The sequence below is a fragment of the Salmo salar genome, chromosome ssa13, assembly GCF_905237065.1.
Source record: "Salmo salar chromosome ssa13, Ssal_v3.1, whole genome shotgun sequence".
NCBI lineage: Eukaryota > Metazoa > Chordata > Actinopteri > Salmoniformes > Salmonidae > Salmo > Salmo salar.
Window position 1 is genome coordinate 41,965,881 of NC_059454.1, and position 141,590 is coordinate 42,107,470.

The window sequence follows — 141,590 nt, forward strand, 5'->3', positions numbered from 1 at the left end:
ATCTGGGGAAGGGTACCAAAAAAATGTCTGCAGCATTGAAGGTCGCCAAAAACACAGTGGCCTCCGTCATTCTTAAATGGAAGAAGTTTGGAACCACCAAGACTCTTCCTAGAGCTGTCTGCCCGGACAAACTGAGCAATCGGGGGAGAAGGGCCTTGGTCATGGAGGTGACCAAGAACCCTATGGTTAGTCTGACAAAGCTCCAGAGTTCCTCTGTGGAGATGGGAGAACCTTCCAGAACGGCAACCATCTCTATTTGTATTTTATTTATTTTTTTACCCCTTTATCTCCCAAATTGGTAGTTACAGTCTTGTCCCATTGCTGCAACTCCCGTAAGGACTTGGGAGAGGCAAAAGTCAAGAGCCATGCGTCCTCCGAAACACGACACCGCCAAGCCGCACTGCTTCTTGACACACTGCTCACTTAACCCGGACACCAGCCACACCAATGTGGAAAAAGTAAAATGGTCTGAATACTTTCCAAATGCACTGTATAAGCTGGAAGTAGAAGCCTAATTGTTGGAGGTATTCCTCCAAAGCTCCATTGTCCTGAGTCTACACAACTTTGCCAGGACCTAGGATCAAGGGAGATACTGAAGTGTTTTAGTACTATATCTCTTGACACAATGATGAAAATAATCATGGCCTCCAAACATTCAAGCTGCATACTGGACCCTATTCCAACTAAACTACTGAAAGAGCTGCTTCCTGTGCTTGGCCCTCCTATGTTGAACATAATAAACGGCTCTCTATCCACCGGATGTGTACCAAGCTCACTAAAAGTGGCAGTAATAAAGCCTCTCTTGAAAAAGCTGAATCTTGACCCAGAAATTATAAAAAAACTATCGGCCTATATCGAATCTTCCATTCCTCTCAAAAATTTTAGAAAAAGCTGTTGCACAGCAACTCACTGCCTTCCTGAAGACAAACAATGTATACGAAACGCTTCAGTCTGGTTTTAGACCCCATCATAGCACTGAGACTGCACTTGTGAAGGTGGTAAATGACCTTTTAATGACGTCAGACCGAGGCTCTGCATCTGTCCTTGTGCTCCTAGATCTTAGTGCCGCTTTTGATACCATCGATCACCACATTCTTTTGGAGAGATTGGAAACCCAAATTGGTCTACATGGACAAGTTCTGGCCTGGTTTAGATCTTATCTGTCGGAAAGATATCAGTTTGTCTCTGTGAATGGTTTGTCCTCTGACAAATCAATTGTAAATTTCGGTGTTCCTCAAGGTTCCGTTTTAGGACCACTATTGTTTTCACTATATATTTTACCTCTTGGGGATGTCATTCGAAAACATAATGTTAAATTTCACTGCTATGCGGACGACACACAGCTGTACATTTCAATGAAACATGGTGAAGCCCCAAAATTGCCCTCGCTAGAAGCCTGTGTTTCAGACATAAAGAAGTGGATGGCTGCAAACTTTCTACTTTTAAACTCGGACAAAACAGAGATGCTTGTTCTAGGTCCCAAGAAACAAAGAGATCTTCTGTTGAATCTGACAATTAATCTGGATGGTTGTACAGTCGTCTCAAATAAAACTGTGAAGGACCTCGGCGTTACTCTGGACCCTGATCTCTCTTTTGAAGAACATATCAAGACTGTTTCAAGGACAGCTTTTTTCCATCTACGTAACATTGCAAAAATCAGAAACTTTCTGTCCAAAAATGACGCAGAAAAATTAATCCATGCTTTTGTTACTTCTAGGCTGGACTACTGCAATGCTCTACTTTCCGGCTACCCGGATAAAGCACTAAATAAACTTCAGTTAGTGCTAAATACGGCTGCTAGAATCCTGACTAGAACCCAAAAATTTGATCATATTACTCCTGATTTCAAGGTTTTACTGCTAACCTACAAAGCATTACATGGGCTTGCTCCTACCTATCTTTCCGATTTGGTCCTGCCGTACATACCTACACGTACGCTACGGTCACAAGACGCAGGCCTCCTAATTGTCCCTAGAATTTCTAAGCAAACGGCTGGAGGTAGGGCTTTCTCCTATAGAGCTCCATTTTTATGGAATGGTCTGCCTACCAATGTGAGAGACGCTGACTCAGTCTCAACCTTTAAGTCTTTACTGAAGACTTATCTCTTCAGTAGGTCCTATGATTAAGTATAGTCTGGCCCAGGAGTGTGAAGGTGAACGGAAAGGCTGGAGCAACGAACCGCCCTTGCTGTCTCTGCCTTGCCGGTTCCCCTCTTTCCACTGGGATTCTCTGCCTCCAACCCTATTACAGGGGCTGAGTCACTGGCTTACTGGTGTTCTTCCATGCCGTCCATGGGAGGGGTGCGTCACTTGAGTGGGTTGAGTCACTGACGTGGTCTTCCTGTCTGGGTTGGCGCCCCCCCCCCTTGGGTTGTGCCATGGCGGAGATCGTTGTGGGCTATACTCGGCCTTGTCTTAGGACGGTAAGTTGGTGGTTGGAGACATCCCTCTAGTGGTGTGGGGGCTGTGCTTTGGCAAAGTGGGTGGGGTTATATCCTGCCTGTTTGGCCCTGTCCGGGGGTATCATCGGATGGGGCCACAGTGTCTTCTGATCACTCCTGTCTCAGCCTCCAGTATTTATGCTGCAGTAGTTTATGTGCCGGGGGGCTAGGGTCAGTCTGTTACATCTGGAGTATTTCTCTTGTCTTATCCGGTGTCCTGTGTGAATTTAAATATGCTCTCTCTAATTCTCTCTTTCTCTCTTTCTGTCTTTCTCTCGGAGGACCTGAGCCCTAGGACCATGCCTCAGGACTACCTGGTATGATGACTCCTTGCTGTCCCCAGTCCACCTGGCCTTGCTGCTGCTCCAGTTTCAACTGTTCTGCCTGCGGCTATGGAACTCTGACCTGTTCACCGGACGTGCTTGTTGCACCCTCGACAACTACTATGATTATTATTATTTGACCATGCTGGTCATTTATGAACATTTTAACATCTTGACCATGTTCTGTTATAATATCCACCCTGCACAGCCAGAAGAGGACTGGCCACCCCTCATAGCCTGGTTCCTCTCTAGGTTTCTTCCTAGGTTTTTGGCCTTTCTAGGGAGTTTTTCCTAGGGAGTTTTTCCTAGCCACCGTGCTTCTTTCACATGCATTGCTTGCTGTTTGGGGTTTTAGGCTGGGTTTCTGTACAGCACTTTGAGATATCAGCTGATGTACGAAGGGCTATATAAATAAATTTGATTTGATTTTGTTGTCCATTAGTTTTAGCCCAATTAGGGGAGGGGTGGTAGGGTTAGGGGAAAATAAAGGAAAGTATTTTTTTATTAAAAAAAGATTAGAATAATAATACAATTAAAATTCCTTAAAATCGTCCTCCCTCTAAAACGTCACCAACCAAATCAAATTTATTGGTCACATACACATGATTAGCAGATGCTAATGCAAGTGTAGCGAAATGTTGTCACCACCGGTTTTCAGTACATTTATCTTTAACCATCCCTTTAAATACGGTGTACCTTTTAGTTAGAATTTTGTTCGACGGACTTAATAGAATATATCAAGACAACGGTTCAGAATATTAGGAATCAATGAAAGAAAGCCATCTAAATATATGCATATCCGTCTCCGTTTCAGCACCAATTAGTAGATTTAAAAATACTCAGATTTGGTAGATTAATTAGGGTTAGGAAAGTGTTAATTAATCATAAAAAACAGGTTTGGAGAGCCTTTACTTACGAAAGAAAGAAACGGTGGTTTGATTCATTCTGAAAATTTCCCCATTCTTAAACCCATGGTAATGTTGGAAGATTAGTGTACAGTATATAGAATTATAATAGGGAGAATAGTGTACAATAGTAGGCTAAACCCTATTGCCTGCACTAACTGTGTGTTGACACAGCCAAGTATTGTGCCATGCATCGGGTTCAAACTGCCATGGCCTTTATTTATTTGATTTAACCTTTATTTAACTAGGCAAGTCAGTTAAGAACACATTCTTTACAAAGACGGCCTACCCCGGCGACGCTGGGTCAATTGTGCGCCTGGAATCAAACCAGGGTCTGTAGTGACGCCTCTAGCACTGAGATGCAGTGTCTTAGACCGCTGCGCCACTCGGGAAACCCACTCCATAACAGTTGAATTAGCCTGTCTTTTTTTGTATTATCAACTGTTTTCCTCAGCAACAACCACATGGCTGTGACGGCGTTTACAGAGGAAGCAAATGAAGGTGAACAAAACAATGTAATTAAATGGAATCATAATTCAGGTTATACCAACTGAAGGGAAATAACAGTCAATTGGCTCTTGAATATGTGTGATTATTAGGCCAACTGACGGTTGATACTGATTGTTAGTGGGTAATATTTAACATGATAGAAATAGGAAACAGAGAAGTTGGGGTAGTCTATAATTTAAGACATTTGCTAGTGCCCATCCCTACAAGTTAAAAGGCCGTACACTGAAAATGGTGCATAATGGCACTGCATTTCATAAACTTTACTGTGGGAAAGTTGATATGTTGATATGCTTCAGTTTGCTGCCATATGACTGGTTACACATTTGTCTGCAGCGATTATAAGGTAAAATATATTTTAAACAAGTGTCATTTATATTTATAATTCCCTTATTCAAGTGGATTACTCATTAACCTAGCGCTTATCAATAGCTCTTATCAAGTTGTAAATTACAGTGCATGGAGAATGGTGTTATTTCTATTGGAAAAAATGAATAGATGCTTTTTCCACTTGGAACCGGTAGGTTCGCTAGACCTCATTCATGGTTTCCTCGTGCGTAAAGGTGGTGGAATTGTTAGGAAATTAAGTCAAGGTCAGAATAGGGCGTATCTGAACACACACCTCCGCCACACCTTAATTTATTCCATCTTCGCCCCAAACGACTAGCGGGTGAAAAGCAAAGCGAATTACGTTTCATTTACGGTGCTCAACTCGGGTTGTAATCGGGTCCTTAGGCAGTACCTAATTTATGTGCATACATCCCCTAGCTGTTTTGTGATTCCATGTCATACTCTTTATATGCAGCAGGGGGAGACAGAGGCCAGGGCGCTGAGTTGTCTGCCACAGAAGTTTATTAGCTGAACACTGAGCAAATGTTGCAGGTTTAGCGTGGAATAGGCCTTCACATTTAGCCTTTAATGTAAAAACATACACAAAATCCATCCCCACCTCTAACTATTATAATGGTGTTGCATAAGAACACAATCTTCAATTGCTATTACTTTCTAGGAGTTCTTCTGACTTTTCAACTCCTAGGGTCAACTCTTAAATTGGAAGCAGATAAAAGCAAGGGAAAGAACAGCCTTCCTATACAGTAAATACAGTATTTAGGTGTCTACATGTGTCAGCCAGTCCTGAATCTGTGATCTGATGTTCCATCAACAGTCTACAGACTATTGTTATAGACAGACTACTGTGAGTGGGATGGCTCCATGACAGAGTATGATGATGGCTTCATGTTTGACCCAGTTCTGGTGGATTTTGCTGCTGTTGCCAGACCTCCTCAGATTCTTCACCATAGAATCATCATCATCCCTAGTGGCCCTAGCCTGTCTGACTGTCTGTCCGGGGCCAGGCCGTGTGTGGGGGCAGGTTGATGTTCCAGTCCCCAGTCCTCTGCATGGCCTTTGCATCCCGCCTGGTAGCCAGTCCCTTCAACAGATTGATGAATTGATTGTGGGGCTGTTGCCAGTGTGTCTGTGCCCTGGGCGAGGGGCGTCCCGGTTACGGAAGAGAATCCCAGATATGGCACCCACCCTGGGGCCGCTATTGTGGCAGGCCTGCAGGGGGCCCCGGGGGCCCAGGGAGCAGCTCTATCTGACCCACATACTGCTGTCACACCCCTGGAGACACAACATTGGGGATGGAGGGGCGGGGCAGATTGGGCCTGGGGCTAGGGTGGGGGCCAGTGCTAGAGCTGGGGTGGAGTGGGATGGAAGCTGGAGGGCTGGAGACACAGGACTGTTGCGGGGATAGCGCATGGGCTGGGGATGGTGCCAATATGGACCTCTGAATCGCTGAACTAAATTGCGGGGCCAAGCTGTGAAAATATTTCACACACATCCCAAAACTCAAGGCGCGTCCTAACAATCTGAAGACATGGAATCTAATGAAAGAACGTAGGTATTTTTTATTGACTTACCAGTGCTGTTAACAGGTTAACTGGTATCACTGGACACATCCTCACCAACACATATGTATTCTTAACTAGGATTTAATCGTCAAACTCTTTTTTTGTCTGGAAACATCAATAAATAAACCCTGTTTCAATTCTTTTTAATACACATTATTAACTGGAATGTTGAGTAATTACATTGTTACAGTAATATAACATAACTTTTTTTTTTATCTTGCACAGACTCAACTGAGTTAAAGGAGGGAAAAATCAAGACATGAATTGATACATTTTGCCACAACTGCGGTCCCACTTGATGTTAAACTTTACACACAAAACCATCATCAGAATAAAGGATTTTCAACACTAGCGATATAAGGCCACAAAAACAACTGTTGCACCAAACTAAACTCAATGTGGGAAATGTAATACACAAGCTGTAATGTTAAAGCTGGAATCCTTTCGAGTCCATTTGGGATATTACAACAACAAAGAAGTTACTGCAAACAACGAACACTGTTTTTTCCCCCACCCTCCGACAGCGTTGCACACACGGTAGAACAGAAGAAAATGTACTGCAATTATTCTATTTTTTTTACCAAGCTGCTCACCTCCATTTGGGTTCTCCTCACCGACATTTAGTCAACAAAACCAAAACAATAACAAAGGCGCTGGGGGGCGAACAGTGGCGCTGTATCCCCTAATGCGGATTCCATCTTTATATCGATATATATCAGTCCATACACAAATCCCGATAACTACAATTGAACATATCAACCACGATGACTCCTTCAGGTATATTTCAGGTATATTTTTTCAGGTATATGTTTGTACTTGTTAAGTAAAATGTGTAATATACAGTTGACATAGAAAAAGCATGCTCTTGCATATTGGATGTGTTTTACACAAACCTATGTCACTGTCCATTAATATCTACCATTACTGCATTGCTCCAACCAGCAGTAGCAATTTTTGTGTAAAAGGAGAACACTGTCAGAAGACTGGCTAAATAGATAACATTAGACAGATACAATTCCAAACTTCATTTCCGAGAGATCTTTTACTGTATGGCCATGCATAATACTGTGTTCCAAAGCCAACTAACATTGCTAGTATCCATTCTGATGTATAAGTGAAATTACATAAATTAATAAATAAATAATGTATTAATTAATTAATTCATAAATAGTGTTTCTAAAAACGGGATGCTTATTAATATGTGGTTAATAATTATGTATGAAATGTCATGTATTGACATTGATGGCACATGTCTGCAAGGTGATAACTGTTTTTAATAATTGACATCAGGTTGAAAATGTCCTCAAAGAATGGTACAGTTTAAGCCCCCTTCCTACAGTACATACCAATCACATTTCACTCCCACCATGTCAGGATTCTTCACTTAATGGATCAACTACAACCAACTACCACTTCCTGTTTCAAGAGCTGCCACTAAGGTTTCTCTTCACTCTCCTCTGATTGGTCCACTCACTTCTTGTTCTTCAGCTGATTGGCCAGCCAGTCGAGGCCCTCGTATAGACCGTCTCCGCTGGTGGCGCAGGTGGCCTGGATGTACCAGTTGCGGTGACGTAGGGAGTGGAGCCCCAGCTTGTCTGTGATCTCTGCTGCATTCATGGCATTGGGCAGGTCCTACACAGGACGTGAGGTAAGGTCGGAAGGATAGGAGTGGAGAAAAGCACATGAGAGAGAGCGAAGATTATAGGCGTAAGGAAATCCCGGGTAGACAGAATGATAGTTAGCGATGAAAAGCACATGAGGCAGCAGAGAAAAACACGAATTGAGTGAGGCTATAGGAATTGTCCATACCTGTTTATTAGCGAAGATGAGAAGCACGGCGTCTCGTAGCTCGTCCTCAGCCAGCATCCTCATCAGCTCCTCCCGAGCCTCGTTCACCCGCTCACGGTCGTTACTGTCCACCACAAAGATCAAACCTGGAACCAAAACAGGACTTATTCGTCAGGAAGCACGACACGCTTGTCATTAAACTACACAAACCCACTGATGACACAGTTTTTTTCTGTCTCTAGGCATCCCCCTCTATCAGAATGAACGGGCTCATCTTCCAACCAGAGCATGGTATAGAAAAACATAACAATCCTAACCCAAAACGAGCAAAACGCTTTACATGTGAAGAACAAGTGCTTGATGCAGTATGCAAATGTCTGTATCTAGAGTGTGTGAGTCAGCCCAATAGCTTCAGGTGTCAGGGTGACATCACGGTGCCGGATGTATCATAGACCTGTAGGGGCAGTCTTTGTCCTAGCAAGGCCCTATAGCCCTCAAATTCAAATCTGGGCCTTGAAGACAGTTCCACAGACATGTTTTTTCATTCTTCCAACCAGGGACTGAAGTAGACCTGGGACGCCTGGTGTGTGTAAGAGTTAAGAACACACCGTAAGCTCACTCCACAGCTAGTTTGACATATCGCTAATGGAGCCATCCAATTGGTACCTTTTGTATAGCTCATATGGTTGGAACGTTGTCAATGAGGACGGTCAGGTGTGTTGAGAAGCAGAGGATCACAGGTTTGAGCCTGGTATGGGGCAGTCGGTCAGTGGAGGAAGCTAAGCTGTTGGCAGCACACTGACCCCTGTTACATTTGCAATTAACTATCAGGTAGAACAAGACTGAGTTAGCACACTGAGCTGAAGCCTAGGCGTTAGCAGCCTGGGGAGCTAATGTACGTTTTTCAGGTCTCAGGCAAGGTTACTCATCACATGAGCGTGGTTCGTTGTACCGCCTCCATTACACAGTCACAGACCAGTTAAGAGCCAGAGCCCTCCTGCTCAGCTTACAGGTCACAAGAGCCTTAGCCCGCTGAGCTAAAGCTTGTTAGCTCCCACTATACTTACCCTGTGTGTTCTGGAAGTAGTGTCTCCACAGAGGCCTGATCTTGTCCTGGCCACCCACGTCCCACACCGTGAAACTGATGTTCTTATACTCAACCGTCTCCACGTTAAACCCTGAGCAGGAGAAAAGGATACGAGTGTTATAAATGTCTTTTCAACAGCCGTCGGTGTTATAAACCGCTCCTAAAGAGCCGTATGTGTGTTATAAATGCCTTATAAACAGTTGTAGGTGTGTGATGATTAAGGATGAGTCAAAATGTCAAAATGATATGGCGTTTTATTTTGTTTTAATCCTTTATCACCAATGTCCTTCGTGGTTAGACTGTGAGACTTTCCATACCGATAGTGGTTAGACTGTGAGACTTTCCATACCGATAGTGGTTAGACTGTGAGACTTTCCATACCGATAGTGGTTAGACTGTGAGACTTTCCATACCGATAGTGGTTAGACTGTGAGACTTTCCATACCGATAGTGGTTAGACTGTGAGACTTTCCATACCGATAGTGGTTAGACTGTGAGACTTTCCATACCGATAGTGGTTAGACTGTGAGACTTTCCATACCGATAGTGGTTAGACTGTGAGACTTTCCATACCGATAGTGGGGATGGTGGTGACGATAGTGGTTAGACTGTGAGACTTTCCATACCGATAGTGGGGATGGTGGTGACTATCTCTCCCAGCTTCAGTTTGTATAGGATGGTGGTCTTCCCTGCAGCGTCCAGCCCCACCATCAGGATCCTCATCTCCTTCTTTCCTAACAGGCTCTTCAGCAGGTTGCCAAAGATGTTCCCCATGGTGACTGGCTGGCTGGTTGACCGGCTGGCGGCTGGCTGGCTGGCTGGATGGATGGCTGGTCGGACCTCAACTCACTGCTACAGAGCTGATGGGCAGCTGGATGTCAGGGCCCAGAGTTTTCCTGACCTTGTAACTTAACCAAGAAAAACTGGTCCTGAGTAACATACCATTAACAGGGAATTATTCCTAGGGCCCAGAGTTTTCCTGACTACCTGACCTGACCAAGGCAAAAGTCTGGAGGCCAGGTCAAATCACAAGTTCAGGAACAACTCTGAGCCCTAGGAATAGGCAAATTCCCCCATAGCCTAAATGGCAAGACAGCGGCTAAACAGGCAGGGCGCTAGTAGATTCACAGAGTCAGAACCACAGAGACATGCAGAAGGACACTCAGAAGCCCTTCAACCACTACTCAGGCCATTAACACCTCGTAACAGCTCCAAACCACTTCAGAGGCAAACCAATAAAGCCTCCTTCACACCTCCACAGGCGGGCTGAGGAAGCTGACCTGACTGAAGGCCTGTAGGCTGGAAGACCGCACACTGGTGAGAGGAGCTGCTGTGGTGTCGGCCTACTACCTACCGCAATCCTTTGTTGAGATGGGTTTATGTAGTTTATAGCAGTTCTAATCTATACATTGAAATATGTTCCGTAATCTACATAAATATGTATGTGCCACGGTAGCAGCAATATGTCCTCTGTACCTGCTATAACAGCCCTAAAGCAAGGATCATCAATTCGTTCTAGGGTGACATGTGCATTATAACAACTGTCTTCTGTTCTGAGTAAAAAAATATTGAAATAGCTTAAAAATACGTGGATGAATGTGTTCATTAAGTGATTTTTTTTCAATCACTGCATCGCAGTCACCACATATGCTACTATGAAGCACATCCGTCGTTGTGCAAGAGCACTCGTAATGATGGTACAGCGACCTCAGTGCGCCTGTGTGTGTGGATTGGAACACCCTGTATCTTTGCATCACATTTGGCACCACGACATGCCGGTTAAATTAAATAGTATTGGTAAATATAATATGTAGACACACTGTAAATATCACAAATACCATGGCAACTCTTATTTCCATCCATAGGAAAATTATGGTTTTCACCTTATCTCCTCCAGTCACGACTACAAGCGATGCTTAGGTGGCCTGTATGAACGCCGTTAATTCACTAGAATCCCTACAAACACCTAGTCCTTTTATTTCTGTAACGACAGGACACGATGCCGCATTCTTGTATTTCTACAGTTTTACGTTATCCATCATTTTCTAATGTCCATCTCACCCGCACTTACCTCTTTTAGACGTACCAGCTGGATTCGGGCAGTGCAGTTTGTCTCTCGCGAGAAGCCGCAAAGAAAGACAGGTTACTCCTGAAGTCTCGCGATGATGAGCTCACCAAGTACACCTCTCCATCACTTCGTGGGCCGATCACGCGCCCCCTTCACTGCCAATACGTCTGAGTGATACCATTTTCAGTTGGAGGCTCCTGGGGGTCAATTCTGTTTTGATTGGATATTCTCTATTTGTTTTTTTTAATGGGATGTTTGTAATTCATTCATTGATTGCTCTTTATATAGCCTTCTGTGTTGAAACTTAAATAACATCAACCCTGGTCAGGGTTTGAGTTGACATAGTTTTTGTGTGGTTTGTTTGCATGTCCAGTGATAAATACCCTTCATAGATTACAAGTAGCTCTGTTACTGTACAATAATACAATTAATGCCTGTCAAAGTTTGTGTGTTTCGAGATTCAAAACAAAATAGCCAACAGTTTAAAAAATATTTATATATTATAAAAGACTATAGAGTAAAACATTTTGACTAGGGGCAAGCATATCCTATATGAATTATTCAACCTAGAAACGCCTTAATAAATAAGTAAGTGGGGAACTGTTAAAACGATGCCAAAGCATAAGTTCTTGGCAGAGTTAGTGTGGCAGAGACAATGAGCTGAGAAGAAGCATAATTTAGGCTACACTGAATCCCTCTCACAACAGGCCACTCACTCACAGTTCTGTGGCAACATTTTGATTTTGTTGAATTGTGTTGAATCATCATGGCTCAAACAATGCTAAAATACTTTTACTCGTGATTTTCTATTTATTACATGTATACCAGACCAAACACATCAAAAAGCAATGCCATAGCAAGCCTTAAATGACTTTGTCATAGACAAACCTTCTTTGAAGCGTGAACTGCTGTACGTGAGTTATATGGTGTATACAGGCCTGCATGTGAGGCTGTATGTGCTCAGATTCAAATATGGGTTCAAAGACCCAGTACTCAAACCATCATAGATAAGTCACCGGTCTGTCAAAATGATTGATTTGACATCCTAATCCTTAGCTTTGAGTATACGTACAGTAAAGGCCTACAATATACACTAATTGAGTGAGTTATTTCCATGCTGATAAACCAGTGTGTCTCTCTGTACAGTATGTCTGTCTGCTAGTGTCTCTATACATGATAGGTGTGTTTGTTCAGCGGTTAAAGCAACAACAAAAAGAGTGAGGCAGATGTTAGCAGCTGCACACCAGACTACGGGGAGGAGTGGATGTAGGGGGAGTGTGCAGTAGCATGTGTTTGTGTGTGTTGGGAGCGCAGAGGGGGTTATAGGGGGGTTACTGTACAACGGGTAGGGACCGACTAGGGGTGGTGGTGGTGGTGGGGGGGGGTCGGAGAACCGGGGAGATTGGAGTTATAATTTAAAGGAGCCTACTATTCCTCTGAAGTGTTTGCCAGAGTGCACCCCAGCAAACACAATCACAAGTCAGGTTGGTTGTGCTTGCTGAACTAATGAGGGCTTGCATGTTGAGGGCAGAGGAGCAGAGAGCTTTGATGTTCTGGGTAGCAGGCTCCTTGTGTTTTCTCCCTCTGCCTGACTCTCTCACTGCATGTCCCACATCAAAAACGAAAGGGGACTCAGTCGAGAAGCAGATGTTTTGAGCCATGTATTTATACAGAATATGCTTTAGAAATCCTCTCTCCCGCTCTCTCCCTCTCTTGCAGAGTTTGCCTTCATGTTTGTATGTATGCATCTATCTAGGCTTTCTTTCAATCTAGCTAAACATATTGAATCATCTTCTGTTAAACATACAGTGTAATCATCCTGTCAGTCAATGTTGAGGACTTTTATCTTTCCTAACTTCCCCGTTTCGCTCTCCCTTTAATTCAGCTGGGTCTGGTTGTCATTACTATAGGGGCAGTCAATGTGTTGCCATGCATGTGTCAGTGTCTGCAGACTGCAGCCATGGTGGGAGACTGGGAAAGAAAGGGGGCGGGAGTAGGCGAGCGCACCGGTGGAAAAAGTACCCAATTGTCATACTTGAGTAAAAGTAAAGATACCTTAATAGAAAATGATTCAAGTAAAAGTGAAAGTCACCCAGTAAAATACTACTTGAGTAAAAGTCTAAAAGTATTTGGTTTTAAATATACTTAAGTATCACAAGTAAATGTAATTGCTCAAATATACTTAAGTATCAAAAGTAAAAGTATAAATAATTTAAAATTCCTTATATTAAGGCACCATTTTCTTATTTTTTAAATGTATGTATAGAAAGGGGCACACTCCAACACTCACACATCATTTACAAATGAAGCAGGTGTGTTAGTAAGTCCGTCAGATCAGAGGCAGTATGGATGACCAGGGGTTCTCTCTTGAAAAGTGCTTGAATTGAACCATTTTCTAAATGTAATGAGTACTTTTGGGTGTCAGGGAAAATGTATGGAGTAAAAGTACATTACTTTCTTTAGGAATGTAGTGAAGTAAAAGTAAAAGTTGTCAAAAATATAAATAGTAAAGTACAGATTAAATTACAGATAACCCAAAAAACTACTTAAGTAGTACTTTACTTTACACCATTGGGCAAGCGAGAGGTCAATAGAGGAGAGAGGGAAACGGAGAGAGGGCGTAGAGAAGAGAGGGAGACAGGGAGACAGAGAGAGGGGGAGAGAAGGAGAGAGGGAGACAGGGAGACAGAGAGAGGAGAGAAGGAGAGAGGAGAAGAAGAGGGAGTGGGAGCGAGAGACTGAGAGACTGACACAGACAGAGGGAGAAAAAGAGACGACAAAGCGATCCAGGGCTGTCCAACCTCTGTCTCACACATGGGGAGAAACGGTGACAGGAAATTCCCCTTCGCAACAGCAGCAGCAGCTCCAGGGTGAAATGATATAGGAATGAAGAAATGCAAACCAGAGATCGAGTTATCCCTTATCATTCCAATCCCATAGCAGTCCCTCTCAGTGTCCCCCTCTCTCCTATTCTCTCACTAAATACCAGGGCGAGCGTGCTTGATCCAGATATTGGGACAGTCAATCACTTTCAGTCTACCAAAAGGGTGTTTCAATCAGTGGACTCATGTTCACACGAACAAAGTAATATTAACCATTGAAGGCCTAAGACAAGCTGGATACCATCAAGTTTGTATATCCCCCATATGTGTGGATCTAAGAATGTTCTTATCTTTAATCTTGCCAGGCCCTGGACGGTATGTGGGATGAGTGTGTAAATCACGCATGAGCCCCGTCTCTCTGTTTGTCTGTCTCTGACTTAGACAGACAGGGACACGGTGTCTTCAGTAGCAGCACCACATTGTGCACTGAGTCTCCCTTGGCTGTGAACCCTGGACAGATGATCCCAGGCTCACACACACACACACAACACAGAGAGACTGGTATAATCGCCCCTCCTTCTCCTCAATCCTCTCTCCTCTAGTAATAAAAGTCATTCGTTCAGGAAACAATATCCTGCTGCCATAAAAACCACCGCTCTCTGCATGAAGGAAGCGGCCAATGAGTCTCATCACCTCTCTCCTGTGTGGAGTGTAGAGTAGACCTATAGATTTGTGCCCTATACTTCCAACCCTACACTTGTACACTCTTCCCCACACATTTAACAGCATTGGAACGTTTCAGGCATGCAAACACCTAACCTCTGCTCTCACAATGGAATGAGAGAACTCCGGCCGGCAAAAATAAGTATAGGCATATTTGTGACATAATAATTATATTGATTCACAAAACAACATCACAAAACAAAAGAAACAGCGATAATACAGTTTGTGGTAATGACTGTTACAATTCTAAGGCATTACCTAAATGACCTGCAGTTCAGTTGGGAGAGGGACCGACAGCATTCCATCAAATCAATGGTCAAATTGCTTCAAATAATTTTCAAACATGGATTTTCTTCTCCAGTGGATCCAAGAAAATCAATGGGCAGAACAAACTGTCCCCACTAGATTCCTAGTCACTCGAGTTCTGATTCCATTGGTAATGGAAACACGTTGAGGAACCATCATGCCTGGTTCTCTTTAGTTCTGTTTCGTTAGTTCCTCCTGGTTCTTGTAATGGAGAACCGGCATTAAAGAATTTAAAACCTGTAGTCTTGAGGCGTAGGTGCAAAATGTCCAATGAGTATAATCATCCTCTGGAGTTCATTACCACACTCCATATCAAAACTCATGCTATGTCTGTTTTCCAGCGTCTCACTGTTGTGTTCAGGCTTTGTTGATTATAACAGCTTCAGTTCAACTTCACCATCCTGAGCAGAGCAACATTCAGTCATTGGGCCTCATGTGTTCCTCTCATAAAATGGTCCCACACAGCATATGCCAAGCAAGGAAGGCAAAATAAGTTCACGCACAAACATTAACATACATTTGATCATGTAAACAAAAACGGAACACTGTGATACTAGCCTGGGTATTACTTAGTTGAAATAATGATGTGTTTCTGCTGTCTGAGATGTTCTTTGTTCCCGAGTAGAGAGCAGGGGAGAACAGAACAGAACACCAGATGGGGTCCAGGACATTCAGATTTCCATGGCTGAAAGGGCTGCATCTAAACAGGCAGAGGAAAGACAGACAAATGACATGAGTCACCTCGTCTTCAACCTCTGACTTGGCATTTTGACAGGCAACAAAGGGAAAATAGATCCCAGATGACGGAAAAAGAAAAAGGAGAGAGAAGTGGGGGATAAACAGATTCTGTGGGAGACTTTAGCCGACGCAAATAGAAAAACAAACACCGAGTCTGAAATGAAAGGTTTGGATGGGTGGATGTGTGTATATTGGACAGAGTTAAAGGGTGGATTTTCATTTTGCCATCCTGTGTCCTGGATATGTCCAGGAAAAACCTGGAGAAGGACTGTTAAGAAGGGCATGAAAGAGTGTGGCCTCGCCTGTGGGAACGCTAACCAAGTAACCTGCTCACTAGAAACAGTGCTCTCTTGTGGATGCCCATGCGCCCCAATGCATGAAGAGGATTACCAGAAAGTAACTAAGTGTCAGGCCTTAGTAAATGAAGTGGATCGTCTACCCATGTACCAAATGAAAGGTTTGGTTGTGTGGGTTTGCGCGTAGTACACTGGAGAGTCAATGGGTGGATCCTAGTGCCACGCTGCGTCCTATTGGATGGGTCCTTACAGGAGTCTTGGCAGGTCATATACCTATCTACTTGCAGACGTTGACCCACTCTGTGACTCTGCACTCCTCACAGAGCACGTAGCAGCACCAGTGGAAGCGGCAGTGGCACCTCTCACTACGTGTCTGCTTCAGGATGTTGTGTCCCCTTCCGCAGCACAACGACCCGCAGCTGTCCATGCTGTGGCTGGTCTTGTTGCAGATACGGCCCTGAGTACCCAGAGAGTCCAGGGACGGCTCCTGATCACAGAAGTCTGGCGACTTCTCAAAGTAGACCAGCTCACGTGACACAGCGCTCCTCCGCCGACCCCCATTGTTTGGGCTCCCCGCGCCCCCAGACCCAGTACTCCCTTCGGCCCCGTTCCTGACCCCATTCGAGGCACCATTCCCGGCTGCGACCCGGGGGTTGAACACCCCGTTGTTCTTGTTCTGGGAGTTAATGAAGATGGCGGAGAGGAACTTGTCCCTGAGCAGAGACCCCAGCAGTCTGAACTCTGGGGACACGTACCAGCAGGTCTTGAACTGGCAGCTGCCTGACGTGCCGTGGCATGTACACTTCCTCTTCATGTTGTCAGTCACTAGCTGTGCAGGGGGAAACAATCATGTCATTATCCATACAAGTCTAGAGTGGTTTTGATTACAATGTAGTAGGGTAACAATTATAAATGTATTTAAAATGGTTCATACATGTAGTTTATAGATAGTTTATAAATCTGTTATAAATATTTAATTTATCATTTTTAAGCTAATTGGTTCAATTTAATATCCAATTCCAGGAACATTAGAAAACTTGATGAATTCCATTGGGAAACCTTCAACAAATGAGAGCCTGACTCTTATCTGCAGTTATCATCTTGATACAGAATATACAAGACTCTGTCAGAGTCTCTGCTCACCTGTCGGCCAACCCTGTTGTTGTGGATCCTCATGCGGGCGTGGATATCCCGTGGGGAGCCCCGGGAGTCCAACCAATCTTTGGAGAATCTCTCCCCGAAGCGGGCGTCATGGCTACAGCCCCCCCATTCCCAGGTCTCCTGCAGGGGGCTGAGGTCCTCTGGTAGGGGCTTGAGGAGGGAGGAGGGGTGGGTAGAACCAGAACGCAGGCTGGCTGGCACATCTCTGATCTCCTGGGGGTGTGCCGCTCCTCCCCCACCCACTCCCATGCCCACTCTGGCTCCTCCCCTCTGGAGGGTCTGCAACTGCAGCTGGGTGAGTTTGAGGCGAATCTTATCTTCGTCCAGGCGACGCTTGGCCTCGCAGCCGCAGCCCCGGAGCTTGCCTAGGCTGCAGGCGGAAGCCACGGAGTGTGCCACACCCGCTGCCAGCAGGGACAGAGAGAAGGCACTCTCCCTGAAGCCTGGGGGACAAGGACAGACAGACACATCATAGTCAAGATGTCATCATACTGGGTGTAATCTAAATATCACAGGAAAACTTCCTATCCTGTCGTTATTCTTATTCTATGAGCACAACAATACATTTGTCTACTATCCCCACCTAGAGCCTAAAGATTCTCCTGACCAGGGATTGGGGTCTGGAGTTTTTCCTGATCAAATCACATAGTCACCAAAAGCTCCTGGCCCTATTCCCAACCCTTTTTTCGCTGCACTCCTCTGTGTGTCTCTCACCTCTGTTGAGGATGGCACTCTGATGGGGCAGCTTGCTGTGGCTCTCCAGAGCAGAACAGTTCCACCGCTGGTCTCTGAGCTGGTGCTGGCACTCGTGGATGGCCACCTGCATCATAGAATGAAATGCAACACTAGAATGGAAATTGGTATCCTGGTAGCGTGACTAAAATGATGGCCATCTTGGTCATCTTTCATTTAGACCCTGATGAAATATGGTTAAATGTTGTTTTAAAAAAAGCTGTGAATTGTATACTATATCTCTATGACCTGGATGCCCTGCAGAGCAGAGGCCGTCACGTCGGGGCTTTGCACACACAGACGAATCTGACGCTTGCTCAGGCCCGCCAGCCGCAGGCAGACAGAGTTCGGGGTCAGAACCGGATCTCCTGCCACCTTCAGACCCAGGATGTCATTACACAGCACACTGAGGAGGGGATACATATGTTGAGGAGGGAGGGAGAGATACAGAGGAGTTGGCCAAGGGTTCATCAATCAAGTCCTAGAGCAATATCTATCTGTGAAGGAGGCCCAGAAGTGCCCGGTCTGAGCCTTCATCTAAGAGTGAAAGTGTCATGTAATGTAATGAAGATTCAGAGAATAGTATTTGCTGAGACATATAACGCATAGGACTTAAGATATAGCTTAAGTTCAGGGAAACATTGTAAGGACACAGAATGTTGATTATATCTCTAGGCTTACCATCATATCTACGGTATTTACATACCTTTACTATTTGTTTCAGTTGAACAAATTACAGTAGGCCTAAAGAGCAGTAGTGTAAAATCTTCTGGAGTAGAAACATGGATGACATTGTTACTAAACCAACCATCTGGGCCAGTTGACAGCTGGAGTAGCCTAATAATAATGTCCTCGATCATGCAGTCTTCCAACTGTTGCTTCTGATTAGCTTGTGTGTGTGTGTGTGTGTGTGTGCGTGCGCGTGTGTGTGTGTGTGCGCGCGCGCACGTAATTACAGGTCAGAAACAAGAAAACATTTGAAATCGTGATGACAGAGGTAGTAGCAGCAGCAGCAATAGTCAGTTAGTGAGACAGAGCTGATCGGAAACATCAACGCATTGTAATATACACACCAAGTAATTTCACTAAAATACAACACTTGGATAAGACTCATGGAGTAGCCAGACAGAATCTTCTTCCGATTGAAACTTTCGCTTTAATTATTTGTTTTTCTCAGGAATGCTCATCGAACATCAGTAGCCTACTCTCTCTTCTTCTCATCACTCTCCGGCTACTTACGTGATTGCAGGTGACATAAGTGTCGCTGCCAAAATCAGGACTTGGTCCCAACGGAATTGATGTGATATCTCCATTTTGGTAAGCGTCTTTCTTGACGTGACATTAAAACACTGGTGTGGTAATCGATAAAACAAAGAAAACAAGATGAGTGGAGTAGATTATCGATGTGCCTCCAACAGAACGGGGAGTGAAAAAAGGGAGCAGAATAGTTTGGGGCGAACGTGAAGGGGAGGGGGAGAGAAAATAAGGGAGTGGAGATGCCGCTGCAGGCGGTTGTTTTCAAAGTATTGACCTTATGAAAAAAGAATCAACAGTTGACTAACAGTTATGTGAATTTGACCGATAGTCAATAAGTGTTATAACGCAGTATCCAAAGATATTACGCGCAGGTACCATTTTCCTTACCATCATCACCCTCGGCATCATCTCTTATATGAACACAGGTCGACTGTGAGAGGGATTTCTGATTGCACTGAACAGACCATGGAAAACGCATTAACATTTAACGTCACTGGTAGGGATGTTTCCTGTTTTGTTGGATACTATTGAAAGAAAACGAACATGCATTCAGGTGAAACCCAAGTGAAAAAACATTCTATATGTCCAGGAAATAATTGACAATAGAGTGCTGGGGGGAGGGGGTTGGTTGGTTGGATGCTGCTGCTGCTGGTTCCAATGTAGGCCTACGACAGGGAGCTTGGGGCAGCAGCAGGCAGGCGCACGGCTCTCCTCTTGGCTCTCCAACAATACTTGGGTACACAGTCATCTGTTCCCCGTCTTCCTCCCCCCGCATCCCTCTTCCTCCCCCCGCATCCCTCTTCCTCCCACCTCAATCAGCGCGTCTGTTCTTTATTATTGTGTTTGAAACAACTTCTTCACTCCGTAACAATCTGCTTGTTTTCAGAGGAAATAAAACGTTCCATACAGAAGGGAATAGTGAGGATGTTTTATGGCATTTTCAATAAGTAGCCAACGTTTGAATCAACTATTTATTTCTTAAAGTTTGAAGAAGTTATTGTTTATTGCCACAATTCATCCGTTTTCAATTTCTTTGATAAACTGTTGTCACAGTGCATACAGTTTCCTAGAAAAAAGTATTGCACAATAGCCTACCACAATTGTTTTCTCCCTGCCCTTTTAAGATTGGCATCTTGCCTTTAACAAGGATGTGCCAGACATGGGTATTTTTCCCATGCTTCCTTTGGAGACTGTAGCTTCCCAAAAATGACAAAACGCACCAGATACTACTGAGGATTTGATAAAGTTCTCACCCAGCAGGTTTCGAATGGTTGATATGACGAGACCATGCAAGGCTATCCCGACCACAGGTTAAAATAAACAAAGACAGGCCTACACTCTTAGAGAAAAAAAAGGGTTTGGAAAGGGTTATTCGGCTGTCCCCATAGATAGGAGAACCCTTTTTGGTTCCAGGTAGAAACCTTTTTGGTTCCATATAAAACCCTCTGTAGAAATGGTTCAACATCGAACCCAAAAGTGTTCTACATGGTTCTCCTATGGGGACAGCCGAATAACCCCTTTAGGTTCTTAGATAGCACGTTTTTTTCTGAGTGTATATTCTATCATGCGCAAAATTAGTTATTTTGCATGTGCCTATATTAAAAATAGTAATTGTATCAACAGGTGCGTTCAGATAAAGTATCAATTCCCGTTAATCCCTGTTCTCCTTCAAAGAACAAGGAATTATAACATGGAAACGCGTGATGTAGTTTCATAAAATTGAGTTAAAATCCCCCTTAAACGCCGCCGGTGCGCATAGTGACACCAATTCATCATTTAATCTCCTATTCCCTAAGCTCCGGCAATGAAAAGTGCATTAGCATTCTAGCTTGGCGTGTATATCTAAGTGGCTTAAAAAGTGATTTGAAGTTGATTTGTATATAAAAGGCGTCCCTTTATCCGGATTGGGGGCTCTAATCTTCTCGGTGTTGCATGAGTGCCCCAGGAAGCCCGTTTGAGCTGCAACTTTAAGAAGCGGGAGTATAATCGACGTAGGATAGCACTCATTAAAACCGCTGGACAAAAGATCACTTCCTTCTGCTATCATGTCTTTAAACCATGAGAGAGAAAGATCATTCATTATCAGATGCCATAATTCCATTACGGATGATGTACGCGTAGGCTGATCCTATACCTAAACAAAAAAACTCCACTTCAATCATATTGAGAAACAAATATAGACTAAGGACATCAAGTAGCCTGATTTCAATTAATTGTATGTCTGGGTTTATGTGTTGATGTGAGAAAAATCGATAGTTACATATTATTTTTGCGTTAGTTGGCTGTGCCTACACCTGCACCAAAACTCCAGTATTTTCCCCTTATGTTCTCCATCATCTACTTAAATAGGGAGGCAATTTGTTTTCAGCACTTTTATTTCTGATCAAAACTATGACTGATCAAAACTTGTTTTTGTGTTCTCATGGCTCTCTCTTGTCCCTCTGCAGCAGACATATGGTAAGCAATATGTTTGTAACGTTGAATCGCAATACATATACAATCGTGAGAATCGTGAGAATTACAATGCATATCATATTGCACCAAAGTATCGTGATAATATCGTATCGTGAGTTCCTTGGTAATTCCCAGGCCTAGATCTATGGGGGATATTTGCTCATACTCCACAGTCTGTGGATGATGAGCTGGAGACGGCGCAGTGTGGCTGCTGCTCTGATCACAGCCATGCGCTGAGGGAGGTCTGCACGCTAGATGTTTTGGGAATTCATTTACGTCTAATTCCCTCGCTTTTCTTTTTTGGGTGACATTTATCAAACCTAAATCATTCCAAATAGGGTTCATCATCTCAAATGTGAATAATTAAAATGATGACAGCATCCTCTCTAAACGTAAACCTCTTCCCAATATGATGAATCATCATGATTCATCAACTTGGGTCTCATTCATTAATCATGTGAATGTATCATGTAGGCCATTATTTTTGATGAGTGTGTGTGTGCGCGTGCGTGTGCGTGCGCAAAGTTCGGCAAGAGTGAGACAGTCTCCCAAAATATGTTTTATATTTTAATTGGGCACAAAATGTAGGTCTCTAAGTTGGCATTATTTAATAACAAAAAAATAAGACAAATATATGGTTTAAGCTGATGGAATGAAGAGGCAGAGAAATGGTTCAAGCCACTAAAAACATATTGAGAATGTATACGACAAAGTTTAATAAAGAAGGAGGAGACGCGGTTAAGGGAGTAATCCTACCAGCGGGTAAAAAAAGGCAGTTTAGATGGCTCATATTCCGCTGTAACTGTACTGTACCGTGACACCGACCAGCCTCTTGCATACAGAAAGCCGGAGGACACCACACTGTGCGCACTCACAGTCACAGCAAATCTCCACACACAGACACACACATCTCAGTGTTTTGACTTGAGAGGGACCTTATTCAGGAAGACAAACTGGATGTGGAAGACAGAGCATGAGTCAGCATTCATTTCCCTCATTTCCAAGGAATCGATGGATTCTTTGATTACCGTGAGATTCAGTTAGTAATATGTGCAATTTACACTGGTGGATTGCCCTGGCAAAAAAATTTTCTTCCTTTCTCATCTGTTCTGTCCGGTTTTGTTTTCTTTATTCATTGTGCCCTATGAAGAGAATTAACTATCCCTCCTTCCAATCCTTTTGAAAAAGGGGGGCAGAAAAAAAAACAGGGAGATGAGAGCAGCAAATCCCTTTTTCATTCCTCTTGTAGTGCTCAATAAGAGAAGAATGTGTCGCCTATCACTCACGGAGGGGATCAAGTCTTCGGGACTGTCCCACGCGCTCAATGCGCTGCTGTGCAGAGCAGAGATAGACAGAGAGAGCACGTGAAGAGAACAGCAGCAGCAGCGTCCAGCAGCCTAGACTGAAAAGACACTACATAGGAGGACTCATTTAGCAACCTGTTTCCTCTGTCTGACAGTCTCCTCACCAGATTCATTTCAGGCAATTGCTATAAGACAAGGCTCCTCGTTGCTTTTTCACCTCTAAAGTCCCTCTCTTTGGAATGTGGTGTGGTGAGTAGGAATTTGAGGCGTTAGGGTACCTGCTCTGATTTGATAACCTGCGTTGGAGAATGACAGGCTATCGGAGAGATGAATAACCCGGTAGCCTTACTTTTATAATGAGTGACTCCTGTAACACGAGATCGCAATCGAATTATTTATTGTATAAATAACTGCCCTGTTTTCATTATCGTTTTATTTATGGGCCATGGGGTGAACACATGCGTATTCCATCTGCTAGATTTATTTGTGCCTAAAAATAGGATTGTTATCATAATTAGAACCAGGTATAAAAAGTGGCTGGAATTCAGATGTGGAACTTTGACATTTGCCTGCTCTCTCTTCACATTGTAATTGAAGACACAATGAGGATCCTCGCACTGCTTCTGGGGGTGAAAGCCGCGTGCATCCTGCTGGTTTCCTCGCTCTCAGGCACGGTAGCAGTCAACAATAGCGGCCGGTGGTGGTGAGTAGTTGACTTTATGTGTGATGTAATGCGCCTCCTGAGGACCTATGCTCATTTCGACGGAGGGTGCAGCAAAGGAGCCAGTTAAGTGGTACATTGGTTTATTGCCTGGAAGATGCCGTGCTATTCTCCAACTGAATTAACACTATAGCAAAATGGATAAACCTGTTATGCTCGAAATAATCATGTGTTATTGTTGGCACCCGATTCATCATTTCAGTTCGTTTCTGGTAGAAAACCAAGCAGCAACCACAAGCCATTCATATTTGAAGGTATTTGGATACCACTTCCCAATTAGAGCGAGCAACTAATTAAATAGATCTAGCCGGTTTTCAATCGAAATGAATAAGGCCCGCTTTCTCCATGAAATTATTTGATGTAAAGGGAAGTATTGTGTTTCAATATGATAACGATTTCGTTTATTTAGGGTCGGTTGCAGCCCATATTTATTCAAGTCAGCCTCTCTCTCCGTCTCTCTTTCTGTCTCCCTCTCTGTCTCTCCCCCCTAGTCATTTTGACAGTGTGGCTTGAACGCGAGACAACATTTTTCTGTCCAATGTGGGATAAATTAAAAATGGATATATTTGATGGCAAAGAGCGGTTCCGTTCAATGTCGTATTCTCAACATTCTACTCTATATAGGATACACTGTAGGATGCCAATGTCTGCATACATTTGTTATAAACTATCAAAGCAAAATGTGAAAGTAGTTTTTCTTACACTAGCTTATGTGGACAAATATAAATGAATTAGGCTTATGTCCATTGAATAATATGCATTCTGTCAAGTTAAATACATATAATCCATATTCTGCAAAGATAACAGTCGCATAAATAATATTTACATTAATAATGAAAATGATAACGCAGACCTCAATATAATTAGTTAGCCTAGTGGTTAGAGCGTTGGGCCGGTAACCGTAAAGGTTGCTAGATCGAATCCCCGATCTGACAAGGTATAAATCTGTCGTTCTGCCCTGAACACGACTTTTAACACACTGTTCCTAGGCCGTCATTATAAATAAGAATTTGTTCTTAACTGACTTGCCTAGTTAAATAAAAAAGAAACGCTACATTTTGGACAGCCTTGCAAAGTCACTGGGGTGGGCTATTTGTTTGGGTCTGTCTGACATCTAAACCAATCCTTATCACTACAATATGCCAAGAAAATCAACAAGGAAAATACAAAACGAGAGAGAAGATAATTGGATTGAAATATTTATCCGAAGATGTGATCATAACGTTCCATAGACTGGACCGACCGCGCACTACCGTCTGGCACTGATCAGTCAATTTATAACGATGAGTCTTTCTGATTGCTAACGGTTTGCAGGAGACACCAATTACGAACGTAACTGAAACCATAAATATAGTAGATGACAATGCAATATGGCAGTCATGTAGTCAATAATGGCAGCCATAATCACTTTCGATTAAGTAGATTGTAGATATATTGAAGTTGCTTGTTATTTCTTGTGACTGACACTCAAATTCCAATTAAACTCTTTACATTATCCAATTCTTATCAGAATCCTATATGAATAAATACATTTGAACCTAATTAATTGTTTTAAAGTCAATGGATATAATTAAAGAACCAATGTATGAGCTTCTTTCTAACTAACTGATTCCACCCTGTCTTCTCGTCCTCTCCGCTAGGGGGATTGTGAATGTGGCCTCCTCTGCCAACCTCCTCACCAACTCCAAGAACGTCCAGTTGGTCCTGGACCCTAGCTTGGCCCTGCTGAGCCGTCGCCAGCGCCGCCTCATCCGCCAGAACCCGGGGATCCTCCACGCTATCGCAGCCGGCCTGCATACTGCCATCCAGGAGTGCAAATGGCAGTTCAGGAACCGCCGCTGGAACTGCCCGACCACCCACAGCCCGGCAATATTTGGCAAAATCGTCAACCGTGGTGAGTTGTCTGTTGTCCCTCCTGGCCTCCTCACTAAGACAACCGGTAGACATTTTTAGCGCAGAATATCATGGAATCTTGGTTTCTCTCGTAGACCCTTTGGGAAGCTAAAAGCCTATCTTTACATATCTTGAGATTCTGACATTTAAATCATAATTCAGACCAGATTGCGCATAGTTGCATTACTATAGACTGACAAAAAAGGTTGTATAGGCTAAAGAGAATTTCTGCTGTTGATGTGGCAGGTTGCCGAGAGACGGCGTTTGTGTTTGCGATCACGAGTGCGGGGGTGACCCATGCGGTGGCCCGCTCCTGCTCTGAGGGGGCCATTGAGTCCTGCACCTGTGACTACCGTCGCCGGGGGCCTGGGGGCCCTGACTGGCACTGGGGCGGCTGCAGCGACAACGTGGACTTTGGCCGGATGTTCAGCCGGGAGTTTGTGGACTCCAGCGAGAGAGGAAGGGATCTCCGATACCTCAACAACCTACACAACAACGAGGCAGGGAGAATGGTGAGGGAGCCGTTGGTTCATAGATCGCTTTTCATGATGAACTGTATGTTCATTCCTTTTCGGTGATCTTCCTCAACCCATTATTCTGAATTCCAGTCTTGTTTTCCTTCACATTTCTTCTCTTCACATTCTTCCACATTTTCTTTCACCGTTTTTGAAAATGTTCTTAGCTGTTCACATCATCCATGTTTTATTTTCTCCATTGCTAATCCCCTGTGTCTTTTCTCTCTCCCCTGTCTTCTCTCTCTCTCCCCTGTGTCTTCTCTCTCTCTCCCCTGTGTCTTTTCTCTCTCCCCTGTGTCTTCTCTCTCTTCCCTGTGTTTTCTCTCTCTCCCCTGTGTTTTCTCTCTCTCCCCGTGTCTTCTCTCTCTCCCCTGTGTCTTCTCTCTCTCCCCTGTGTTTTCTCTCTCTCCCCCGTGTCTTCTCTCTCTCCCCTGTGTTTTCTCTCTCTCCCCTGTGTTTTCTCTCTCTCCCCCGTGTCTTCTCTCTCTCCCCTGTGTCTTCTCTCTCTCCCCTGTGTTTTCTCTCTCTCCCCCGTGTCTTCTCTCTCTCCCCTGTGTCTTCTCTCTCTCCCCTGTGTTTTCTCTCTCTCCCCGTGTCTTCTCTCTCTCCCCTGTCTTCTCTCTCTCTCCCCTGTGTCTTCTCTCTCTCTCCCCTGTGTCTTCTCTCTCCCCTGTGTTTTCTCTCTCTCCCCCGTGTCTTCTCTCTCTCCCCTGTGTCTTCTCTCTCTCCCCTGTGTTTTCTCTCTCTCCCCTGTGTCTTCTCTCTCTCCCCTGTCTTCTCTCTCTCTCCCCTGTGTCTTCTCTCTCTCTCCCCTGTGTCTTTTCTCTCTCCCCTGTGTCTTCTCTCTCTTCCCTGTGTTTTCTCTCTCTCCCCCGTGTCTTCTCTCTCTCCCCTGTGTCTTCTCTCTCTCCCCTGTGTTTTCTCTCTCTCCCCTGTGTTTTCTCTCTCTCCCCCGTGTCTTCTCTCTCTCCCCCGTGTCTTCTCTCTCTCCCCTGTGTTTTCTCTCTCTCCCCTGTGTTTTCTCTCTCTCCCCCGTGTCTTCTCTCTCTCCCCTGTGTCTTCTCTCTCTCCCCTGTGTTTTCTCTCTCTCCCCCGTGTCTTCTCTCTCCAGACAGTGTCGTCAGAGATGCGACAGGAGTGTAAATGCCATGGCATGTCAGGATCATGCGTCGTGCGTACCTGCTGGATGCGTCTACCCAGCTTCCGCGCCGTGGGGGACTTCCTGAAGGACCGCTTCGACGGAGCCTCCCGGGTCGTCTACGCCAACAAGGGCTCCAACCGCGCCTCTCACCGCGCCGACCCACGCCATCTCGAACCCGAGAACCCCGCCCACAAACCCCCATCGTCCAGAGACCTGGTCTACTTCGAGAAGTCGCCCAACTTCTGCTCCTACAACGGCAAGACGGGTACCCACGGTACCTCTGGGAGGAACTGTAACAGCTCGTCTCCGGCGCTGGACGGGTGTGAGCTCCTGTGTTGCGGTAGAGGGTTCAAGACCCAGACTGAGAAGGTCACTGAGAGGTGTCACTGTACGTTCCACTGGTGCTGCCATGTCAGCTGCCTCAACTGCACCAGCACACAGACGTTACACCAGTGCCTCTGATCAGGGGTGAACCAGGAGGACAGGGATGGGGAGGTGAAGATGAGCTGGTTCTTTGGGCAGGTGGTGTGTAGATAGAGGAATAGGGTTCTGTGGGTTGGCGTGGTAGATAGGGGAAGGGCTAACTCTATAAAGGGGCAATTGGAGGGTGAAAAAAAGTGAATACCGGGAGTACTAGATTTGAATCAAAGTACTAGATTTGAATCAAAGTACTAGATTTGAATCAAAGTACTAGATTTGAATCAAAGCACTAGATTTGAATCAATGTTTTTGAGGAAGAAAGAAGAGAGAAAAGCACAACTATGACTACAGGGTGTAGAAAGAGGGCGGGTGTGTTGTGTGTGAACATGTGTGCTTACGTGTGCTTGCTACTGACACTGTGGTAACGTGAGAGTATGTAAGTGTGCTTACTGGGTATTTAAAATGTTGTAGCTATCCAACCATGTAGAATGGAATGGAAACCAATCCTCTCTATGGCTTCCCAGCACGAGTAACAAGACCAGAGGCAGCTTAGGTAAAAGGAAGTAGTTAAACAGGAAATAGAATTGTGGCAAGGAATAAGCAAACAAAATTAGTCAGAGAGACGCTGGGATTTAAGGCTTTTGCCCTCTCTGACCTTACAAGATACAGTTAGTCTCTCTGTTCTCTCCACCTCTTCCCTCTACAGCAAGAGATAGGAGTGTGGGTAGTGGAGAGAGGAGTGATGGGAGAGGAGGAGAGAGAAGTGAGGGGAGAGGAGGAGAGAGAAGTGAGGGGAGAGGAGGGGAGATGCGAGGAGGGGACAGGAGTAACAGTTACCGGGCAATGTCAGACAGATGTCTCTGTGGCGGGAAAAACACAAGCATGGTCTCTCATAAACCGGTGAAGAACTTTAACAAGAGGGTGGTTATTTTAAACATCACAGTCCCCCCCCCCGTTCTTTTGCTACAGCTACTTTCCTCACATAAAATTGTGTGAAGTATATCGCTCGGCATGTGCAGTCCTCTCCTCCAATTGCTGTGTACTTAGGTCCTGGACGCAAACCAAGCCGTTATGATTCCCTGTCGAACTCACCACACATGCCCTCTTTGTTTAGATTGCTCTGGAATCTGCCACACCTCAACCCGGAGTTACCACAGAGATTTACTGCACCACGGTAACTGACGTTAAATGACTGGATGTTGTAGGATAACAGAAAAGCCTTAGACAAAATGTTATATCAACCTGGAATAAAATCGTAATATGTGTGAATAGTTTTAATGTAGTATCAATACACTGAATATCGGAGAGTATAACTAGATGTATGTTTTAGTGTAGGAGATAGTGGCACTGCAAGAGAACTGGGTTGACCTGCCAAATAGTGAGACCTGCAGTATGGCAACCGTGTCCATAAAATGGGAACCAGTGCCAAATAGTGACACCTGGAGTCAACCTTGCAACCTATTCTGTTAGCCTAGGAGGTATACCTATGTTGACAAAGACTAAAGACATTGCCCTGCTGTGGCAACGTGTGACAAGTGTGTAAAATAATCCAATATCTTCCTGTCCAAGTTTACAGTGGACAGACAAAGGTTTTCCCATTCAATATGACCTGCATCTAGCTGTGTACCTTAAATTGAGGGGAAAACCTTTAAAGCTGCAATATGTCACATTTTGGGCGACCCAACCAAATCCACATAGAAATTTGAGTTATAGATCTGTCATCTTCATTGTAAGCAAGTCTTAGAAGCAGTAGAGCTGTTCTATGTGCACTATTTCTTTGCTTCCCGTGCTTATTGTTTGCATCTTTTACTTTTGCGTTTGTACACCTGCTTCAAACAGCTGAAAATACAATCTTTTTGGTTATGTAAAATATATTTCATAGCGGTTTACATGGTACAATGATTCTCTACACTATACTTGCTTGCTTTGCCACATAAATTGAAATTAGGTGAACTATTCGAATTTTAACAACCAGGAAATGGCGGAGCGATTTCTGCATAGTGCATCTTTAATATAAGGCCACTACAAAGGGAAATGTATATCAGCTCAGAAAACCAAAATGTAAATAATATATATAGAAATATATATTTATGCTGAAGTTACTTGCAATTTGAGGGAAGAATGATTTATGCAACTGTTATAATCCAATGGATGGAAGGAGAGAAAATATGCTATCATTAGTCATGTCAGATCATGATTTCATTGAACTGTTATTTTGTTTATTTCCATTCATGTAAATTACGCAGATTTCTTGACGGCGGGAAACAGAATTTGTTAGAAAATTGGCGAAACATTCTTCTTTCTTCCCTGCAAATAAAGGGCAATTCCATCCACTTTTCAACCTCATTTTCAATATCTCCAGCACAATAACAATGTCTATGAATGTGAAAACGGCGGATTTCCTACGTTTTGTAGAAACAAATAGAGTTAAAAAAGTTCTACCATGATGACATCATCAAAAGTTTTAAAACCTTTTAAAACAGTGATTTTCAAACACTAGAGATGGGTGGTGACGGGGCCTGGAACTCATAGCAGGTTTTGATAATCACTGTTTTTCTTACTTTTAATCCTAGCCTGTGATGTCACAATATTTTTTTAGGAGCTTTCTTCGTGTCTTTTTAAGCACGGATCTCAGAAATGCACTGTTTTCACATATGTTGACACTGGTATGACGCTGGTGATAATGAATATGAGGTTGAAAAGTGGCAAAATTGCCCTTTAACACCTGTTTTTGTCATGCACTGAATATTACCATTCTGGTTTATGTAAATACAAAAATATTTATTACTGTGGATGTTTTATACTGTTATAGAGAGAGAAGTAAACGAGTAAAACAAAGAATTGTAGATCTTGTTCCTCAAAGATTTAGCTTTACGTTGTTTTGTATTGTATAATAGAACAATAAAGTTTATATTTTCAATTAAGTTGGCATGGAAATCAGTTCATGACTCCCCTGTATGTCACTATCTGTGTATTTTTCTCTTTGGCAATGGATGCCATTTGCTGGTCATATAGTTTCTGTGCTTGAGATGATATGTGAGAATAAAAGGCCATCCTTGGGTGTCCCAGCACTAATCCCATTACATACAAAACGCAGCAGTAGCCTTCCCACACACACACACACACACACACACACACACACACACACACACACACACACACACACACACACACACACACACACACACACACACACACACACACACACACACACACACACACAGACACACACAGACACAGACACACACTTTAAACCCCTCCTATTGTAATATCAAACCCTGCAGTGCATTAGCTCTCTCACACACAAACTATACATCCCTGCCTATCTACTCCCTAACTCCCCTCCCCTCCACAGAAGGATCCCAATTCCTGGAGACCATGTCACATAGCTTAACTATTAAATAGGATTTAAACAGCACCAAATGTTTTGCTTCATTTACTTAATGTCGGAAAAAAATTATGAAACAATAGAAGAAATAATGAAAGACTGCAGTCGCCCCCCTCACCCCTCCACCCCACGCTCCCCAGCCCCCTGGCAGTCAGGCCTTAGCTTAACCACAAGAGCTTGGAAGGCACCCTGATAGTTTCCCCCAGTCTAACCCAGCCCACCGCAGCACTGGGCTAGAGGGTCAGCCAGGCCGAGCGCCCGCCAAACACTCAACTGTCCTGTCCAACAACACACACCCGCACCCTAAAGGACCAGCCATGGGAACACAGGCAGTGTTACTGAAGGGACAGACAGACAGACAGACAGACAGACAGACAGACAGACAGACAGACAGACAGACAGACAGACAGACAGACAGACAGACAGACAGACAGACAGACAGACAGACAGACAGACAGACAGACAGACAGACAGACAGACAGACAGACAGACAGACAGACAGACAGACAGACAGACAGACAGACAGACAGACAGACAGGGAAAGGAGGAGAGCAGCAGAGTACGGTAACATAGGGTCACGTTGGAATGCAGTGAGGAGAATATGGGAATACGAGAGAGAGAGAATGAGTGCGAGAGAATGTCTTTATTCTTTTGGGACTTTTGTAAGTGTAATGCTTACTGTTCATTTTTATTGTTTATTTAACTTTTGTTTATTATCTAGTTCTCTTGCTTTGGCAATGTTAACATATGTTTCCCATGCCAATAAAGGACTTAAATTTAAATTGAATTGAATGAGAGAGAATGAGATAGTATGAGAGAGAATGAAAGAGAGAGCGAGAATGAGAGAGAGAGCGATAGAGAGAATGAGAATGAGAGAGAGCAAGAGAGAGAGATACAGAGAGAGAATGAGAGAGAGAGAGAGAGAGAGAATGAGAGCGAGCGAGAGAGAGAGAGAGCGAGAGAGAGGGAATGAGAGAGAGAGAGAGAGAGAGAGAGAGAGAAATGAGAGAGAGATTTCAGAAATGCATCTCAGACAGAGAGAGAGATAATTGAGAGAGAGAGAGATAGAGAGAGAGAGAATGAGAGAGAGAATGAGAGAGAGAGGGAGAGCGAGAAAGAGAATGAGAGCGAGAGAGAGAATGAGAGCGAGAGAGAGAGAATGAGAGCGAGAGAGAGAATGAGAGTGAGAGAATGAGAGCAAGAGAGAATGAGAGCGAGAGAGAGAATGAGAGCGAGAGAGAGAATGAGAGAGAGAGGTGGTGGGTAAAGGGGTCTGTCATCGTGGGAGTGCTGAGGAGTCGGTGAGATGGAGGGTGAAGGGAGAGAGGAATAGAAGGGTCTGTCATCGTGGGAGTGCTGAGGAGTCGGTGAGATGGAGGGTGAAGGGAGAGAGGAATAGAAGGGTCTGTCATCGTGGGAGTGCTGAGGAGTCGGTGAGATGGAGGGTGAAGGGAGAGAGGAATAGAAGGGTCTGTCATCGTGGGAGTGCTGAGGAGTCGGTGAGATGGAGGGTGAAGGGAGAGAGGAATAGAAGGGTCTGTCATCGTGGGAGTGCTGAGGAGTCGGTGAGATGGAGGGTGAAGGGAGAGAGGAATAGAAGGGTCTGTCATCGTGGGAGTGCTGGGGAGTCGGTGAGATGGAGGGTGAAGGGAGAGAGGAATAGAAGGGTCTGTCATCGTGGGAGTGCTGAGGAGTCGGTGAGATGGAGCGTGAAGGGAGAGAGGAATAGAAGGGTCTGTCATCGTGGGAGTGCTGAGGAGTCGGTGAGATGGAGCGTGAAGGGAGAGAGGAATAGAAGGGTCTGTCATCGTGGGAGTGCTGGGGAGTCGGTGAGATGGAGGGTGAAGGGAGAGAGGAATAGAAGGGTCTGTCATCGTGGGAGTGCTGGGGAGTCGGTGAGATGGAGGGTGAAGGGAGAGAGGAATAGAAGGGTCTGTCATCGTGGGAGTGCTGGGGAGTCGGTGAGATGGAGGGTGAAGGGAGAGAGGAATAGAAGGGTCTGTCATCGTGGGAGTGCTGAGGAGTCGGTGGTAGAGGGGCTGCTGGGTTGGGGAACAAATGTCACACGTGAGATGGGGTATGGGTGGAGGGGTGGAGGGGGTGTGAAGTGGGGTGAGAGGGCAGTGGGAGAGGTAGTGTGGTTGGGGTAAGGGGGTGTGAAGGGGTCTGTCATTGTGGGAGTGGTGAGGAGTCAGTGGTAATTAGCTCAATTAGTGACAAAGGCAGTGTAATAAATACCGACTTAGTGTCTGGGTCCCTGCTGGCCTCTCCCCGCGCCGCCTGCCATGCCGCCCCGGCCTGACGGACAATTCATTAAACCGACAAAATACCCCACCGTCCAGGCGTGACGCAGCGAGTTAGCCCCCTACCGGCCCGACCCATTGTTCTAATTGTCTGGGCTGGAGTCACTTTGTGGTTCTCCTCCTCCTCACCCCCTCTTCTCCTCCTCCTCATCCCCCTAACACTCTACCCCTCTCCCCTTCAGAAAACCCATAGAGTTAATGCCCTCTACCTAACTCGCTGTAAGTAGGTGATCGGCAGGTTGTGAAAAAAAGTGTTTCCATGGGTTTGGGTGGGGGGGGGGGTTGGATTAGGGGATGGAGGGAGGTTGCCTGGGAGTGCTGGGAGCAGCAGTGATTGGAATGCAGGAGAGATGAGTCCAGGAGCCTTGGATGCGGGACAAAGCGAGAGTTAATAAGGAAAGATTGAAGGGGTTTGGCGACAATGGGCCGCCACCCGAGTCGAGATAAAATTGCTTCCGCGGATTATTGGGGAGAGGGTGTGAGGTTTGTGGGGTGATAGTTTGTGTTGTCTTTGTGGATGTGTGTGCGCATGGTGTGTGTATGTGTATGTGCATGCATGTATGTGCGTGTGTTTTATTCAGAGTGTCTTGGATTGATGGCTGCCCCTCTGGTTGGGTGGGGAGCAGAGGACCGGGAGGAGGCTAGCCGGCTGTTCCCACAGTCTGTTCTGCTGCCGCCACCTTTGACACATGGCTCAAGGCTCTGCCAGGCGGGCGGCGGGGAGAGAGCATGGTGGGAAACCAACACTCTGCTCAGGCGCAAACAACAACAACAGGAGTGTATTCACTGGGAACCAAACAGAAAAAAAACTGAACGAAACGGGGAGGGGAGTGTTGGTTTTTTTGCTAAACGTTTCGCAACTGTTTGCAACTGTGTGCAATAATGATTACACCCCAGCTCAACAGCTCCTTGCACAATATAAATCCAGTAGCGTCTGAGCAGAGCAGACCAGGCAGCTAGGGTAGGAAAGGCAGGCACCTAACAACACTAGGGTAAAAAGAAGAAGAGGAGGTGATAGGACAGAGAGGGAGAGGTTAGAGAATAAGAGGAGGTGATAGGACAGAGAGGGAGAGGTTAGAGAAGAAGAGGAGGTGATAGGACAGAGAGGGAGAGGTTAGAGAAGAAGAGGAGGTGATAGGACAGAAAGGGAGAGGTTAGAGAAGAAGAGGAGGAGATAGGACAGAGAGGGAGAGGTTAGAGAAGAAGAGGAGGAGATAGGACAGAGAGGGAGAGGTTAGAGAAGAGGAGGTGATAGGACAGAGAGGGAGAGGTTAGAGAAGAAGAGGAGGTGATAGGACAGAGAGGGAGAGGTTAGAGAAGAAGAGGAGATGATAGGACAGAAAGGGAGAGGTTAGAGAAGAAGAGGAGGAGATAGGACAGAGAGGGAGAGGTTAGAGAAGAGGAGGTGATAGGACAGAGAGGGAGAGGTTAGAGAAGAAGAGGAGGTGATAGGACAGAGAGGGAGAGGTTAGAGAAGAGGAGGAGATAGGACAGAGAGGGAGAGGTTAGAGAAGAGGAGGTGATAGGACAGAGAGGGAGAGGTTAGAGAAGAAGAGGAGGTGATAGGACAGAGAGGGAGAGGTTAGAGAAGAAGAGGAGGTGATAGGACAGAGAGGGAGAGGTTAGAGAAGAAGAGGAGGTGATAGGACAGAGAAGGAGAGGTTAGAGAAGTAGAGGAAGTCGGGAGAAAGAAAAAAAGAAAGAAGAGAGAGTAACAGGAATAAAGGAGAGTAGAGAAGGGATAGAGGGGGGAAGGTAGAGGAGAGTAGCAGAGCAGAGCAATTTACATTTACCCATAATCCTCTTGATGGAATTAACTCCTTTTATAACTGTCACTTCAATTAGTGTCCCCAATACCTGAGGTTAACTAATGACTCTGTGTTTCCTGACTGAATTACTCTATTTCCCATTTTTATCCATTAAAAATAACTTAATTCAAACAATACGCTAATACGCCTTTATAGGACCCTTAGCTCTAGGGAACAACTTAACCGACAACACTAGGGCCAAGAGCCATATAAAGTTCATTGAATAATGCCACTAATTAAGTAACTTGATAATTGGCCAATACAAAACCACACTGGTCTGGGATCGTCCAATAAGGACTAACTGAGTGCCACTTTTTAAGAGAAGGGAGTGTTTTCCAACAGAGCACCTCCACTGTTGAAGTGTTTGAGTGTGTGTTTGTGTGTATAGCTGCAGGAAGTAGGAGTGTGGAAAAATCAGATTTTCTTCACAAATGTAGGGCACTGGCCCTTTACTAGTCCTGTATTAGAGGACTGATATAGCCAAATCCGCCCCCCCAGGAAAAAAATTGCAACACCCCCAAAGTACTCCCTGCGACTATGTATGTGTGCGCATAGGCCTCTGGTCAAAATAAGTGTACTATATAGGGAATAGGGTGTCATTTGGGACCCAGACAAAGATAGCCAATGATATGCAGTGGGGTAATGTGGGGTGGAGAAAGAGTGCTGATGCGCCGCAGGGTTTGATATTACAAGAGGGGGGGTTTAAAGTATGGTCTGTGTGTGTGTGTGTGTGTGTGTGTGTGTGTGTGTGTGTGTGTGTCTGTGCGTACCTCTCTGTGTGTGTGCATGCATGCCAGTCTGTGTGTGTGTGTGTATGGGGATGGCAGCTGGGAAGCAGACACAGTCCAGAAGAACTGCACCCTAGCAACTGCGCTTTTCAGCAGATGGCAGCTCCGCAGCAACAGCCACCCTACATCACAATGGCCCCTGCCTGGTAACATCTCCATCACTCCATAACCTCTGGCACGGAGGATGAGATATGGATGGTGTTGTTGGGGGAATGACAGATTCAGAGGGAAAGCAAGACAGACATTCAGTCCTCTTCACCACTCCAGACAGACACTGTGAAACCACTGTTTCCCGTGAGTGTGTGTGTGTGTGTGTGTGTGTGTGTGTGTGTGTGTGTGTGTGTGTGTGTGTGTGTGTGTGTGTGTGTGTGTGTGTGTGTGTGTGTGTGTGTGTGTGTGTGTGTGTGTGTGTGTCTATAACCACTTTTTCCTGTGTGTGGGTTTGCAGTGCACAGTGAATCAGAGTGGGAATGTGGACAAACCGCTAGGCCACTGTGAGAAATCAGTATGATGTCTGTGGTCAGGCTCAGTGCCTCGGCCCTGGTGGAGAGGAGAGAGGTGGACTGAGGAGTAGGGCAGTTAAGGTAGGAGGGAGGGTTGGTTGAACTCTGTGGTGTGTGTGTCTGGCATGACTGCTGTAATAATTCATGGGGCATTTACCGGCCCCCACACATACAGACCATGACCCCTTGATTATCTCTATTGGCTTGACGGGACGGGCTGCTCCTTCCCAGTTGGCCTGCTAGGATCTCATTCAGATGAAATCATCTTCTAAACCACAGGACTGCTGCAGAGATAGAGTCCTCAATGACAACACAGCCATGCTCGCTGAACAGACTTCACACAGCCTGCCTTGATGCTTGCTGCTCCTAGGGTGGAATAGGGGCCCCGCTTTAAGTATTGTTTGGTACGAGGACAGAAGTGACAAAGCAATGACGAGAGGGTGCCCGACATTGTAATAAATAAAATATCTTGACGAAACATGAAATACTGCATTGTAATTGGAATTATCAAAAAAGGCACGTTTCTATACGTTGATCATTTGCAGACGTCTTTGTGGTGAAAAACAGCGACTAAGCCTCCAACGGTAAAACATCACTATACATTCTAGAGATTCTCTGGTGTGCCATCAATGTCAATCTTCTGTTATGGAAGGCGATTACATGTGCGTGTGCTTGCATTGTTCATGGACATCTGGCAGATACCTTAACAACTAGCAACTTTGCTAAATGTGAGCTCTGAGTGGGTAGAGTCCATATGTCAAAATAGCATGTGTACTCCACCTGTCTATTCAACTGTGGCTCTGTGTCTACCTACAACCTACCTTATCAACAGGGATCGCACAAAGGCTGGGATCATTCAAATCTGAGTATATCAGTGGGACATTGTCTACATGCAACCCGCTGCAGAATATAGCTGGAGACAAAGAGGGAAAATGGGTTGTTTTTGGTTTTAATTACAACAATAGTGGGCGAGGGCTCAGCTCTGACACACCAGCACAGGAATGTTTATTTGCTGCAGTTTAGGAGCAATGGTGGCTTACGGGAACTCTGACACATTCCTGTGTCACTCTCTCACTCTCTCTGACACACGCACGCTCATGCCCGCATGTGAGTGCGCACACACACACACACACAACCACCCTGACCCTTCTAGCTCCTTTGCACAACCACGAGCACACACCTAAACACGTAATAAACATGGCATCTCAAACATTAGACATCCTAATCTGACATTTCTGACATCATTATCAGACATTGTGATACTGTGACTGACTTCCCCAGAAGACGCTAGCACAGCAATGACTCAGTGGGAGATGTTTAATGTATCATATCATTGACTACACACTCCAAAGCAGGAGAGAATTGCCCACGAGTGTGTGTAACCAAAGACACTTTTGGTGTAACTCCGTATGACTGTGCATTGAGTGGGTGTGAATTTGATGGTAAGCACCTTTTTCATCAGTAAGTCTAAGTTCTCTGGTCCCATCCGTTCTCCTCGCTGAAGTGTCTGGCAGCCGGCCCCTGTAAAGAAGACATTTCTTTTGGCACCGGGTTTCTAACGGCAGTGACACAGGGGACAGCCAACCATAGGAGCCACACATCTTCCAGTCAGCATGCATGCTGAGAACTGCTGCTTGCATAACTGGCCCTCCTCCAACACATACACAGGAACGAAAGCACATGAAAGCAGACATCCACACAGGCAGCCTCACATACACACACAGAAGGAACGTTTACACACACACACACACACTCCCTGCTGCCCCCACCCTTTTCTCACTGCTCTGCTCACCAAACTCTGTAATCACTTCCAGACGCAGTGTTATCCTGTCTCAGCCTGGCTGACAATGAGGGTAAGTCCCAAATGGCACCATATTCCCTATGCACCATCCATGGGGCTCTAGTCAAGAGCAGTACACTACATAGGGAATATGGTGCCATTAGGGATGCAAGCCAAGGTTTGCACCCTCCAAATGTGTCCTCTCTCTTTCACCAACTTTATCCGGGCCAGGACTCAAGTTACTTTAATATCAGGTGATATAACCTACTGATGCCAAATACTGTGACATGTCAACATTGCAACGGCCTAGCCCTAACCAGTCCTTATGTAGGCTATCCTAAGCATTTATGTGAGACTATAATTTAAATGTTTTGAATATAAAACTGTTATGAATGACTAACAATTGCTGTAAAGAAAATGCCGTCAGTGTAAAGGCGATTCCCGCCACTTTCACAGTTCATGATGCATCCAAGTACAATTTGCTTTCAGTAGATTTAGTTAGATGATGTTTCCATTTGTTATATAAAGTTCAAATACATTTTGTTAAGCAAAACAAGTGCAAAACAAGTTCAAACTTACCTCGAGAGACAACATGCACACATACATGACATTAGCACAAAAGCAGGCCAGAATGGTTCCATGGTGTGCGTCAACACCGATTGCTGAAACAAGACTTTCTCACTGTCCCACAGCACTTCTCAAACTTGGTCCTTGGGACCCCAAGGTGTGCGCATTTTGATTTTTGCCTTAATTTGATTCAAATGATCAAAGCTTCTTCTTCGATGAAGTTTAATGGCGGTTGGCATCCAATAAATGTTGCATTACCGCCACCTACTACACTTTGCTTCAGTTTTTTTCCTTTCTAAGAAAAAAAAAACAACAACAAAAAAATGACAACAAATACCTTACCATCTAACACTACACTCACCAAAAATGATAAAAACTACCATATATTTAGTCCTACTTCAGGCCAACAGCCTGAAAGGATGGGACATCACCACTTAACACACCCTGTAATTCTTGCACACCCAAATACCTCTCTGCAGCTGCCACCACAACCTCTATTTTCTGTTACTTACATTCCATCCCTGCAGTACAGTTGATAACCATTACTATAAATGCCAAAAATCCAAATTTACTGAAACATATATCACTTGTTGGTTTATCCCTCTGTACTGGTACATATCTACTACTCACACCACTCCTCTCAGGATCCCTCCCCCTTGACCCATCTTCCTCTGCTTTCTTCACTGCCTCAGCATATGACAACTATTGCACTACTCCAACCCTGGAAACCTCAATCTACCCAGCTCCATGGGCACCCTTACAATTAACACATACCACTATTATCAAAGCTTGATAATTAGTTGATTATTTGAATCAGCTGTGTAGTGCTAGGGCAAAAACCAAAACGTGCACCCCTTGGGGTCCCGAGGACCGAGTTTGGGAAACCCTGCCTCCCCCCTCTGCTGTACCAGCTCATAAACCAGTCAATGCCGACATCTAGCGAACGTCCACACAAAACGCACATGGCATCTGCACATGCGCACTGTTCCCCAGTCGAACGGAAAAGACTCATGAATTTTCCTCCCACTTCCGTCTCGTTCTCTTTCCAGCCTTCCATGCCACGATGGTAAGAGCTCGTCTGATTCTGCTACAGGCCCAGCATGTTCAATTTTAAAATACACACCAAAATACACCGCCGAATCTGTCATTTATTTTGTAGGAATTAATCATATGTAGTCCATTCTTCATCATTTGGGTACAAAAGGTGTTTATACGTGGTATATTACTTCTAAATATGGTTTGCTAACTAGCCACAGCACGCGCGCGCTAACGTACGTGTGCTTGATAGCCTGCTATGGGTCATTTGTTGAAAATCATGGATCTAAACTGTTATCTTATAGTCGTTAGGTGCATAATCCGTTGTAACATGTTCTCAAAGCTGTTAGAATAACTCGATAACGTTATTAACATTAAGATGACAGGAAACTAACTAGCCGTTTACCTCAACTAAGCCTACGAACTACCCGTTTTTCCAAGGAGCAAATAGGCTTCGAGTTCGTTCGTTGTCAGAATTATGTGGCGCAGATGAGTAGGGAAACAAGTATCTATGTATGCGGGTGTTTGATGTTTAACACATTTCCCCAAGTATTGTAAGTTAGATCAGATCTGTGGGGAATCTACGTGACATGGTCTGTTCGGGAACGTTCTGTGGGTAAAGTTGTCTAGTCATGTTGCAGGCTCACACATTGGGTTCCGTAGCTACCAGAAAAATAACTGGACATCTCATCCACCTCTCCCCAGACTAAGAAGAGAAGGAATAACGGCCGTGCCAAGAAGGGTCGTGGACATGTCCAGCCCATCCGCTGCACTAACTGTGCCCGGTGTGTGCCTAAGGACAAGGCCATCAAGAAGTTTGTCATCAGGAACATTGTCGAGGCTGCTGCGGTGAGGGACATCACAGAGGCCAGCGTGTTTGACTGTGAGTAGCTGCTGAATGATGTTGCCAAACTTACAAATATCTACGTTTTTGTGTTGGCAAATGTACGTGCATGTATCTGGTGCATTGGGAGCATTATGCTGGGGGAAATGTGAAAGTATAGGACTAGTGATTTTGTATTTTTCCCCCTGTACACATGAGGCTATATTGAATGACTGACCTAGTGGCTTACAGTTAAATAAATAAAAAATTATAATAATTTAAATGAGTACTGTAGTATCAATATTCATGCCCAGCTGTGAGGTGCCATTGATCTGACCTTGCCCATATTGTTGTCCCCCTCTAGCATATGTGCTTCCCAAGCTGTATGTGAAGCTGCACTACTGTGTGAGCTGTGCCATCCACAGCAAGGTGGTGAGGAATCGCTCCACCGAGGCCAGGAAGGACCGCACGCCACCACCTCGCTTCAGGCCCAGTGTAAGTGATAGACCCTTAACTAGGAGCTAAAAGGAGTAAACGGCCTCAGCAGTGCACCTCCCTTAATTAAACTACTGGAAGTACTGCGTTGGATGTGATGGCAGAGATTATGGGATGTGTTTGGTGGGATTTTACATTCGAAAGCCATGTAGCCTAAGTTAAATTGACCTCAGCTAGTTAGTCAATTGACAAACTAAACTCATTGATTTATAAACCTGAAAGCATGATCTGAATCTTTCCCAATTCACCTAGTCTGGATCCCAAAGCTATTTTTGGGACAGGAAGTTAAGATGGTAGACAAAGTGAAAGTATATTATGAAAGCATGTTATGAATATTTGACTAAGTATTTTTTTCTCCCTTCTAGGGTGGTGCCCCAAGACCACCCCCAAAGCCCATGGGTTAATGTGGTGGACTATCTGAAGGGTTACTGTCAGTTTTATGTGAAAATAAAAGTGATTTAACTGTACATCAAAGTGTTACATTTGTATACCACCTTGGGAGCAGAATATCTGAAATACTGTATATTGAATATGCCAATTTAATGGAGTCAGAACATTAGCATGTATTTTTATTGGACACAAGTTGAACAGAGCTGGGTTGTATACCATAACATAATATGATATCAAAAGTAACACTTATTTTAAAGAATGAGGCAGTTTCATGTCTTATCTTGATGTAAAGTTTTCTTTGTCACATTACATTGGTCACAAAATTAAAACATTGCAATTCAGTGAAAGGCTAATGCCCTGAATAAGGGCAATTCCACAGTATGACACTGACTCAAATTTTTCACTGTCAAACAAAAGCCATACATTTGCCTCTGGTCATTCTGTTACCAATCTTTGCATCTGCACTGTTCAAGTAAAGGTGTTTTTTGGGGGGGGGAAATGTTATATGGAAATTCAGGCTAGGCGTTCCCTGTCGGGAAAGTTGAATGGTTTAACTTTGCAATCATTGGATTTTGTTTGAGATGCTCAGGTTTTTAAATTTGTTACCAGAGGTGCATGAAGATGGCAGCCCCCATGCACTTAATACAAACTCCATGTTTTGCTAAGTCGGCTGTATTGTACATTGCTCTCGTTACTCTTTTTTTGTATGATCATTAGCAGAGTATACATGATCCCAATTTTAGCTTAACACAGCCATTTTGAAAAATCTCAAATTTGATTGTGCTGATTTATTGGCATAATGAACCATATCGCGCACCGTAGTTTAAAAACATTGGCTAATGTTAACGAAGATAAACTAAACCAAGAAATTGCAGCCCGTCAGTCATAGTGGGCAGAACAAGCACGAGCTACCGCGATCCTATTGGAACGTTCTAGCACACATTTGCATATTCCCGTTAGGGAACGCCTAATCTGAAGTACGCATGTGCAAAACCTGAATTCGCATTTACACTTCTAATCAACGCGATTTTTTTAAAGGGTAAGTAAGGATTTACAAAACTTAGTCCACTCTTCCGAACATATTTTAGTTTGGGGGACAGAACTATTGAGAACATTTGCAGAATCTCGGCCAAAATCCATCTTCCACTGCCGGTCACTGGGTCAAGCGGATGGTTCACATTTATACATCCGGTGAAATATCTGTTATATTATTCCGTCTGTGGTGTTAAACAATGTCAATCTGCGATATTTATACACGTTCGCCATTGCTCTCAGGGTTGCCATTTTCGCTATTTTGTAGGCAAATTATTATAACAATTTCGCGGGTGACAATGTATTGGTCGCGGGTTTTTGAACTACTAAATTGCACCGTGGTCGCCATTGAATTGCCATGGCATTTCCCTGTAAAAATATAATTCACTGTGACCTGCTGCTGATTTGTACGACAGCGAGGCAGGCTGTTCGCTCGGAGATGGTTTAAAATGCATTCTAATGTTGACTTTGCTTAAATAAATCTGTATTAAGCGAAGTGTTTTATGCATGCTCAGTTCTTCGGTCTCGGGGCTGCCCGAGTGGAAATGTGAAATTAAATAGTAGTTATGAAACTGCCTGCCGTGGTTCTTTTTACGGGGGAAAATCTTCAATGAAACTGACGTTAAATGTGGAGAATGATACGTTTGCCTCTGTTGGCCATCAAGTAGCCTATTAATTTATATTCCATTTCAGACCGATATTTGATACAATACATATGTTGAAATTACGATATCACTGAAGTCATTGCAAATCAATTTGTGCCACTTTTGTAGCCTACCTGGAGCTGGCAAACCAATTTCATACATAGCCTATAACTTCAGTTTATTGTTGTTGTAGACTTGTGTTATTATGCAATTATTAATGGACATGTTTAATTAATAACAGAAGTAATCAAAGCTCTAACGCAATTCCCGAGCAGTTGTTAGAACATTAGATTGACGGTAACAGTCAGATTAGGCTACAGGTAAAACAATTAAAAAAAATATTATTAAAACTGGCAGTTAACAAGCATATTCAGTTCATATACAGTACCAGTCAAAATTTTGGACACACCTACTCATTCAGGGTTTTTTCTTTATTTTTTACTATATTCTACATTGTAGAATAATAGTAAAGACATAACTATTAAGTAACACATGGAATCATGTAATAACCCAAAAAAGGGTTAAACAAATTATTTTAGATTCTTCAAAGTAACTTTCTAGGGAGTTTTTCCTAGCCACTGTGCTTCTACACCTGCATTGCTTGCTGTTTGGGGTTCTAGGCTGGATTTCTGTACAGCACTTTGAGATATCAGCTGATGTAAGAAGGGCTTTATAAATAAATACAATTTTATTTGAAAGTAACCACCCTTTCTTTGTCTTGATGACAGCTTTGCACACTCTTGCAATTCTCTCAACCAGCTTCATGAGGAATGCTTTTCCAACAGTCTTGAAGGAGTTCCCACATATGCTGAGCACTTGTTGGCTGCTTTTCCTTCACTCTGCCGTCCAACTCATCCCAAACCATTTCAATTGGGTTGAGGTCGGATGATTGGGGAGGCCAGGTCATCTGATGCAGCACTCCATCACTCTCCTTATTGGTCAAATAGCCCTTACACAGCCTGGAGGTGTGTTGGGTCATTGTCCTGGTGAAAAACAAATGATAGTCCCACTAAGCGCAAACCAGATGGGATGACATATCGCTGCAGAATGCTGTGGTAGCCATGCTGGTTAAGTGTGCCTTGAATTCTAAATAAATCACAGACAGTGTCACCAGAAAAGCACCATCAATCAATTAATCAAATGTATTTATAAAGCCCTTCTTACATCAGCTGATGTCACAAAGTGCTGTACAGAAACCCAGCCTAAAACCCCAAACAGCAAGCAATGCAGGTGTAGAAGCAGGTGTTGAAGCACCGTGACCATCACACCTCCTCCATGCTTCACGGTGAGAACCACACATGCGGAGGTCATTCGTTCACCTACTCAGCATCTCACAAAGACACGGCCAAATTTCGACTCATCAGACCAAAGGACAGATTTCCACCGGTCTAATGTCCATTGCTTGTGTTTCTTGGCCTAAGCAAATCTCATCTTATTATTGGTGTCCTTTAGAAGTGGTTTCTTTGCAGCAATTTGACCACGAAGGCCTGATTCACGCAGTCTCTGAATAGTTAATGTTGAGATGTGTCTGTTACTTGAACTCTGAAGCATTTATTTGGGCTGCAATTTCTGAGGCTGGTAACTCTAATGAACTTATCCTCTACAGCAGAGGTAACTCTGGATCTTCCTTTCCTGTGGCGGTCCTCATGAGAGCCAGTTTCATCAAAGCGTTTGATGGTTTTTGCGACAGTACTTGAAGAAAGTTTCAAAGTTCTTGAAATTTTTCACATTGACTGACCTTCATGTCTTAAAGTATTTTACCTTTATTTAACTAGGCAAGTCAGCTAAGAACAAATTCTTATTTACAATGACGGCCTACCCCGGCCAAACCCAGACGACGCTGGGTCAATTGTGCACCGCCCTACGGGACTCCCAATTACGGCCGGTTGTGATACAGCCTGGAATCAAACCAGGGTCTGTAGTGACACCCCAAGCACTGAGATGTAGTACCTTAGACCACTGCTACACTTGGGAGCCCAATGATGGACTGTCGTTTCTCTATGCTTATTTGAGCTGTTCTTGCCATAATATGGACGTAGTCTTTTACCAAATAGGGTTATCTTCTGTATACCACCCCTACCTTGTAACAACACAACTGATTGGCTCAAACGCATTAAGAAGGAAAGAAATTCCACAAATTGCCTTTTAACAAGGCACACCTGTTCATTAAAATGCATTCCAGGTGACTACCTCATCAAGCTGGTTGAGAGAATGCCAATAGTGTGCAAAGCTGTCATCAAGGCAAAGGGTAGCTACTTTAAAGAATATCAAATATAAAATATATTTGATTTGTTTAACACTTTTTTGGTTACTACATGATTCCATGTTATTTCACAATTTTGATGTCTTCACTATTATTCTACAATGTAGAAAATAGTAAAAAAAATAAAAAAAATAAACCTTGAATGAGTTTCAAACTTGGTACTGTACAAAATATTTGTATTTAACTCAAGTCATTGAAATTATGACCCCATCCTCAGTAGCCTATTCCAGCAGGCTTTTGGGAAACAACAAGCACTTCTTACCTTGAAATCTATTCATTTCGAATGAATTAGTCTGTTCATTTGAACTAAGCAAGCTGCTAAATCGTTCAGTTTACATCTTGCCTATATCTTGTCTAGGCTACCGTAGACTATCTGAAAGAGATGTAGGCCTATCAGGAGCTATAGGCTACCAAGTTTACTCTAAAACCAGGGCTAAATTGAATTACAATCATGAACTCAAATTCTAATCTGTAGCCCATGCCTATTGAAATGACAAGTTGATCTCACAAATGGGCCATTTATAACTGTTTGTAGTATTAACATCTGGCACATAATAATGGCACAATTGCCAGAAAATAGCCTAACATTAGTTTTTTTAATGTTCATCCAAGTGTTTTTTGTCAAAAAAATGTTGAGATCGTCTGTCCAACTGTCATCACTCAAACACTCCTATAGTTATATACATGCGCAAAGGGGATATATTTACAATTATAAGCCTGGTTCGAGCCCTAAATGCTGATTGGCTGAAAGTCGTGGTATATCGGACCATATACCATTTGTATGACCCCAAAATATTTTTTACTCTTCTAATTGGTAACCAGCTTATAATAGCAATAAGCTAACAGCTGTGGTACATTGTCAAAAATACTGGATGTTGGATATTCAGTTCATATACATATTATTCATATTTCATTCAGTGATTGAAATTACAGTCCCATCTTCAGTAGCAGGCTATTGGGAAACATAAGCACTTCTTACCTCGGAATCGCCAAACTATTCATATTGCATCTATTCAGTTCACATTGTGCCTTCATTTTGCCTAGGCTACTGTCAGTGGTGTAAAGTACTTAAGTAAAAATACTTTAAAGTACTACTTAAGTAATTTTTTTGAGTATCTGTACTTTACTATTTATATTTTTGATGACTTACATTTACTTCACTACATTCCTGAAGTAAATAATGTACTTTATACCTTTCCCTGACACCCAAAAGTACTCGTTACATTTTGAATGCTTAGCAGGACAGGAAAATGGTCTAATTCACACACTTAAAGAGAAAATCCCTGGTCATCCCTACTCCACCTGATCTGGCGGACTGACTAAACACAAATGCTTTGTTTGTAAATTATGTCTGAGTGTTGGAGTGTGCCCCTGGCTATCCATAAATTTAAAAAACAAGAAAATCGTGATGTCTGTTTTGCTTAATATAAGGAATTTGAAATTATTTATCCATTTTCTTTTGAAACTTCAGTATATTTTAGCAATTACATTTACTTGTGATACTTAACAATATTTACAACCTTTTACTAAAGTAGGATTTTCCTGGGTGACTTTCACTTTTACTTGAGTGATTTTCTATTAAGGTATCTTTTACTTTTATTCAAGTATGACTATTGGGTACTTTTTCCACCACTGGCTACTGTAGACTATCTGAAATAAGATGTAGGCCTATCGGGGGCTATGCTATAGGCAACCTGCATCTATCTAAGCAAACCATGGCAAACTTTAATTACAATCATAAACCCAGATTTTAGTCTGTAGCCTATGCCTATTGAAATGTCAAGTCAATCTCCTAAATAGGCCATTTATAACTGTTTGTAGTCTTAACATCATATGGCACATAATAATGGCACAATTGCCAGAAAACATTTGTTTTTTTCAAAGTTTGTCCAAGTATTTTTTGCTCAGAGATTTCGAAATCCTCTGTCCAACATTCATCACTCAAACTCTCCATTCGGATATATCTATAGTTATGAACATGCGCAAAAGGGAATTATTTACAATTATAAATGGTGTTCGAGCCCTGAATGCTGATTGGCTAAAAGCCATGGTATAACAGACTGTATACCATGGGTATGACAAAAATGTACTTTTATGTTGGTAACCAGTTTATAATAGCAATAAGGCACCTTGGGGTTTTGTGGTATATGGCCAATATACCACGGCTAACGGCTGTATCCAGGCACTCCGCGTTTCGTCATAAGAACAGCCCTTAGCCGTGGTAAATTGGCCATATACCACACCCCTCGTGCCTTATTGCTTAATCATAGCAGTCAAATAAATTAAATTGACAGCCATTGATGGAAAATTATCTGGCGAGTTTAATAAGGACAAATTATCTTTTCTCTTGCGATATATTCAAATTAGTTTATTCTGAAAAAATATTATTTTGATTAAAAAAAAGATTTAGCTTCTAACGTAGTTACAAGTTACGTTGATTTTCCTTCTTAATTGGCTTGATAACATTATGAGAAAATAGTTTATTGTATAAATGTGGAAAGTCGTCACTTGCTATAAAAAAAAAATGTTGGCCTAGTTTTCAGGCCTTTTTTTGGGGGGGGTTGTTCTGGTCATTGGCCTAGAGATTTTAGCTAGACCTGGCAACCCTGATTTCTCTGTTTCTGCTTGAGGTTACTTCACAGTTCATACATAATTAATTTGTCATCACACAGTGGAAAGGATAAATGAATGAGAAACTGACAAGCACATTCATACGTCCTAGAATTATCCTATGTACATCAAGTGTATTCATAGTACAATTTCATTTGAGTTTTTTTGAAGATACCCATACATTTGTTTGCCATTTTTCACAGGAGGATGCAAACAAAGACTAAACATTTCACATAAAATACTGAATTTGGTCTCAAACGTTGTACACTCCACACACTGCAAAAAGTCAAACACATTTAGAGGTTTTCGGTTGCTTTAAAATCGCAGGAGGTAACATTTTCTGGATTAATGGGTTGCTTGTGCTGTGGCTGGACAAGATTTGGGATACAGCTGACCACATCTACCAAAACTATGCTAAACGCACACTACAACATACAGATATTCACATAACTATACAAAAGTAGAGAAACTTCGATAGACTGAAATATTTTGTAAGTGCTTTTCTCACTATTCAGTTTCCATTTGTGCAAATGGAGTCTACCCATCAAAGTAGTCCTCGTTTCCTGGACCATTCAGTGCAAAATTACAACATTCTGTGGAAGTTGACATCGAGTCACCTCTGTAAAATTGGGATGGAGATTACAAGACATGACATATTGTCAGTCACAATATGGTCAATGAAGCACCTATTTTAAGTGGAGGGAAAGACCAATACATTACCCAGTTCTGTAGATGGCCCGTCTCATTAAGAAAATCCTATAAAACACTGTTCATCTGGTGTGCAGAGCATTCTTGTACAAAGTCATAATTTAAAGCGTTACAATATAATTTATCAGTGCAATACAGCAATCTCAGAAAACAAAACCCTCCAACGGTAAAAGTCATTTTCACTTCACACTATTATCACATTTAAGCAAAGAATCTAAAAGTGAAATCCTCAATCGCATATGACCACCTCAGTCAACTCCTATCTATCACTGGATGGTTCAAGAGTCTGATCTGCACCGGAATTATAAGGCTCCTATTAACTCTCTACTTCTCCACCCCTGAAGTCTGTAACCGTCCACTGTAAAGGTTCCACGTCACCTAAATATTGAAGTGCCCTTAAACAGGATATTTTACGTTCATCATAATCTCCTTTACACATGATCACGTACTCTAAAAATAATTTAATTAACGGTTTGCTGCTATGTAACAGTTAAGGCAATGTGTGTCTGTCTCTGTGTAACGTGGTGCAGAACAAATCTGAGCCCATGTCTTCTTAAAGCAGCAGACACCTCTGCCCCTCCCTAACCAGTCCCAATTCGCTCCCACCTCTACCCTTGGCCTTAATGATGTGAATAGATCTGTAAGGTGGAAGCAATACAGTGAAAGCTCCACCAGTACACTGATTATCCCTATCCAGACCCTTCAGATTTGTGTAAACATTGAAGGGGAAGGTGTAGGGCCAAGTTGGGACTAAATCTCCCCTTTAACTCCCCTCATCAGCCCACCTGGTGCTCCCCGCGGATGATGTGCGAGGTGAACTGGTAACGGCCCTGGCTGTGGTGCCCACAGACGTTGCACTGGAAGGGCTGGCGGAAGCCGTGGCAGCCCATGTGGATGGTGAACATCACGTGGTCCAGGAAGAACATGCGACAGTGCTCACAGTGGAATGACCGCACCGCTCGCCCCTCCCCGTCCACCACCTGTACAGAAGCCTCCCTGGAGATGGAGGGTGACCCTACACCGGGGTTCCCCGATCCCTTCACGCTAGTTGGGAGGGTGGTGACGATGGGCACGGGGCAGGCCCTGTCCCCTCTCTCCCTTTCTATGTCTGGGTCGTTGGCCTGGCTGGGGTTGGGACGGAGATGGGTGCGGCGGCAGAGCAGGCCTGGGGTTGGGTAATGTAGATGAGGGAGGAGGTGGGGATTGTTGGAGTTGCTGGTTGGAGCTGTAACCCTGGTGCTCTGCTGCTCCTCTGCTGTGCTCTCTGTGTCGGACTTGTCTTTGAAATCGTGGCATCCGTTGCTGGGGCCGTTGCTGGGGCCGTTGCTGGGGTCGTTGCTGGGGTCGTTGCTGACAGTGAGGCTGTGGATGTTGCTGTGACCTGAGGGTACGTTCTTGTGTCCCTCGCCTGCTTCCCGTCCAGCGAGCTCCACAGACACGGCCACATCTCCAGCTCCACCATTGACCTGGGGACCCAGAGGAGTCCGGTGGCTGTAAACAGAGCTGATGACTGGGTTGGAGTCGGACAGGCAGGCAGGGTAGGGCAGGGCCAGCTGAGGGGGCTTAGACCCAGGGTCCTCACCACCTCCACACCTGCGGAGGAACCTGCCCCCAATCCCTGCTAACCCTGTAGCACCAGCTTCTCCATCAAGGTCAGAGTGCAGGTCCCCATTCTTATCCTCTTCAGGGCCAGGGGATAGTTCATAAGGTAGATCACGGTTGTTGAGCCTCATGTGCTTTTCGCCTGTAAAGAAAAGGACACATCAGTGTTGACGACCTCAGATTCATAGGACTGTATCATCATGTTAAAGCAATGTTGGGCTTCAATACCTTCAGGAACATGGAAATATATAAACAGGAAAAAAACTCACCCAGAAACTTCTGTGGCGTGGACCTCTTGCGTTTGGTGACGCTGTTGACCAGCCTGTGTATGAAGGACTGTTTCTCAGTGGACGGCTGGAGGACAGGCTCTGGCTCAGGGATCAGCTCCATGCCTGGGGACTCCTCCCCTACACAAAACACAGAAGATTCTATTCAAATAGACACTACATTGACATAATACTGGAAAAACAGTCTTCTGGGTCACAGTACATTGACTGGGCCAGTGGGCTCAGATTGAACTAACACAACATGAACGAGCAAAGTGCATTTCAGCATGTTTGTGTTGTGTGTATGATGACAGATTGTCAATGTGTGTTACCCTGTACATTTCACATTACGATGTGTGTGTATGTTACCCTGTGTAGTGGGGACAGTGCTGAGTGCTGGCTGATGGTTCTGTAGACTCTTTAGGTAGTTGTGGCAGCGTTCAAGGTGTTCCTCCAGGGTACTCTGCTGCTTGTAGCAACGACCACAGTAACTGCATTTGTAAAGTTTACTCACTGTCAGAGAGGGCACTGCAGCACAGAAACACAGCAATTCATGGGTCAATCAATGGGTAATCCATCCTTCTCTTTTGGTCTGTTTTGGTAAAATGAGGTCTACAAAATATGACAAAATTACTGATTGTTTCCTAGGGAAGTTAGTTATCCCTGCAAGTAAATCAAATAAAAAGATACATGTAGTTGTGCATAATTAGAGTTATATTCAATCATTCAGTGCTAGTTCATGACGTAGTCGTTACACTATGTACTCCCCCTTCTCCGTGAATTCCCGAAATTGTTCTCTGTTCCACGCCTACGGCGTTAAAAAACACTCAACTCTCAACCGCAACGTTCCACCTTACCAAGCAGTCGGAGAAACTGACGTCATTTCACCGAAATCCGACGTTGTGCAAGTTTGCTTTCTTCGAAAATGAACCTATTTGTTCAGAACAGCAAGGCAGAGACCCACCAGGCTTGCCTGTCTCTATCAACAACTGTTGAATGCATGTCTACATTAAATTGAAAAACACCAACAGGACATCCTGTTTTGAATACTTTTAAATGTCATTTCTTGCACATGTGGTAACTTACATTCCTGTAAAGACAATAGGTATCTATTTCCTCTGAGCCCCACTCTAGAGCTAAATTGACTTTTCTAATGCAATCACTTGCATTGTGCTATAGATTTGTACTTTTTCTAGATGCAATATGAGCTAAATGTTGTACGAAGTGCAGACACCTAATACTGAGAAGTGATGGTATTTCATTACTATTACATTACATAGTGAGCTAATATCTTGTTACAACACAATGGGACTGAGGCTGGTAGAGGCTGTGTTCCCCATCTGGTCCCACTTAGAGCCCAAATGGTCTCACCAGTTTCCTGGCTTGACATTAGAAAGCAGGCTACTGTGTCTTACCAGTGTGTGTGCGGATGTGTCCAGAGAGTGCGTCCCGGCGGCGACAGGCGTAGTTACAGAAGGGACATTTAAAGGGTTTCTCTCCAGAGTGCAGCTTTGTGTGGCGCAGCAGGTTCCCCTTCTGGGTGAAGGAGGCTCCACACTGGTTACACTGGAATGGACGCTCACCTGACAAAATACACACACACACACACACAATTCATTCCTCGTTATCCATGTCAATACTATCAAGTTGTAGCAAGGTAGTCGATCCATATCGAATCACCATTTTTACAGCTAAGCCAAAGGAGTGAGGTTTATGAGGTCTAACCTGCAGTCTATCCATCCTCACCTGTGTGGCTGCGTTTGTGCACTGTTAGTACATTGGGCCCGATGCAGACCATTCCACACACGTCACATTGGAGCTTACAATTGGGCAGTCGGATGGGACCGGCAGATGCAGGCTGAGGACTGGCCAGCTCCCCGTAACCCTTTCCTGGTCCTCCCCATACTCCACTCCCCTCTTCTGTCTTGTCCCCTCTGTCATCCCTCCACCCATCATCTCTCTCTCCATCTCTTCTCTCTGGCTGTGGAGAACCTGCAGACTCATTGTCACTGTAGAGTTCTACCTTAATGGTGCTCACTAAGGAAAGTGGAGACAGGCGAGAGACACTTTGTTAATAATCATCAGAGCTTAGCATACGGATTTTTTTTTTTGTTAATTGCACTGAAGTAAATCTTTATATATTGAAATACCAATAAAAATGTATCGTATGGAAATAATTCCTCAAGGGAGATAACTGCCAGTGTTCTTTCAGTCAGTTTTGCATGTGATATATTAAATACAGTACAGTCAATAGGTTACCGGGATCATAGATAGGAGACAAACATTGAGTATACAAAACATTAAGAACACCTGCTCTTTCAATGACAGACTGACCAGATGAATTCAGGTGAAAGCTATGATCCCTTATTGATGTCACTTGTTAAATCCACTTCAATCAGTATAGATGAAGGGGAGGAGACAGGTTAAAGAAGGATTTTTAAGCCTTGAGACAATTGAGACACGGAGTGTGTATGTATCGGCAATACAAAATATTTAAGTGCCTTTGAAATGGTTATGGTAGTAGTACACCCGTTTGTGAAGAACTGCAACGCTGCTGGGTTTTTCACACTCAACCGTTTCCCGTGTGTATCAGGAATGGTCCACCACCCAAAGAGCATCCAGCCAACTTGACACAACTGTGGGAAGCATTGGAGTCAACATAGGCCAGCATCCCTGTGGAACGCTTTTGACACCTTGTAGAGTCCATGCACCGATGAATTGAGGCTGTTCTGAGGGCAAAAGGGGGGGAGGGGTTTCCACTCAATATTAGGAAGGTGTTATTAATGTTTTGTACACTCAGTGTATAGCGATGACTGACCACTAAGAGATCTGTTTGGAGAGGACTGTTTACAGTTTGGAGTGGTCAATGTTGGAACCCTCAGACCTCCACAGAAATCACCTCGCTCCTTTGCTGACTCTCCTCCACTGCCTGTGAAGACACACGTATACACACACACACACACACACACACACACACACACACACACACACACACACACACACAGTATGCACTTGTATTCCATGTATTGAACCAGGCCTAAATATAATTAGACCAATTGTGTTACTTCTAAAAAAATAATTTTTGGAATAAGACTTGGTAGAACAAGAACCATCCATAGTTTTTCCCATACCTGACATATATGAAAATCCATTGCAGTCATCAGCATTCATTCTCTCACCAGCTGACTATGGCACAGAGAGAAAAACAGACAAGTCAGAGCAATGATATGGTCCCACTCATGAGATATTCTAGCATACAACAATCGTTCATCTTGAGCATGCTCACTTGTCATTCAAATTGATGCCATTTTGGGTACAATTGTATGATGCTCACCATGTTAAATGTATTCTTTATAGCAGCTTTCTTTTTCAAATATCTGACTGCAGTAAATGCAGTAATAGATAGTTTGACACAAGTTTGTATTGTCTGTCTAACTGGCAATTTTCTCTAGTCTATCTAGATCACCTATACTCAGTTGCCAGGAAATGCAGATATGAGAAGTTCAACATTTATAGTCAGTGCTGAGGTGTGACACTTGAACTCTCCTCCCTCCTCCACCACATACCCAGGAAATATGGAGTACATGTTTTATCACATTTCTCTGGTTTATCATCATGATAGGTAAATCAGTTATAACATTGTATTATTTTCATGTATTTTAAATGTTACACGGATCTTCTAATCAAACCCAAATGTAACATGGTTACTGAGTGATCCTGAGTGAGCCTTTGGTACCGCCGGTGCGCCAATCATATTCATGGCAGACATTCCTTGGGTGAATTCATTATGGAAACCGTTAACTCTTTAGAACCAAACGGAAGCAAACAGAGCAAAACGAGAGTTTCTGTTGGACAAATTCAAGTAGGTCCCTCCCCTTGTCGTTCCGTTTAAGAAACGTTTTTCAACAGAATCGGCGGAATGAATACGCCCCTGACATTCGTTTCGTGTTGCCATGTCACTGTGCTGGCTTTGATGGAACAAGCTGATGATGGAACGTGACAGGTTAATAAGGACGAGATAAATTAATATTGGCACAAACAAGCATCAAAAGTCAACACAAATGCCATGTAAATGGGCACTTCCCCGATTGATGCAGCTGTCATCCGAAAATGACATGTCAGTCAAACTAGCGGAATAATGTTTCTTCTGAGACGTTGCTATGGCACCCACCACCCGACAAATGCTGTCCACCTGAACTAGCCCGAAACATATCCTTGCCAAAATGTCACTTTCTTTGACTAAACGCTGTTGTTAACAAGTGCATCACCCTCTTCCTTACCTGACGAACGATTATTGTTGTCGTTTTTAAATGTCAGAATATCTGTTTGTTGTCTCTGGCGACGGCAGCATCTCCGGATATATATTTTACCTGACAACTTCCGGGCCCATGTTGGGACCGATGCAATTCGGGATCCTTGGGACGTCCAGAAACCATTGAAGTTGAAATGTAAAATGGGTAAGGGTTATGGTTTATAGGGTAGGGACGTCCCAAGGAACACGGATAGCACTGGCATACAGGGCGAATAGTTTACAAGAGATTGGGCGCGTTCCTCTGCCCAGGCGTTGCTGACGCATACCAGGTCTTACAACGCCTGGATAGGTTTTACCCACTGGCTAACCACATCAAATGTTATAGCAATTTGGTGCCCGACTACACAGTCGATGACGTAGCACGCAACCATTAGTTGAAACATGCAACGTCTAGAGAAGACCATAACCTGATCAGTAGCCAGTGATTGCCGAAAACATCGATGCACAGGCTAATTAAAGATGTGGAAACAGCAGATTTATTGAGGCAACAAAAAGTACATATTTTAAATCAGAAAGGTGTGATGTTTGGGTACTGGTCTAGAGAGCATTTTTCTATTATATTAATTGACAATCATTATAGTTGGCGTTCTACAATTCACCACAAGATGGCAGCAATTTATTTGTATTATTATAATAGAGCAACCTAAATATTGGAGTCACTATTATCAAGAAGTTGGATACAGAACATATGTTTTAACATCAACCCCAATGTACAGCTGTCTAACAGTTTGAAATTGTTTACAATATTGCTATGCTGCTGTAATCCTGCTATAAGAACCCGTGTGACATGTTTGTCTGAGAAAATAAAATACATATCATTAAAAAAAAGAGAGCAACCTGGCTACTACAAAAAGTAATCTGCATCTAGAAAGTATCCCTTCTTGACTTGGATAAAACACATTATGACAATTGATCCTGTGAGAGGACGACCAAGTCTGTGCCACATCATTGACATTTGGGTTGACGGGTCGAGCAGGGAAATCATTTATTTCGATGATCAGGCTTCTGTGCTCTGAGCAGAGTCTCATAGGCTTCCTGGATCTGTATAAACATCTTCTGTGCCTCTTCCATCTTGCTGCCAGGGTTGTGGTCTGGGTGCCACACCTTCACCAGCTCTCTGTAGCTACGTGTTACCTCCTCCATAGAAGCCTCCTTACTCACTGACAACATCTGAAACACAACACAGACATATACAGCACGGGGCAGGCATAGTAGGGCATGCTCATTGAGATACAGAAAATCGAGCCAACCAGCAGAATCAATAGTATTTGACTGCATGTATGCTATTGTAACTGCACCAAGGGCAGCCACATCAATTGAATCTTGCTATGGTAACTAGCCCCAGGGGCAGCAACATCAATGGTATCGATCCCTCTGCTATAGCTCAATGTTTCAATGTTACACAGTCATACTCACTTGCAGTGCCTCTCTCTCCCTCTGACTGCGCTCTGTGAGCAGTATCTCCAAAACCTTCCTCCAGCTCTCCTCCGAGGGGCCCCAGCCCGTGAAAGCACCCAGTATCCTATAAGTTTTAGTTTAGTTCAGTTTAGGTTCGAAAGATACTCATTATACATCGGACCAGAGGAGGCTGGTGGGAGGAGCTATAGGAGGACGGGATCATTGTAATGGCTGGAATGGAATTAATGAAAAGGTATCAAACACATTAAACATATGGAAACCACGTTTGACTCAATTCTATATATTCCATTCCAGCCATTACAATGAGGCCAGTCCTCCTATAGCTCCTCCCACCAGCGTCAAGACTAATCTTCTTGGGTTCATACTCAAACACATAAACAACAACAAAATCCTATCCCTAAAAAGATTAATTCAGCAACTTCTTAAACGTATATTTGTTTGTATGTTTGTTTGTTTGTTTCTAGTCACTTGTGGTTATGGTTGTACCTGTAGGGTAGCAGCAGGAAATACTCCACCACCGAGCGGAGCCAGGGAAAGAACCAGAACATGTCCAGCAGGGCTGCCACACAGTCAGATAGGTAGTAGAGAGTGGCTGTGGTGTTGTGGAAGATACTGTATCCCAGTGGAGCTGAGAATGCCAGCCAGACTAGGGCCAGACGGTAGAGACGAGGACCTATAGAAAACAGAAAGAAACACATATAGATACAAGTAACAAGATATTAGTAACAAGGGGAATTGTTGATTCAGCATTAGACACCAAGAGAACATTTTGTTTTTTATGACTGAAAACATAGGAAGAACAATATATTCTACTACTCTATAGATATAGCAACAGTATCTGCATGTCTTCTGTAGTAATGGACTCCAGGGCCAGCAACATCAATTTTATTAAAAAAAAAATGTTTAACTAGGCAAGTCAGTTAAGAACAAATTCTTATTTACAATGACGGCCTAGGAACAGTGGGTTAACTGCCTTGTTCAGGGGCAGATTTTTACCTTGTCAGCTCAGGGATTCAGTTACTAGTCCAACGCTCTAACCACTAGGCTACCTGCCGCCCCTACTTTATAGATAGTACTTGCTGTAAAAGGCCATCATAGGCAGGTTTGGATGGACTTTGGCCTATTGTAATAGTGGAGCATAGTTGGTTGGAGATGTAAAATCATGGGCCATGGTCTACATACCCAGTTCTTGTTGACTCCCAGAAGGTGGACGGGTTTTGAACCTGCGGTGCTGTGACGCTGTGACGCTGGCAGCGATACTGATGGGCAGAGGGGAGATGGTGCTGCCATAGAAAATAGGGGAGGTGATGACACAGGCTATGAGGGTCTTGTGTAGGTCAGTTGTCTGCTCTCCCACACTGGAAACCAGGTGGACCCCGGCACCTACACACAGCGGCAGTACAATCAGGTAGAAGAAACTCAGTGAGTTCAGGCCGATCAGTGCCACCGTTCCGAAATAGATCCCTACGGAAATCTGACCAGCAAATCTGGCAACGCTCACAGGTGGAGGTCTGGCTATAGGGTGCCTTTTGCTATCTCTTAACCCTCCTTCTGGCTCCCGGTTGGCTTCTCCCACGTATGCAGGGATACGAAAGAACTCTCTGGCCCAGCCAACTCCAAAGCCCCCAAGGGTTAGCATCCATAGCAGGGCATGGCTGTCTCTTCCTAAGTACAGGTGATGAAGGCCCAACGGTCCACCCATTGCCCATAAGGCATAGGTGACAGTCACACTTTTCGTCATGATGATAGAATGGATAGGATCTCAGTGGATCAATGTTTGGACTATAGAAGAAAAACAGTCATCCTTGAAGACGAGAGTCTGCAATTCATAAGCAAAATGTGGATTATTTATGAAAGACGGTTAACTCAGTCACAGGCTGAAAGTAATGAGCAAAAACGATGATATACAAGAACATACACAGCATTCAGGGAAATACATACACGTCTTCATTGAAGAAAATAAATATGACACACATTGTAACTATGTAACAGTTATCATAGCCTAATTATGTAATTAGCACTGAACAAAAATATAAACATAACATGCAACAATTTCAAAGATTTTACTGTCTTACAGTTCATATAAGGAAATAAATGAATTAGGCCCTAATCTATGGTTTTCACATGACTGGGAATACAGATATGCATCTGTTAGTCAAAGACACCTTAAAAAAAGGTGTGGATGTGAATCAGAAAACCAGTCAGTATCTGGTGTGACCACCATTTGCCTCATGCAGCGCGACACATCTCCTTCACATAGAGTTGATCAGGCTGTTGATTGTGGCCTGTGGAATGTTGTCCCACTCCTCTTCAATGGCTGTGCGAAGTTGCTCGATATTGGCGGGAACTGGAACACACTGTTGTACACGTTGATCCAGAGCATCCCAAACATGCTCAATGGGTGACATGTCTGGTGAATATGCAGGCCATAGAAGAACTGGGATATTTTAAGTTTCCAGGAATTGTGTACAGATCCTTGCGACATGGGGCCGTGAACTATCACGCTGAAACATGAGGTGATGGCGGCGGATGAATGGCACGACAATGGGCCTCAGGATCTCGTCACGGTATCTCTGTGCATTCAAATGTGCATTGATAAAATCCAATTGTGTTCGTTGTCCGTAGTTTATGCCTGCCCATACCATAACCCACCGCCACCATGGGGCAATCTGTTCACAAAGTTGACATCAGCAAACCGCTCTCCCACACGACGCCGTACACATTTCGCTGTCTGCCATCTGCCCGGTACAGTTGAAACCGGGATTCATCCGTGAAGAGCACACTTTCCAGCGTGCCAATGGCCATCGAAGGTGAGAATTTGCCCACTGAAGTTGGTTACGACGAGCCCACAGATGAGCTTCCCTGAGATGGTTTCTGACAGTTTGTGCAAAAATTATTTGGTTCTGCAAACTCACAGTTTCATCAGCTATCTGGGTGGCTGGTCTCAGATGAAGAAGAAGCCGGATGTGGATATCCTGGGTTGTCATGGTTACACATGGTCTGCGGTTGTGAGGCCGGTTGGACGTACTACCAAATTCTCTCAAACGACGTTGGAGGCGGCTTATCGTAGGAAAATGAACACTCAATTCTCTGGCAACAGCTCTGCTGGAAATTCCTGCAGTCAACATGCCAATTGCACACTCCCTCAAAACTGTGACATTGTGTTGTGTGACAAAACCGCACATTTTATTTTGGCTTTTCTTTGTTCACTGCACAAGGTGCACATGTGTAATGAGCATGCTGTTTAATCAGATTATTGTTATGCCACACATGTCAGGTGGATGGATTATCTTGGCAAAGGAGAAATGCTCACTAACAGGGATGTAAACAAATTTGTGCACAACATTTTTGAGAAATAAGCTTTTTGTGCGTATGGAACATTTCTGGGATCTTTTATTTCAGCTCATGAAACATGGGATCAACACTACATGTTGCGTTTACATTTTTGTTCAGTGTAGCTCTCTGAACATTTGTTAATGTTTAGGAATGTGAAGAACAAAGGGACAGAATAAGAGATAAAAGATAAATAATACACACTATTATTATAAACAATAAAAACAGTACACTTTGGGTGCTACGGATCCATAACATGATGACAAAGCTGGACTGATAAGAACAAGAACATGCCGTTTTCATGGAACAAAATTAATCACTGCAATATATCAAATTCTCTATGAACTTACTGTTGATAGACCACAGAATGTACCATTGATTAGACTTACATAAATATGATTTTGAGTTATTTTGTAAAAGACACAAACTTACGACACAAATCAATCTGGGCAGTACAAATTCTTCCGTGGTTTAGAGATTGTTATTGCATCAGTAATGGACTTTGGATGGTGACAATGAAGTTGATAGGCCTTCTGGGCCCTGAATAGGCACAATAAACTTGATTCGCACTTCCTGGATAACTGCAATGATAAAACAGGCGTAAATATGTCATTTGGGACAGAATATTATCAATGTTTTAATAGTGGTGGAAAGTAAACAAATGTGTGTACATGCATGTTCCTGTCAATATTATGCTTCAGAAATGTATTATTTTATTGTAGTAAAATACTTTCACAAAAACAGCAGGGTCACACTGTGTTCAATTTGTCATGAAACAATGCTTGGACCAATCAGCTCACAGCGAAGTTTCATCTGCCAATCACAATATACCCTAGGGAAATATTCAACCAATCAATACCAGATTTGTACATTTAATTGGAGAGGCGCGGTGCCCCCACAATGTTGTGTTTAGAATTAGCTGTGATCTAATCTATTGTCATAAATGAAACCGTAAATTCGAATCTTGAACAAAATGTCAGGAAGAAAATACATTTAATCCACTCTCCTGGACCGCTCGCCCCTTTCTCCACGGCCCGCCCCGTACGCTTATAGCGCACGGAGGACCGTGATGCTTGCTAGTGGAGTTGAAACAGGGTACATGAAGACCGTAGTTTTGCCAATTAGTTTAGGACAAATGTAGGTAGCATGCCACAATGTTCTAACCGGCGAGAGATGTTTTGTTGTTTTATCGTCCCGTCACCGCGCTTTTAGTCACGTTTTATTATATTTTAACCCGTGCGTTATGGTTTCGTAGGGATGGAAGTAGACGACGTGTCGGTTAGAGAGCAACTTTTCCACAACAGAGTGCGAGAGACTTTTGTAAGTAACTTTAAACCTCGTATAAAAGCATTTCAGCGAGATTTTCTTCCGTGTTAACTACATTGTTTAAATAGTTGTAACTATTGTGTTTGTTCAATGAAAACCATGCCGTGGATGCAGTGGTGTTAACTACTTAAGTACAAATACAGATTTATTTAAAAAAAAATAATAATTGGGGTTGTATCTGGATTCCGTAGGCTACTTTACTATTTATATTTTTTACTAACTTTTACTTTACTACATTCCTGAAGAAAATGATGTACTTTTTACTCCATACATTGTTCTATGACACCTAAAAGTACTCGTTAAATTCTGAATGCTTAGTAGGACAGGACAATGGTCATTCACGCACATTATCAAGATAACATCTCTGGTCATCCCTACTGCCTGACATCAGACGGACTCACGAAACACACATGCTTCGTTTGTAAATTATGTTGGATTGTACCCCTGGCTAAACGTAAATGTTTTAAAACAAGACAATTGTGCCGTCTGGTTTGCTTAATATAAAGATTTAGAAATGTATACATTTACATTTGATACTGAAGTATATTTAAAACTAAATGCTTTTAGGCTTTAACTCAAGTAGTATTTTATAATAACTGTAGCCTTATGTTATTACGGGGACCCTACAGCCGGTACTGTGTGTGTGCCTCCAGCTGATCATTATCCAGTAATGTAGCTGAGGCATAGCCCAATATTGGACTAAAGAGCTAAACGTTACTCCTTAGTCAAAGCACCTTAGGTGTTCTGTTTAAAGGGCGAATTGGCTCTGGAAGCCCAAACAGCCAAATGCTCCATCTAAACGGGAATTGATTTTCAATTGCGGTACGGTTCTGGAAACATAAATCCCTCTACTTTAATATCACGTCAAAAATAATTTCACAAATGTACACTTACTGTACACCAAGTTGGGAGCAAGTCACTATTCGAGTCACAAGCAAGTCTCGAGTCACATTCTAAGAACGAGTCGAGTCGCAAGTTTTTTTTTTTCAATCTCAAGTCAAAAAAATAATGTAATGTAACAACTTGTTCACCTACAAAGCTTTGTCTATTTATTGAGGCTACCAGACGGCCCTTTTCATTAATTTGTCTACAACATATTTATAAGGGTTCCGTTGAGAAAAATGGACCTCCCTGAAACGACAATGGATAGCACTTACCATACCATCCCTGAGTGCTTGAAAAAAAACAAATGACCCTTCCCTATACCCAAAATAATAATTAAAACAAAGTGGATAGCAGAGAACATGTCTACCGTTTACCCTTACTACTTGAACAGACCAGAGCCTTGGCTGTGCCATTCTAGAAACTGTTCTCTGTCCTGTAAGCATTTGGCTACATGGCAAAGCAGGAATTCTGATGGTTGTGGGTTCGCAGACCATCGTGAACAAGAGTAGGGTTGTAAAGATCTCCTTTATAGTAAAAGCATCGCAGAAATCTATCATTGTATTTGCAGGTCTGAGGAAAAAAAATGGAATAAATATTTAATGCAATTCTACTTCATTTTACATATATGCATAATATTTTTAATGCCATACAAATTACTGAAATGACAGGCCAAGAATGGACAGAGCTAGGCCTATGTGTTCATAGTAGCATATTTCTCCAATGCCAAATCAGTGTCTTGTAATGAAATTGTCCCTGTTTGCAAATAATTACATCTGAGACATCATTAGGAATCTGAGCATGGTACTTCAAAAGTTATGCCTACATTTCCACCCCCAACAGTATGCTTACCGACTCAGAAACATTTAAGCTTTAACTGCTGGCTACTCTTCCGTGGCGTAACCCAATGAGAGAAGGTCACACGTGTATCCGCTAAAAGCTGTCTGGGTTTAAACATCTTATATTGTACAGAAAGTGAATAGTTGAATCAATTGATGGTGACAGAATTAGATTTCTTCCCAAGCAAAGTACATGTTCTGTCTCCTCTGCTATAGATGGTTGTTGCTGTCTCTGAATGTCCAAACGAAACATAATCCCCATATGCATCGTAGTTGCGTCTTTCCCGGGTATTATACAGCTTTTTTTTGTAGCACAAAGCATTGCGTAACAGCACAGTTATAGATCACTTTATATAATAGGATCTGTTTTATTTTCTTCAATCTTAAGGTAACAATGGGAAGGCCTGTGCTTTTTGCCATTTTCTTTGACTCCTCCTGAACTGCCACTGTAGGCCTACATAGCACAGTCATGGGTTAGGTAGCACACAAACAAGTTTTTGATCAGCAAGCGCAAAACAAGCTGAGGCTCGTGATCAAGACTATATAATTTTATTTTATTTAACCTTTATTTAACTAGGCAAGTCAGTTAAGAATTTGTTCTTATTTACAATGACCGCCTAGGAACAGTGGGTTAACTGCCTTGTTCAGGGGCAGAACGACAGATTTTTACCTTGTCAGCTCAGGGTTTTGATCTAGCAACCTTACGGTTACTGACCCAACGCTCTAACCACTAGGCTACCTGCCGCCCCAAAGACTAAGGAGATGATTGTGGACTACAGGAAAGGAGGACCGAGCACGCCCCCATTCTCATCGACGGGGCTGCAGTGGAGCAAGTTGAGACCTTCAAGTTCCTACGTGTCCACATCACCAACAAACTAACATGGTCCAAGCACACCAAGACAGTTGTGAAGAGGGCACAACAAAACCTATTCCCCCTCAGGAGACTGAAAAGATTTGGCATGGGTCCTCAGATCCTCAAAAGGTTCTACAGCTGCACGATTGAGAGCATCCTGACGGGTTGCATCACTGCCTGGTACGGCAACTGCTCGGCCCGTGACCGCAAGGCACTACAGAGGATAGTGCGTACGGCCCAGTACATTACTGGGGCCAAGCTTCCTGCCATCCAGGACCTCTATACCAGGCGGTGTCAGAGAGACCCTAAAAATTGTCAGACTCCAGCCACCCTAGTCATAGTGTTCTCTCTGCTACCACACGGCAAGTGGTACCGGAGCGCCAAGTCTAGGTCCAAGAGGCTTCTAAACAGCTTCTACCCGCAAGCCATTAGACTCCTCAACATCTAATCAAATGGCTACCCAGACTACTTGCACCACCCTTCATGCTGATGCTACTCTGTTATCTATTATTAACTCTACCCACATGTATATAAATGACCTTGACTAACCGGTGCCCCCGCACATTGACTCTGTACCAGTACCCACTGTATATAGCCCCGCTATTGTTATTTACTGCTGCTCTTTAATTATGTTGCTTTATTTCTTATTTTTGTAGGTATTTTCCTTAACTGCATTGTTGGTTAGGGGCTTGTAAATAAGCGTTTCACTGTAAGGTCTACACCTGTTGTTTTCGGTGCATGTGACAAATAACATTTGATTTGAATATCCATTGTGGTGTGTAATGCAGCTCAGTTTTATTTACACCATCCCAGCTATCTTAGATGTATAACTTTGCTCTGTGCTTCTCTGAGCATGCACTTCGTAGCCTATAGGCTATGGATTGTTTTATTGTGACCAGACCATTAAGCAATAAGCATCAGAAAATGCATCCCTCCCTACTCCATATCAAAGGCTTGGTTTGACAAGCTCTGTTTGCCGGAAAATAGCTGCTGGCTAAGGATGCTGCTAGGACACATGCAGCATGTACTTTTTCGCTCTTTACTTTAATTGCCGTTTTGATCTGGCTTTTGAATTTAGCGTTTTTACCGTCATCTTGGTCTTGTCTTCGCCCAATGTTTTTCGTTCAGCTTTTTGCAGCACCGGTCTGGTGAGGTTGAATGCCCCCTCTACTCTCGTCAAAAGCTTCTCCCGAGTGGGTATTACTCCTACTCCCGTTGTCTGCTGCACTGATGTTTGGAACCTACCCATCGTTCTGTTCCCCATCTGCCCTGATCTGTCTCCCCTTTCTGGTACAGGTACCCCTTCCACACTTGCATCCAAAACGCATGCACATAAATACACACACACCGCAGACTTTGGACTGAACTGCAAGCAATTATTGTAGGATTAGATGGAGTATATACTGAACAAAAATATTAACGCAACGTGACAATTTCAAAGATTTTACAGAGTTACAGTTCATGTAAGGAAATCAGTCAATTGAAGTAAATTCATTAGGTCCCACATGATCCCGCATGTGAAGAAGCCGGGGTGTGGAGGTCCTGGGCTTAGCAAACCGCTTGCCCACACAAAGCCATACACGTGGTCTGCGGTTGTGAGGCCGGTTGAATGTACTGCCAAATTCTCTCAAACGACGGAGGCAGCTTGTGGTAGAGAAATTAATATTACATTCTCTGGAAACAAAACCTCTGACAAAACTGCACATTTTAAAGTGGCCTTTTATTGTCCCCAGTACAAGATTCTTGATATGCCACACCTGTCAGGTGGATGGGATTATCTTGGCAAAGGAGAAATGCTCACTAACAGGGATGTAAACAAATTTGAGAGAAATACACTTTTTGTGCATATGGAACATTTCTGGGATTTTTATTTCACCTCATGAAACATGGGACCAATACTTTACATGTTGGGTTTATAATTTTGTTCCGTGTAGATTTACCACGTAAACAGTGGATTCGGAAAGTGTTCGGACCCCTTTTACCACATTGTTACGTTACAGCCTTATTCTAAAATGGATTGAATAAATAAAAATATTCAACAAACACAATACCCCATAATGACAAAGTGAAAACAGATTTATAATTTTTGGGGGGCAAAATTTGAAGAAAAACTTAACAAAAATATCTTATTTACATAATTATTCAGACCCTTTGCTATGAGACTCTAAATTGAGCTCAGGTGCATCCTGTTTCCATTGATCATCTTTGAGATGTTTCTACAACTTGATTGGAGTCCACCTGTGGTAAATTCAATTGATTGGACATGATTTGGAAAGGCGCACACCTGTCTATATAAAGGTCTCACAGTTGACAGTGCATTTCAGAGCAAAAACCAAGCCATGAGGATGAAGGAATTGTCCATAGAGCTCCGAGACAGGATTGTGTTGAGTCACAGATTTGGGGAAGGGTACCAAAAATGTTCTGCAGCATTGAAGGTCCGCAAGAACACAATGGTCTCCATCATTCTTAAATGGAAGAAGTTTGGAACCACCAAGACTCTTCCTAGAGCTGGCCGCCCGGCCAAACTGAGCAATCTGGGGAGAAGGGCCTCGGTCAGGGAAGAACCCGATGGTCACACTGACAGCGCTCTGGAGTTCCTCTGTGGAGATGGTTGTCCTTCTGGAATGCTCTCCAATCTCTGCAGCACTCCACCTATCAGGCCTATATGGAAGAGTGGCCAGACAGAAGCCACTGCTCAGTAAAAGACGCATGACAGCCCGCTTGGAGTTTGCCAAAAGGCACCTATAGGACTCTCAGACCAGAAGAAACAAGATTCTCTGGTCTAATGAAACCAATTTTGAACTCTTTAGCCTGAATACCAAGCATGACGTCTATAGGAAACCTGGCAAACCTGAAGCGTAGTGGCAGCATCATGCTGTGGGGATGTTTTTTAGCAGCAGGGAGACTAGTCAGGATGGAGGGAAAGATGAAATGAGAAAATTAGAGATCCTTGATGACAACCTTCGACTGGGGCTAAGGTTCACCTTCCAACAGGACAACGACCCTCGGCACACAGCCAAAACAACGCAGGAGTGGCTTTGGGTAAAGTCTCTGAATGTCCTTGAGTGGCCCAGCCAGAGCCCGGACTTGAACCCGATCGAACATCTCTGGAGAGACCTGAAAATGGCTGTGCAGCGACGCTCCCCATCCAACCTGACAGAGCTTGAGAGGATCTGCAGAGAGGAATAGGAAACACTCCAAAACAGGTGTGCAAAGCTTGTAATGTCATACCCAAGAAGATTTGAGGCTGTAATTGCTGACAAAGGTGCTTCAACAAAGTACTGAGTAAAGGATCTGAATAATTATGTAATTGTAATATATTTTATTTAAATAAGTTGTTGCTTTGTCATTATGGGATATTGTGTGTAGATTTTTGATACATTTTAGAATGAGCTGTAACCTAACAAAATGTGGAAACATTTAAGGACTGAATACTTCCCGAATGCACTATACATTTTAAAAGTGTGAAAGCAAGCAAAGCACTCTCCACTGGCGTTAGTTTGGAGAGCGCAAGTGGAGAGATGCACCTATGGTGTCTTCGCCACAGTAGTTAATTTTAGCAACAAATTCCAAATGCATGCGTCATAAGACGACTATCAATTTCGAGCAATTTTGACATAGCAAAAAAACCAATGACCGCATGTTTGTGGCTTCTTCAGTTTACACACAGGTGTACGGTGACGCAGATAGCTAATTAGCCCAGGTAGTCCACTATCTTCTGTCTGTTTTCCGTAAGCAAGTGCTCTAACATGGAAATATGACTGTGGGAACCCTGTAAAGGTGTATATCATTTTAGCCTTTTTGTATTTTTGAAAATTATCACCGTTATGAGAAGTTTCTTATGCTTCCAAAACCATTCCGCAAGCGACAAGCTTTCATTTTCAGGCCCTTAACAACCACCCCATGCCCACAGAAGACTGTTTCTTGCAATGACTTGTGTGTAATATAATGGTCCTGAGAGCCATTATCAAGGGCTAGCTGAGACACAGAAGGGTGACCCAAGAAGGAGCCCTTTCTTGCATCTGTGGCCCTTCTCTTTTTTTTCCCCCCTGGGGCCAATGCATGCGTTCAAAGGTCTTAACTCCAAGCCCCATAGCCAAGGGCCCCTTCCAAAAAAAGTATGCGGGATTGGAAGTGATGCAGACAATTACATTGCTGGAAGCTACATTCTATCTGCAATATTTAAGCTGATCTACCCCCCCCAAAAAAAAAACAAGATGTCTTTGGTAAATAATTTGTCTGGTCTAGGGCTGTGGCTGTCATGACATTTTGTCAGCTGGTTATTGTCATGCAAAAGACTGCCAGTCTCATGGTAATTTAGCATTAATTAACATAAACATGCTTAGTGTCTCCAGGCCTCTGCATACAAGCCAGATGACATACAGTAGGCTGACTCCTTCTGTTCTTCTGAATATCATATCATAATGTTTCTTTAAACCTGCCATCACAATAAATACATTTTATTTTAGGTGTATATTAAATTGATTTATACTTTTTTCATGTAGTTCCGAAGGAGTGCAACAGCAGCTTGTATGCGTGGAGGACTGGAGATGCTAAATGTGTTTATGGTAATTTAATGCTCAATTACTTTGAGACTGGCAGTCATTTGCATGACAAGAACCAGCTGACACAATTTCATGACTGGCACAGCCCTACTCTCACGCGATACAGTTTTGGAACATTTGGACCTTTAAATAATTTCTGACTGGTATGGAAGTTTTCTAATGCAGAAGATGCACTTACTGTACGCGGTTTAGCGAAGTTGCACCCTGCTGTATTTTGAGTATCACCTGCCTTTGACCGGAAATGTGGAAAAGAATTGTCCAATGGAAATGCGAGAGGATGTTGTACCTCTGCTATAGGCTGTGACAGCTGGGTGCAAGTTTGTTAATCTGCGTACAATAAGTGTTTTTTTTAATTTTATTTATTTTAAATGTAAAATATTATTTCTCGCTGGTATGAAAGTTGTCCAAAGGTTTCCAAAACTGCAAGCGTGGATACTAAAGTTTCGAAACGTTTAAATAAAGCGTTGGGATTGTAATTCACATGAAGCCAGCTGTGTTCTGTACCTTCTGCTGAGAACCTAAAGGGGGGGGGGGGGGTCCCCTTGGCTTCTCAAGAGCTTAGGTTCGGGATGTTTAATTCAGACTAAGGGTTAGAAATGGGTGATGTTTTATCGGAGCTCAAGGCGAGGCGCCATCTTAGCCATGAGCTAGCCTATGCCTCCTCTTCCAAAGCCTTGGTTATATAATGTAATGTTTGTGCTGTATTGAATTTACCTGAAATGTTGACACTTGGCTTCAGCATGTTCACTTCCTGTGAGATGCTAAACTGGTCTGGATTGTTGGCACTGTATAGCTGCTCCCAGCCTCCCGCTGAACTTCAGACCTGATTTTAGTATTGCTACAACAGGGCACATGGAGATGACCCTTAAACCCACAAAGAACAGCAGTTCTCATGTAGACTTTGCTACACCAGAGCAAGCCTTGTTCCATGAGCCAAATAGATAATGGGTACTGTTCTTTAGGCACTGTACAAACTAACGTCTGACCTCATTTAATGACATGTATACTGAAAGAAATTATAAATGCAACAATTTCATTGATTTTACAGAGTTACAGTGCATGAGGAAATCAGTCAATTGAAATACATTTTAGGCCCTAGTATATGGATGTCTAATGACTGGGAATACTGATATGCCTCTGTTGGTCACAGGTACCTTTAAAAATAAGGTAGGGGCGTGGATCAGAAAACCAGTCAGTATCTGTTGTGACCACCATTTGTCTCATACAGTGTGACAAATCTCATTCGCATAGAATTGATCTGGCTGTTGATGGCCTGTGGAATGTTGTCCCACTCTTCAATGGCCGTGTGACGTTGCTGGTTTTGTGGCGGGAACTGGAACATGCTGTCGTACATATCGATCCAGAGCATCCCAAACATGCACAATTGGTGATATGTCTGAGTATACAGGCCATGGAAGAACTGGGATATTTTAACTTCTAGAAATTGTATACAGATCCTTGCGAGATGGGGCCGTGCATTATCATGTTGAAACATGGCAGGACAAGGACTCTGTCTCGTTATCTCTGTGCATTCAAATTGCCATCGATAAAATGCAATTGTGTTCGTTGTCTGTAGCTTATGCCTGCCCATACCTTAACCCCACCGCCGCTCTGTTCACAATGTTGACATTAGCAAACCACTTGCCCACACAACGCCATACACGTGGTCTACGGTTTTGAGGCCGGTTGAACGTACTGGCAAATTTTCTAAAACATTTGGAGGTGGGTTATGGTAGAAATGAACATTCGATTCTCTGGTAACAGCTTTGGTGGACATTCCTGTGGTCAGCATACCAATTGCATGCTCCCTCAACTTGAGACATCTGTGGCATTGTGTTGTGACACAACTGCACATTTTAGTGGCCTTTTGTCCCTCTGTTATGATCAGGCTGTTTAATCTGCTTCTTGATATGCCACACCTGACAACTGGATGAATTATCTTGGCGAAGGAGAAAGGCCTCACTAATAGGGATGTAAATTAATTTGAAGTTTCTTTTCTTTTGTGGATATGGAACATTTATGGGCTCTTATTTCAGTTCATGAAAAATGGGACCAACACTTACATTTTTGTTCAGTATATTTTTAAAACATTGCATGTTGGGAATCGGATATGTTTAACACCAAGAACTCATCATTCATCCATGACTTCTGAACCACATTTTTATTAAGAGTTTCTCATTCCTTGAGACCCTTATACAGTCTACACTCTGCTTTTACCAGGGTTTTAAAACCTGGGTTCTCAAATTGGTTTCAAAAGTAACTTGGGGTACATTTTTTTTAGGCTTCCAATGTTCTTATAATTTCAGGACTGCATATTTATACATGACACTTTGGACAGTGTGATTTTTGACGAGGTTGGAACTAGCCTAATGAGTGTAACATTTGTACAGCGCTCTCATGGAATAGCCTACCTCGACTGTTTTTTAGAGGTGCTATATCGTAAGTGGACCCATCAGGGTGTTAAGTCAATATTTGTGGGTTGTTTGTAAGGCAGGAAAATGAATAGGTGTGTATGCAATGGTGTGTTTGCTGAATAAACACATTTTTACAGTTTGCGTTGATATATAGTGTCTGTGTTTTCTGAGACGCAATGGGGAATATTCCTTAAACGCAATCCAGACTTTACGCAAAGGGACGATTTGGACCTCAACGGAGTACGTGAATGTTTTTAGTCACAAAATAAGCGTTGTCTTGTAGTACATTGCTCGAAGATTGTAAGGTGAATTCTAGGGTGGCATGTAGCCTAGCAGTTGAGAGCTTTGGGCCAGTAACCGAATCCCGGAGCCGACTAGGTGAAAAATCAGTCTGCCCTCTTGACCACGGCACTTAACCCTAATTGCTCCTGTAAATCACGCTGGGTAAGAGCTTCTGCTAAATGACTCAAATGTAAATTCCTTGCGCAACGTCTGGGGAAGTTGTGTAGACAAAGCTCTATTTTACCCTAACTCGCTTGGTTCAAATTTTTGTTTCTCTTTTGCCACAATTGTTTCACAAAATAATTACATCTCTACATACAGTGCATTTGGACCCCTGGACCTTTTGAGCATTTTGTTACATTACAGACTTATTCTAAATGTAGTAAACTGCCCCCCCCCCCATTAAACTACACACTACCCCATAATGACAAAGCAAAAACAGGTTTTTAGAAATGATTGCAAATTTATTACATTTAAAATGTATTATCACATTTACATAAGTATTCAGACCCTTTACGCAGTACTTTTGTTAAAGCACCTTTGGCAGCAATTACAGCCTCGAGTCTTCTTGGGTATGATGCTACAAGCTTGGCACAACTGTATTTGGGGTGTTTTGCCCATGCGTCACTGCACAGCTATTTTCAGGTCTCTCGAGAGATGTTCGATCCGGTTCAAGTCCGGGCTCTGGCTGGGCCACTCAAGGACATTCAGAGACTTGTCCCAAAGCCACTCCTGTGTTGTCTTGGCTGAGGGTCATTGTCCTGTTAGGTGAACCTTTGCCCCAGTCTGAGTGCTCTGTAGCAGGTTTTCATCAAGGATCTCTCTACTTCGCTCCTTTCATCTTTCCCTTGATCCGGACACAATCCCCAAGTCCCTGCCGCTGAAACACATCCCCACAGCATGATGCTGCCACCATCATGCTTCACTGTATGGATTGTGCCAGGTTTCCTCCAGATGTGACACTTGGTATTCAGGCCAAAGAGTTCAATCTTGGTTTCATCAGACCAGCGAATTTTGTTTCTCATGGTCAGAGTCCTTTTAGGTGCCTTTTGGCAAACCCCAAGTGTGCGGTCTTGTGCGTTTTACTGAGGAGTGGCTTCCGTCTGGCCACTCTACCACAAAGGCCTGATTGGTTGAGTGCTGCAGAGATGGTTGTCTTTCTGGAAGGTTCTCCCATCTCCACAGAGGAACTCTGGAGCTCTGTCAGAGTGACCATCAGGTTCTTGGTCACCTCTGTGACCTAGTTCCTTCTCCCCCGATTGCTCAATTTGGCTGGGCGGCCAGCTCTAGGAAGAGTCTTGGTGGTTCCAAACTTCTTCCATTTTAAGAATGAGTAAGGCCACTGTGTTCTTCGGGACTATAGCAAAGGGTCTGAATATTTATGGAAATCATTTTATATTTACAAACATTTCTAAAAACCCTGCTTTTACTGTTGTGTGTAGATTAAGGGATTTAATTTAATAAATTGTAGACAAATTCAAGGTGTCTCAATACTTTTCGAATGCACTTTTTATACAGCCTATGACTTGTCGTTGTCACCAATCCGCTTCAAATCACTTAACTTCAACGTCTGGTTTAGCTTGGCATTCGACTGCTGCATAAAATAAGCAGCATTGATAACCAAAAATAATCTCAGGGACTTGTTCAAACAAACCAAACATTTTAGCCCTATTAGAATCTCCCCCTCCCCCAATGGTATGTTTTTTTAGAAGTAATATCTAGTGGCAAGGAAAAAGTATAAGTATAAACTCTTTGTAATTACCTGGATTTCTACATAAATTGGTGAATAGATGATTTTTGCTAAGTCACAACAATAGACAGTGTGCTTACAATTTGCGTTATTAGTTTTTTCTTGTCTATATTGAATACATTTAAACTTTCACAGTGTAGGTTGGAGAAGGTATGTGAACCCCTAGGCTAATGACTTCTACAAAAGCTAATTGGAGTCAACTAATCTGAAGTCCAATCAATGAGACGAGATTGGAGATGTTGTTTAGAGCTGCCCTGCCCTTTAAAAACACTCTAAAAATTTTAGTTTGCTATTCACAAGAAACATTGCCTGATGTGAACCATGCCTCACATGAAAGCGATCTCAGAAGACCTAAGATTAAGAATTGTTGCCTTGCATAAAGCTGGAAAGGGTTACAAAAGTATCTCTAAAAGTCAGTCCAAGGTAAGACAAATGGTCTATAAATGGAGAAAGTTCAGCACTGTTGCGACTCTCCCTAGGAGTGGCCGTCCTGCAAAGATGACTACAAGAGCAGAATGTTTAATGAGGTTAAGAAGAATCAAAGTGTCAGCTAAATACTTACAGAAATCTCTGGAACATACTAACATGTGTTGACGAGTTTACGATACGTAAAACCCTAAACAAGAAGGGTGTTCATGGGAGGACACCACGGAAGAAGCCACTGCTGTCCAAAAACATTGCAGCACGTCTGAAGTTTGCAAAATAGCACTTGTATGTTCCACAACGCTATTGGCTAAATATTCTGTGGACCGATTAAACTAAAACTGAGTTGTTTGGAAGGAACATGCATCAACCTCATCCCAACTGTAAAGTATGGTGGAGGGAGCATCATGGTTTGGGGCTGCTTTGCTGCCTCAGGGCCTGGACAGCTTGCTATCATCGGAAAAATGAATTTCCAAGTTTATCAAGACATTTTGCAGGAGAATGTTAGGCTATCTGTCCGCCAATTGAAGCTCAACAGAAGTTGGGTGACGCAACAGGACAACGACCCAAAACACAGAAGTAAATCAACAATTGTTTCAACAGAAAAATAAATATGCCTTCTGGAGTGGCCCAGTCCTGACCTCAACCCAATTGAGATGCTGTGTCATGTCATCAAGAGAGCGATTCACACCAGACATCCCAAGAATATTGCTGAACTGAAACAGTATGGTAAAGAGGAATGGTCAAAATTCCTCTTGACTGTTGTGCAGGTCTGCTCCGCAACTACTGAAAATGTTTGGTTGAGGTTATTGCTGCCAAAGGAGGGTCAACCAGTTATTAAATCCAAGGATTCACATACTTTTTCTACCCTGCACTGTGAATGTTTACATGGTGTGTTAAATAAAGACATGACAACGTATAATTGTTTATTAGTTTAAGCAGACTATTGTTGTGACTTAGATGAAGATCAGATCAAGTTTTATTTACATTTTATGCAGAAATCCAGGTAATTCCAAAGGGGTCACATACTTTTTTTTTTTTCTTGCATTGTACATGAATCTATTGTATTTTGAAATTGGTGTCACCCCCAAAAACATTTTGCAGCGTCACACAACAAATACATTTGCAATCTTGTAAAAGCATAGTCATTCACAATGTTTTATTAAGAAGTGTAATTGACTGAGTTACATCTAACCTGTCCAAGCAGGAATGCATGACTCAATATATTGATATGCAACCTAATCCAGTGATTGTCATGAATTTTGGGTTGGCAATTTTGATTTTTTTGTAATATGTTACTGTCAAAATAGGGCTTCAGATTTTTCAGATTCATTTTTTTTTGTTCAATAGATGAATTGGTTTTAATCTTTGTGAACTAAAATGTATATAGACCTAATTAAATTGGTGCCAATTCACCACAGGAAGTGGGAACTCAACACATCAGCTATATCACTAACTCTAAATATAACTGCTACTAGCCATGTATTAATCTAACAGTAAATGTAATGTCCTAAAACAAACATTGAAATGAGGCTTAGTGCACTCCCAATGGCCGATGCGCAATTTTTGGTATTTCAAAGCCTTATCAGATATTGTTTAACAGTGTGCTTTGAGCTTTATTTTTATTTAACTAGGCAAGTTAGTTAACAAATTCTTATTTACAATGACTGCCTATGATCGTTGACAATTAAAATCTATATCAACACAAACCCTCATCTTTTTAATATGGACAAGTTGCTTTTCCCTCCCAATTGCATTTTTAAATGTTATACTATCATGATGGGGGCAAGAGTACGAAAGGCAGAAGGTAGCTCAAATAGCCTTGTCTCATTCCTCCATAATCAATCCTATTGACCAGCTGTAACATCATGTAGGTGTTTTGCCTGATTCATTCATCTTCTCCCCTTCCACAGTTCTATGATCTGTTGAGTACTAATTTGTGCTTAAATGTCGCTTTCACCTAAGCATAATGCTTCCCAAGTACCACAGACCCAGAAGTTAAACATGCAGCTGACCAAATAACACAAGATTTTAATTCTGGGTTAACCAAGAGTATTTGGCCATTTTAAAGGGGCTTTAGGCCCAGTTCTCATCGATCCTGATACAAACCCCTCATTTTGCATCCTTGAAGATGACTTGGAGGTTGGCGTATCAGACAATGTGATTTTTCAAACGGTGGTTCTTCAAACTGTTCTGTCAGACGTCACTCATCTATTTTTCAACTTCCTCTGATCAGAGTATTGCATCAAATATGGTTATTTCCCAAACATGCATGTAGGCCTTTGCATTTCCACACCATTGGTTGGGTTGTTTTTGGCTGTTGTGTGTAAATCTGAAGCCTCCAACATAATCCAGGTAGAATCAGAAATTCCCCAGAGCAGCTGTTTATGCCCCTTACTTTTTTCCCTATCTTTACTAATGAAATGCCACTGGCCTTAAGTAAAGCCAGTGTGTCTATGTATGCGGATGACTCGACACTATACACTTCAGCTACTACAGCGAGCAAAATCACTGCAACACTTAACAAAGAGCTGCAGTCAGTTTCATTATGGGTGGCAAGGCATAAGTTAGTCCTAAATATTTAAACTAAAAGCATTGTGTGTGTGTGTGGAACAAATCATTCACTAAATCTTAAACCTCAACTAATTATTGTAATAAATGTGGAAATTGAGCAAGTTGAGGTGACGTAACTGCTTGGATCGTAAACTGTCAAGGTCAAAACATGTTGCGCCATAGTAGCTAAGATGGGGAGAAGTCTGTCCATAAAGCGCTGCTCTACCTTAACACTATCAACAAGGCAGTGCCTACAGGCTCTAGTTTTGTCACACCTGGACCACAGTTGTCGTGTGGTCCAGTGCCACGGAGTTACAGTTGGCTCAGAACAGGGCAGCACGCTGGCCCTTAATTTACACGGAGAGTACATTTTAAGGGACACGGAAATCCCTCAGGGCGCAAAGTAGATGAGAGATTGACTTCATCACTACTTGTTTTTGTAAGAAGTGTTGACATGCTGAATGCACTGAGGTTTCTGTTTTTAAACCACTAGCACACAGCTCAGACACCCATGCATACCACCAGAGGTCTCTTCACAATCCCCAAGTCAAGTACAAACTATGGGAGGTGCACAGTACTACATATCGCCATGACTACATGGAACTCTATTCCACATTAGGTAACTGATGCAAGCAGTAGAATCAGGTTGAAAGAACATAAATACACCTTATGGAACAGCGGGGACTGTGAAGAGACACACACACACACACACACACACACACACACACACACACACACACACACACACACAGACATGCACTACACACACGTACACATGGATGTCGTATTGTAAATATGTGGTAGTGGGCTGAGGGAACACTAAATGTATTGGGTAAAGTGTTATGAAATGTAATATTTTAGTGTGTGTATATATGACTCCAGGAAGAGTAGCTGCTGCCTTGTTAAGGATCCCTAATGGGGATCCTTAATAAATAGAAATATCCTTTTATTCCACTTGTAAACAGTGTTGCTTGAATTCCATAATGATCTTGATGATTAAGCCAATCTGTTGATTTGTATTCTGTGCTAAAAGGCTACCTCCATAGTGGACTTGTTCCATGCAGTACCAACTGGCCTCACAATAGAAAGGACCACTGTAACGTGTAAAAAGCTAGGAAGGAAGTGAGCAGTTTCCAAAACTTGCATTTCACTGCTTCAGCACAAAGGTTTATTGAGGGCATGATGTTGTGCCAGCTTTCTGCCCCTACTACCACCTTCAACACAAAAGCTCAGGCAGCATTTGTACTGTATCGTAACTGTGAAACCCACTCTAAACTCCATACCTTGTTCTCAACCGCCTGGTAATCTCAGGCCCCTCAGCCTGTTGTCAACTGCCAGGGTCTTGTTGTGTTCAGTATAGTATACTGCAGCAAAACATTTTGCAACGGTATACAAAATCTATTATTATTATTGGACCAGTTCAATTAGTAAACATGTGTTCACCTTCAACGACTTAACCCTCCCAGGGTGTTGTGATCCCCCTCCTACCGGTACTTTCCCTTTTGTGGATATAGCTTGCTTATTTCCCAGGTTTAGACTGCACATTGAAATATTTAATTCAGTTTTGGCTACTCTTTGTTCTGCTTTTTAAGCAGTGGGGCAGTCCCACTCCTCACAAATGTTTTGTTTATTGAACAGGCAGGATAGAAGTAGAGGGGAACAAATGGAATAGAGCTGCTGAAATGGCACTAGGCCAGAAATGAACCCATGCTGCATAGGTATGTGCCCCTGAGGCAGTGGCTTAAACTGCTAGAACGGTGGTTTCCGACTACAGTCCTCCAGTACCCCCAGCAGCACACATTTGTGTTGTAGCCCTGGACAAACATACCTGATTCAACTCATCGAGGGTTTGACGATTAGTTGACGAGCTGAATCGGGTACGTTTGTTCGGGGGTTACAATAAAAACGTGTACTGTTCACACCTGCGGAAAGGTACAGGATGGCAACAACAACTGCACGAGTTACACCAGGAACGCACAATCCCTCCATCAGTGCTCAGACTGTCTGCAATAGGCTGAGAGAGGCTGGACTGAGGGCTTGTAGGCCTGTTGTAAGGCAGGTCCTCACCAGACATCACCGGCAACAACGGCGCCTATGGGCACAAACCCAGCATTGCTGGACCAGACAGGACTGGCAAAAAGTGCTCTTTGCTGACGAGTCGCGGTTTTGTCTCACCAGGGGTGATGGTCGGGTTTGCTTTTTATCGTCGAAGCAATGAGCGTTACACCGAGGCCTGTACTCTGGAGCTAAATCGATTTGGAGGTGGAGGGTCCATCTGGGTCTGTGTGTCACAGCATCATCGGACTGAGCTTGTTGTCATAATGCTGTGCGTTACAGGGAAGACATCCTCCTCCCTCAAGTGGTACCCTTCCTGCAGGCTCATCCTGACATGACCCTCCAGCATGACATTACCACGAGCCATACTGCTCGTTCTGTGCGTGATTTCCTGCATGAAAGGAATGTCAGTGTTCTGCCATGGCCAGCGAAGAGCCCGGATCTCAATCCCATTGAGCACTCCTTTGTTCAGGGACACATTATTCCATTTCTGTTAGTCACATGTCTGTGGAACTTGTTCAGTTTGTCTGATTCTTATGTTCATACAAATATTTACACATTTTCTGAAAATAAACGCAGTTGACAGTGAGAGGACATTTTATTTTTTGGCTGAGTTTAGTTTCTTTTCTTAGCAAGTTTTAGCTAAATCGCGTTAGCTAGCTAGCTAATACATGTACTGAGTCAGAGCAAACGTAGCTAGCTCTACAGCCTGATACCAGTGATGGTGTAAGCCTAAATCAGAATGTTTGTGCAACAGTATCTTCTAAATCAAAGGGGAATAGGCGAAGCATGAAATACGTTGGCTACATGAAAAAACATTTTAATGTAGCCAAGGATTATGGGGACTCCTAGGAAACACTGACCAACACTTTGGTTTCTAAGTTGTCACAATAACTCTTCCCTGGCATTTTCATTCATTGTCCTGTCAAACACTGTATTCAAAGTGCCCACTATTTATATTCTAACTATATAATTGGAATAAACATTCTATTTCTATGATTCCAACTATGTTTTGATCTAAATCGCAATTATAACATCTGGTTAAAAAAATAAGGCCTATATTTAATTTTTTTTGGTCCATATCCTGCTGCCTACGTGGCAGTGTGGAAATTTTCTCAAATGAGTGCAGGAAATGCAGAAATTGATTACAATGCAGGCAATTATTTTTGTTTTAATTGAACAGTATGAAACAATCAGAATGGAGAGACTCGTTGAAATCACATGTGTTGCCACCCTAGGTTCAAGCACAATTCATAAAGCAAATTTACAACTTTCATTAAAAAACATTGATATATATTTTGGCCATATCGCCCAGCCCAAGTTGTATTTAATGTTTAGCGGCACCAGGCTAGCTATACATAACAATTGGTAAGAGTTTGTCATCAAATCTACAAGACAATAGTTGGCCTGTGTGGAGTGGTAAATGGGTCCGCTCTAGGCCTATGCCCTTCAAAGAAGTGGTTTTTGTTACATTCAGGTCATGTTGGCAAAACATTGTAGGCAGCCTGTCCTGGTTGCTGAATTCTGTCAACGATTTAGCCTGTTTTGTGACAGGCTATGGGACACGGACTCAGACAGACTGCCCATACATAGTGTGGCATCTATTCTCACTGCCAAAATGAGAAACCATCCTGGAATGGCAGAAACTTTAGGAACTTCACTGTGATTAGGCTAGTTTGTATGGGTCAGGGCCTAGGCCTAATACGAGTGAGTGAACCACTTGTTTTCCCCTCGAATCTCATTGTTGGGACGTGACCCTAAATAGGTCCAACACAGCCTGTCCCACCTATGGCTAGGAAGAGGGGGAACCACCATTTGATACTGTACCACATCCTCATCTTCCATTGTCAAATGTACTTTTTACGTAAGTCAGAATAATGTAGGTTCTAAGCATTGATGTAAGTGGGAGTGTGCACGTGCATGCTTTATCCTCTAACATATTTTTTTCTACAGTTAAGAATAAAACAAGAAGTTGGCCTTCTACTGCAGTGAAATAATTCCCTGCTTGAACAGATATGCCTACAATTACAATAAGAGGTGATGTCTAGTATGTTATCATATTTCAATAGATTGGGTTTAGGGCCATTATTCAGTTCACACGGACAAGGTGTGCTTGGACATGCATTCTTAAATCTGTAGGAAATGCAGGGCTGTAGTTAAAAGGAGTGCACTATATAAGGAATAGTGCCAATTGGGACACAACCCTTACTAGGCAGAGGAAGCCATTTGTCACGTTTCTCTCTGCCACTCTCCCAGAAGGGGACTTTCACATCTGTTATTCTCTCCTTGGGATCAAGTCCTGCATCCTGTCACCCTCCCCTCACCCATCTCCCTCTGAGCTGCTGGGGGGGGGGATGATGTGTGTTTTGTGCCCTTAGTTGTCTTTTTTTTAATATATTTTTTTAAATAGGTTTAGTTTGCTTCGGATGTAGGATCCCCTCCAACTTCCTTAGAGCACACATCCACTCAACACATTCAGTTTTGGTGAATAATGTATTCATGCCCCACTACATACAAACACAACACTGATTTGGAGTAGTCCTGTGAGTGTAGCCTACTTAATGTATACATAGATTTAGTTTCAAGAGGAACCTTCTTTTGGAGTACATGATTGTTTACTGCCACAGTGGTAGTTTACTGTCCTTCCGGACAGGGACCAATTAAATTGTGCATTCAATGGAGAAGATGCTATTAAGAGCATTTCATTCAGGCCTCAAGTCAGTGCTCTTTTGTGATAGTTACTCGCATGTAGCTGGTCATTGGTTCAATTGAGTTGGGCTATAGTTACAGTTGAAGTCGGCTGTTTACATGCACCTTAGCCAAATACATTTTAACTCAGTTTTTCACAATTCCTGACATTTAATCCTAATAAAAATTCCCTGTCTTAGGTCAGTTAGGATCACCACTTTATTTTAAGAATGTGAAATGTCAGAATAATAGTAGAGAACGCTTTTATTTCTTTCATCACATTCCCAGTGGGTCAGAAGTTTACATACACTGAATTAGTATTCGGTAGCATTGCCTTTTAAATTGTTTAACTTGGGTCAAATGTTTCGGGTAGCCTTCCACAAGCTTCCCACAACAAGTTGGGTGAATTTTGGCCCATTCCTCCTGACAGAGCTGGTGTAACTGAGTCAGGTTTGTAGGCCTCCTTGCTCACACATGCTTTTTCAGTTCTGCCCACAAATTTTCTATGGGATTGTGGTCAGGGCTTTGTGATGGCCACTCCAATACCTTGACTTTGTTGTCCTTAAGCCATTTTGCCACAACTTTGGAAGTATGCTTGCGGTCATTGCCCATTTGCAACCAAGCTTTAACTTCCTGACTGATGTCTTGAGATGTTGCTTCAATATATCCACATAATTTTACTTCCTCATGATGCCATCTATTGTGAAGTGCACCAGTCCCTCCTGCAGCAATGCACCCCCACAACATGATGCTGCCACCCCCGTGCTTCACGGTTGGGATGGTGTTCTTCGGCATGCAAGCATCCCCCTTTTTCCTCCAAACATAACAATGGTCATTATGGCCAAACAGTTCTATTTTTGTTTCATCAGTCCAGAGGACATTTCTCCAAAAAGTACGATCTTTGTCCCCATGTGCAGTTGCAAACCACCTTTTTATGGCAGTTTTGGAGCAGTGGCTTCTTCCTTGCTGAGCGGCCTTTCAGGTTATGTCGACTCATTTTGTCGACTCATTTTACTATGGATATAGATACTTTTGTACCTGTTTCCTCCAGCATCTTCACAAGGTCCTTTGATGTTGTTCTGGGGTTGATCTGCACTTTTCACACAAGTACGTTCATCTCTCGGAGACAGAACGCGTCTCCTTCTGGAGCGGTATGATGGCTGCGTGGTCCCATGGTGTTTATACTTGTGTACTATTGTTTGTACAGAGGAACGTGATAGCTTCAGGCGTTTGGAAATTGCTCCCAAGGATGAACCAGACTTGTTGAGGCGTACCTTTTTTTTTTTTTTGTGAATTCTTGGCTGATTTCTTTAGATTTTTCCCATGATATCAAGCAAAGAGCAACTGTGTTTGAAGGTAGGCCTTGAAATGCATCCACAGGTACACCTCCAATTGACTCAAATGATGTCAATTAGCCTATCAGAAGCTTCTAAAGGCATGACATCATTTTTTGGAATTTTCCAAGCTGTTTTAAAGGCATAGTCAACTTAGTTTAAACTTCTGACCCATTGGAATTGTGATACAGTGAAATAATCTTTCTAAACAACTGTTGGAAAAAATACTAACTGAAAAATGTCCTAACCGACTTGCCAAAAGTATAGTTTGTTAACAAGAAATATGTGGAAACTAGTTTTAATGATTCCAACCTAAGTGTATGTAAACTTCCAACTTCAACTGTAGGTAATGTGGAAGATGTGGTTCTTGTCCATAGGTACATTTGTAAAGAGCAATATATTTTTCCCTTTTGAAGTTGTCCTTTCCAGCACGGTTCCAGGTGGCAGATATAGTTGATGCATAACCCAGCCAGCCCAGGACAGCACAGCTCTGTCTGGCTTGGCTCGGATGTTTACCCCCCACACCCCAGACAACCGGGTCAGCAGACGGCTTAAATGACTATCCGCTTAAATGGGATTAAATCAATGTTCAGTCGGTCAAGGAGTCAACTCTCGCAAAATACTACAGACTTGATGGGTCTAAATCAATTCAGGCTGGCTGCATGTTGAGCCTTGTTGGGGTTTAGGTCTGTGTAGTTGCACCGATTTTTATTTTCTTCTCCTAATCCCTCTCACCCCCTTTCTCCCTCTCTCCAACTGGGTGAACTGGTAATTTGCAGACACCCATCTGTCCCTCTTGGCCTTTGTCATGAATGTATGTCTCTGTGTAACCAATAACCGTCTCATGGTCATGGTAAAGTGTCACTTGTGGTGATCTGGGCTGGGTTTCCCGACGCACCCAAAGTGGTGTGAGCCTGGGTTGTTGAGAGAAATACCATAGGCTAATTTAGCACTGAAGGCTTTAGGAAAACCAGCCCTGGGCTCTCTCACTTGTCATTACAGTGGATGATAGTAATGCATTTTGATGTGGAAGTCATAGCTTGTTTTGACCTGAAAAAGCTTGGTGTCAGTTCAAAACATGGACTGAGATTTGGGTCAAACCCACACATCTTGACTAGGCCTACCTAATATTTACACAACTGTGCCAGTGTCTGAGTCCTTATGGTTGTCCTGCTTTGTCTCCCTGTTATCTTACCTAGCTTATCTTTCTCTGGCGCCATGTCTTTGGACCTGTTCTCTCTCCTCTTAAATGTTCCTCCTCTCCTCTCTGTGCCCCCCCCCCATCTGTCTGTACACACCCCATGGAGCCCCAGCCTTGTCAAGCTTCTCTGCTAAACTGTGTACGTGACCAACACACTTTAATTTGATAAGCATGTTGCACAGAAATTCAGCCATAATGACTACAACCCCTAGTGGTGATAACCAACATGGCCTCGTTGGTTATCATCCGTATGCTATGTCATAGCTGTATTATTCATATTATTATGATTATTTATTTTTTACGGGTTGACTTCACCTGTGGTTATCATAAGCAACTGTATTATCCACTTGTAAAAAAACATTAAAAAGTACCTTTGTTATGGGCACAGCCTACTGCAGTGCGCCGGTGGAAAACTTGCCAGTCATTTATTCGAAAGGGGTCAGTTTATAGAGCATAAAACTAAACGAGTATAAGTGTAACGATCAACTATAGGCTCCATAACCTAACTACACTGAACAAAAACATAAATGCAACGTGTTGGTTTCATGAGGTAAAAGATCCTAGAAATGTTGTATACTCACTAATTTGTCTACACCCCTGTTAATGAGCATTTCTCCTTTACCAAGATAATCCATCCACCTGACAGATGTGGCATATCAAGAAGCTGATTAAACAGCATGATCATTACACAGGTGCAACTTGTGCTGTGGACAATTCAATGCCACTCTAAAATATGCAGTTTTGTCACACAACACAATGCCACAGATGTCCCAAGTTGAGAGGGAGCGTGCAATTGGCATGCAGGCAGGGATGTCCACCATAGCTGTTGCCATAGAATTTTGTTCATTTCTCTACCTTAATAAGCCGCCTCCAATGTTAATTTTAGAGAATTTGGCAGCACACCCAACCGGCCTCGCAACCGCAGACCACGTGTAACCATGCCAGCCCAGGACCTCAGGGAAGCTCATTTGTGCGCTCGTCGTCCTCACCAGGGTCTTGATCTAACTGCAGTTTGGCGTTGTAACAGACTTCAGTGGGCAAATGCTCACCTTTGATGGCCACTGGAGAAGTGTGCTCTTCACGGGTGAATCTTGGTTTCAACTGCCCCGGGCTGATGGCAGACAGCATATATGGTGTCGTGTGGGCGAGTGGTTTGCTGATGTCAACAGAGTGCCCCATGGTGACGGTGGAGTTATGGTATAGCCAGGCCATATCAATGGCAATTTTAATGCACAGAGATACCATGACGAGATCCTGAGGCCCATTGTCGTGCCATTCATCTGTCGCTATCACCTCATGTTTCAGCATGTCTGAAGGATCTGTACACAAATCCTGGAAGCTGAAAATGTTCCAGTTTCTCCATGGTCTGCATACATTTAAGCATGTTTGGGATGCCCTGGATCGCCGTGTACGAAAGCGGATTTCAGTTCCCGCTAATATCCAGCAACTTCACACAGCCATTGAAGAGGAGTGGAACAACATTCCACAGACCACAATCAACAGCCTGATCAACTTTATGCGAAGGAGCTGGTCGTGCGGCATGAGGCGAATGGTAGTCACACCAGATACTGACTGGTTTTCAGATCACGCCCCTATAATTATTTTTTTAAGGTTTGTGTAACGAACTGATGCAGATCTGTATTCCCAGTTGTGGAATCCATAAATTAGGGCCTAATTTATTTCAATTGACTGATTTCCTTATATGAACTGTTACAGATAACGAAAACACACAGTTCATTCAAAGTATTCAGAGCCCTTCTACATTACAACCTTATTCAAAAAAATGACTTTAACAAGGATTTTATCTACACACCCCATAATGACAAAGCAAAACGTTTTTTTTTATACATTTTTGCAAATGCATAAAATATATTTGCATAAGTATTCAGACTCTTTGCTATGAGACTCGCAATTGTGCTCAGGCGCATCCTGTTTCCAATGATCATCCTTGATGGTTCTACAACTTGATTGGAGTCCACCTGTGGTAAATTCAATTGATTGGACATTGATTTGGAAAGGCACACACCTGTCTATATAAGGTCCCTCAGTTGACAGTGCATGTCAGAGCAAAAATCAAGCCATGAGGTTGACTGAATTGTCTGTAGAGCTCCGAGACAGGATTGTGTGGAGGCACAGATCTGGGGAAGGGTACCCAAAAATGTCTGCTGTATTGAAGCTCCCCAAGAACACAGTGGCCTCATCATTCTTAAATGGAAGAAGTTTGAACCACCAATACTCTTCCTAGGACTGGCCGCCCGGCCAAACTGAGCAATCGGGGGAGAAAGGGCCTTGATCATGGAGGTGACCAAAAACCTATGGTCACTCTGATAGAGCTCCTGGGTTCCTCTGTGGAGATGGGAGAACCTTCCAGAATGACAACCATCTCTGCAGCACTCCACCAATCAGGCCTTAGTGGTAGAGTGGCCAGACGGAAGCCCACTTTGAGTTTGCCAAAAGAAACCTAAAGGACTCCGACCGTGAGAAACAAGATTCTCTGTTCTGAATCCTGAATGCCAAGCGCCACGTCTGGAGGAAACCTGGCACCATCCCTATGGTGAAGCGTGGTGGATGATATTTTTCAGCTGCAGGGACTGGGAGACTAGTCAGGATCGAAGCAAAGATGAACGGAGCAAAATGGAGAGCGCTCGTTGATGACAACCTGCTCAGGACCTCAGACTGGGGATTAGAGGTCGACCGATTTATGATTTTTCAACGCCGATACCGATTATTGGAGGACCAAAAAAAGCCGATACCGATTTAATTGGCCAATTTAAACATAAATAATAATATTTGTAATAATGACAATTACAACAATACTGAACACTTAACTTAGTATTTATGTATTATCAATTTAGCCTCAAATAAATAAGGAAACATGTTCAATTTGGTTAAAATAATGCAAAACAAAGTGTTGGAGAAGAAAGTAAAAGTGCAATATGTGTCATGTAAAAAAGCTAACGTTTAAGTTCCTTGCTCAGAACATGAGAACATATGAAAGCTGGTGGTTCCTTTTAACATGAGTCTTCAATATTCCCAGGTAAGAAGTTTTAGGTTGTAGTTATTATAGGACTATTTCTCTATACGATTTGTATTTCATATATCTTTAACTATTGGATGTTTTTATAGGCACTTTAGTATTGCCAGTGTAACAGTATAGCTTCCGTCCCTCTCCTCGCTCCTACCTGGGCTCGAACCAGGAACACATCGACAACAGCCACCCTCGAAGGAGCGTTACCCATGTAGAGCAAGGGGAACAACTACTCCAAGTCTCAGAGCGAGTGACGTTTGAAACGCTATTAGCGCGCACCCGCTAACTAGCTAGCCATTTCACATCGGTTACACCAGCCTAATCTTGGGAGTTGATAGGCTTGAAGTCAAACGGCGCAATGCTTGAATAATTGCGAAGGGCTGCTGGCAAAACGCACGAAAGTGCTTTTTGAATGAATGCTTACGAGCCTGCTGCTGCCGCCTACCACCGCTCAGTCAGACTGCTCTATCAAATCATAGACTTAATTATAATATAATAAACACACAGAAATACGAGCCTTAGGTCATTAATATGGTCGAATCCGGAAACTATCATCTCAAACAAAACGTTTATATTTTTTTCTGTGAAATACGGAACCGTTCCGTATTTTATCTAATGGGTGGCATCCCTAAGTCTAAATATTCCTGTTACATTGTACAACCTTCAATGTTATGTCATAATTACGTAAAATTCTGGCAAATTAGTTTGCAACGAGCCAGGCGGCCCCAACTGTTGCATATCCCCTGACTCTGCGTGCAATGAACGCAAGAGAACTGACACAATTTCACCTGGTTAATATTGCCTGCTAACCTGGATTTCTTAGCTAAATATGCAGGTTTAAAAATACACTGCTCAAAAAACTAAGGGAACACTAAAATAACACATCCTAGATCTGAATGAAAGAAATAATCTTATTAAATACTTATTTCTTTACATAGTTGAATGTGCTGACAACAAAATCACACAAAAATAATCAATGGAAATCCAATTTATCAACCCATGGAGGTCTGGATTTGGAGTCACACTCAAAATTAAAGTGGAAAACCACACTACAGGCTGATCCAACTTTGATGTAATGTCCTTAAAACAAGTCAAAATGAGGCTCAGTAGTGTGTGTGTGTGTGTGGCCTCCATGTGCCTGTATGACCTCCCTACAACGCCTGGGCATGCTCCTGATGAGGTGGTGGATGGTCTCCCGAGGGATCTCCTCCCAGACCTGGACTAAAGCATCCGCCAACTCCTGGACAGTCTGTGGTGCAACGTGGCGTTGGTGGATGGAGCGAGACATGATGTGCTCAATTGGATTCAGGTCTGGGGAACGGGCGGGCCAGTCCAAAGCATCAATGCCTTCCTCTTGCAGGAACTGCTGACACAATCCAGCCACATAAGGTCTAGCATTGTCTTGCATTAGGAGGAACCCAGGGCCAACTGCACCAGCATATGGTCTCACAAGGGGTCTGAGGATCTCATCTCGGTACCTAATGGCAGTCAGGCTACCTCTGGCGAGCACATGGAGGGCTGTGCGGCCCCCCCCAAAGAAATGCCACCCCACACCATGACTGACCCACCGCCAAACCGGTCATGCTGGAGGATGTTGCAGGCAGCAGAACGTTCTCCACGGCGTCTCCAGGCTCTGTCACGTCTGTCACATGTGCTCAGTGTGAACCTGTTTTCATCTGTGAAGAGCACAGGGCGCCAGTGGCGAATTTGCCAATCTTGGTGTTCTCTGGCAAATGCCAAACGTCCTGCACGGTGTTGGGCTGTAAGCACATCCCCCACCTGTTGACGTCGGGCCCTCATGCCACCCTCATGGAGTCTGTTTCTGACCGTTTGAGCAGACACATGCACATTTGTGGCCTGCTGGAGGTCATTTTGCAGGGCTCTGGCAGTGCTCCTCCTGCTCCTCCTTGCACAAAGGCGGAGGTAGCGGTCCTGCTGCTGGGTTGTTGCCCTCCTACGGCCTCCTCCACGTCTCCTGATGTACTGGCCTGTCTCCTGGTAGTGCCTCCATGCTCTGGACACTACGCTGACAGACACAGCAAACCTTCTTGCCACAGCTCGCATTGATGTGCCATCCTGGATGAGCTGCACTACCTGAGCCACTTGTGTGGGTTGTAGACTCCGTCTCATGCTACCACTTGAGTGAAAGCACCGCCAGCATTCAAAAGTGACCAAAACATCAGCCAGGAAGCATAGGAACTGAGAAGTGGTCTGTGGTCCCCACCTGCAGAACCACTCCTTTATTGGGGGTGTCTTGCTAATTGCCTGTAATTTCCACCTGTTGTCTATTCCATTTGCACAACAGCATGTGAAATTTATTGTCAATCAGTGTTGCTTCCTAAGTGGACAGTTTGATTTCACAGAAGTGTGATTTGACTTGGAGTTTTTGAGCAGTGTATATACTTCTGTGTATTGATTTTAAGGCATTGATGTTTATGGTTAGGTACAGTCGTGCAACGATTGTGCTTTTTTCGCAAGTGTGAAAATTTTGATTTTGTTAAATCATCCCCCATTTTGGCGAAGTTGGCTGTCTTTGTTATGAAGAAATAGTATTCACACAGTTCGCAACGAACCAGGCAGACCAAACTGCTGCATATACCCTGACTCTGTTGCAGAGGTGACACATTTTCCCTAGTTAAGAATTTCATGTTAGCAGGCAATAGCAGGTTCAAAAATGTATACTTGTGTATTGATTTTAAGAAAGACATTGTTTATGGTTAGGTACACGTTGGAGCAACGACAGTCCTTTTTCGCAAATGCGCACCGCATCGATTATATGCAACGCAGGACAGGCTAGATAAACTAGTAATATCATCAACCATGTGTAGTTAACTAGTGATTATGATTGATTAATTGTTTTTTTATAAGATAAGTTTGATGCTAGCTAGCAACTTGCCTTGGCTTCTTACTGCCTTCACGTAACAGGCAGGCTCCTCGTGGAGTGCAATGTAAAGCGGGTGGTTAGTGTTGGACTAGTTAACCGTAAGGTTGCAAGATTGAATCCCCAAGCTGACAAGGTAAAAATCTGTCGTTCTGCCCCTGAACAAGGCAGTTAACCCACCATTTCTATGCCGTCATTGAAAGTAAGAATGTGTTCTTAACTGACTTGCCTAGTTTAAATTTTTTATTTAAAAAATAAATAAATAAAAATAGGCAAATCGGTGGCCAAAAATACCGATTTATGAAAACTTGAAATCGGCCATTCCGATTTAATTGGTCGACCTCTACTGGGGATAAGGTTCACCTTCCAACAGGACAACGACCCTCGGCACACAGCCAAGACAATGCAGGAGTGGCTTCGAGACGACAAGTCTCTGAATGTCCTTGAGTTGCCCGGACTTGAACCCGATCGATCATCTCTGGAGAGACCTAAAAAATGGCTGCGCAGCAACGCTCCCCATCCAATCTGATAGAGCTTGAGAGGATCTGCAGGGAAGAATGGGATTAACTCCCCAAATATACAGGTGTGCAAAGCTTCTAGCGTCATACCCAAGGAGACTCGAGGCTGTAATCGCTGCCAAAGGTGCTTCAACAAAGTACTGAGAAAAGGGTCTGAGTACTTTTTGTAAATATATTTATGTTTAATAAATTTGCAAACATTTCTAAAAACCAGTTTTTGCTTTGTGTGTAGATTTGATGAGGGGGAAAAAAATTATAATTTATCTATTTTTGAATAAGGCTCTGTTACGTAACAAAATGTGGAAAAAGTCAAGGAGTTCGAATGCCCTAGCTACAGTGTGCTCCCAGTCCCCGGGTACCAGCTCTGAAAGCTACCCTATTGATTCCGTTTTTTTAGGGACAATAATTATATCCATCCTTGGCTACAACAACAATGCAATTAGTTTTTATTGTTTTCAAGTGAGTACAACACTAGTCTAGACTGTAAACTGCAGTGAATAACCGCTCAAAAGCCTGGCGGTTTGAATTCATATTAATTTTGAAATGACTGGGTCTAGCCTGCCTGATTGGGCAACCATTTGGATCAGTTATGGCTCTTTTTGTCAGCAGTTTAACCCACAAGGTCCAGGCACATTTGCAGGCCAGTAATATGGTGTATTTTGTCAATGTTTAGGCTAGTAAAGACTAACCCAGTGGTTCTCAAGCCTCTCCTAGGGGATCCCTAGCCAGTTCATGTATTTGATCTATTCCAGAGCTAGCACACCTGATTCAACTTGTCAACTAACCCTTGATTAGGTGAGTCATGTGAACTAGTTCAGGGCTAAAACTAAATTGTGAAACATTTGGGGTTCCACGAGGAGAGGTTTGAGGACCACTGGGCTAACCTAACCAGGTAAAACTCCGGACCCAAGTTGGAGGGTATGGCATGGTAGTAAATCAGCTGTAAAACGGTTTTATCTGGGCTATGATGGGACCAGATATATCTAATCGGGTCATATGGTTTAAGCATCAAAATAGACAACTGCAGTTGCACAGTAGAACTAACAGGGCTGAGCTTGCTTTATGCAGGGTTTCATCATGTAGGCCTTTGCATCGTTAATTCAAAAGTTACTCACACAGTATGTCATCACTATTGGTGTGTATTGATTTAATTCCAGTCAATAATTTGATTGCTAAGGTCTAGGTAGCCTAGCCACCTGAAGTTTGAATATAAGCAAAATTTGATCACATTTTCTTTTAACACAAATAAATAGGCCTATATTAGGCTATTGCATAACGTTTCCACTGGCCGGAAGGGATCAGCGCTCATAGGCTTCTCGAGGCTATGCGCTCTGGCGGGAACAGGCTTCCACAGTTTGCAATCACCCGAAACCTTTCAAAAGAGTTTGTGCATATTATGACGACATTTTGTGAGGTTTTGGACTACGGTGAGGGCTGTTCGGAAAAGATAGTTAGTTATTTATATATATATATATTCTTCTAGAGGCAAGGCAAAGTCTACGCCCCTTCGTCTGTGATTAGTTAACAGTAGGGATTCCACTTTGCTTAATGTTATTCCTTTTTCTATGATTCTAACAGTTTACCCTAGTGTTTTGATTTATATCGCAAGTCAAATCGCAATATTTTTTTCTTTGCCCATATCATGCCGCCCTAACCTACTATGGTTTGTGACTCTTTTTAGACGGACTGCTAGACTTGGTTTGGTATTCTGTTTGTCCAATATGTGTATATTCTGCTTCTACTTATATTTGGATAAAAGTGAACCAAGCTGCATACTTCACTAAAAAGCTAATGAAGCAACTGTCAGAACTGTCTAAGCACATCCTGCTAATTGAAAAATGGTACCAATGTTTTGTTTTCGTTTCCTCTCTGCAGATCTGTGTCCTCCTCTTCATCTGCCTCTACATTCTGTCCTACCTCATCCTCACTCACTTCAAGAAGAATGCGGACTATGTCACGGGTGAGTATGGATATCTGTTTGCCTAGTCCCCCCCCCCCTCCCAAAAAGGAAATCAATCTGGCTTTCAACTTACTCTTGAAAGTTGCAATAGTAGAATGCACAAGGGGCAATTTCGAAAATGGTACAATGCTGGGGGAAAAGGCCCCAAAAAGTATACAGACAATGGCTTCGTCAAACAACACTGTTTAATGAAGCATCAGTGACATGGCAGGAGATGTTTTGAAACAATTACTGCTTCACATACAAGCCAGTGAATTCTATGCGTTACAGTTGGATGAGTCAACAGACGTGGTGGGCCTGGGACAGCTCCTGGTATATGTCCGTTATGTTTATGGGGGGTCAATTAAGGAAGACATCCTCTTCTGGAAACCAGGACAACACGAGGGGATATTTTTGTCTGTGGCCGATTTAAAAAAAAAAATAAATAAATAAAAAAAAAATAAAAATATAGATATATAGATAGATAGATAGATAAAATTCGAATAACAATTTTTTTTTTACTAGGCAAGTCAGTTAAGAACACATCATTATTTTCAATGACGGCCTAGGAACGGTGGGTTAACTGCCTTGTTCAGGGGCAGAAGGACAGATTTTTACCTTGTCAGCTCGGGGATTTGTTTTTTCAACCTTCCGGTTACTAGTCCAACGATCTAACCACCTGCCTTACATTGCACTCCATGAGGAGCCTGCGTCGCAGGCTGACTACCTGTTACGCGAGGGCAGCAAGAAGCCAAGGTAAGTTGCTAGCTAGCATTAAACTTATCTTATAAAAAAAAAAATCTATCTTAATATAATCACAAGTTAACTACACATGGTTGATATTACTAGTTTATCTAGCGTGTCCTCCGTTGCATATAATCGATGTGGTGCCTGTTCATTTCTCATCGAATCACAGCCTGCTTCGCCAAACGGGTGATTTAACAAGCGCATTTGAGAAAAAAGCACTGTCGTTGCACCAATGTGTACCTAAACATCAATGCCTTTCTTTAAAATCAATACATAAGTATATACACTGCTCAAAAAAATAAGGGGAACACTAAAATAACACATCCTAGATCTGAAAGAATGAAATAATCTTATTAAATACTTTTTTCTTTACATAGTTGAATGTGCTGACAACAAAATCACACAAAAATAATCAATGGAAATCCAATTTATCAACCCATGGAGGTCTGGATTTGGAGTCACACTCAAAATTAAAGTGGAAAACCACACTACAGGCTGATCCAACTTTGATGTAATGTCCTTAAAACAAGTCAAAATGAGGCTCAGTAGTGTGTGTGTGGCCTCCACGTGCCTGTATGACCTCCCTACAACGCCTGGGCATGCTCCTGATGAGGTGGCGGATGGTCTCCTGAGGGATCTCCTCCCAGACCTGGACTAAAGTATTCGCCAACTCCTGGACAGTCTGTGGTGCAACGTGGCGTTGGTGGATGGAGCGAGACATGATGTCCCAGATGTTCTCAATTGGATTCAGCTCTGGGGAACGGGCGGGCCAGTCTATAGCATCAATGCCTTCCTCTTGCAGGAACTGTTGACACACTCCAGCCACATGAGGTCTAGCATTGTCTTGCATTAGGAGGAACCCAGGGCCAACCGCACCAGCATATGGTCTCACAAGGGGTCTGAGGATCTCATCTCGGTACCTAATGGCAGTCAGGCTACCTCTGGCGAGTACATGGAGGAAAGAAAGAAATGCCACCCCACACCATGACTGACCCACCGCCAAACCGGTCATGCTGGAGGATGTTGCAGGCAGAAGAACGTTCTCCACGGCATCTCCAGACTGTCACGTCTGTCACATGTGCTCAGTGTGAACCTGCTTTCATCTGTGAAGAGCACAGAGCGCCAGTGGCGAATTTGCCAATCTTGGTGTTCTCTGGCAAATGCCAAACGTCCTGCACGGTGTTGGGCTGTAAGCACAACCCCCACCTATGGACATCGGGCCCTCATACCACCCTCATAGAGTCTGTTTCTGACCGTTTGAGCAGACACATGCACATTTGTGGCCTGCTGGAGGTCATTTTGCAGGGCTCTGGCAGTGCTCCTCCTGCTCCTCCTTGCACAAAGGCGGAGGTAGCGGTCCTGCTGCTGGGTTGTTGCCCTCCTACGGCCTCCTCCACGTCTCCTGATGTACTGGCCTGTCTCCTGGTAGCGCCTCCATGCTCTGGACACTACGCTGACAGACACAGCAAACCTTCTTGCCACAGCTCGCATTGATGTGCAACCCTGGATGAGCTGCACTACCTGAGCCACTGGTGTGGGTTGTAGACTCCATCTCATGCTACCACTAGAGTGAAAGCACCGCCAGCATTCAAAAGTGACCAAAACATCAGCCAGGAAGCATAGGAACTGAGAAGTGGTCTGTGGTCCCCACCTGCAGAACCACTCCTTTATTGGGGGTGTCTTGCTAATTGCCTATAATTTCCACCTGTTGTCTATTCCATTTGCACAACAGCATGTGAAATGTATTGTCAATCAGTGTTGCTTCCTAAGTGGACAGTTTGATTTCACAGAAGTGTGATTGACTTGGAGTTACATTGTGTTGTTTAAGTGTTCCCTTTATTTTTTTGAGCAGTATATTTTTAAACCTGCATATTTAGTTAATATTGCCTGCTAACATGAATTTCTTATAACTAGGGAAATTGTCACTTCTCTTGCGTTCCATGCAAGGAGTCAGGGTATGTGCAGCAGTTTGGGCCGCCTTGCTCGTTGCGAACTGTGTGAAGTCCATTTATTCCTATCAAAGACCGTAATTAATTTGCCAGAACTGTACATAATTATGACAACATTGAAGGTTGTACAATGTAACAGCAATATTTAAACTTAGGGATGCCATCCGTTAGATACAATTTGGAACGGTTTCGTATTTCACTGAAAGAATAAACGTTTTGTTTTCGAAATGATTGTTTCCGGATTCGACCATATTAATGACCAAAGGCTCGTATTTCTGTGTGTTATAATTAACTCTATGATTTGATAGAGCAGTTTGACTGAGTGATGGTAGGCAGCAGCAGGCTCATAAGCATTCATTCAAACAGCACTTTCGTGCATTTGCCAGCAGCTCTTCGCTGTGCTTCAAGCATTGAGCTGTTTATGACTTCAAGCCTATCAACTCCCGAGATTAGGCTGGTGTAACCGATGTGAAATGGCTAGCTAGTTAGCGGGATGCGCGCTAATAGCATTTCAAAAGTCACTCGCTCTAAGACTTGGAGTAGTTGTTCCCCTTGCTCTGCAAGGGCTGCGACTTTTGTGGAGCGATGGGTAACGATGCTTCGAGGGTGGTTGTTGTCGATGTGTTCCTGGTTCGAGCCCAGGTAGGGGAGAGGAGAGGGACGGAAGCTATACTGTTACACTGGCAATGCTAAAGTGCCTATAAGAACATCCAATAGTCAAAGGTGTATATGAAATACAAATGGTATAGAGAGAAATAGTCCTATAATAACTACAACCTAAAACTTCTTACCTGGGAATATTGAAGACTCATGTTAAAAGGAACCACCAGCTTTCATATGTTCTCATGTTCTGAGCAAGGAACTTAAACGTTAGCTTTTTTACATGGCACATATTGCACTTTTACTTTCTTCAACTTTTTTGTTGTTGCATTATTTAAACCAAATTGAACATGTTTCATTATTTATGAGGCTATATTGATTTTATTGATGTATTATATTAAGTTAAAATAAGTGTTCATTCAGTAGTTGTAATTGTCATTATTACAAATAAATAAAAGAAATTGGGCGAATATTATTATTATTATTATTATTATTTATTTTTTAGAAATGTATCGGCTTTTTTTTGTCCTCCAATAATCAGTATCTGCGTTGAAAAATCATAATCGGTCGACCTCTAGTCCAGTGTCTTTTGGCCATATTAATTTTTGTATTTTTTATTGGACAGTCTGAGATGGCTTTTTCTTTGCAACTCTGCCTTGAAGGCCAGCATCCCGGAGTCGCCTTTTCACTGTTGCCGCTGAGACTGGTGTTCTGTGGGTACTATTTAATGAAGCTGCCAGTTGAGGACTTGTGAGGCGTCTGTTTCTCAAAGTAGACACTCCAATGTACTTGTCCTCTTGCTCAGTTGTGCACCGGGGCCTCCCACTCCTTTCTATTCTGGTTAGAGCCAGTTTGCACTGTTCTGTGAAGGGATTAGTACACGGCGTTGCCAAGAAACTGAAGATCTCGTACAATCTCTTGCATGGAATAGTCATTTCTCAGAACAAGAATAGACTGACGAGTTTCAGAAGAAAGTTCTTTGTTTCTGGCAATTTTGAGCCTGTAATCGAACCCACAAATTGTGATGCTCCAGATACTCAACTAGTCTAAAGAAGGCCAGTTTTATTGCTTCTTTAATCAGAACAACAGTTTTCAGCTGTGCTAACATAATTGCTAAAGGGTTTTCTAATGATCAATTAGCCTTTTAAAATGATAAACTTGGATTCGCTAACACAACGTGCCATTGGAACACAGAAGGGATGGTTGCTGATAATGGGCCTCTGTACACCTATGTAGATATTCCATAAAAAAATCAGCCGTTTCCAGCTACAATAGTCATTTACAACATTAACAATATCTACACTGTATTTCTGATCAATTTGATATTTTAATGGACAAAAAATTAGCTTTTCTTTAAAAAACAAAGACATTTCTAAGTGACCCCAAACTTTTGAACGGTCTCTCTCACTCTCTGTCCATAGGCCATCCATTTGTAAATAATAATTTGTTCTTAACTGACTTGCCTAGTTAAAAAAATAACATGCATATAGTACCAGTCAAAAGTTTGGACACCTACTCATTCAGGGGTTTTCTTTTTACTATTTTGTACATTGTGAAATAATAGTGAAGACATCAAAACTACGAATAACACCTATGGTATCATGTAGTAACCAAAAAAATGTTTAAGCAAATTTATATTTTAGGTTCTTCAAAGTAGCCATCCTTTGCCTTGATGACAGCTTTGCACACTCTTGGCATTCACCTGGAATGCTTTTCCAACGGTCTTGAAGGAGTTAGCAAGTGCTTGTCGAATTGTGAATGAGAGACTGAAGTGTACAGCCTGCGTATAAAAGCAAAGCAGAGCTCATGCCTTTTTCAAGCGACTTCTTTCAAATCATTAGTCACATCATGCAGCTTTACTATGTATTAAATATCAAAATATATAGCCTAACGTTTGTAGAACTGAAGTTACATTAATCACTCTAAATTAAGCATACAGGAGTACCCATTTCTTTTGTTAGCTGCATGTGTGTGCACTCAAATTGTTTGGAGAAAAATATCCTTTCTATTTTATTCATATCATGTTTCTTTAGACCTGTCTTAAATAATGGATTTATTGTGAAGGTGTAGGCTATATTTCACGGATTTACAATACTTTTTCAAATGTAGATGTTCCAAAGGTCTGCATTTGTGACTTGTAGGCTGTATGTGGAAGCCAGGAGATGCTAAATGAGTTTGTTAATTAACAGTCAATTACCGTGAGACCGACCCAGTTATTTGCTTGACAATCACCAACTGATGAAATTTTGTGACAGCCCTAATCCGATGAATTGAACGTTGGAAGTGTGGCTGTACAAATGCAATTTGGTTATGTACCATATGTAATCACTCCAGTAAAGTCTGGTTATTGAAAAACCGCTGTAGCACATCCGCTACAACATAACAAGTCTGGCCTGTAGCTGTGCCGCTCTGGCTCTGCAGAGGTTTAGCTGTTTGGAGGTGGGCCAGCCCACTGAGCCGGGCCAGCCAGTGTTTTTATTGGGTTTTGGAAAGAGTCAGCTAAACCTGTTCTGCGTTACGAGTAGTGTTTCCAATGAATGTCCACCGCAGTCAGTCAACACCAGCAGAACATTTGTGCCTCGCAGCTTAATTGAATGGTGTGATGTTGAAGATGGGATCTGTGAATCGATTCGGATGCTGCGAACTGCTTTCTCTTGCTCCCAGTACATGTCGTCGTCCCCCCCCCCCCACACACACACTCTTCAGTTCCTCCTCATGACCTGTACAGACTTGTTCTTTTGGGTCTTGAACACGGTGTACTCCACATATCTCTATTTTTGAGGCCAACTACTTATTTCCCCTCTGTCCGTGTTGATCGGCACTACCTTAGTTTCTTACCGATATATCTCTTTCTCTAAGCATATCCCTCAACACTCTAGGCAACATACGTTGCCTCGACACAATTTCAACTCTTATGTCTGGGTAAATGGGTTGTGTTGACAAGATGCTCACATGCCTTTAGTCAGTACTAGCTGGCCTGTTGGTATAACTGTGAAGCACTCACTCTTATGTTTTCTGCCGTTTTCCAGATGACATTGAAGATGCGACCGCCAACAAAATTGCGTAAGTAAAGAGACCTAATGATTTAACTGACCTAGCAGCAGTCTGCACGTTGACTCACTCAGTCTGTGATTTAGAGTGGCTGGGTGTGAGCTAGTGTCTGAGTCGATGTGACCTACGAGATGACACAACTTGGCCTGTGTCACTGTCCTCCTTGCCCTTTGTCCTTACACTCTGATATTCCTTTCCTCCCTACTCACCCAGGGCAACTAGCAATACTGTATTGTCCAAATGACATAAAAATACAGCGTACATTAATCAATCTACAGACCCTCGTTACAGCACACCTCTCCCTCACCGTTCTCTCTCTCTTCCTGTCTAGGCTATGGCTGTGTACGTTTACTCTCTCTGTGGCAGTGTGCGCTGTGCTGCTCCTCCCCATCTCCATCCTGTCCAATGAGGTGCTGCTCATCTTCCCTCACAGCTACTACATGCAGTGGCTCAATGGATCTCTCATTCACGGTACTGATCCACGTTTACACCACAACACCCAATACCGCTCCACGTTGTCATTCCATAGTAGTTCATTCATGGTCAGAGCGCCTACATTTTGAATCCCAAGTGTTGATAGTCAATGAGCTCCAAAACAAATGATTCATTACTATGGTTTTGGGAACCTTGCACAGTTGATTATGTAATAATATTCGGTGCATCTTTCACAGAAATGAAACGTGAGCTCCACAAACCAGCAGTTGAAGGGAAGTGGGGGCCCAAATATAAAATTCATAGCAAGCACTGACAACTCTAGTCCCTCTTGCTTATTTCCATCGAGCTCTACAGATTTATGTGTTCTATATACCCCCCCAAAAAAGTGTTGCCCTAAATGGCTAGGCTGTGCCTCACTGTGGTGGTCGTGTTTGTTGCTAGATTTCTATCCCTTTTATGATATTACCTAAATTTGTAATGAAATATTTTGACCATCTCTTCTCTCCATCATCAGGCTTATGGAACCTAGTGTTCCTGTTCTCCAACCTGTCCCTGGTCTTCCTCATGCCCTTCGCCTACTTCTTCACCGAGTCGGAGGGCTTTGTGGGCTGTAAGAAAGGGGTGATGGCGCGGGTGTATGAGACGGCGGTGGTGCTACTGCTGCTCACTCTGCTAGTGCTGGGCATGGTGTGGGTGTTTGTGGCCCTACTTAACAACCACAGCGCCAGGGAGAGTCTCTACGGTTAGTTGCTTTTCATTCAAGCCGTTTTTGCAACTGTTCGCAATGGCTAAGTATTTTTGAATTGAATTGGTGTCCTTTTAAAAAATTAAAAAATTGGAGAAGCATGTATCCAAGTCCTTTTTCTAATGACCTGTTGTCTCCCATCTCAGACATGTGGGAGTACTATCTTCCTTACCTCTACTCTGCCATCTCTCTGTGTGGAGTGCTGCTGCTGCTATGTGAGGACACCTCCACTATGTCTCGTCCATCTGCCGCACTGGCTGCTTAACTTGTGATGTGTATGAATGCTGCCTGACACCTCTTCCTGTCTCCCTGCAGTGTGCACTCCCTTCGGGCTTTCCCGCATGTTCAGTGTCACTGGGAGCCTACTGGTCAAACCACGGGTGAGTGATAATCCGCAAACCTTTTCTCCCATATGCAGACAATAACTGAAACACTGACATTTATGTCTTTGGTATTTTATTAGAATCCCCATTAGCTGTTGCAAAAGCAGCAGCTATTCTTCCTGGGGTCCACATGAAACATAATACACAACATTAATAGACAAGAACAGCTCAAGGACAGAACTACATTAAAAAAAAATGAAGGCACACGTAGCCTACATATCAATGCATACACACAAACTGTCTAGGTCAAATAGGAGAGAGGTGTGTTGCTTTATCTGTTTTTTTTAAACCAGGTTTGCTGTTTATTTGAGCCATATGAGATGGAAGGAAATTCCATGCAATTAGGGCTCTATATAGTACTGTATGTTTTCTTGAATTTGTTCTGGATTTGGGTACTGTGAAGAGACCCCTGGTGGCGTGTGTGTGTGTGTGTGTGTGTGTTAGAGCTGTGTGTAAGTTGACTATGCAAACAATTGGGGATATCGTTGACAATAACATGGCATTGTTATAACATAACACTAATGACTCAATGAAATCCATCCCCTGTGTTTCCTCAGCTGTTGGAGAATGTGGAGGTGGAGATGAACTGTGCTGCGTTCGAGGAGGCTTCGCTCTCCAGGACACTCAACAGTGAGTGGGCCAGCGACCGTGGGCTACAATAGTCTCTCAACATGGGACAATTGAATGCATTTCTATTCGGAATCGTATGCTGCCTGTATCACACATCCATGACTCATCCTAGAGGAGGAGGTGGTGGTTGTGTTGACCGTGCTCTGTTCCTTGTAGGGGGTAGCACGGCATGCTGGGTCAGTGTGAACGTGGAGCCTTTGAGGAAGCAGTTCCTCGGCGTCCAGGCCAAACGAATCGCCCTCGGTAAAACCATCGTTCTATAATAATAATAATACTGTGTTTTTATTAAGTTCTCTTGACTTACTAGGGTTGGATCAAATTCATTGGAAGATTATACAACATTGTTGGATTTCATTCGGGCATTAGACAAATTCCAGGAATAGCTTCACTGCTCACCGGGAGACTGACAGCGTTGTCTCCAGTGGTCCTTGTCCTCATCTCTCTCTCTCTCTCCCCCAGAGATGCGTAGGAGAGCGTCACCATGGCAGCGGAACCTGTTCTACCCTCTGGCCATGCTGCTGCTCCTAGCTCTAACGGTGGCCTGTGTGTTGATGGTTTGTTTCCATGTTCTGGAGCTCCTGTTCGACGAGACGGCCATGCCTAGTGGAATGGGGGTGAGAGGACTCTACTAAGGGGAATAAGGGATGGCGTGAGCTGGAAGGGGCTTTGTATGGATTATTCTCGACAGCCCGCTGTTGATTTTGTAGCATGTAGGGCGTTTACACACACTGCCCAATGTGGGTGAAAGCACGCTTTGGTGGTAATGTTTTCCCTTCATTAGGTTTTAAAATGCATTTTACCGTGATAAATATGATCACGTTCTGAATCGTTCCGTGAGGTCTTTCTTTTTTACACTTAGTGCTCCGTTGACATTTTTTAGAGAGATGCTTGAGAAATCTCTCAAAGTCCATATCTATCTTACCTCTATTGTTTTATGTCCACCGGATTTGAGAAGAGTGAGCCTGTTGGGTAGCCTTCATTCTGGCTCAGCATCCAGTTTCGCTAAAGCGACGCTATTTACCAGATTAAAAAAATAAATGTTACCACTTATTTTCTCTGGCCTCCATTTCATTTAGTCAGCCTAATTTTGACCTTCCTACTAGGGTAAAAAACTCCAATAACTTCAACGGTTTAGGATGGAGACACAGTTTGGACCATTGATTTTCTTCGTGGATTATCTACACAATTTAACAGAATTTAACCCATTGGTCAAATTGGTTTTTGATTGGACACCCTATAGCTGGGGTACTCCACTCTTACCCTAGGAGTTCCCGCAGCCTGCTGGATTTCTGATCCACCTGATAATTAATTGCACACACCTGGTGTCCCAGGTCTAAATCAGTCCCTGAGTTAGAGGGGAACAATTAAAAAATGCAGTGGAACTGGCTTCAAGGTTCAGAGTTGCGTTTGAGGGCCTATAGCATGAGTTTACTCTATCTGTATACATATGTTGAATTCTAACGATGCACATTGACCTATTGCCTCTGTAATGTTGATCCTGAATAGTCTGTTCTTCTATTGAGTGACTGAGGGCCGTATCTTTCATATAGATTTCTCAAGACTAAACAATTCTAAGGACATAAGGACCTTTTTTTTATAGAGAATAACAGATTTGCCTTGATCGTATGTTTCCTCTGCGTGGTAGGACCCTCGCCTGGGGACGGCTTCCTTCTCCATGTTTGGTTCTCTGGGAGCAGCAGTGCAGGTGGTCCTCATCCTGTACCTGATGGTGTCGTCTGTGGTGGGCTTCTACAGCTCTCCTCTCTTCACCTCCCTGCTGCCCCGTTCTCAGGACACCAACCTCACACAGATCATTGGGAACTGTGTGTCTCTTCTGGTCCTCAGCTCAGCACTGCCGGTCTTCTCTCGCACTCTGGGTAAGAGCCCTCCCCGTTCCCCAGGTTGAGTTTCTAGATTCTTGTCGTCTTGTATGCTTGAACAAAAGAGATGCGTAGACCCCCACAGTGGTATCATAATACCCATAAAACCTAGTGGTCAAACAGGGAAATGGTTCCAATCGTTTCCCACCATAAATGTTTCCCATAGGGGATTTTAGAAACAGTAAGGGCTGTGTTTCCTGTAGGCTTACCCTGACATGACGTTTTGATAACCATGTAAATCTTTCTCGGACAAGGTGACTTATCAATTGTTATTTAAATGTTTTATTTAACCTTTATTTAACTAGGCAAGTTGGTCCAAATTCTTATTTACAATGACGGCCTTGTTCAGGGGCAGAACGACAGATTTTTTAAACTTGTCAGCTCGGGGATTCGATCTAGCAACCTTTCGCTTACTGGCCCAACTAGGCTACCTGCCGTCACACCAGGGTAAGCCAGGGTAAGCCTACACGAAACACAGCCCTTATTTCAAGTGTTTCTAAAGTCCCTTATGGTGGAAAAACGATTGGAACCGTTTCCCTGTTTGACCACTAGGTTTTATGGGTATTATGACACCTCCACTGTGGGGCTCTATTGCCTACTGTAATTAGACTGAGAGCTTCTGGTTGTAGTATCATTTCTGAACACAAGAGGGCATGTGTATGCAGTCAATCACAATGAACAGTGTGTGACCTTGGCCATGGTCATGTACTGTGCTTCAGAAATGCACCCTTCTTTCCTTCCTCTCTTGACGTATTCCCAGATCTGAATCGGATGGATTAGTGAAAGTAATATGGATTTGAACTTTATTTATCCATTGGGGGGGGGTGAAGATATGCTGAGCAGTTTATAGTGTCAAACTAATCCCATTCTCTTACCTGTTCTTCAGGGATCACACGCTTTGACCTGCTGGGAGACTTTGGGAGGTATAACTGGCTGGGGAACTTCCACATAGTGTTCCTGTACAACATTCTGTTTGCTGGACTCACCTCTGCCTGCCTCATCAACACACTCACCTGGGCTGTGCAGAGAGAACTCATGCGTGCCTTTGGTACGTTACGCAATCAATCAGAAGTATTTATAACGCCCCTTTTTTACATCCGTGCTCTACAGGAATATGTCTATGAACCTGATACCTGCCTTTCTGTGTGTTTTTAGCTTTTTATGTTTAGATGTTAGATACCATGCTTTTGTATAACTTCATCTTCAATTTAGTCATGTTCCACTCAAAATACAACTACATGATTTGTCCACCTATCTTGGCTGTAGTCGACTCCCCCAATCCGTTTTTGGATATGCATCTTGCTTGCTTAGGTATTTGGTAGCCGTATTGTGTTACTTTCATTATGTAGTAGAAGGGTTGTGCTAGCTGCCAATAGTCAGTGTGTTTTCAGAGTGACTGTACTGTGAGCTAGCTATAAAGGTGTTCTCTTCCCAGCTCTGGGCCTGGCCATGTTTCCCAATGGGCTGGTCTCCTTTCCTCAGATAGAAAGGCCTATACAATTCTCTCAGGAAAGAGGGGAGTAGGAGTCCCCTGTGGGCCTGGCCGCTGGGCCCCCTCCCGGGCCCCCCACACACACTCGCCCTCTGCCCCTCCGCCCAACACAAACAGTTCGGCGCATAGAGCCGTGGACACGCACCCCCCTTCCTCAAGGGATAGATAGCATCTCTCCTCTCCCACTACCTCCCCAACAGCTTTTGTTCTGTTCTGTGATTGATGGACTTTCTTTTCACCCAAACTAGCCTTTTTTTAATCTTTTATTTTTCTCACACTCTGTCGGCGATAATCATGCCATTTTGTTCCACTGTTGGTGTTAATTGTAAGTGTTTTATGTCTCCACAGGTCTCCACAAGCTTCCTCTGACAGTGTCCCGCACAACCATCCCCCTCAAGCTCCTCCTGGCAAATGGCCTGTCAAAGATCCAGTGACTGACATTCCCTTGACCAATCAACCGTGATCTTTAATCCCGACCGGGACCTGAGCCCCCTGGATAGCATTCCCATTGGACCAAAGGCACCTTGTCTTCAGTCCTCCAGTCAATCTGTGTCTGGATCACCAAAATGAAGAGACCGGAGTGGAGGATTAGAAGTGCAGTTTGGACAATGACGCAGTAGAGCTCTGCTCACTGACCAACAGAAGTTGACTGGGGAACCAACTTAAACAGTCTCGCTTTTTGACTACAGTACTGGGGTTCTATTGAAATCACTGTGTGTGGTAATCTGAGACGAAAATGATAAATCCTGGAACCTCTAAAATATTCTAGAACTGAAGAAGGTTCTGGAACTGAAAAAGGGATCTTATCAGGGTTTTTGGGTCATGGCTAGAAGGGATTCAACTTATGTCAGATATTACTTTTCGTAGCAGGTTAGGAGAATTGGGTTAAGGTTAGGAGAAGGGTTGGGGTTAGTTAAAATGTAAAAAGAAAAAATTGGCTTTTGATGTTAATTTGAGAAAAGCTGTGTCCCTTCTAGCCATGACCGGGTTCTTGTTGACCTTGTGACATCATACAGTACATCCTGGATGTCCTAATGCCTTATGAGAAACTCACAATGGGTTCGAGAGGTGGAGGTGGGACCGACTTACTTTTCTCTTTGGACACGCACGTGTAAAAGTCAGCAAATCTATTTTGGAACATTACGTTGCAACTGACATTTCCTTTTCCTGATCAGGGGTTGAGCGGTTGAGTCCTCTCTCTGCCTCCCCTCTCCCCACGCCTTCCTCTCTCTCTCTCGCTCTCTCGCTCTCTCAAGACTACTATTTCTGGGCCTCACTCCTTTGAATCCCACTTCCATGTCTTTTTAAGACTCCTTGTCTGTCTGTGTAATGGTGTGTTCGCTAATGAGAGGATGTTTTTAAACCTGGGTATTTTACATGCCTTGACCTTCACATAGTGGAGGAAGAGAAGGGGACAGGACAGGGTTGTGTTCATTAAGTTTACGGTTAAAACATTTTTACAACAAAAAAATTAGCATTTCAGTTCTCTTCCAGTTGGTGCCTGACGAACACAACCCAGGATTTGTTTTAAATTGATAACATGGAATTGGTGAACAAAAGATACCTGAACACAAAGGGGAAAATAGGAAAGGGAGGTTGTTATTGGTTGTATAATGGCATTTCTGTTCCCTTTAAAAAAAATAAGCATTAAGGAGCTTCCTTAATGACACCTTAGTAACACTCACTTGTGTGTCCTGTCTTGGACCAATCATACTGTGAATTGTTTGTTAATGTTCAAGTGCAATACTGTTTACGCTCCACTGCCAATTCCAATGACGTGTTTTTCCTTAACTTTTATATTAGAATATTAGAATAATAGAAATGGATGATCTCTAGCGTTTTCATTTTTTAGATCTCTTTATAGTGATCCTGTCATGCTTTTCCTTTGCTGTATCAGCATGCATGTTAAGTTGTTTTAATTGTCTAACGGCTAATAATAACAATCAGTTCTGTTCTGTCGCCAGCAGGGGGCAGGGTCTCCCAAACTCAACGGCAGCCTTCTGAAAGTTCCCCTGAGGTTCCGTCAGAGAACCTTCTATCCTTAGGGCAATGGTTCTGTTTGGTCAGTCATTGCACATAGCGTTTACTCATTTCATGTCGCGTAACAAGTCTTTCGAATCTATTGTTTGGGGAGCAAACAATGTTTTTTATGGTTTACTTTTAGTGCTCTAAAATGTTTTGATGTTGTAAAATGTATATATTTTTTTTATGAGCTGTGGAGAAAGGACAAAAGTATTACATTTTTCTATACATAAACTGTCTTGTCTGATATGTATGGATTGTTATGAGTAATAAGACTGTTACAGTGCAGTTATATAGTAGTTTATCTATACATGATCAGGTGAGTAATAAGATTGTTACAGTGCAGTTATATAGTAGTTTATCTATAAATGATCAGGTCTCATTATCCAGAACCGTCCCACTTTGTGGGCGTTTGCTGGCGGGTCTGTCCATACTGTGCGATTTACGTCTGTCCCCTGAGTGTCCTGTGAGTCTGTGTCTGTCCCCTGAGAGCCTGTGTCCTGTGAGCCTGTATCTGTCCCCTGAGTGTCCTGTGAGTCTGTGTCTGTCCCCTGAGAGCCTGTGTCCTGTGAGCCTGTGTCTGTCCCCTGAGTGTCCTATGAGTATACGTCTGTCCCCTGAGTGTCCTGTGAGTATACGTCTGTCCTGTGCGTGTCTGTCTCCCTGTCCCACCACCATTTGTTGCCTTGCTTTAATCAGGCCCAGAAGAAAGCCGTTGTATTTTGGCCTGTCTGTCATCGGAGGCCGTCCCTGATACCGCTATAACCAACGTTTCCTCCACTCGGATGCCACCGCCAGATAAAAAAAAAAAAAAAGGCCAAATCAAGAGGAGAGGCGACGCTCTAGCTTTCTCTCTTTCACCTCCACCCACTCCCCCTTTCTTCCTTCTGTTTTCCTGGCATATTATTCATTTCCTCTTTTGGAGGCAGAAAAAGAGAACCCGGTTCTCCTTGATTTTTGTTTGCATTTCTTTTTCTCTTTTGTTTGATGTTTTTAAATGAGCTGTCTTTTTGTTTTTGTTTTGCCTTTTCCTCCGCTAAAAGGGAGTTTAAGTCTAAATGTTCCCGTAATGCTACTTACTGTACATATCAGAGGCTTGGTTTGCCCTGTGTGGTAGGCACACACGCCACCTAGACATGGCAGTTAATGAATACAGGAGTGATATTTAATTAGGTTTGTTCTGGGTGTTTGTGTGGGAGTCTGTCTGAGAACAAGTGCATCCACTTGTTCTGTTCACATTTCATTGACCCCTTCTCCACCCCACTTAACCTAATTAATTTAGTGAATGTGCAACCTAGACTAGTCAAGTTGTTGCGAAGCCACAAGTAATGGCAACAATTGTTCATCACAATAAGATGTTTGAGTTGCTGTGTTAAGATTCTTAATTCTAGGAAATTGAGAGGATTTGAGAGTTAGTTGGGATTTTGTATTACAACAATGTCATAACTTGGAATAACTGGCAGAGAAGGAAAGCAACGAGATCAATGCTCTCTAAGTTCCTGCAAAGAACCTATCACATTCAATGTTAATGCCTTTCAATTTAGCCATGAAAATGCTGGACAATTTGGTACTATTAGTCTAGATTAAACATTCAACATTCTGGTAATTGCTAGTCTGCAAATGGAAACAGAAACAATTCTCTATCCTGGAATTTAGAGAACCATTTTCTCTCAGTGTTTGCGATACATATACACTGAGTGTACAGAACACTTTTAAGAATACCTTCCTAATATAGGAATCCACATGGTGTAGAAAGGGTTCCACAGGGATGCTGGCCAACGTTGACTCCAATGCTTCCCACAGTTGTCATTGGCTGGATGTCTTGTTCGGTGGTGGACCATTCTTGATACACACGGAAAACCTGAGTGTGAAAAACCCAGCAGCGTTGTGGTTTTTGACAAACTGGTGCGCCTGGCATCTACTACCGTACCTCGTTCAAAGGCACTTAAATTCTTTCTTGCCCATTCACCCTCTGGATGGCATACAGACACAATCCATGTCTCGATTTGTGTCAAGGCTTAAAAATCTTTAACCTGTCTCCCCTTCATCTGCACTGATTTGAAGTGGATTTACAAGTGACATCAACAAGGGATCATAGCTTTCACCTGGTCAGTCTGTCACGGAAAGAACAGGTGTTATTTTGTACAGTCGGGTCCATAATTATTGGCACCCTTGATAAAAATGAGCAAATAAGACTGTATAAAATAATGAGCTACAGTGTATGCTCATGGGGAAATTATATTTTATACTAATACAATTGCTCAGAAAGATTTAACAAGTAATAAGAAATAAAAAAAAATGAAGATGGGTGTCAATTATTGGCACCCGTTTTTAATACTCAAGCACCCTCCCCTTGTGGATATAACAGACTTTTTCTCCAATCTCATAAAATATTTTAGAACACATTGGGAGGGATCTTAGACCATTCCTCCATACGGACTCTTTCCAGATCCTTGATATCCTTTTGTCTGCTCTTATGAAGTGCCCTCTTCAATTCAAACCATAGGTTTTCAATGCGGTTCAAGTCCGGAAACAGATGGCCATTGCGAAATGAGGAGGGGGCTAAGAGTATTGATAAGTGGTCAAATTGAATGGAACCCCTATCTTTGAGATTCTGATTTTATTTCTTGTTAAACAAAATCTATTTCTCTGAGCAATTGTATTAGTATAAAATATAATTTCAATTTTATTTAATTTTTTTAGCATACAATATAGCTCTATTTGTTTAGTTTTTTTCTGATCTTTATCAAGGGTGCCAATAATTGTGCACCTGACTGTACATGCATATAGCCTTTGTTTGTAATGCACTGAACTATGCGCTCCACTGAACATGTTGCCATTGACCGTTCCCCTGAACTTAAACCTCACCTTATGTGTAAACAAACACAGCTAGAACCATGCCATGAGGTCTAGGTCTGGACTCACCCAAGCCTTTGTTGAAATACTAGTTTGTGCTTACTGAAACACTGAGGGAAGTTATATTGTAATACTGTCTGTATGTTTAGTGTTTTTTCACTAGTTTAGATACCTGGCAGTTGGTTTTAGTTGTAATGACGGTTCACGGGTCAAAGGTTGGGGGTTACAACGCTGGTCCTAAAAAAAAAATATATATTCTCGTATTTGTGGCGCCACCCACCCAGAGCTTACTTAAAAACGTGTGTATATATATATACTTAGTCAACTTACCTCTGTCTCAACCTTGATTCCACTGAAACGTGTGACATTAGAATAGCACCTCCCAACAGCAAAATAAAGAGCCTTGATACCGTAGTGCAGGGGCCTGCCACTCTTTTGAATGCCCTCGGTCCCCCACCCAGTTGGGGTCTCAACTTACTGTTCCAAGTTGGAATGGTAGAATACAAAAGGTGACATTTTGAAATGTGGTTGTGCATCATCAGTTTCTCTTATGTCAGCTAACATAGTTTAGCAGCCAGCTTTCTAAACAAATTTAGCAATCTGAAATGTTTTATCATGGTTGAATTAGCAGCCGTGGGGCCCCCATAAAATTTTGTTAGTCAGTCGCACTCCGATATTAAAATCTGCAAACATTTCTTTCCACCCCATGGCAAAATGTGTAGAATTGTACAGCTATGTGGGGTGGGAGAGGTTGATGTTGGTACGCAGACCCGTGAGCAACTGCGCCCCTTCATGAGTTGAGATTTTTTTGTGGCCCCACTCCCATCAAAGTTGTCCATCCCTGTTGTAGTGGCTCTACAATCAAAGAAGTGTCACATTCAGTTCAGTAATGTAACTAAATACACAGCATTTGACTGATAGTTCAGCATCTATAGGACCATATCATAGACAAAACAGGAGTGGGGAGACAGGCAGCGTGTATAACGGGATAAGATAGCCTATCTTTATTGTCAAAACACAAGAATGAAGGGGGGGAAAAAAAGACACAGATTAGCTTCCTGACAGCCGGCCGTTTGAAGTGCGTGCCAAAGTGCATTAGGGTTCTATTCTTCCCGCTGTTAGCTGGCTGGCAACACACAGAGCTGCTCACAGGAAAAGGCGAGACTTTCGTGCTAATCGACTGATAACGGCGGTCACACTGTCCGTTTGCCACGGCTGGACTGGCGGCAGGCGGACCCTCACCCTGCTAGCACACTCGCGGCACACTTCCTTCACACGCTGGGCTGGTAGACTGGCAAACTGGCAGGCCTCTGATCCATCTATACGTCCATAAACCATCACTAAAACACATGGGCATCTAGTAGAAGTGAAGTGACATTACACACAGTAAATACTCAGGACCCTGATTCAGCCTAGTCTTGGACTACAAAGTTAAATATTCACCATTGAGTGTTGTTTTGGGGTTTTTTTTGTCCAGAGCTAGACTTAAATCGCTGCCTGGGGAAACCAGCCTTTAGAATTACACTTAGAACCCTTGTGGTGGGTAGCAACGAACTCATTCAGGGGACACCTTGCCTGATGTCAGCGATCTAAATGATGAAGCCGTGTAGTGTGGTCATACATAGGCCTTCTGTATGGTGTGGAGGACAGCTGCATCTGGTATAGTAGCAGGTATAGATAGAGCTCTATATGACTGATTGTTAAAAGGTTATAGAAGTATGCATGATCTCTGACCTGTTTGTTTGGGCCAGGAAGTTCCACCCTGGCCCGCTATTGTCCAGTCTGCTGTAGCATCAAGTCCCAACAAAGTATGCAACTATAGTGTTTGTGTGTACTTGCGTACACCTGTGTGTGTGTGTGTAGAGTGCATTCGGGAAGTATTCAGACCCCTTGACTTTTTCCACATTTTGTTACGTTAGCCTTTTTCTAAAATTGATTAAGTTTTTTTTTTTTTTTTTTTACATCAATTTACACACCATACCCCATAATGACACAGAAACATTTTTTAAAGACATTTTAGCAAATGTATTAAAAATAAAAAATGATCACATTTACATAAGTATTAAGACTCTTTACTCAGTACTTTGTTGAAGAACCTTTTGGCAACAATTATAGCCTCGAGTTTTCTTAAGTATAACGCTACAATCTTGGCACACCTGTATTTGGGGAATTTCTCCCATTCATTTCTGAAGATCCTGTCAAGCTTTGTCAGGTTGGAGGGTGAGTGTCGCTGCACAGCTATTTTCAGGTTTCTCCAGAGATGTCCGATCGGGTTCAAGTCTGGGCTCTGGCTGGGCCACTGAAGGACATTCAGAGACTTGTCCCGACGCTCTCCTGCATTGTCTTGGCTGTGTGCTTAGGGTCGTTGTCCTGTTGGATGCTGAACTTTCGCCCCAGTCTTGAAGTCCTGAGCGCTCTGGAGATGGTTTTCATCAAGGATCTCTCTACTTTGCTCTGTTCATCTTTGCCTCGATTCTGACTAGTCTTCCAGTCCTTGCCGCTGAAAAACATCCCCACAGCATGATGCTGCCATCACCATGCTTCACCGTAGGTATGGTGCCAGGTTTCCTTCAGACGTGACGCTTGGTATTCAGGCTAAAAGAGTTCAATCTTGGTTTCATCAGACCAGATAATCTTGTTTATCATGGTCAGAGTCCTTTAGGTTCCTTTTGGCAAATTCCAAGCGGGCTGTCTTGTGCCTTTTACTGAAGAGGGGTTTTTGTCTGGCCAAACAACCATAAAGGCCTTATTGGTGAAGTACTGAAGAGATGGTTGTCCTTCTGGAAGGTTCTCCCATCTCCACAGAGGAACTCAACTCCCTTACCGAGGCCCTTCTCCCCCGATTGCTCAGTTTGGCAGGGCGGCCAGCTCTAGGAAGAGTCTTGGTGGTTCCAAACTTCTTCCTTTAAAAATTATGGAGGCCACTGTTCTTGGGGAGCTTCAATGCTGCAGAAAATTTTTGGGTACCCTTTCCCAGATCTGTGCCTCGACACAATCCTGTCTCAGAGCTATATGGATAATTCCTTCAACCTCGTGTCTTGATTTTGCTCTGACATGCACTGTCAACTGTGGGACCTTTCCAAATCATATCCAATCAATTGAATTTACCACAGGTAGACTCGAATCAAGTTGTAGAAACACCTCAAGGATGATCAATGGAAGCAAGATGCACCTGAGCTCAATTTAGAGTCTCATAGCAAAGGGTCTGAATACTTATGGAAATAAGGTATCTGTTTTTATTTTTAAATGTGAAATTTATAACCTGTTTTTGCTTTGTCGTTATGGGGTATTGTGTGTAGATTGATGAGAAATGTTTTATTTAATCAATTTTAGAATAAGGCTGTAACGTAACAAAATGTGGAAAACGTCACGAGGTCTGAATACTTTCCGAATGCACTGTATCTATGGTGAGTGGAGGAACTGTGCTGAAACCTGGACTCACGAGATTCACATAGCACATTGGGGGCAATGAAACAATGGAAGCCCATTCATTTTCAAGGAAGCGAAGTGGGCGGGGGAACCCTGGGGCGATGCGAGCATGAGCGAGGGTCGTGAACGAGGCGGGACCAAAGTTGGAATAAGTTGAACTTTATTAAAATACTTTGACATAACGGTGTGATTGACCAATCGAAGCTCACTATAGTTTCCAGACACTACTAGATTGGCGGCTGATATTTAGCACTACCTAGCATGCATGCATGCATGCATGCTAGCACCAACATGAGGGAAAAGCAAGCGTGGCTATCCAAATGTACGCGTTAAAAAGAATCTCGGCCTGAAGGGATAGATCAGTTCTGCCTTAACCAACAACTGCATAGCAGATTCATTGCCTAAGTTAAAACAGCTTTGGAGCTCCCAGCGTTATACCTATTGCGGACATTTCCATTGGCTGCCCTGAGTTGCATTAGTAATAACCCAATGCGGCCTAGTTACAAGTTCAAACAGTGGAATGTCGATTCGACCAACCTAAATCCTTACTTTATGATTTTCAATTTGAAGTGTCAGTATTTCTATATAGCCTACACTTTCTCGTTCTGAACTTCTTACGCGAGGCTTCGTGACAATGGACACACCATCAGCCAATCCGCCAAAACACCAGCAGCCAAAACACCAGCTACCTGGTCAATGCTTGATCTGTTTTGAATCGAGACCTTAAACATGTTTATGTACACATGACACGTTACGACACCTGACCACGCGTTGCTTGACACACACACTGTGATTAGTGGGTTCTTTAAGGTGAAGGGCATCCAGTTAAAACACAGAAATCCAGCTTCACTGTAGCAGCCCTTTCTTTCTTTCTTTCTCTCCTACACACACCACCCTGCCTCTTCCTGCACTGATAACAGACGGGTGAGAGACAGTATGACGGGGTGGGGATTCAGTTTTAACGAGGGAGCCAGGGAGTACAGTGTCAGCTCCTTGACTCCCCCCCCTCCCTCCCACCCAACGCTGGCTGACACACACACAAATACACACCCCTCCTAACGGCCTCTGTCTGAGGAAGTGGATCCTGCAGTGTCTGTTCAGCTCTGAAGAGACAAGACCAACACTTCTTTAAGATGTCAAAGCCAGCATTGTTCAGAAAACATAACTGCTGCTGCTTTACAGTAACTAGATTACATCACAAACACAAAGCTATGTTTGAGGAAGTATTTTCCTGAATTACTAATAGCTTGATGCAAACCAGAAAAACGTGACGATGTGACATGACCGTGAGCCCCATGTGCAACACACCCATTGGAGATTAAAATAAAGATGGGGTAGTCTGTCCCTAACCCAGGTTGAATCCCAAATCAAAAAAAGATTTGTCACATGCTCCGAACACAACAGGTGTTACCGTGAAATGCTTATTTACAAGCCCTTAACCAACAATGCAGTTAAGAAAATAGAGAATAAAATATTTACTAAATAAACTCAAGTAAAAATATATACAAAATAATGAGGCTTAAAACAGGGGGTACTGATACTGAGTCAGTGTTTGGGGGTACAGGTTAGTTGAGGTAATTTGTACAGAAAGGGTCTATGCATAGATAATAAACAGTGAGGGGGGTCAATGCCAATAGTCCAGGTTCCCTAAATAATGCACTAGTTTTGTACAAAGGTAGTGCACTATATCGGGAATAAGGTGCCATTTAGGACGTCCTCCCGGCAGGAAAGATCTCGTTTTCTGTGCCGTGGCTGTGCAGGAAACTCAGCCATTCACCCAGCCATATACTCCCATCCTGAACTGGGCTGGGGGAGTGATCGAGCCTGTTAAGAGCCAGGAGGAGGGAGGGCATAGAGATAGGGAGGGGCACCACCACCACCACCCCCGAAATAAAAACGAATAATGATTACTTTATTTCCATCTCAAAACACACAGATGTTTGCTTCCTTCCTCTCCCTTTAATGTCTGATGAGATGAAATCACTTTTCTTTTTGTCAACCACGTCCCCCCCCCCAAAAAAAACAATATCAATATCACTGATTTGTTTTGGTTCATATGAAAGGAGTTTCTTCTTTTGATTGAGCCGGACTGTGGCATTCCCTACACTTGTCATTATGTACTGTGATATCACTCGTAGGCGCGTCTTGGCCCAGACGGCGCAGCCCTGGACTTCCCTCCATGTTGATCATAAGGACAGGAAGATGGAGTTGGCAGTCCCCACCCTTCCATTCCTTCAACATCTTCTCCAACCTTCCAACCAACGTCCCTTGCGTTCCCTCTTTGACCCGTAGCTCCATCATCTCAGTTTTAGTCTCTCATATCCAATTGGATGATTCAGAGAAATCACAACTGTACTATATTCACTATTATGCCGTGACTGTTTGTGTGATTGATACCTATTACATAAAATGTCTCTGTATCTGGTTGAAACAACCTTTGCATACCAGGAAAGAATGAGAGGCACATGAAAGTGATGTATCAATATCTATGGGGTCATACACAATGTGTCATAGGCTGAAGGACTAAAGGGCTCTCCTAAAAGACTAAATTGTTGTTAGAGGCAGCACTGGGCTTTATAGTACAGCAGTATTGTACAGCCAGTATAATGTATCCACTGGCAAACAGTGTTCAGGAGATTTTCCAGAAAGCTGGAAGGATCTGGTAATGACACACTTTGGCCTCTGACCTCTAACCTGTTCATTTAAAAATCTATAAATAATAAGGTATCAGACTCGTGGAGATACAGATACTGACATTTAGCATTTCTTAATCACCCCTTTCATTGTGACAGTATCTTTCCCCTTTTTGTGACTCTCAAATCCCAGCTATTGTTCTGCGATGGATAAAAATAATATGCTGGGAGAGCCAGCAGGGGCCGGTGTCTTGGGTGAGCTGGGTTCAAGGTCTGAGGAGGGCTGGGGGGCCACAGTGTCAACCTGGGTCTCAGAAAACAAAGGAAGGCAACTCTGGAAGTCAGAGAGAGACAGCTGTATGTGTCTGTGTGTGTGGCAGATATAGGACTGGAGTGACTTTCTCCTGCTCTTACTCAGCCTTTCTGTAATGGACCCTGTTAACCTTCCATCTATGCTATAATAAACCAATAAGAGAGTGATAACAGTGGTGGGGAATCCCTCCAATGATGATCTGTGGACAAAAGCATATCAAGTTTAGAGGGATATCAGGATGCTTATTGATGTCGGAAAGTTAGACATATCAGAGTTTAACTTCAAATCTAACAAACTGGGTAAATGTGTAACAAAGTGTATTTTATTAAGTTAAACAAACTAATCATATTCCTATTTGTATAAGTCATTTCTATCCGACGATTCGGTGTTTAAATGTGTTGTTGAACATGTAGGCTAGTAGTCCCACTGGTTTACCTCTCCAAATGTGCGTAATAAGTTAACCTCGTATAGGCCTACGCATTATGGTGATGTTATCTTCATCTCTGCCTCTCTAGAGGGGAAAATCCCGGACACCTACTGTATAACAACAAAGTCCGGCAATAACGTAAGTGGGCTAATCATGTATCGCTTGTAAAGTTGAATTGGAGGCGTGTGCTTTCGAAGTGGGAGCGCGCATAGGAAGGGAGGGCAAACTGGTCCACACACTAATAAGAACCCAATGGCTGGGGCACCGCAGACAGGAGCGCTTCAACGCGACACGAGACACAAGTAGACAGACAAAACCTCTCGAGGTGCATTGCTGAAGGCAGGAATGGGATGAGATTCAAAGAATGCCACTCGGAGAATTCGCAGGGCAGATATTTCACAGAGACTCAACAGTGAGGTGCGAGTCAGGTTTGCGCATCGCTACTGAAGTGCCCGGGGACTGGAGAGAGAGGCAGTAGGTAGGGTGACTGGACGCACGAAACACCTGCTTGGTAACAGGTAGCCTACCTCCAAAGACGGATGAGGACTATTTATTTTTCATGAATTGTGAACAGAATAAAAGGATAAATTCTGGAAAGGAAAATAGTTTAAGTATCAAATTATTAGGAGAAGCAATTAACAAAACAAACTACATTAGAAAGATAATTTTTTTTAAATAGAGTAGTGAGTAGAGAATGTATTAACTATGAAGTTAATTTAAAGGATCAACATGGGTTTTACAGAAGAAATTAGTTTATCCTTTCGGTGTGGATTCTGATCCATAATGGCCAAACTTGCTCTATAGAAACATAACTCCTACATCCCATGATCTAGAATGGACCACCACCAAGATTTGACCATCATCATTCAAATGCTATCAGGTGCCTGAAGCGGGGCTTGCTCAGTGGGCACGGTAGGTCACTGACACTAGGGACCCAGACCCAGAACTCTCCCCAATGAAGGTGTCCTCCTGGTGGGTAAGCCTGGCATGGCTTGGCCTGCTCGCCATCTACACATGGAGCTCCCTGGTCCAGGGGTGCGGGCCAGGCCCTGGGTACGGCTTCCGCCATAGGTCCAGGAAACCCACCCCCATGCCTTACAAGACCTACTTCCCCAAACTTTCTGAGAACAACCTGGGTGCCAGTGGGAGGTCAGAGGGAAAGATCACACGCAACTCAGAACGCTTTAATGAACTGGTGTGTAACTACAACCCTGATATCATCTTCAAAGATGAGGAGAAAACTCTTGCTGACCGATTCATGACCAAGGTAAGACTGGTTCTTCAGAGACTGGCTCAGACAGTGTGTGTGTGTGTGTAATGGTTAGCCAAGTTCAATTATCTGATTGTACAGTAAATGTGGTCAGTATAAGGTACAACTGGTTCGGACTTCAGACAGTGTGTAATGGTTAATCTAGTTCAATTATCTCCAGGTTTAAGTATCATTTTATATGACATTTACTGTGGGATCACTTCAAGGTCACAGACCCACTTGGTGCACTTTCCATTGACCCTTGTAACTCACTGGTCACTCGTGACTGTGTGGTACTGGTAAAGTGTAGTTAGTGTTAGACAGGCCAGTAGGTCCCTATCATAATATCATAGATAGATGATACTCCTTCAGTGCAGGGAAACTGGTTCCTTGTGGCAGCTCATAGGGGAAATCCCCCTGCTGGATGATTGGTTAACTACAGCCGGTAGTGGTATACACCGATTTTACGTGTTGCTCTATTCTCTAGTCTGATAACTGGTTGTTGAATGAACATCAGTTTATCTGCGTGTCATCCCTACATTTACAATTTGAATTATCTCATGGAAAGTTGATCCAATAGTGGATTCACTGTCATGGCCTCTGTATTAGACAAGTTACTCACAGTATTTTCACGTGAACTTCTTTCTCATCAAATAGATCGTCGCAGGTGTCCGTTTTTAAAATTCACACTTCCCCTCTATCTTAATAAGATGGGCTGGGGGGGGATCAGGAAGTAATTTAATATGACTCTTTGGAGAATGCGCTCCAACTCGTGATCATTTCCCCTTAATCTTTAACCAGTCTTTGTCGCTTGGTAATAAAACGATTCCTCTGGTTCCACTTGCCTGCTCTGTGTGTGCTTACCAGGAGGGATTCATAGGTGAGGCCAGGCAGGTAACCTTGTGTAGTGTACATTAGCGTCAGGTATGCAGTATGAACATTACAAAATGATCAGGACTGGCGAACAGGAGTTGAGACACAGTCACAGTAGCACAGACCTCTCTCATATCTTGTATCTGACCTCTTTAGAACATCAAGGAAGCCACAGTGTGATGTTGGCATTTTGAGTTGAGGTCGTGGAACAATAGACATATTGTTATTGCTCTCGAATGGCTGGTAGACTCTTAGAGAAAAAGGATTCCGGAGGTTCTGCGGCTGTCCCCATAGAAGAACCCTTTGAAGAACCCATTTTGGTTCCAAGTAGAATTCTACCTGGAACCAAAAGGTGTTCTTCAAAGGGTTCTCCTATGGGGACAGCCGAAGAACCCAGTTTGGTTGTAGATAGTGCATTCTCAACGTCTGATGCCAAGTGAGAATCGATCAATATAGGCTACAAGAGGCGTGGGATATTTAAAGCATACAATAGGCCTTCTGTAATCTTCAAATTCTTAAAATGCACCATCATTAGTAACATCAATACCATCCTTCACAATTGAGCATTACAACGTTTCTTATCTAAGTAGGCTACTCTACACTGGTGTGGTGATGCTTGGAGTCCTTTGTTCGCTCCTGACTGGTTGTGTATGATGTGAATCTATGTTCCTTCCTTTTTTTGAATGATTGTACAGTATTTGTGATGGAAATCTGTGGTCCAGTGTGTGCATGCCCTCCTGATGCCCAGTCTGAGGACCAGCATGTGTATGTGTGCGTGTTCCTGTGTGTGTGTGTGTGTGTGTCTGCGTCAGTGTGTGTGTGTGTGTGTGTACAGTATGTGTGCATGTGCCCCTCTCTCTGACCAGATGTGAAAGACGTTCTTTGTGTAGGGTTTGACACTCAGAGGGGTCGCCTATACAAAATTCTCGCCTGCTGAAGTAATGGCACCGTCGGAAAAGCCGACTATTGTAGTTCGATAACAATGAATCGCCTCTCTTCAATGGCATGGCGAGAAAAATGTAGCCAGTTTGTTTTCTGTCCCTCGTTCTTTTCTCACTCTGGCTGTCACATTCTCAAGTGCATGCCCATACATTCCTCCCCTCTCTCTCTCTGCCCTCTCACTTAGTCTGAACCTGGCCTCCTCGCTGTTCAGCGTCTCTCTTGCTCTCTGACTCTCTCGCTCTGAAATATGGTTAAAAAAAACCTCTCTGTTCCAACTCGCTGGTAATGGGAACTTTCAGGAGCCAGTGCGTAAGAGCCTCTTAAATAGAGTTAGCCTCTGACATGACATCTCGCAAACTGCTATTGTGTGACCTTCAGAAATAATACAGTATGCATCACTGGGTGTGAGTCATGATGGTCACGTTTCTGATCAAATGTCTCAAAGGTGACACAAAGACATCATGACTCACACCTTCTGAACTAGAGAACGGCCTTGATTATTCCCTCACCCTGCAGAAAAAGGCCAAGGAATGTTCTAGAATGGCTACAGTAGCTTTGTGTTCTTATGCTGATTGTTTGAGAAAGGTTGGAGAGGGGTGGCAATGGCCTTTACAACCACTGAACACAGGAGAGAAAAATCTGATGATGTCAATGGAGACAAACGTTACCAAAGTTATTCTATAATCTAGGCAGAGGTGATAGGAATACAGTTAGTTACTGAAGTGTTGTTGTATTTGGTATTGCTTTACAAGGGGTTGAATGGGACTGAGTGAACAGCCACAGTGGGTGAGGTAGACAGAGGGCTCACAACTACGTTCGGTCTCAAGCAGTTCCTTTTCTCTCGTTAATGAATGATTAAACCAGTCTCTGTTGCCTCAGCTCTAAGGGGTTTCATACATGTCGATAGTCCTGGAGTTGCTATCTACATTACGCTGAAACTACCTGTCAATAGCCTAGTAATTCTCATGAGAATATTAGGGCTAATTGAATTGAAAGCAGTCATGTTGCAAATGAATTACTATTGACATACAATAACTACAGTGTATTTATACTGTATCATCATATTCTCTACACTGTCAGTGTTAATTTTTCAAACTAATACAGTATATAAGTGTTGCTCCAAATAAACCCAAATCAGTAGCATTGTATTGAATAGTATCATATTTTATTCATTCAATGCCTCTCCATCCCTCTCTCCCTGTCCCTCAGCGCTGTAAGGACTGCCTCAACAAGCTGGCCATAGCGGTGATGAACCACTGGCCTGGGACGAAGCTGAGGGTGACAGAGGCCTGGGATGAGGACGGCCATCACCCCCCTGACTCTCTTCACTATGAGGGGAGGGCCGTGGACATCACCACGTCGGACCGCGTCCTGGACAAGTACGGCATGCTAGCCCAGCTGGCTGTGGAGGCTGGCTTCGACTTTGTGTACTATGAGTCCAAGCACCACGTGCACTGCTCTGTCAAAGCTGGTAAGTCAAGTGGCTAATAATCGGCATATTTAAAACGACAGACATCACCATCATATTTCCTGTGATTTGCTTTAACATGTACACTATGATATCTATTCCAGCCATTTCCCCCCATACAATCATATATTATATATTAAGATTAATATAATAACATTATTCATCTGAATCTTATTATATCATATCAAGGAAATAGACCATTTCAGTCATCTGAAGCCTTTCTCTACTGACTTGGATTCCTCCCTTCAGATCACTCAGTGGCAGTGGAGAAAGGGGGCTGTTTCCCTGCCTGGGCCCGGGTGAGTGTAGCCGGAGGCGGACAGAAGACCCTGGCGTCCCTGGAGCCTGGAGACAGAGTGTTGGCCCTGTCTGAGTCAGGACGCGTCGTCCTCAGCCGTGTCCTTCTTTTTTTACACCAGGACCATGAGAGCAGGTCCACTTTCCTCGTCCTGACCACACAAGATGGCCACCGCCTTGCCCTCACTCCCCACCACCTGGTCTTCCTGGCCCCCCATTACGAACTCCACCACAGTGAGTACCAGGCTCGGTTCGCCAGTAGAGCAAAACGGGGAGACAATGTACTCGTCCATGGAGCAGACGGTCGACTACAACCATCTCGGATTGTTTCGATATCACAGGAGGAAAGGATGGGAGTTTACGCACCCCTGACTGAACACGGCACTCTGTTTGTGGATGGGGTGCTGGCATCCAGCTATGCACTTATAGAGGACCATAGACTGGCACACTGGGCATTTGGGCCTCTGAGACTGCTGCTCTCGGTCATCCAGCTAGTTCGGGGGGAGGGCACACAGGGGGCGCAGGTCACAGAAGCAGAGAGAGAGCACACGAAGACGCCCACTCACTGCAACACTCACCAGAAGAGCCTGAGAGTTTGGGGGAATCAGAAACTCAGCAGCCCAGGCGTGTATGTGAATACAAACACTTCCGACAGACAAAGTAATTGGACCTCTGTACCCATAAACAGAGACATTGAGGGAGGGAACTGTGACTCCGTGCGAGATAAAGTTCTGAGTGTGCACTGGTATGCTAGGCTGCTACACCGGCTTGGACAGATCTGTCTAGACCCGGAGACATTTCATCCCTAATATAAAATATACTGTACTGTTACATTTACACCGTGTCCTACTGAGATACATTTCCACTAACGCTCATATTCTTTTGCCCCATCTCTTACTGCTGCAACCCAATTTTAAACCTTATGCACTGAAAGGGCGTATTTGCATCTTCCTCACCGGTATTTTGCATTGTAATGTATTTATATATTCACATTGTACCTCTTTTACATTCAGTAAATGTGTTAACGGTTGTTTGGTTATGGTGAATGAAGAATCGGCCCGTCTTCAAAAGGTAATGCTTAAAATGTGTCATAAAATGCTTTTATACAGGTTCATTCCTGAGAGAAATGAACTCGCCATAATAACTACTGCATCAGCATAAAATGTTTATGTATTGTCAAGAATCCATTGTATATGTATCTAATTAAGATAACATCTATAAGTCAACAGACAATGTGGTTTTCCTATATACTTTATTATTCTAAAACAATGAAGAAATATGAGTATGTACCAGAAACAATAAAATATTTATTTTTGTACTTTCTGAATCATAATATATAAATGTAGCAATTTATACAAAACCAAAATATAAACGCAACATGTAAAGTGTTGGTCCCATGTTTCATGAGCTGAAATAAAAGATCCAAGAAATGTCTCTCACATTTTGTGCACAAATTTGTTTACATCTCTGATAAGTGAGTATTTCTCCTTTGCCAAGATAATCCATCCACCTGACAGCTGTGGCATATCAAGAAGCTGATTTAAACAGCATGACCATTACACAGGTGCACCTTGTGCTGGGGACAAAAGGCCACTCTAAAAAGTGCAGTTTTGTCACACAACAATGCCACAGATGTCTCATGTTTTGAAGGAGTGTGCAATTTGCATGCTGACTCCAGGAATGGTGTTAACGTTTTGAACAGATTGCCCCATGGTGGCGGTGGGTTATAGTATGGGCAGGGATAAGCTACAGACAATGAATACAATTGCATTTTATTGATGGCAATTTGAATGCACAGCGATACCGTGACGAGATCCTGAGGCCCATTGTCGTGCCATTCATCCGCCGCCATCACCTCATGTTTCAGCATGATAATGCACGGCCTCTTGTCGCAAGGATCTGTACACAATTCCTGGAAGCTGAAAATATCCCAGTTCTTCCATGGCCTGCATACTCACCAGACATGCCACCCATTGAGCAAGTTTGGGATGCTCTGGATTGACGTGTACAACAGCGTGTTCCAATTCCTGCAACTTCGCACATCTATTGAAGAGTGGGGGTAAAATTCCACAGGTCAAATTTAACAGCCTGAAACTCTATGCGAAGCACACTCGTGCTACATCAGGCAAATGGTGGTCAAACCAGATACTTACTAGTTCTGATCTACGTCCCTTAAAAAAAAAAAAAAAAAAGGTATCTGTGACCAACAGTATTCCTAGTTATGTGAAATCCATAGATTAGGTCCTAATTAATTTAAATTTAATGACTTCCTTATTTGAACTCTAAAATCTTAGAAAAATTGTTGCATTTATATTTTTGTTCATTGTATTTGAATTATTATAAATATAGCCTCACTTGTTATTTGTTATAGTGCATTTTATTTAACAAAACAATCGTGTATTATTTTGTAATGTAAACCCTGCAAAACAATAACCCTGCTTGTGAATGTAGATTCTCCGTTAAATCTTTCTGCCTCTGCTAGGATTTGGGTTACAAATTACATGTACAGGAGACTACATGAAAAACTAGAGAAATCTGACCAAGGCCTATAGTCATTTTTGGAGATTTTGAACTACAGTGGGAGCTATGTCTTGGTGCCTGTGTAATGTAACAGAGCGGGTTAAACCTCAGACATCCAGCAGAACTGTTGGCGTAGTCAACAGTAGTTAATAAGAAACCCAGACAGACTTAATATTCTCCCATGCTTACCTCTCTCTCTCTCTCTCTGTGTGTTTATCTTAATCATATTCTCCATCCTGGCTCCTGGGAAATGGAATCTCTATGTTCCAATTCTTCAAGTATTTTACAAGTGTATGTGCAGCTTGTTAATAGTACCGGTGAGTTGTGGGTAAATTATTAAGTTGACTTTTTATTCTCCTTTGTACCATGAACAAATCAGTCCCTTGTCTTATTTGTCTCATTTATTTATCTTGAAATGTTCTCTTCTCAGCTCCTTTATACACGCACGTGCGCACACACACACAGTGTTTTTATCAAAGACAAGTAATAGAAAGCTTATACACCCCCTTGTGGAGGACCTGAAATCATGCTTGTGGATTATATGTACTTTACAGTCTTTTTAGCTATTGCTCTTATACCTGTGTAATAATGCCATAATTACACTAATTTGTTATTAATAAAATAGGAATGTACATAAAATGCGGTAATTTAATTGCATAGCTCCATCCTCATTTAGCCTCATTCTGGATACCCAATAAGTGCACTCTAAGATGGAACTAGAAGAAAAGATAGCCTAATTGTTGAGAGTTGTGTTTGTTTTGGAAATCATAGAGAGAGAGAGAGGAATAGAGTAATAGGGTTGGGGGAGGTAAAAGGCGTACGAAACTAAATAAAAAGGAACAAGCTGAATGTCATTGTTCTGGTTAGCGTTGGGTAGTAGACAGCTGTGGAGGTATTCTATCCAGGGGATTATCCTTGCAGAGATAGAAGGGGCAGATGGGAACGCACAGACAGATCAAATCAGACCAATGGGAGAAGCCCAATAACATAATACCACCCACCTTTTACCATTGTTGACCAATCACAGCACAGTGTCACAGATTATAACAGAATCCCAACCAGTCCCGGCCTTCCAAAATCCAATCCAATCCTGCTAAAGCCGAATGGGAGTTCGGTAATCCAGTCAGGGCCACTAGTAGTAGGCCTATTTTAAAACAGCTTTTTAGTTATGAAAACCAAACCAGCACAACCATTACATGGTTAGTTCACAGGCAAACTGTTCATCTGATCTGAGAGAATAGCAGGTCTTTCAATAGAACGTTTGACAGCCTGCAGTGATTTTAGGCATATTCATTAACAAAATGGACAGACATTTTCAATAACGAATGATATGGGTAAAATTCAGTATGGTGAATGGCTGTGGGACATGTACACGTTCCCATCTTTCATGTGACAAAGCCCATGTATCAGGAGTGAATGTAGAGACATGTTTGTTGCATTCAGTGTATGTGTGACACATCCAGAAAAGTGGAATCAGTGATGCCTATCTACCTAGAACTCAGTAGAGGAAGGACCAAATGGCCATAATAAGCATTCTGGATGGGCTGAAGGCACTTATTGGTCAAAGCAGGTAAATTATAGCCAAGAGGGTGTTACAGTGGTGTAGACCAGTGAGAGAGCACTTGATCATCCATATTTGGAACTAAGTGAATGGGGCAGAATTATGTTGATTGATTCCTCTGAAAAACATGCTAGATCTGCAGAACATTGTTGCCATGTTCATGGACAAGGGCATGGTAGTGCATGGCCAGGGTACAGGAATCACCATGGAGATGCAGGCCATTATAGGCCAGTGCTATGGGACAGTAGAATACTGGGACTCTGGGAGGAGTGAAGTGGTCATTCAAGGCAAGAAGCCTACCTGGAGAAGTAGGATTTAATCTGAGTATCATTGAGAGAAAGAGGCAATTATAACCTCTCAATGTATCTTCCTCAACTCTACAACATATCCAAAGCAATCACATTCCATTGTTTCACGTGGTCTTCAATACATTTCCCACAGCGTGCATGGACATTGACCAGGTGCAGTTTGCTTCGTGTTTAGTAATTGACATTGGTCTCAGTCAGATGATCTGGCATTATGGTGTAAAAATAATGGCTTCCAAAATTTCGTCCCACGCCCTTTAAACATTACTAACCTGCCACACACCGACTTTATTGTAAAATTAGGATAAACTATCCATTAAAATATTATAATCCTGAAAAAGTTAGATACATTGTTGGCTTTCAGTTAACCTAGCTAGCTTTACAGCCACCAATTTGGAGTTGCGCATGCAAATGTCCTCCCTTGCAGACTTGAGATGTTTGACGTTGTTGTTATTAGCTTGCTAGCTGCTAATTTAGCTAGCCACTTGACGGAACACACTCGTGTGGATTTGTTCAATGAAGTCTAAGTGAAAGTGATCCGGACAAGAGTAGCTAGCTAGCTAACGTTCAAGGCGTCAAGTGTCTTAAACATTGTTTCAAATATTGCCTAAAAGTTTAGCAAGCTAATAAATCGAGATATTGCCTAAATTTGGATCGAATATCGGATGCAAATTTACTGTAATCTCCGGACCAGCAAGCTGCTGAGAAGCTATCTAGTGTCGTTAGCCAGTTACCTAATTTAGTTAGCATCAACTACTGAACATTCTCCACCTATGTTTCGGAACATCGATTTTCATTGTGCATTTTCCCGGAGGATTACAATTGCAGAATTGTCGACCATTGCTTTTTGTTGAATTATTTGCATAGCGTCTTAGCAACTGTATCAACTCTGCCTCTCCAGCTCCGACCGTGGCTGGCTGGCTAGTTAGCTAGCTAAGCTAGTTATCCAGCCTGCCGTGCCACCCGCTGTGCACTTCCCCCACTCACCTCCTTCTCCAGCCGGGTAGCTTTAGCTAGCCCGCTAAGTAAAATGAGACAAGCATCAACTATTTAACTGTGTAGCCTGCTGCAAAATGGATTGTAATCTGATGTATGAAGACACAACCATCACATTGTAAGGTGAGTTGTTTGGTTGAATAACATAACAGCTATTTGACGAATCCATTTCCCTGACCTTTAATGCTAACATTAGCTAACTAGTTGATTAAGGATGGCCAATCGCTAACGCGTTAGCTACACTGACTAAATTAGCTAACTATAACTACCGCTACTTCGACTAGTTAGCGAACGACTTGAATGTATTATCTGCTAACGTAAGTTAGCTAACGTTACAAGATAACTAAACATAGCTAGCTATGTTTAGTTAACTGTTGGCCACCCTTAAAATTTCAACTGCGTAGCTAGTCAACTCAGTGCCGTAACGTTAGTTGGCAAGCGACCTATCTTGTTTCCTAGTTAGCAACTATGTTCATCAATCATGTAGCTTAGCTAGTTTACCCAACAATTAATTCAAACAACCGTTGGGTTTGCTGTTTTGGACATATGCATTGTTGATTTTAGCTAGTAGTTGCTTATCATGTGGACTCAAGTGTGTTATTCTTGGTTAACTAACATTAGGCAGGGTCATTGTTTGGCAATAGCTAACTAGGTCATAAATCAGGGTCCATTCAGACAAACTAAAGTTAGCTGGTTAACTTGCTACTAGTAGTTAGCTCGGTGTGGTACACGAGTTTCGTTCTAAACGTTGATAAGTGACTGAAATACGCTGTAAACGGAATAGGCAATCATCAAATGTAGCTGTGTCGTTGTCGGTGGTTTTCAGTTCGTCTGTTTACAGTAATCATAGTGATCACTGATAGCTAGTTATTGGCTTGGTTACAAAATGGCTAACTAGTTACATGGCCACCCTTTACAAAAGTCACAATACAAGATACGTCTTCTTGTAGCCTATACTGTATATTAGGTAGCAGTAGAGCACTAACCGTCTCTTAGGGGAAATGGACCAGTCCCCCAAACACATCATTCTGCGTTATTCCAATTAAACAGTTTGATATACTAACTATATGTGCTTGCCAAGTAACTCGCTACCTCAACTCCACGATGATTTCATCCACGGACTTGCTCGCAGACTAGTTTTTGAAATGAACCTCTGACTCCTTCGATTTGCTATGTAGTCGATACTTAAATGTACATTGTTAAACATTTACCGTGTAGCTATGTTTGTCCTCTGTTACGTGGCTTTCTTTGTTAGCTGAAATCCATACTTTTTAATAAAACCTTGATCAAATACAACCACCGACTTTTTCCTCATTGCTGTTGCTCTAAAATGACAACTCAGCGCGAATGTGCATGTGCCAATTGAATCTCAACAAGGACTCAGCCAGTAGTTGTATTTGATTGTTTTATTACAATGTATGGATTTCAGTAAGGGTTTAAGATGTACGTCATCTGCATAGCGCACATTCAACTCCGTGGATGAAATCATCATGGAGTTGGGGTACTTGGCAAGTTATGTGCCTACTTCATGTTGATGTGCAAATTGTAGCCATCATCCTAATTTTCATGGCAAGAAGATGTGCAAATTGTGATCTGATTCTGAACACAACCAGCTGCACTGGAATGAGCAATACTGTGGCTTGCTGTAATAAACACAGGGATTTGTGAGTTTGTCTTACAGTAGACCCAATTTAGTAAAACAAATTGATGAATGGGATGCGCCAAACACAGGAGGCTGCTGAAGAGAGGACGGCTCATAATAATATCTGGAAACCATGTGTTTGAGTTCTATACTATTCCGTTCCATTACTATGAGCCCATCCTCCCATGACTCAAATCACTACATACAATTAATTGTACATTACATAAAGTATGTGGAGGCGAGGTACATTTGATTAGTTGTTCACAGTAGAGACGGTTAGGACATGGATATTATTTAGTCAGTTAAGAACAAATTCTTATTTTCTATGATGGCCTAGGAACAGTAGGACAGATTAGTACCTTGTCAGCTCAGGGATTCGATCTTGCAACCTTTTGGTTACTAGTCCAACGCTCTAACCACTAGGCTACCTGCTGCCCCAATTAGCTGACTAAACTCCAATGTTGAAGGAAGTTTCTGATGAACTCCACCAATGGAGTCGAGCAGAGACCAGGATTTGTGAAATTCAGCTCTGACTACATTGATTCGCCCAAGATCAATAAATGTAAATTATGAAAACGCTAACCATGTACCTATGTTTGTCTTCTGTAGTTGCGTGCCTTTGTTTTAAATCCATACTTTTTCAATAAAATACAACCACTGACTGTTTCCTTGATGAGATTCAATTGGCACACGCGCATTTGCGCTGAGTGGCATGTGATTGTTTGATATCTATACGTTTTCAATAAACAAAGGCACAACTACAGAAGACAAACTGTTGGGTTAATTTGGGCTGCAGCCATTACTGGAGGTGGCATAGTTGTGTGGCTTCAACTCTCACTAAATATGTCATATTGCTACATATTGGGAAATGTAGTCTACATGGTTAACACATCGATTACTCATACAATGTAATCTTTTTTTCGCTGAACCTTTAGTCCGTATGATTTTAGCGGAACTCTGCTGCACAGTGGTATGGCTTCAGCACGAAATTGACACTGTTGCAACAGGAAGTCATGTACACGGAAGTTGTATTTTCTTTGTGTATCTCGGTTTAGGGTTGTTTTATTTAAAGAAAACAACATTTAAGTTCCTATATTTTGTTATTTTTCATACATGACTTGTGCGGGTTTGGATTATGTATTGCTGGCAAAACAAAGATTGAAATGTCTTCAAACATTTCTAATATATTTAGCTAGTCACCGACACGCTATTTTCACGCAAATAGTTTGCGAATCCCGGGTAGCCAGCTAGCTACTTGGTTAGCAAGAAGGCTATCAGTTAACGACGTAGCTGGCGTTTTCAACTACATTTCAGCACATAAACAGCCATATTCATTCCGATAGATTGGATCGCGGTCATTCGATGACGTGTATAAAAATGATGCATTTAGTATCCCAATGCAAATAACTAAAGGTTTGTTTTGAATTAGTTATCTTCCTACGAACGTTAACTAGTTATATTTAGACGTCTCTCTTGGATTTGTCAGTCGTCTGAGGTTATGAGATAGCCAAAACCGCTAGCTGACGTCGGCTGTTTATTTAATAGTCTAGCAAGTATAGCTACTGCAACAATGTGAAATATCGGGCTTCTGCCCTGCACAAAAGGAAATTGAGCCTCGCATGATTTTGCGATTGGAAGTCCGATAACATAACTGTGACAACCGGTAGTTGTTGTTTTTTTCCCCGCGTAAGAATATGTACTAAATAATGTGCATATTTAATGTTTATTTTGGTATATAATAACGTGCCTTGCCTGTAATATAATTCGGTGACTTTATTGTTTGTTTATGTTTCAGGTCTCTGTCAAGGAGATCACCAGAGGGGATGGACAAGCCGAAATCAAACTGCGAAGAAAATGTCTCTGAACCGACAGGTACAATGATATATGTGCTGTGGTCAGAAAATAGTAGTTGTTGATCATTTGAATCATTTTCAACTATACACATTTGTTTTATTTCAAGGCTTCACAAATGTATAATGGCAGTTTCATTACTTCCTCTGCAACTATTCTCAAAGAAATGCTAATCTAGGTTCTATAATGTAGGTGTTATTGAGCAGATTTGATTTATTAGAACATTAATCAATAGATATACCAGAATTAAATTGTCATTGCACTTTTTAAACATTTTTTGTAATGGATTTTCATACAGTAGCCTGTATAGGAATCTTCTTCAGCAAATGTTATCAGAATGCCACTTACTTTAAAAAGCAATAGTCTTTGATCAAAAAGCATGTTGACTAATGTTATGTTGATTCCTCACCCAGCTGATGAAAGCGCCCCTACAGAGCAGTCAGTCCCCTCAGAGAGGGAGTCAGAGGCCCCTTCTGCTGCAGAGGACACGTCGGACACTGCTGCTGCCACTTCCAACACACATGTGTAAGTCCAATTTTAGATGTATTTTTTTTCTTTTTCAACATTTCAAATGACATTTATTGGCACATTCCAATACCAGTCACACACCCAGATGACATTCTCTACAAAGATTTTCCCATTGGTCTGCTAAGAGTTGATGAAACTCGTCAGATCACGAGGGCCGTAGTGCACTGCCCAGCATTACACGGGAGATGTGAAATCAGAGGCGTACTCCCAAATATGCTTTGCTGGATTTAAATTGTTAATGTTGAAGTATAATATGGAATGTAATAGTATTGAAGTTTGAAGTGAGTGCTATAGTCATTTTGCTTCTTGTTGACCTGCACTTTATTCCTTTTTTGGATCCCCTTAGCTGCATGTTATCTGTCTGACACTGTCTGTCTGCACAGGGAGAGTAGCGTGAGGGCCTGTGCTCTCTGTAACTGCGTGGAGCGCAGCTTGCACGGACAGCGAGAACTCCGACATTTTGGGCCATCTTCCTCCCGGCCGGCCCTTGAGCCCGCAGCTTCATCACTGCCAGGGCCTGGGAACGATGACCTGTCTTCCATCGGATTCTCCAACTCTGACGCATCCTGTCTGGCAGCACAGTTGGAGGACACAGGTGGGACTCCACACATCACATTTTTATTTTGTTTTACTGAAACTGTTTTCTTGGTCAGGTCTTCCTTGAGGTAGAGTTCTTTTGACCTCAGTGGGATTAGGAAAATAGAGGCTTAAAAGGGGGTGTGTTACTAATATGTTACCCACTGGGGAGCTTGTACAGGCAGTGCAGTTTACATAGTAAGTCTATCCCCAAACCCATATTATAAAGCATTTTACAGAAATTCCAATTATTGATCAGAACAGAAGCCAGAGACCATACAGGTGTAGTATCTGATTGTTAATGTGTTGAGCAGGGGGTTGCTGGGTGCATCACTGGTGTGCACTGTGGTCAGATGGGGTAAAGCAGGCGGAGGCTGCTGAGGAGGAGCTGGAGAATGTGGACAAGGCCGTCATCTCAGGGACACAGCGGGTAAGTTGACCACTCGTAGATGACACATGACAAATGCCTTTATAGATTCCAGGACTCGCTATATAGCGTTAACAATTGTTGCTGACCAGGAGTTTTAACGAAGAACTCCACTGAACACTGATACAAAGCTGTGCAGGGTTCTGGGCTGTTCTGGGTTCAGCTTAGTGAATGTAACATAGAATGTACGTGCCATTCAACCTGCAGGCACCTTCAGTAATGGTTTTCAGAAATTCTTAGGTATGGAAAAACCTGCACTCGCTCAATAGTATTAAGAAGTACAATATATTTGAATGCTATGGTTCTATATTCTCTCCTCTAACATTTCTTTGTTGTAGCTCAAATTCTTTCCTCTAGTGTCTTGCCCTTAACTCTGTCTCTGAACCTTCTGTTTAGCTGTGTGAATATTGCAAGCGTCTGGGTGCTACCATCCGCTGCCATGCTGAGGGCTGCTCACGGTTCTACCACTTTCCCTGCTCTGCTGCCAGCGGCTCCTTTCAGTCCATGAAGCTGCTGGCTCTCCTCTGTCCAGAGCACATAGACAAGGCTGAGGAGATGGGTAAGGACACCTCCCAATGTTGAGGTCCAAAGCCCCAACTCGATCATTAGGTTATGCTCTGTAACTGTGAGGTACAGTATGTGTGTGTGTGTGTGTGAGATTTGGTCACTCGATCTTTTGGTTGGTGTATGTATGTGTGGTCACTTGATCATTTGGTTGGCTAACTCTGGTTTGTCTGCCCTCCAGCGGGTGAGGAGGCACGGTGCGCCGTCTGTGACTCTGCCGGGGAGCTGCTGGACCTACTGTTCTGTACAGGCTGTGGGCAGCACTACCACGCCGCCTGTCTGGAGATCAGTGCCACGCCCATACAGAGATCCGGGTGGCAGTGCCCAGAGTGTAAAGTGTGCCAGACATGCAGGTGAGTGTCTCCTTGCTGCCCAATGGATAATCCATTTTTGAAATGGAAAAAACGCTCTCTTTTTACAGATACTTTTTCCCCCCGCTGGGTTGATGTGCCCTCTGGGAAACTGTGAAACCATCTACCCACATGCTCCCAATTAGTAGGGGCAGGGGTTTCCCTGATCATGGGACTTTTTCAGGAAAACACTCTGGGCTGTTCTAGTCTATTGCATCTTAGAAACAATGCATACAACTGTTACTGAATCAAATCACGCTCTCTCATTTTCCAGGCAACCAGGGGAAGACTCCGTGATGTTAGTATGTGATGCCTGCGATAAGGGCTACCACACCTTCTGTCTCCAGCCAGCCATGGTCTCTCTTCCCTCCGACACATGGAAGTGCAGAGTAAGAGTGTGCTGAACCGGAGCTGATATTGCTACTCCTGCCGTAGTCTCCTCTGTTAGGGAAGGAGGATCCTGCTCCCCTATAATTGAAGTCCTTATCCATGTGTTGACAATAAACATATATTACTGTAAATGGTTAAAGTTATTCATCTGTTTATTTGGAGGCTTTTTAATGACAATTCTGTCAATTAAAGTGTGAATATGCGAGAATATAACCTTTTCTAGGTGACCGTATCGGAAAAGAATCACTGTGTGGTTCCTGAGTGAATAAACTCTTTAATTTCCCGCTGTGTATCCCCCATCTCAGAGGTGTCGGGTGTGTACGGACTGTGGTGCTAATGGTCTGACGCAGCCCGGCTCGGCCCAGTGGTTTGACAACTATGCCGTGTGTGAGGGCTGCCAACGTACCCGCAGTTCTACGTGTGGCGTCTGCGGCAAGGCCTCGGAACCACCCGTCGCTCTGCCGCGTTGTATCACCTGCAACAGGTATGTCTACCGCCTCAGAAGGAATTGTTGTTAAAGTATTTTACAGTAACCCGGCCTAGACCCTCAGCCTAAACAACAACTGTGGTCATTGCTAACTTTTTATGTAGCACTTGTCCCACTTTCGTTCATTCATTCTTGACCATTCCTCTGTCATCGACCTAGGTGGGTGCACAGTGAGTGCTCCTCTACGTCGGAGCCACCTGAGGAAAAGTGCATCTGTTCGCTCTGCCGAGACAGAGAGCCTGCGCCAGACCCTGTCACACAGACCAACGGACAGACGGACACAATGGAGATGCAGCCCACAGAGACGGGGTCTGAGGTGACGATAGAAGGACGGACGGACACCGTTGCCGAGATGACAATCCAGGCGGACGCAGCAGCTGAAGTTCCGATGGAAAGGCAGACGGACGTGTCTGAGGAGGTGACTGTAGATCAGGTGGAGACCAATACGGACGAGGAGGTGCCCATGGAGCTGGGTAGGTTGACTTGACTGTTTTTTGTTGTTGTTATACTTGATAAAAGGGAAGAGTTAACAGTTAGCTCCATCTCTGAAAGAGCGGCACGACAAACTCTACCCACGTTCTTACCTAAGCCATCCAATTTCTGTGACCCGCGATAGAATGGTAGTACACAGAGTGCATGATGGGAGTGGTGAAGCTGACTTTTTTTTCAACAGGGACGGAGGCTAAAGTGGTAGAAACGACTGAGAGCACCATGGAGGTGGTGCCTCAGCTGGAAACGGAGGAAGTCCCTGCAGAACAGCCCATGGTCCAGGCTGAGGTTATAGAAGAATGTCAAACAACCGAACAACAGGAGGCTCCTAGTTTACCTGTGGCTGTTGCGGAAGAGAGAACAGAGGATGCTTCCAACCAGATGCCCCATCCCCAGGTCAGCTATGTCCCTGTCCTTGAGTCTCCGGAGTCACCAGAACAGCAACCGCCGCAGTCACCAGAACCAGCACCGGTAGTGCAGCTCGGCCCTGACCACAGAAAGGAGAAGGAGAGGGAGGAGGAGGTCAAGCCCTCAACAGAGCAGCAGTCCACACAGGAGGAGGAGAAGATGAGCGGTGAGGGCATGTCTACCACCAAGCCATCCATTCGGGACTCGCCAGAGTCACCGACCCCTCCCATCTCCATGCAAGAGGCGGGGCATGTTTCCATGGACACAGATGAGGCGGGGCTAAAGGAGGAACGCTCAGGGTCTCCCATTCCTCCTGCTCCACAGGCCGACACACAGGAGGCTGCTCCTTCTACTGTGGACATGGAGGACAGGGGGACTCACTCTGAGGAGGAGGAGGAGTTTGTAGAAGAAGAGGAGGAGCAGCAGGGGAAGGAGGCAGACGGAGAGGGTCACCATAGTCATCACAGAAGGGTCAAGATCAAGCAGGAGCCCCAGGACCCCACGGAGGAGCAGGAGGAGACGAAGCCTGATCAACTCCTCCTGGATGAGATGTCCAACCAAAGCCACCAGAGTCACGGGGACGAGAGCAGCTCTGGCTTCCTGGGCTCCCCGGCCGAGAACGAGGCTGAGGCAGAGCCTGACGCACAGGTAATGGGGGAAGACACATTGACGTTTATAAATCACGTTTAAAACCTCACCTTTTTAGCTTGGCCTTTTTAAAAGGGAAATCTGCAGTTCAAACAATAACAAAGTGTCACCCTGCTACTGTTTTGGTAAAAAGCTGAAATTCATGGACAGAGCTATGGATACAAGGACTGACCATCCAGTCAAAAAATGGATGTAGCAACCGCAGAGTGCCCTTTTAATCAGTCATTTTGTTGTTTTAGACATCCATGGAGTTTTATGCTTCTATTTTCATCCCTTTTACTGCTTTTCGTTTGCTTTTACATTCATTTTATTGTTTTACTGTTTAGTGTGTTGCAATTTTAAATGCACTTTGAATAAAGCTCGATTTTGATTTGACAGCTGTCCATGGAGCTTAGCCTGATGCCCACCGGACGCTCGCGTTCCGACTCCCTACTCACTGAGACGGACGACTCGCTGCCCTTTGACCCCCTCAAACCAGACGGGGAGAAGAAGAGGAGAGGCTCTCCGGGACGCTCCCGGGTCAAACAGGTACGGTCCAGTTACAAGTCGGTGTCCAAAGACAATCAACACTCATTCAAAAGTCTAACTCTGCCATAGGGCTTTTGTTGTTATGAAAGACCCATTTCACAATGACTTTGAGATTCCAAAACTGTCTCTGCTAAATGTTCTGTGTTATATGTTGGCTAATGGCTAGATGCAGTGGTGTTACTCATCAGTTCTAAAACCTGTCAGTTATGTGATGAGTTACTGACATGGTTGGTGTTGGTCTTTTCAGGGGCGGGGCAGCAGCAGTTTCCCGGGGAAGCGGCGCCCTCGCGGTGGTGGCGGTGGGAGGGGCCGTGGCGGAAGGAACCGCCTCAAAGCCATGGCCTCCTGCATCGACGCCTTCCTGGTGAGTAAAACCGATCGACGACCCCGGAACATTCAGCCGTTCAAACGTAATTTATTCACTAGCTCGCTCACTCACTCACTTCATTATGTCAACATTGAACCTTACCGTAGATGCAAACCACAGCGGCAATTTGTCATGGAACTCTAGAATGTTTGGAACTTGATCTCTGTCTAAAGTTCATTCGATACAGATCACTTGATTGTAACTTGATATCAGAATGTGATTGGCTCTGTGTTATTGCTTATCCCAGCTGAGCATGACAGCAGCAGACACTGGACTGAGTAAGGAGGAGGAGGAGGGGGAGGAAGATGAGGCTATGCAGAACACGGTGGTGCTTTTCTCCAACACCGATAAATTTGTCCTGCTTCAGGTAATTCTGGTCTTATGCTTTTCAGTTTGATATTTTTTCAGTTCCCCGGTTTTGGCATGTACCATGTCAGACAATCTTAGACATTTTTAAGCATCTTCACTGTAACCCAAGCTGTCTGTGTTTTTCCCTTCTCGCTCTCTCTCTCTCTCTCTCTCTCTCAGGACATGTGTGTGGTGTGTGGCAGTTTTGGGAAGGGTGTGGAGGGGCAACTGTTGGCATGTGCTCAGTGTGCACAGTGTTACCATCCATACTGTGTGAACAGCAAAGTAAGCAACTTCTTTATTCTTTATAACGTCTTTATACAGCTAGTCTTCCTAATAATATTACGTAGCGCGCCTTTCGCACATGCTTTGCAATAGGCCACTATAAAGAAATAAAACTAAGGTTCAAGAGTTACAACACATGTGCCTCTGGCTTCATCTTGATGCCATTATCAGAAATCAAACGTGAACTGTTAAATGTGTTATTTGTGTTTTAATTTTTTTCCCACTGTACCCCCCCCTTCTCCTTCCTCCTGCAGATGACTAAGATGATGCTGCGTAAGGGCTGGCGTTGTCTGGAATGCATCGTGTGTGAGGTGTGTGGTAAGGCCTCGGACCCGGCCCGCCTGCTGCTGTGTGACGACTGTGACGTCAGCTACCACACCTACTGCCTGGACCCACCCCTACATACTGTACCCAAGGGGGGATGGAAATGCAAATGGTAAACATGAATCCCAGCTCTTTCTCTCTCTCTTCAAATATACCCATAAAGAAGCAACGACAGCAACTCTTTCACCGTGATAGCCTGTTCGGTCATGTTTCTGGGTCTGAATAAGGTTGAAATGGAAATTCACTTGTACCAGAATCTGCATAGTATGCTCCCCAAAAAAAAGTCCTGAAGTTTAACGTTAAAAGCTCAGATGTCTATCTTTTTACTTTCTGTTTCTCGGTTACATCTGAACTTCTACATTTTCACGAACAGTACCAGCAACAAGAATTACACCACCATTTTGAACATTCACCTGTCTGATAGTGTACTTGAACCTGATTGCTCATTGTTCCTGTTGTCTGTTCCTTGTGTAGGTGTGTGAGCTGTATGCAGTGTGGTGCCAGCAGCCCGGGGTTCCACTGTGAGTGGCAGAACAACTACACCCACTGTGGCCCCTGTGCCAGCCTGGTCACCTGCCCTGTCTGCAGGGAGAACTTCATGGAGGAGGAGCTGCTGCTGCAGTGCCAACACTGTGACAGGTGGGTACCACTCATTACAACTACACAAACATACATACAGATATCCGGAAGGTTGTTGAGATAAAGATATATGTACAGTACCAGTCAGAAGTTTGGACACCTACTCATTCAAGGGTTTTCTTTATTTTTTTACTATTTTCTGCATTGTAGAATAATAGTTTAGACATCAAAACTATGAAATAACACATGGAATCATTTAGTAACCATAAAAGTGTTAAACAAATCTAAATATTATTTTGATTTGAGATTCTTCAAAGTAGCCACCCTTTGCCTTGATGACAGCTTTGCACACTCTTGGCATTCTCTCAACCAGCTTCACCTGGAATGCTTTTCCAACAGTCTTGAAGGACTTCCCACATATGCTGAGCACTTGGCTGATTTTCCTTCACTCTACGGTCCAACTTATCCCAAACCATCTCAATTGGGTTGAGGTCGGGTGATTGTGGAAGCCAGGTCATCTGATGCATCACTCTCCTTCTTGGTCAAATAGCCCTTACACAGCCTGGAGATGTGTTGGGTCATTGTCCTGTTGAAAAACAAATTATCGTCCCACTAAGCGCAAACCAGATGGGATGGCATTTCATTGCAGAATGCTGTGGTACCCATGCTGGTTAAGGTTGCCTTGAATTCTAATTAAATCATCATCATACCACCTCCATGCTTCACTGTGGGAACTACAAATGCGGAGATCATCCGTGCACCTACTCTGCGCCCCACAAAGACACGGCGGTTGGAACCAAAAGTCTCACATTTGGACTCATCAGACCAAAGGACAGATTTCCACCGGTCTAATGTCCATTGCTTGTGTTTCTTGGCCCAAGCAAGTCTCTTCTTATTATTGGTGTCCTTTAGTAGTGGTTTCTTTGCAGCAATTTGACCATGAAGGCCTGATTCACGCAGTCTCCTCTGAACAGTTGATGTTGAGATGTGTCTGTTACTTGAACTCTGTGAAGCATTTATTTGGGCTGCAATTTCTGAGGCTGGTAACTCTAATGAACTTATCCTCTGCTTCAGAGTTAACTATGGGTCTTCCTTTCCTGTGGCGGTCCTCATGAGATCCAGTTTCATCCATAGTGCTTGATGGCTTTTGCGACTGCACCTGAAGAAAGTTGTTGAAATTTTCCCGATTTACTGACCTTCATGTCTTAAAGTAATGATGGACTGGCGTTTCTCTTTGTTTATTTGAGCTGTTCTTGGGCTATCTTCTGTATACCACCCCTACCATGTCACAACACAACTGATTTGGCTCAAACGCATTAAGAAGGAAAGAAATTCCACAGATTAACTTTTAACAAGGCACACCTGTTAATTGAAATGCATTCCAGGTGACTACTTTATGAAGCTGGTTGAGAGAATGCCAAGAGTGTGCAAAGCTGTCATCAAGGCGAAAGGTGGCTGGCTACTTTGAAGAATCTGAAATAAAAAAAAATGAATTTGATTTGTTCAACACTTTTTTTGGTTACTGCATGAATCCATGGGTGTTATTTCATAGTTTTGATGTCTTCACTATTCTACAATGTAGAAAATAGCTATAACCCTTGAATGAGTCAGTGTCCAAACTTTTGACTGATACTGTGTGTATGTATGTACAGTTGAAGTCGGAAGTTTGCATACACTTAGGTTGGAGTCATTAAAACTCGTTTTTCAACCACTCCACAAATTTCTTGTTAACAAACTATAGTTTTGGCAAGTCGGTTAGGACATCTACTTTGTGCATGACACAAGTAATTTTTCCAACAATTGTTTACAGACAAATTATTTCACTTGTAAGGTGAAATGTAAACTTCCGACTTCAACTGTGTGTATGTACAATTGAAGTCGGAAGTTTACATACACCTTAGCCAAATACATTTGAACTCCGTTTTTCACAATTCCTGACATTTAATCCAAGTAAAAATTCCATGTCTTAGGTCAGTTAGGATCACCACTTTATTTTAAGAATGTGAAATGTCAGAATAGTAGCAGAGAGAATGATTTATTTCAGATTTGATTTCTTTCATCACATTCCCAGTGGGTCAGAAGTTTACATACACTCAATTAGTATTTGGTAGCATTGCCTTTAAATTGTTTAACTTGGGTCAAACGTTTCGGGTAGCCTTCCACAAGCTTCCCATTAATAAGTTGGGTGAATTTTGGCCCATTCCTCCAGACAAAGCTGGTCTAACTGAGTCAGGTTTGTAGGCCTCCTTGCTCGCACATGCTTTTTCAGTTCTGCCCACAAATTTTCTATGGGATGAGGTCAGGACTTTGTGATGTCCACTCCAATACCTTGACTTTGTTGTCCTTAAGCCATTTTGTCACAACTTTGGAAGTATGCTTGGGGTCATTGTCCATTTGGAAGACCCATTTGCGACCAAGCTTTACCTTCCTGACTGATGTCTTGAGATGTTGCTTCAATATATCCACATAATTTTACTTCCTCATGATGCCATCTATTTTGTGAAGTGCACCAGTCCCTCCTGCAGCAAAGCACCCCTACAACAGGATTCTGTCACCCCCGTGCTTCATGGTTGGGATGGTGTTCTTCGGCTTGCAAGCATCCCTTTTTCCTCCAAACATAACGAGGGTCATTATGGCCACACAGTTCTATTTTTGTTTCTCCATTTCTCCAAAAAGTACGATCTTTGTCCCCATGTGCAGTTGCAAACCGTAGTCTGGCTTTTTTTATGGCGGTTTTGGAGCAGTGGCTCCTTCCTAGCTGAGCGGCCTTTCAGGTTATGTCGATATAGGACTCGTTTTACTGTGGATATAGATACTTTTGTACCTGTTTCCTCCAGCATCTTCACAAGGTACTTTGCTGTTGTTCTGGGATTGATCTGCACTTTTCGCACAAGTACGTTCATCTCTAGAAGACAGAACGCGTCTCCTTCCTGAGCGGTGTGACGGCTGCGTGGTCCCATGGTGTTTATACTTGCGCACTATTGTTTGTACAGATGAACGTGGTACCTTCAGGCGTTTGGAAATTGCTCCCAAGGATGAACCAGACTTGTGGAGGTCTACAATTTTGTTTCTGAGGCCTTGGCTGATTTTCTTTTCATTTTCCCATGATGTCAAGCAAAGAGGCACAGAGTTTGAAGGTAGGCCTTGAAATACATCCACAGTTACACCTCCAATTGACTGAAATGATGTCAGTTAGCCTATCAGAAGCTTCTAAAGGCATGACATTTTCTGGAATTTTCCAAGCTGTTTAAAGGCATTGTCAATTTAGTGTATGTGAACTTCTGACCCACTAGAATTGTGATACAGTGAAATAATCTGTCTGTAAACAATTGTTGGGAAAATGACTTGTCATACACAAAGTAGATGTCCTAACCGACTTGCCAAACTATAGTTTGTTAACAAGAAATTTGTGGAGTGGTTGAAAAACGAGTTTTAATGACTTCAACCTAAGTGTATGTATATTAGGCTAAAGAGAAGAGGACCCAAGACATATCCTTTAGGGACCCCTGTTCTACTGTTTTGGCTGTACCATGTTAATGCTTTATCCAGAAAGAGTGGCATCTCTTTCATCGTGTGTTTCTTTCCATGTAGATGGGTGCACGCGGTGTGTGAGAGTCTGTACACTGAGGACGAGGTGGAGCAAGCTTCTGATGAGGGCTTTGCCTGCACCTCCTGCACTCCCTACGTCCCCAAACCCATAGGTAAGCCTATCAACTTAAAACCAGTCCATTTGATTAGAAGAAAGTGAGAACGGTGACGACATGAAATGTGTTCTGTAATTCTCACACTTCCCCCCCCCGGATTGTCTGCAGTAACAGTGGATACGACCTACATGACAGCCATGAAGATAAAAGAACCAGGTTGGTTTTCTCTCTTTTTAACTGTTTATATGTAAGGACACATGACGTTTTTCACCTCCCAAGGTGCCTTACACCGACCTCTTGTAGTTTTAACAATCTGCACATTTTTATTTGTATGTATCCAAGTAATTGTTGTTTTGTTTAGCAGAAATAGCACTCACTCATCAAATGTTTGTGTAGTTTTATCAGTCGTCAACCCTCGCTCCTCCCTGTCCCACCCAGAGCGTCAGTTCTACCGGTTGGAGGGAGTGTGGCTGACCGAGACGGGCATGTCCCTGCTGCGTAGCATTTCTATGTCTCCCCTACACAAGAGACGGCAGCGGCGTTCCCGCCTGGATATGCTGTGTGGCGACGGAGGGCATGACGGCATTGAGCTAAGAGAGGGCGAGGGAGACGGGGACGAGGGAAAAGGTGGGTGGACTTTCTGCTGTTTTGTTTCTCTAAGTGACCTGGGTTTCTATAGGAGGAGGATGAAATTGCTCCATGCCTTGACATTGATCGAAGGTCAGATTTGCCATTATCCCCTAATTGGTTTCAGGTTCAGATTTGGGGTTGCTAACTGATCCTAGATGTGTGTTTTGAACACCTTCTATCAAGAGTTGTTAGAGAACTTTTTTATATGTCATCTTGGACCTTGTTGAATGACATTTTATTTTTCTTCAAGAGGTGATTCCTTACCTCATGCATGTATTTGTGCACCCGCTTCGGTCTGTCACTTCCTCTGCATTGACCATGAATCTCTCGCTCTCTGTTGTTCCAGGCTGTGGGGAGCCCATGGAATGTGAGACCGGAGCCCCTGGTGTAAAACAGGAGCCTCCAGGGAGCCCAGACAGAGAGCTGGGAGCAGAGGGAGGTGGTGAGGGGATGGAGGAGGGCCTCAAAGGAGGAGTAGAGGAGACTGACGATGGGAAGAAGAGGAAGAGGAAACCCTACAGACCAGGTCAGAGGGCACTCTAACTAGACATATTGGTTAAAATTCTATTTGTTTCCTTTGCGACGCTTTAGCCTTGCTTGATCGAGCTTGCCTGGTGCAATGGGACTAATAGAATAGTCCTAAATGTGCAGGTCTGGCACTCCAGACAGACTCAATCAAACACAGAAAGTATTTGAAAGAAAACATACTATTAGAACCCAGGTCTGTCCTACAGACCCCTGTAGTGAGAGCATATCATTTGTCACCGCTCTATGACGGTCACATTCAAATAAACATTTATATTTCCTGCAGGGATCGGTGGCTTCATGGTGCGCCAGAGGAAGTGTCACACGCGGATGAAGAAAGGTCTGTTTCCCCATCTGTCTCATCTGGCTGGAGACGGGACAATTGCTACAGATGGACGGACGGGAGAGAAACCAGCCGTAGAGGAAGGCAAGTTACAACAGCCACCCACTGCCATTGTACTGGTCAAACACTGAAATATTCGGATCTGTTGGAGAGAGGTCAAATTCTTAGACATTTTGTAAAAAAAATATAATAAACCTTTCAGGACTGCTGCGGAAATAAGTTATTGTTCATGTGCTTTCATGTCTCATCCTCCGGGTTTCAAATGTACATTGTGTCGATGTGTGATTTTATTTGCAACCCAAAACAAAATGTTTAAATATAATTAAACTCCTGCTTTCAAAATTGCCATTCTGAAATGACACGTGTTGTTTGTTGACAGGGCCCCACCCAGACACACCTATAGATGGCCCCCCGGAGACTAAGCCAGCTGAGGGAGAGGGGGAGCAGGCCAAGAAACGACGAGGCAGGAAGAAGAGCAAACTGGAGGACATGTTCCCAGCTTACCTGCAGGTACATTCTCTCTCGCCACCTCTCACCATGGCTATTCTAAAGACTTCAGTTAGCAACCTAAAGGAACCAGTTTCCCGGGCACAAATTAAGCCTAGTGGAATACAAAGCATGCTCAATTGAGATTCTCCATTGAAGTTCCTTCTTAGTCCAAGGCTAGACTTAAATCTGTGTCTGGGGAAACTAGCCCGCAGTGTCGAGAGACCAACTCCCATATAGGACTAGCTAACATC

General features: G+C 43.3%; 9 protein-coding genes across 15 annotated transcripts in view; 5 read left to right on the forward strand and 4 right to left on the reverse strand.

The window, feature by feature from the left end:
- Positions 1-6,215: 6,215 nt before the first annotated feature.
- On the reverse strand, positions 6,216-11,071 carry arf3a (ADP-ribosylation factor 3a). Of its 3 annotated transcripts, none has more exons than XM_045692174.1 (5): positions 11,035-11,071; positions 9,590-9,823; positions 8,944-9,054; positions 7,898-8,022; positions 6,216-7,720 (listed from the first exon to the last, which is right to left on the reverse strand). In XM_045692174.1, exons 2-5 carry the CDS (start codon positions 9,735-9,737, stop codon positions 7,559-7,561), a joined length of 546 nt encoding a protein of 181 aa, XP_045548130.1. In that variant the 5' UTR covers positions 9,738-9,823; positions 11,035-11,071; the 3' UTR covers positions 6,216-7,558. The 3 variants fall into 3 exon arrangements, with proteins under 3 accessions (XP_045548130.1, NP_001133306.1, XP_013991018.1); NM_001139834.1 differs by having other exon boundaries at positions 9,590-9,871; positions 11,035-11,061; XM_014135543.2 differs by lacking the exon at positions 11,035-11,071 and adding an exon at positions 10,847-10,867 and having other exon boundaries at positions 9,590-9,871.
- Positions 11,072-14,729: 3,658 nt separating this feature from the next.
- wnt10b (wingless-type MMTV integration site family, member 10b) lies at positions 14,730-19,276 on the reverse strand. Its single transcript, XM_014135886.2, has 5 exons — positions 19,049-19,276; positions 18,059-18,215; positions 17,792-17,897; positions 17,060-17,520; positions 14,730-16,745 (listed from the first exon to the last, which is right to left on the reverse strand). Exons 1-5 carry the CDS (start codon positions 19,120-19,122, stop codon positions 16,194-16,196), a joined length of 1,350 nt encoding a protein of 449 aa, XP_013991361.2. The 5' UTR covers positions 19,123-19,276; the 3' UTR covers positions 14,730-16,193.
- Positions 19,277-22,382: 3,106 nt separating this feature from the next.
- On the forward strand, positions 22,383-28,461 carry wnt1 (wingless-type MMTV integration site family, member 1). The gene is made up of 5 exons (XM_014135885.2): positions 22,383-23,073; positions 23,422-23,527; positions 25,186-25,439; positions 25,685-25,950; positions 27,065-28,461. Exons 1-5 carry the CDS (start codon positions 23,064-23,066, stop codon positions 27,554-27,556), a joined length of 1,128 nt encoding a protein of 375 aa, XP_013991360.2. The 5' UTR covers positions 22,383-23,063; the 3' UTR covers positions 27,557-28,461.
- Positions 28,462-39,622: 11,161 nt separating this feature from the next.
- rps26 (ribosomal protein S26) lies at positions 39,623-41,471 on the forward strand. Its single transcript, XM_014135884.2, has 4 exons — positions 39,623-39,717; positions 40,392-40,569; positions 40,874-41,004; positions 41,370-41,471. The coding sequence occupies exons 1-4, from the start codon at positions 39,715-39,717 to the stop codon at positions 41,406-41,408; spliced, it is 351 nt and encodes a 116-aa protein (XP_013991359.1). The 5' UTR covers positions 39,623-39,714; the 3' UTR covers positions 41,409-41,471.
- A 6,340-nt stretch (positions 41,472-47,811) lies between these two features.
- Positions 47,812-55,225, reverse strand: LOC106567050 (zinc finger protein Eos). Its single transcript, XM_014135881.2, has 8 exons — positions 54,800-55,225; positions 53,651-53,705; positions 53,338-53,448; positions 52,266-52,556; positions 51,935-52,102; positions 50,889-51,047; positions 50,523-50,660; positions 47,812-50,395 (listed from the first exon to the last, which is right to left on the reverse strand). The coding sequence occupies exons 2-8, from the start codon at positions 53,688-53,690 to the stop codon at positions 49,428-49,430; spliced, it is 1,875 nt and encodes a 624-aa protein (XP_013991356.1). The 5' UTR covers positions 53,691-53,705; positions 54,800-55,225; the 3' UTR covers positions 47,812-49,427.
- A 59-nt stretch (positions 55,226-55,284) lies between these two features.
- On the reverse strand, positions 55,285-60,177 carry dnajc22 (DnaJ (Hsp40) homolog, subfamily C, member 22). 2 transcript variants are annotated; one of them, XM_014135880.2, is made up of 5 exons: positions 60,016-60,177; positions 57,433-58,069; positions 56,737-56,923; positions 56,248-56,353; positions 55,285-56,001 (listed from the first exon to the last, which is right to left on the reverse strand). In XM_014135880.2, the coding sequence occupies exons 2-5, from the start codon at positions 57,989-57,991 to the stop codon at positions 55,813-55,815; spliced, it is 1,041 nt and encodes a 346-aa protein (XP_013991355.1). In that variant the 5' UTR covers positions 57,992-58,069; positions 60,016-60,177; the 3' UTR covers positions 55,285-55,812. The 2 variants fall into 2 exon arrangements, with proteins under 2 accessions (XP_013991355.1, XP_045549246.1); XM_045693290.1 differs by lacking the exon at positions 60,016-60,177 and adding an exon at positions 59,934-59,952.
- A 313-nt stretch (positions 60,178-60,490) lies between these two features.
- lmbr1l (limb development membrane protein 1-like) lies at positions 60,491-105,282 on the forward strand. Of its 2 annotated transcripts, none has more exons than XM_014135879.2 (13): positions 60,491-60,903; positions 91,051-91,135; positions 97,440-97,473; positions 97,793-97,932; positions 98,411-98,638; positions 98,788-98,856; positions 98,957-99,021; positions 99,582-99,654; positions 99,811-99,897; positions 100,114-100,268; positions 101,300-101,531; positions 102,421-102,582; positions 103,375-105,282. In XM_014135879.2, the coding sequence occupies exons 1-13, from the start codon at positions 60,841-60,843 to the stop codon at positions 103,458-103,460; spliced, it is 1,479 nt and encodes a 492-aa protein (XP_013991354.2). In that variant the 5' UTR covers positions 60,491-60,840; the 3' UTR covers positions 103,461-105,282. The 2 variants fall into 2 exon arrangements, with proteins under 2 accessions (XP_013991354.2, XP_013991353.2); XM_014135878.2 differs by lacking the exon at positions 60,491-60,903 and adding an exon at positions 63,815-64,773.
- Positions 105,283-114,932: 9,650 nt separating this feature from the next.
- Positions 114,933-120,969, forward strand: dhh (desert hedgehog signaling molecule). Its single transcript, XM_014135877.2, has 3 exons — positions 114,933-115,973; positions 118,980-119,241; positions 119,488-120,969. The coding sequence occupies exons 1-3, from the start codon at positions 115,662-115,664 to the stop codon at positions 120,342-120,344; spliced, it is 1,431 nt and encodes a 476-aa protein (XP_013991352.1). The 5' UTR covers positions 114,933-115,661; the 3' UTR covers positions 120,345-120,969.
- A 3,404-nt stretch (positions 120,970-124,373) lies between these two features.
- kmt2d (lysine (K)-specific methyltransferase 2D) overlaps positions 124,374-141,590 on the forward strand; it is a 42,450-nt gene continuing 25,233 nt past the window's right edge. For 2 of the 3 annotated variants that reach the window (XM_014135873.2, XM_014135876.2), the window contains exons 1-23: positions 124,374-125,040; positions 128,355-128,431; positions 128,824-128,935; positions 129,322-129,533; positions 129,829-129,944; positions 130,338-130,500; positions 130,687-130,858; positions 131,130-131,244; positions 131,551-131,729; positions 131,892-132,205; positions 132,406-133,277; positions 133,656-133,805; positions 134,053-134,169; positions 134,420-134,539; positions 134,701-134,805; positions 135,060-135,241; positions 135,604-135,768; positions 139,300-139,409; positions 139,521-139,568; positions 139,791-139,979; positions 140,329-140,508; positions 140,794-140,934; positions 141,230-141,360. In XM_014135873.2, coding sequence (XP_013991348.2) covers positions 128,383-128,431; positions 128,824-128,935; positions 129,322-129,533; positions 129,829-129,944; positions 130,338-130,500; positions 130,687-130,858; positions 131,130-131,244; positions 131,551-131,729; positions 131,892-132,205; positions 132,406-133,277; positions 133,656-133,805; positions 134,053-134,169; positions 134,420-134,539; positions 134,701-134,805; positions 135,060-135,241; positions 135,604-135,768; positions 139,300-139,409; positions 139,521-139,568; positions 139,791-139,979; positions 140,329-140,508; positions 140,794-140,934; positions 141,230-141,360 — 3,942 coding nt within the window. In that variant the 5' untranslated portion in view covers positions 124,374-125,040; positions 128,355-128,382. Of the gene's footprint in view, positions 125,041-127,578; positions 127,973-128,354; positions 128,432-128,823; positions 128,936-129,321; positions 129,534-129,828; positions 129,945-130,337; positions 130,501-130,686; positions 130,859-131,129; positions 131,245-131,550; positions 131,730-131,891; positions 132,206-132,405; positions 133,278-133,655; positions 133,806-134,052; positions 134,170-134,419; positions 134,540-134,700; positions 134,806-135,059; positions 135,242-135,603; positions 135,769-139,299; positions 139,410-139,520; positions 139,569-139,790; positions 139,980-140,328; positions 140,509-140,793; positions 140,935-141,229; positions 141,361-141,590 lie in introns of those variants that run through there. The other variant, XM_014135875.2, reaches the window with a different exon arrangement.

What these genes read in the sequence shown, in the direction of transcription:
- arf3a (XM_045692174.1), bottom strand. Translation starts at nt 9,737, where the DNA reads ATGGGGAACATCTTTGGCAACCTGCTGAAGAGCCTGTTAGGAAAGAAG. An exon ending in CACCACCATCCCCACTATCG is followed by an intron (nt 9,055 to 9,589) that starts GTATGGAAAGTC and finishes TCTCCTGCTCAG; the next exon opens with GGTTTAACGTGGAGACGGTT. An exon ending in CTACTTCCAGAACACACAGG is followed by an intron (nt 8,023 to 8,943) that starts GTAAGTATAGTG and finishes TTTTGGTTCCAG; the next exon opens with GTTTGATCTTTGTGGTGGAC.
- wnt10b (XM_014135886.2), bottom strand. Translation starts at nt 19,122, where the DNA reads ATGGAGATATCACATCAATTCCGTTGGGACCAAGTCCTGATTTTGGCA. An exon ending in CTGCTCTGCAGGGCATCCAG is followed by an intron (nt 17,898 to 18,058) that starts GTCATAGAGATA and finishes TCTATGATGCAG; the next exon opens with GTGGCCATCCACGAGTGCCA. An exon ending in GAGTGCCATCCTCAACAGAG is followed by an intron (nt 17,521 to 17,791) that starts GTGAGAGACACA and finishes CTTGTCCCCCAG; the next exon opens with GCTTCAGGGAGAGTGCCTTC.
- wnt1 (XM_014135885.2), top strand. An exon ending in AACAATAGCGGCCGGTGGTG is followed by an intron (nt 23,528 to 25,185) that starts GTGAGTAGTTGA and finishes CCTCTCCGCTAG; the next exon opens with GGGGATTGTGAATGTGGCCT. An exon ending in TGGCAAAATCGTCAACCGTG is followed by an intron (nt 25,440 to 25,684) that starts GTGAGTTGTCTG and finishes TTGATGTGGCAG; the next exon opens with GTTGCCGAGAGACGGCGTTT.
- rps26 (XM_014135884.2), top strand. An exon ending in AGAGGCCAGCGTGTTTGACT is followed by an intron (nt 40,570 to 40,873) that starts GTGAGTAGCTGC and finishes GTCCCCCTCTAG; the next exon opens with CATATGTGCTTCCCAAGCTG. An exon ending in CACCTCGCTTCAGGCCCAGT is followed by an intron (nt 41,005 to 41,369) that starts GTAAGTGATAGA and finishes TCTCCCTTCTAG; the next exon opens with GGTGGTGCCCCAAGACCACC.
- LOC106567050 (XM_014135881.2), bottom strand. Translation starts at nt 53,690, where the DNA reads ATGAATGCTGATGACTGCAATGGATTTTCATATATGTCAG. An exon ending in ACACATCCGCACACACACTG is followed by an intron (nt 51,048 to 51,934) that starts GTAAGACACAGT and finishes TCTGTGCTGCAG; the next exon opens with TGCCCTCTCTGACAGTGAGT. An exon ending in CACGCCACAGAAGTTTCTGG is followed by an intron (nt 50,396 to 50,522) that starts GTGAGTTTTTTT and finishes TTTTCTTTACAG; the next exon opens with GCGAAAAGCACATGAGGCTC.
- dnajc22 (XM_014135880.2), bottom strand. Translation starts at nt 57,991, where the DNA reads ATGACGAAAAGTGTGACTGTCACCTATGCCTTATGGGCAATGGGTGGA. An exon ending in TTCCTGCTGCTACCCTACAG is followed by an intron (nt 56,354 to 56,736) that starts GTACAACCATAA and finishes TAAAACTTATAG; the next exon opens with GATACTGGGTGCTTTCACGG. An exon ending in GGGAGAGAGAGGCACTGCAA is followed by an intron (nt 56,002 to 56,247) that starts GTGAGTATGACT and finishes GTTGTGTTTCAG; the next exon opens with ATGTTGTCAGTGAGTAAGGA.
- lmbr1l (XM_014135878.2), top strand. Translation starts at nt 64,642, where the DNA reads ATGCCCCCTCTACTCTCGTCAAAAGCTTCTCCCGAGTGGGTATTACTC. An exon ending in GCGACCGCCAACAAAATTGC is followed by an intron (nt 97,474 to 97,792) that starts GTAAGTAAAGAG and finishes CTTCCTGTCTAG; the next exon opens with GCTATGGCTGTGTACGTTTA. An exon ending in CCATGCCTAGTGGAATGGGG is followed by an intron (nt 100,269 to 101,299) that starts GTGAGAGGACTC and finishes TCTGCGTGGTAG; the next exon opens with GACCCTCGCCTGGGGACGGC.
- dhh (XM_014135877.2), top strand. Translation starts at nt 115,662, where the DNA reads ATGAAGGTGTCCTCCTGGTGGGTAAGCCTGGCATGGCTTGGCCTGCTC. An exon ending in CTGACCGATTCATGACCAAG is followed by an intron (nt 115,974 to 118,979) that starts GTAAGACTGGTT and finishes CCTGTCCCTCAG; the next exon opens with CGCTGTAAGGACTGCCTCAA. An exon ending in GCACTGCTCTGTCAAAGCTG is followed by an intron (nt 119,242 to 119,487) that starts GTAAGTCAAGTG and finishes TCCTCCCTTCAG; the next exon opens with ATCACTCAGTGGCAGTGGAG.